This window comes from Anolis sagrei, chromosome 3, assembly GCF_037176765.1.
Source record: "Anolis sagrei isolate rAnoSag1 chromosome 3, rAnoSag1.mat, whole genome shotgun sequence".
Classification (NCBI taxonomy): domain Eukaryota; kingdom Metazoa; phylum Chordata; class Lepidosauria; order Squamata; family Dactyloidae; genus Anolis; species Anolis sagrei.
In genome coordinates, this window is record NC_090023.1 from 198,414,412 (window position 1) to 198,558,590 (window position 144,179).

At 38.9% G+C, this 144,179-nt stretch overlaps 1 protein-coding gene across 1 annotated transcript; it reads left to right on the forward strand.

Moving 5' to 3' along the window:
- Positions 1-15,001: 15,001 nt before the first annotated feature.
- Positions 15,002-107,975, forward strand: CHST15 (carbohydrate sulfotransferase 15). The gene is made up of 8 exons (XM_060768596.2): positions 15,002-15,346; positions 85,310-86,321; positions 87,801-88,140; positions 91,825-91,965; positions 96,827-96,983; positions 102,163-102,319; positions 104,342-104,489; positions 107,376-107,975. Exons 2-8 carry the CDS (start codon positions 85,782-85,784, stop codon positions 107,564-107,566), a joined length of 1,674 nt encoding a protein of 557 aa, XP_060624579.1. The 5' UTR covers positions 15,002-15,346; positions 85,310-85,781; the 3' UTR covers positions 107,567-107,975.
- The last annotated feature ends 36,204 nt before the right edge of the window (positions 107,976-144,179 follow it).

Here is a 144,179-nt window from a genome sequence, read left to right on the forward strand (position 1 = left end):
TGTTACACATTTTATTACTTTGAGTAGTTAATAGTAAAATAAGCTTTGTGTTGGATATGAGATAAAATTTGGAAACATAATCTAGTAAAATGAGGGTGTAGATTACTTCTTGAACAAATGTATTTCCAACATGTATCTGGTGAAAAATCATCTTTTCATGAGACAGTGCATTTCATCTAAAGAAGAAATATAAGATTTCCAAATTGCAGGCTTAATTAGTGACTGGGTCAGTTGTTTTACTGAGAGAGTAGACTTGAAATCCATTGTGGTAAATGTAAATTTGATCCTATCATTTAATCCTTTTTTAAACCATGAGAGTAGGTGGCAGTCACTTTTCAAACATAGCTAAGCTACTCTTGATCCACCCAGAACTATACATAACCACAGAGGGTTAAAAGGTGAATTTGTAGGAGCTGCATTTGTCATCTAAAAGTTATTTTAAATGATTTCTCATGAACAAAGCAGTAACCTAAAATGTCTCTTGAATCAATACAGTAATAGAAGTCTAAATAGTGACATGATCAGTGTGGTATTGTATATACCTTATTAAGGGGAGGCTAAGGAACTGTTGAATTCTAAAGTTCAGATATTTTGTTCAAATTGAATACTAAACTATGAAATCCTATGGCTGAACCTTGGGCAATCACTCTCACCAACTTTGTGATGAAAAGAACTGTATGAAATTGCTTGCAAATACATGACTATTCATCAGAGCATGGTAATACAAAAATATTAGTAACTCTGCATTATATAATACAGCCCTCATAATACATAGGCTATACATACCTGAACTTACCATGGAAACAGGAATCCATTAATAATAGTGAAACTTACTGAGATAAATGATTTATGCTGGAAGTTAACATAGAGTCAACATGGAAGAACTAGAAATATTTTGAGAGATATCTTTACTAGGAATTTTGTAGTCCCTCCAAGGCAACTCTAAAACAAACTTACAGAACCTTTCTTGTTCATAAGTTGGGGACTGCCAGTATATCACTGACGTTAGATATAACAAATATATAAGCATTTGTAGTAAGCTTTTGACCCAAGTATAGTAAAAATATAAGGTTCACTGTTATCCACAGTTTCAGATACTTATCAGGATGGGGGTGGGATATTGAAACATGTCTACCATGGAAAAGGGGGGTGTTACTGTACTGTATTTTTGCTCCTTCTGACACAAAACCATGCTGTCTTCCACATAATGTGTGCAGTGTAGGCAAATATGAGAAGTTGTCTGGTCCTGGTATATAGGATTGTAATCTTAGAAAACAAATTGGGGGGGGGGGGGGAGAGATGTCTAGCAGATCTGTCACTACATTCCATGCCATGATGCCTTGTGACAACTGGGGAAAAAGGAGTTTATATTTTTCATTATACCAGCTCCAGGCTAGCATAATGAATGGTTTGGATTAGTCCGTTCAGAGGAGGACGGGGCTTTTAACAATAACCAAAGCCTGGAAAGTTACATTAAAGTAGAATGAATATAATGGTATGCTGAAACCATCCATAACTAAGCTGTGGCAAACGTTATGGATGGCTTCAGCATGCTGTTATATTAATTCTTGTTAAAATTACTTTTCCAAGCTACAAAATATCCTAAAAATTGAGCAGATACCCATATAAGCAAAAATCAAATAAATTTAGCTTTAGAGACACTGTAAGTACCTTGAGTAATTGCTACCAACTTGGTCTGTAAAGTCCTGTCGTGATCACTGCAATACTGTTGAGAATTGTTTTTGAAGAGCTTTGCAATTCTCCCCCAAAGAATGATTTATTCTGAAAAAAATGGCCTATTAAATACTTTCCTGTTCATCAGGAGCTGTCCTCCTTTTTTGTGTCCCCTATACAGAATGTTAGGACACCTGTCTACATGAACTTTGAATACGAATATTATGCTAAGATTGGTTAGCCCTAAATTCAACTCTGCAATCAGCCATTTATCTACTTGACAGCCTTGAGTTAGTATGTCCTTTGAGACATTTGAAAGAATGATGGAATAATTGGAATTTTTTGTTTTGTTTTTGTTTTCCCTGTGTTTAGACCTGTGGTGGTTGATTGCTCCCGTGTTACTGGATTGGTGCTGGGATTTAGTGCAGATTTGAAATAAGCTATCCAAGGACATGATTCCTATTCCCTAAAAAGGATTGTTTCAGTAAAGTTCACATTAATTCACTGCCCCACTGATATAGTAGTTTCTGGTTTGGAGAGAATTTCACAAAAAGTTAAGAATTGCAGCATGTAGTGAAGGAGACAGTATTAAACACAGCTAGATGTTGTAACCTATGGATGTGAGAGCTGGACCATAAGGAAGGCTGAGCGAAGGAAGACAGATGCTTTTGACCTATGGTGTTGGAGGAAAATTCTGAGAGTGCCTTGGACTGCAAGAAGATCCAACCAGTCCATACTCCAGGAAATAATGCCCAGCTGCTCACTGGAAGGAAGGATATTAGAGGCAAAGGTGAGGTATTTTGGCCACATCATGAGAAGGCAGGAAAGCTTGGAGAAGATAATGATGCTGGGGAAAATGGAAGGAAAAAGGAAGAGGGGCCGACCAAGGGTAAGATGGATGGATGGTATCCTTGAAGTGACTTTTTTGACCTTGAAGGTGCTGGGGGTGGAAACGGCCAACAGGGAGATCTGGCATGGGTGGTCCATGAGGTCATGAAGAGTCGGAAGCGACTGAACAAATAAACAACAACAAAGATGTTGGAGAAATCATTTGTAACATAGTGGACAACCAGATGCTTAGTGATTGTTCTTAAGGATGTAGTCTGCAAACAAATGGTGTATATGTACAAAGTTCTGAGATCACCAAAAGAGCTCCACCATGGCAACAAAACAACTTCTTTAGTAGGGGAGAGGGAAGGACCACTCCTGCTACCAGTACCAGGTAGTATCCCCTCACCCCAATACACACATCTACTGTGTATACTTTTCTTCTTCAGAAAAGAGATGATTTCCAGGATATGATTTCTAAATGAAAGAGACATTCTGCCTACAATAGAGATAGACATTCAGATTTGTCTGGGGAAGATAATGTTATGCCTAGCTTTTGAGAAAAATGACGAGAGATGGAATATTTAGGATGGAAGCAATACAGATTGGAACAATAGGAAGGTGGCTGATAAGAATGGTAGGAGCACACTCCGTTCTCTTGCTGTTTCTCACAATTGTTATTTTTCATTCCAGAAGCTAGTTCTATTTACCATAGCATTCACTACGCAATTCAGCACAGTTACCAGCCACTGTGCTTAAATGTCTTTTATTATTTTTTCTCTTCAGCTCCATTTCCCTGGTGTCTGCTTCCGTAATTCCTTTTTGCTTATTCCATATTGCAATTCTTTCACATCCGCTTAATGGATTCCACAAGTGATAATAATTGACATTTTTTGTACATTCATTCCTTTCCAGAGTGTTCTACTTTACTAATTTTGACATGTGATATAATCTAATTGGAAGCAAATGAAATGATCTAAGGAATGCAGGGTCACGGTGTACTTAAATGCTACTAAGGGTGGAAGTAATATAGGTGTTTTGATGAAAAAAGTATGTTCTGACACTCAGGGAATCACATGAAGCAGAAGATCCATGAGATTCTTTATGCCTCAAATACAAAATGGATGTATCTTATACAGCAAAACAAGTTTATTCCTGTGCAACAAACTAGTTTTCTGTAGATATTTTTTCTACACAGAAAAAAAACTATATTCTACACAACAGAATTCCCTGAAAATCAGCCCGAAGGACGAATAGTAATCAAAAACTTTACAGAAATTCCTGTAGTCTCATGAAACAGAGAGAAAACAATATTGATGTTGAACACCTGTTATCTGAAATTCTGAAATAAGAAATATTTCATAATTGTCTCTGTGGGTGACTGGGACAGTAACACATGTGCTTTATGATGATTTAGTGTAACACAAAAATTGTTTCATGTACAAAATTATTTAAAATATTGTATAAAATTACCTGTATATGAAATATAAATGAATTTTGTGTTTAGGTTGGATCCCCATATTTATTTCTTTATGTATCCATATGCAAATACAGGTATTCTAAAATCTAAATAAAAAAATCCAAAATCCAAAGCACTTCTGGTCCCAAGCAGTTTAGATAAGGCAGTGGTTCTCAACCTGTGGTTCCCCAAGTGTTTTGGTCTACAACTCCCAGAAATCCCAGCCAGTCTACCAGCTGTTAGGATTTCTAATGAGCCCTCCTCTGTAAATTACCTGCTTCCCTCTTTTATCTCTCCCGACTTTTTAATTAGATTTAATCAGTTTGTCTTCTTGATTACTACATGTTGCCCACCCATTATAGTGCCTGTGCATATTTTTTTTATTTGTCATATTGTTATGTATTCATGTGTTTTATTTAACTATGATGTTATTGTTTATTGTTCGCGTTTTGGGTTTGTGTTTTTGGTTTTCTTTATTTTAATTGTCATTTGGGCTTGGCCTCATGTAAGCCGCTCCAAGTCCCCTTTGGGGAGATGGTGGTGGAGTAACAAATAAAATAATAATAATAATAATAATAATAATAATAATAATAATTATTATTATTATTATTCTGGGAATTGAAGGCCAAAACAGGTTGAGAATCACTGAGATAAGGGGTACTCAATCAGTAATGGTTTATTCTTGCATGTGAGAATGAAATATATGAATACTTATTTTCCAACTCCGCAATTCCCTGTAATGTCCTCAGTTTCAGTGCTGCCACTAACTGGCAGAGAAAGGAGAATTAGAGCTGGAAGGCCAAGACATAGTATACAGTTAGTATATGGAGACTGCAATTGAATTATAAGCAAGCATAATATGTGAGATTGTTTAATATATTGACTAATTACATGGTGGGCAAATTAGAGGCATTAATATTTTGAACCATAAATAAATATGTAAAAGTTTGAATGCAGCTCTGAAATCACAGTGTTCTTTTAAATCCTAGAATTTATAAAAGACATTCCCATTGCCACTCTGCTATTTTATGTAAAGAATTACAGGAACATTTATAACAGAAAAGGGTGGACACAATTCTTCCTGCTCCTCTGAAGGCTGAACTAATTTTAGTAAGGCTTGTGGATTGCATAAAGACAAGTCATAGGAGCCTCTGGCATTCGAATGAGCCAAATGTTTCCATCACTGAGATTTGTGGGAGGCTTTGAAAGCCAGCAATATCTCTCACTTCTCTCTCCCTACCACTTTCTTCCTTTGGCTACCTAGAAGTAGATTTTTCTGTGCAGCAAAAATGATGGTACTCTGTGTGTGTGGGATACTTAATTTTATTTCTGCTTTTGATCCCTTTTTTGGACCTTTTTGGAACTTTTGGACCTTTCTCAGTTTGTCAGCTACTTTACCTAGAAGGTTTTTTGTAAGGCTTTGTCTGTTGGAAGTAGCAACTTTCTTCAAGTCTCCACTAGTTATTTGTTGTTATGTATATAATTCAGATTGCTTATTGTATTGTATATGTGTGTATTGGTTTGCATTTTTTCTTTAACTCTTTGTTGTGGGAGGGGCTACAGAACATGTGATCAGATCTGGGCTTGTTAAGGACTCAGACTCCATTGTAGAACTGTATGCTTTCAGACACCAACAGAAACTGCATGCTTTAGATTTCACTATGCTTTCAGACTCTCAGGTTGTACAGACTCCATTAGACTTTCAGACAAGACAGAGACTTTATTAGACTCTCAGAACAGAGAGATGCTTTAGATTATGGACTGCTGATTATGAGAAAGATGCCCTGTGTTATCTGCACAGAGAAGCTACTTCAAATCTTTTTGTAACTGGATTGATAAGCAAAGTATCTGTATGCTGAATACATGAAGTTTGTGAGTAAACCAATTATGTCACTTTTAAAGAAGTCTGCTTATTTTTGTCTCTTGAGAGCATGTTTTAAAGGCAAATATATTTTAAGGGAGAATAGATGTTTTGGGGCAACTAAAAGAATGTTTCCAAAACTCTTATATATATGCAATTTGTGCATTGGCATATCTTTGTCCATAACAGTTTGCTTACTTACTTAGGTGATCCTTTGTTGTCTGAGAAAGATTGACCTCCAAGTTTGGTGTCCTGGCGGTGGGTCCGTAGGTGACTGTGAAATCCTATTCTTGACTTACATGTTCTCCCACAGTGGGGGTATTGGTTTCCAGGTGGAAGGCGGTCCCGATTGAGGTTGGCTTGACACGCCTTTCTCTTGGCACATTTCTCTTTTTTGCCCTCCATTTGTGCCTCTTCAGCCTCAGCACTTCTGGTCACAGCTGACCTCCAGCTAGAGTGTTCAAGGGCCAAGGCTTCCCAGTTCTCGCTGTCTATGCCACAGTTTTTAAGGTTGGCTTTGAGCCCATCTTTACATCTCTTTTCCTGTCCTCCAACATTCCATTCTCCATTCTTGACTTCAGAGTAGAGTAACTGCTTTGAGAGATGGTGGTCGGGTATTTGGACAACGTGGCCGGTCCAGCAGAGTTGATGGTGGAGGACCATCATTTCAATGCTGGTGGTCTTTGCTTCTTCCAGCATGCTAACATTTGTCCGCCTGTCTTCCCAAGAGATTTGCAGGATTTTTCGGAGGCAACGCTGATGGAATTGTTCCAGGAGTTGTATGTGACATATCTAGGTGCATCAGTTTAACAGCTGAGAAATCTAGTTGCTTTGCATGAATGCCATTTTCCCAAAAGGTTATGACTCTAACAACTCATGCTTTTTACCAAGAGGTTATGGCATCATTTTTCAAAAGGTTGTGACTTCTAAGAAGGGCATGCTTTTCCTAAGATCATAACATCTCCAAAAGGCTATGGAGATTTCCATTTTCCAAAATTGTCTGAAGTAGTAATAGCTTAATTAATGGCAATGATATCATTATTCACTGTATTTTAAAAATATTTTATATTTTACAGCTTTAGTCAAGGCCTTATTATTTTTATTCTGGTTTACAGTGATTCTCTTACATTGAAAGTCCCACATGTTCAGGTAGGTAGCCAAAATCCTGAACATATCAACCAGCCAGACTTTTCATTTATCTTGCTTCCTTTTGAATCCCTATCTTTAGAAGGATTGTTAAATGGATAACTGACTTAGGGTTTTTTTAAAGTAATAGTGGGGTAAATTATGTGGATTTCTTGTGTATGTTTCCTTAGAAATAAGTCCAGATGTGTTCAAGAGAGCTTGCTTTCCCATTATGCCTGCATACAATTGCAGCCTTAGCAACCAAAGGAAAGAAAAGACATCTTTAAAAGTGATCGCAATTTTCAGTCCCCCACTTACAGTTAAAATCGGTAAACAAATACCTTCACAAACTGTTAAAATTGTGGATGTACTTCAGAACAGTTATTTCTAGAGAAAATTCACTTAAAATACCGATATGGCCATTATGAAATGATAAGCACATGTTTTGCCCATCTTTGAAAAATAAATGCCTTCCATGACAACCGTTTTCACACATGATTATCACATGATAAACATGAGGCCATATCCTTAGTGGAAAAGAAGGGGGAAAGAGTAGTTTACATTGAAATGCCAATCAGTTGTGAAGAATATTCCTTTTAATTATATAAAATAGATGTACTTTTTTAAAAAATTGCCGGAACAAAGCATAATGACTCTATTGCTTACTGAAGTTTGATGGATTTTATAGGGCTAAATGCTTAGTCTTTGGATGCTGCTTGATTTGTGTTCAGAGACCAGAAGCAGAGAATGATAAATAATCTCTGTGCACTCCAGACACTAAAACTGCCATTTGTGTATGTAATAATAATAATAATACATTTTATTTATATTCTGCTCTATCTCCCTGAGGGGATTCAGAGCAGATCACACTATACACATATATAGGCAAACATTCAATGCCTTTGATACAGTGAATAAAGACATACAATACACAAACAAGGCAAAGGTTTTCCTTTTGATCTCCGGCGTCTGAAGGCAATGCTCTGGCCATGGGGCGGTGCTCTTGTTCAGTTTTCCATGCCGAGGAGCCTGTTGTCCGTAGACTCTCCTGGTCATGTTTTGCTGGCATGGCTGCATGGTGCCTTTTACCTTCCTGCTGAGGTGGTATGTATTGATCTACTTTAGTTTTCAAATTGCTAGGTAGGCAGAAGCTGGGGCTTACAGTGGAAGCTCGCCCTGACCTGCAGCTTTGAACTGCCAACCTTCTGGTTAGCAAGTTTTTCTGCAGCTAGCTGTTTAACCTGCTGAACTATCACGGTCCCACAATTACACATACAAGGTGTCTCAGAATACATACACACCTCGACAGCTAATAGTATTTATAGTGATCATTTAAAGGCTAAGTAAACAGATTTATATTAAAGAATAGATGTTACAATAATGATTTAAGAAGAGTGACAGATAAAGTGTGTTGAGTGTTTCTACACACCTATGCTTGCTTATGTGCTATGAATGGGAAGGGCATAGGGAAGACTTACAATGGGATGTGCCTGCTGGTTGTTGCATAACATGTTATCTTTTCATAATGATTTTAGCTATCATTCTTAATTGCCTTTATTTAGTGTTAAATTCATATTAACTGTTATATCCATATAGGTTATTTAAGTTTTTATTGTCAGTTATTTTGTTTGTTACTAACTTTAGAGTTAGGTTGCTTTTAGGTTGTTCAATATAGTTTGTCCTGTAATTTTGTTTGAATGTTTTTCCCTTTTTGGCATTGAATGTTTGACATATATGTTGGAAACAACCCTGAGTCCCTTTGGGGACATAGGGCAGTCTATAAATAAAGCATTATTATTATTATTATTATTATTATTATTATTATTATTATTAGTTTACTGACACAAAAACACAGTATGTCACAGCAAACGAGTTATATATGCTGGATTTCGTATCACAAATCACAAGTGGAGCACTTCCCAAGCGTTTAGGACTGTGTGATGTATTTTCGAATGATGTGCGCATATCCAAGTAAGGTGGCCCGTTGCAGTTGACAGATTGTGACTTTGTCAATGTTTATTGTTTCCAAATGCCAGCTGAGATCTATTGGCATGGCACCCAGTGTGCCGATCACTACTGGGACCCCCTGTACTGGTTTATGCCAGAGCCTTTGCAGTTTGATTTATTATTATTATTTGTTTACTGACCCAAAAACACAGAATGTCAAAGCAAACAAGATATATATGCTGGATTTCGTAACACAAAATCACAAGTCGAACACTACCCAAGCGTCTAGGACTGTGTGATGTATCTTCAAATGTTGCGTGCAGATCCAAGTAAGCTGGCCTTTTCCAGTTGACAGATTGTGATTTTGTCAATATTTATTGCTTCCAAATGACGGCTGAGGTCTTTTGGCATGGCACCCAATGTACTGATGACCACTGGGACCACCTATACTGGTTTATGCCAGAGCCTTTGCAGTTCGATTTTGAGGTCTTGATAACGACTGAGTTTTTCCTGTTGTTCTTCATCAATTCAGCTGTCACCTGGAATGGCGACATCAATAATACAAACTTTTTTCTTTTCCACAATCCTGATGTCTGGTGTATTGTGTTCCAAAACTTTGTCAGTCTGGATTCAAAAGTTCCACAGTATTTTTGCGTGTTCATTTTCCACTACCTTTGCAAGTTTATGATCCCACCAATTCTTTACTGCTAGCAGATGGTACTTGTGACATAGGTTCCAGTGAATCATATGGGTCACAGAGTTGTGCCTTTGTTTGTAGTCCATCTGTGCGATTTTCTTGCAACAGCTGAGGATTATTATTATTCCTATTATTATTATTATTATTATTATTATTATTATTATTGATTTCACAAGGTTTTCTTAAGCATGGAATATTGGGAGGTGGCTTTGCCAGTTCCTTCCTCTGAAGTATAGCAACGGCACTTAGCATTTGTTGGTGTTCCCCCATCTAAGTATCAACACAAACCCTACTTAGCCTCCAAGATCAGAAGAGATCAGATGCCTTTTGGGTATTTAGATTCAGCCTATCATGATCACCATCTCCTATCCTAGGATGAGGCTGGCCACACAATGAATGTATGTGTCCTCCAAAATGGAGAAATAGGGAGCTTCTAGAAAAGGCTTTTATGGTGCAACCAAGGAATTTTACCAAGACTCTGCATTTCTCCATTGCATCTTCCAATTTTCTTCTTACTACAGAAACTTCACGAATGTGCGATGGAAAACCGTCACATTGTCTTATGGCTGGGTTTTAATACCCTCAAAGTAAGGACAAACATTATGGTACCTGAAAACATCCTTAGGATTAGCAGAAAATATAAACCTAGTCTACAACATGTTGCCTCTCAAAGTCCTGGACTTGCCAAAGCACTAAACAAGCACTTCTCTGTAAAAAAATTGGCACACTTTATTTTGATAGCTGGCTATGTCCCTTAGGTCATTTGCCTTAGGCAACGGATAGCAAAATGTACAAAATGGTAATTGCAATTATGGAGTGGAAATGTTTGAACATAAAGACAGCAACGTATGTTGAAAAACTGCATTACTTGCAAGATGCCTTGCTGTGAACACAAAGGACAGGATGATGAGCAACCCAAGTTACAGAAGAGAACTGGGCAAATGGCAACTGAATTTTACTTCAGTAGGGATGTTACAGGAAGCTAGTTTAGGGCAAGAGATGGCTTGCCTGTCATGCATAATGTTGTTCACACCTTGATGTGTCAAGAGGAAATATAGGAATCAAGTCCTATGAGAATTGCTTGAGGGATCTGGGCATATATAGCTTGGAAAAGAATAGGTAAGAAACCCATTTTCAAGTATGTAAGTGCTGCCATGTGGAAGATGGAGAGAGCTTAAGGGGTTTTACTGTTTTGCTGCTCTGAAAGATCATTATTGTTGTTGCTATTCAATACTTTCAAGTCAACTTTGACTTACGATGACACTATGAATGAGAGATCTCCAGCTCACACAATTATCAACAGTCCTGCTAGGGCCTTTTGTGATTGAATCTATCAATTTGAAATGCAGTCTTCCCCTGTTCCTTCTGTCTTCTACCTTACCAAGTATTCCTGTCTTCTCTAGTGAGTTGTGTCTTATGATATGGCCAAAGTACAGTAGCCTCACTTTAGTCAACTTGGCTTCTAGAGAGAGCTCATGCCTGGTTTGTTCTAGCATTCATGTGTGTGTGTGTGTGTGTGTGTGTGTGTTGGGAATCAGCCTGTGTTTGTGTTTCAGGATCCTGATGTGGGAAATGATAGAGAAATGATGGTGCTGAGGATGGAGACGGTTTGGTCAATGATTTTCAGGCAAACAATGACAAAGAGGCCCCAGTGCAAAGGGCAGTTTCTCGTGAGAATATTCCTACTGGGCCTAGCAATGATGGTTCGCTCCCTCTCTCTGTGAGCTCTCAAGATTTGGGTTTGGAAAACTATCTGACACCTGGGAATTTTAATGAGCAGCCAAAGCCAGATAGGGAGCTGAATAATAGGCGGCTAGAGATTAGCCAGGATCAACAGCAAACTCAGTGTTTACGTCACTCTGAAAGGCTTCATCTGATAAGGGGTAAATGTGGGGAAAAGCGAAACCAATTTCTGAGTTTTGGGATTAAGGTTTGCCTCAAGGGGAAACCTGTTAGATCAGGCATCGTTTGGAAATCAAGTTCATGTGCCATGGAAATCCTGTTCAAAGGGTCTTGTTCCTGTGGAGTTTTTTTTAGCTTTTTGGATTGTCTTTGCATCTTGTTGATTCTTGTCTGGATAAATGCTGTCTTGGATTGCTTTTATATCTGATGTGGACATTGTTTTGTGTTACTGCCTTTTATGAACTTATTACTTTTTGGAACTTTCTTATTTTCTTACAAGCATTTATTTCATCTGATTGTTTACTAAGCTTCAATAAAAGAAGATTTGTTTCTTCACTCTTCGTGTGGTGTGTTTTAAAGTCAGAGGGCTTTTTCCTGACTTGGAGTACAACAATATATACCAAACACAGCGCCCAAACACGAATCAAGGAACATGAAAGGCACTGCAGACTACTTCAACTAGAGAAGTCAGACATAGCAGAGCACCTGATGAACCAACCTGGACACAGCATATGTGTAGCATGTCAGAATACACAGACTACACAGAGAAGCCATTGAAATCCACAAGCATGTGGGCAATTTCAACAGAAAGGAGGAAACCATGAAAATGAACAAAATCTGGCTACCAGTATTAAAAAACTCTAAAATTACAACAGTACAACAACAGAGAGGAAACAAACAAGAACATCCAATCACCTCTCAACAAAAGTTTGCTCCAGGCACTGTCAGGCCATTATATGCTAATCAAGGTGGTCAGTTGAAACATTCACACCTAGCTCCAGCAGACAAGAGTCCTTTATCCCACCCTGGTCATTCCACAGATATATAAACACCTTTTTCCTAGTTCCAACAGACCTCACTACCTCTGAGGATGCTTGCCATAGATGCAGGCAAAACGTCAGGAGAGAATGCCTCTAGACCATGGCCATATAGCCCGAAAAACCCTACAACAACCCAGTATATCTTATGACAGGTATGGCCAGGGGCGGCTCAACCCATTATGCAAAGTAAGCATTTGTAGTATAGTTGATTTTGCCCAGGGGCGCTCTTGAGGCACTCTTGGGGGAAAATAGACCTTGACATATGCGAGTTGTAGTTACTGGGATGTATAGTTCACTTACAATCAAAGAGCATTCTGAACTCCACTGATGATGGAATTGAACAAAATATGGCACACAGAACTCCCACAACAAACAGAAAATATATATATCAGTGATTGGTTGGGGCGGGGGGACCAAAATACTGTTTGCTTACCGTTGAAAATTACCTAGGGCCACCTCTGGGTATGGCCCTGAAGTTTATGGCCTTGACTGTGTTTTTATGGTATTCCCTCTTTGTCTTTTGCACTTGGAGCAGTTTAATAGTATTGACTTTCCTCAATGTTGGTTCTTGACTGCCTTTCACATAATTTGCCAGTGCATGTTTCTCTTCTTCTTGAAGAGAAGCGATGGTCCTCTGCCATCAACTCCGCTGGACCGGCCACGTTGTCCGGATGCCTGACCACCGTCTCCCAAAGCAGTTGCTCTACTCTGAACTTAAGAACGGAAAACTGAATGTTGGTGGACAGGAAAAGAGATTTAAAGATGGCCTTAAAGCCAACCTTAAAAACTCTGGCATAGACAACGAGAACTGGGAAGCCCTGGCCCTTGACCGCTCCAGCTGGAGGTCAGCTGTGACCAGCAGTGCTGCAGAATTCGAGGAGGCACGAGTGGAGGGTGAAAGAGAGAAACGTGCCAGGAGGAAGGCGCGTCAAGCCAACCCTGACCGGGACCGCCTTCCACCTGGAAACCAATGCCTTCACTGTGGGAGAAGATGCGGGTCAAGAATAGGGCTTCACAGCCACCTACAAACCCATAAAAATAGTCATCAAGGAAGACCATCTTACTCGTCCAACGAGGGATCGCCTAAGTAAGTAAGTAAGTCTCTTTTTCTACCTTTTGTTTCACTCGCAGAAGCCCTCTGCCTCCTGATTTTCTGGGCAGGTAGTCTGTCGACATCACTACGCGGGTGTAATGAGTAGTGGATTGTTATCAGTTTTCTTGTTGTCTCTGGTTGCTTCTGGATCGAGAGAACCAGCCGTCTACGAAGACGTTGCCCAGGGGATGCCCAGATGTCTTGCAATCCTGCGAGGAGGCTTCTCTCATGTCCCCCACCGAGCTCTGAGGATTACCTGGGAAGGCATCCCACTGGAGCATTGCAGCGCACCCAAATACCTGGGAGTCACTCTGGACTGTTCTCTGACCTACAAGAAGCACTGCCTGAACATCAAACAAAAAGTGGGTGCTAGAAACAATATCATACGAAAGCTGACTGGCACAATCTGGGGATCACAACCAGATACAGTGAAGACATCTGCCCTTGTGCTATGCTACTCTGCTGCTGAGTACGCATGCCCAGTGTGGAACACATCTCACCACACTAAAACAGTAGATGTGGCTCTTAATGAGACATGCTGCATTATCACAGAATGTCTGCGCCCTATACCACTGGAGAAATTACACTGCTTAGCTGATATTGCACCACCTGACATCCGCTGGGAAGTTGCAGCCAATAGTGAAAGAACCAAGGCAGAGACATCTCCAGCTCATCCCTTGTTTGGGTATCAGCCAGCATGTCAACGACTTAAATCAAGACATAGTTTTCTTAGATCTACAGAGACACTCGCTGGAACACCTCAGCAAGCGAGAGTCCAAAAGTGGCAGGCTCAAACCCATCACCTCAACCAATGACTGATACCAAATGAGAGACTCCCCCCTGGGCACTCAGAAGACTGGGCGACTTGGCAGGCGCTGAACAAACTGCGCTCTGGCACCACGAGATGCAGAGCCAATCTTAAGAAATGGGGCTACAAAGTGGAATCCACGACATGCGAGTGTAGAGAAGAGCAAATCACAGACCATCTGCTGCAATGCAAACTGAGCCCTGCCACATGCACAATGGAGGACCTTCTTGCGGCAACACCAGAGGCACTCCAAGTGGCCAGATACTGGACAAAGGACATTTAATCAGCTACCAAGTTTGCAAAATTTGTGTTTTTTTTCTTTATCTGTTTGTTTTGTTCTGTTAGAAATGTAATACAATGTTCGAGTTGCAAATGACACGATAAATAAATAAATAAGTTTTCTTGTTCATTATTATTATTATTATTATTATTATTATTAGTCAGAGGCTGGGTGGCCATCTGTTGGGGGTGCTTTGATCCTTTCTACACCATGGTTTTTGTTCCTGGGTTACATGCCTGTAGTGGTTACATTCCAGAGACACCCCCTAAGTCAGTCTAAAGTGTGCCTCTCCCTTGATGCTTCTGGACCTTTATTAATGCACACTGGACTGGCAAGGGATCAGGAGAAGGGTCTCTGTTGCTGTCCAGAGAAGCCGGGCTCCTCCTTGTCTCTTCTCTCCACCTTCGGGTTGGGCGAAGAAGAGCCCAGGAACTTTTCTCTCCAACTTCGGTATTTTTAGCCTGGGCTGAGAGCTCTCCGGGGAGAGAGAGAGAGAAAGAGAAAGAGAGAGAGCGCAGCCCGCAGCTTTGGGCAGGGCTGTGCCGGGGCTTGTTGGCTTCCAATGCTTGTGCTGGTGGCTGTGAAGCCGGCCTGCTCTTCCTCCTCCTCTTCGCTGAGGGAAAGAGGACCACGCCTCTCCGTCTTGCTTTCTCTCTCTTTCCCCGCCTCTTTCTCTCTCTCTCAAGACCAGAAATGTGTGTTGCTGCTGCTGCAACGCGCTGGGCTTGAGGAGCAGAGCATCGCTGAGACACAGAGAGACAGAGGAGGCTGTTGGAACCAATTGGATACCTTGTTCCCCCTCGTCTTCGCCGGGAAAGTCGGAGAAGAGCCGGAGAAGCCGAGACGAGAAGGTGAGGGGCTGCTGAGGAAGGGGCTGGAGGGGGCAAGGGAAGGGGAAGGGAGGCCTCCCTGCATGTGCCTTTCCCTCCCTCATTGTCTCCCCCAGGATCGCCCTCGCCTCTCTTCTCAGAGGCACTCGGAGGAGGGAAGTTATTGTGTCTCCACGCCGGGACTTGGGCTAGGAGCGGATTCACAGAGAAGGCATGCCGTTCTGAGCCGACTTCACACTTGCCATTCGGTGCGAGCTACATCCAGGGAGTTTGGCACGCTCTCGAGGCCGTGGCAAACTACAACTCTACAGCAAAGTGTCGTTGGAACTGCATTCATTCAGTTTCTCATCACACTAGTGAGAAAAATCCACTTAAAATACACTTAAAATCCGGTTTCTGCCTCCTGCAGAATTCTGGGGTTTGTAGTTTAGGGAGGTGGCTTTAACAGCCTCACAAAGTGAGGCTGTTAAAGCCCCCTCCCTAAACTACAAACCCCAGAATTCTGCAGGAGGCAGAAACCGGATTTTAAGTGGATTTTTCCCCCTCTAGTGTAATGAAGTAGCGTGGAGAAAGAAGCCGGAGGCAGCATTGAATTGGGTTGCAGTCCATGCTTTCCTTTCCTCATCACACTAGGGAATAAATCCACTTTAAATCTGATTTCTGCCTCCTGCAGAATTTTGGGTTTTGTAGTTTAGGGAAGCTGTTAAAGGCCCCTCCCTAAACTACAAATCCCAGAATTCTGCAGGAGGCAGAAACTGGATTTAAAGTGGATTCATCCTCTAGTCACTAGAGGATGAATCCACTTTAAATCCAGTCTCTGCCTCCTGCAGAATTCTGGGCTTTGTAGTTTAGGGAAGCTGCTAAAGGCCCCTCCCTAAACTACAAACCCCAGAATTCTGCAGGAGGCAGAAATTGGATTTAAAGTGGATTCATCCTCTAGTCACTACAAGATGAATCCACTTTAAGTCAAGTCTCTGCCTCCTGCAGAATTCTAGGTTTTGTAGTTTAGGGAAGCTGCTAAAGGCCCCTCCCTAAACTACAAACCCCATAATTCTGCAGGAGGCAGAAACTGGATTTAGAGTGGATTCATCCTCTAGTCACTAGAGGATGAATCCACTTTAAGTCAAGTCTCTGCCTCCTGCAGAATTATGGGCTTTGTAGTTTAGAGAAGCTGTTAAAGGCCCCTCCCTAAACTACAAACCCCATAATTCTGCAGGAGGCAGAAACTGGATTTAAAGTGGATTCATTCTCAGTGTTTCTCAACCTTCCTAATGCCGTGACCCCTTCATACAGTTCCTCATGTTGTGGTGACCCCCCCAACCATAAAATAATTTTCATTGCTGCTTCATAATTGTAATTTTGCTACTGTTATGAATTGTAATTTAAATATCTGATATGCAAGATGTATGCAGGATGTATTTTCATTCACTGGATCAAATTTGACACAAATGCCTAAAATGCTCAAATTTGAATACTGGTGGGGTTGGGCGTGATTTTGTTGTTTGGGAGTTGTAGTTGCTGGGATTTATAGTTAACCTACAATCAAAGAGCATTCTGAACTTTGCCGATGATGAATTGAACTAAACTTGGCACACAGAACTCCCATGAGCCACAGAAAATACTGGAAGGGTTTGGTGGGCATTGATCTTGAGTTTTGGAGTTGTAGTTCACCTACATCCAGAGAGCATTGTGGACTCAAACAATGATGGATCTTGACCAAACGTGGTACGGATACTCAATATGCCCAAATGTGAACACTGGTGGAGTTTGGGGAAAATAGACCTTGACATTTGGGAGTTGTAGCTGCTGGGATTTGTAGTTCACCCACAATCAAAGGGCATCTGAACCCCACCAACGATATAATTGGGCTAAACTTCCCACACAGAATCTCCATGAACAACAGAAAATACTGTGTTTTCTGATGGTCTTTGGCCTCTGACACTCCCACAGGGGTCCCGACCCCTAGGTTGAGAAGCACTTCTCTAGTGTGATGAGTAGAGTGCTGAGTGACTTGCTCACAAGCATCTCAAAGCATCGTAATCCGGGATTGATCAGTGTGCTTCAGCTTTTAAAGTGGATTTTTTCCTTTTACTGTGATGAAGACAGCTTCATGCCAAGGCATTTTGAGCCATGCTCTGGAAATAATTCTGTTTGGAGTCGTGGGAGCTGTAGTTTGGTGAGGCTCCAGCCCCCTTTAGTAGGGAAGGATAAAGAACTTCCACACAGCCCTATATCCCAGAATTACGAAGGCAGGAAATCCTACTTTATCTGAGTGTGGATTTAGATAACCCGGTTCAAAGCAGATATTGTGGGATTTTCTGCTTTGATATTCTGGGCTGCGTGGAAGGGTCCCTTGCTGAACTACAGCTCTCTTGATTCCATAGCACTGAGGGCCCCTCCACACAGTCATATAACCCAGAATATCAAGGTAGAATAACTAATAATATTGGCTTTGAACTGGAATAGCTCAGTCCACACTGCCATGTATCCCACTTCAAAGCAGATAATGTGAGATTATATTCAGCTGTGTGGAAGGGCACGGCCATCAAGTTGTACCAAACCGCATTAAATTTACAGTGTAGATGCACCCCACAACTCTGGGGAACATCACACTAGACCAGTGTTTCTCAGCCTTCCTAATGCCGTGTCCCCTTAAATAGTTCTTCATGTTGGGCTGACCCTGAACCATAAAATCATTTTCATTGCTAATTCCTAACAGTAGTTTTGCTTCTTCTATGAATGGTAATGTAAATATCTGGTATGCAGGATGTTTTTCTTTCATTCTCTAGAACAAATTTGGCACAAATACCTGATACACCCAATTTTTTGAGAGGGGTTAATTTGCATGTGGGAGTTGTAGTTGCTGGGATTTATAGTTCATCTACAATCAACAAGCATTCTGAACTCCACCAACAATGGAATTGAACCAAACTTGGCACACAGAACCTCATGACCAACAGAAAATATTGGAAGGGTTTGGTGGGCATTGACCTTGTGTTTTAGAGTTGTACACCTACATCCAGAGAGCACTGTGGACTCAAACAATGATGGATCTGGACCAAACTTGGCACGGATACTCAGTATGCCCAAATGTGAACACTTTTGGAGTTTGTGGAAAACAGACCTTGACATTTGGGAGTTACTGAGTAGCATGGGGTCCCAACCTGGGGGTTGGAACCCCATGGGGGATCATGAGGGCGTGTCAAATGGGTCACCAAGGACCATCAGAAAACACAGTAATTTCTGTTGGTCATAGAGGTTCTGTGTGGGAAGTTTGGCCCAATTGTATCATTGGTGGGGTTCAGAATGCTCTTTGATTGTAGGGGAACTATAAATCCCAGCAACTACAACTCCCAAATGTCAAGGTCTATTTTCCCCAAACTCCACCAGTGTTCACATTTGGGCATGTTGAGTATTTGTGCCAAGTTTGGTCCAGATCCATCATTCTTTGAGTCCATAGGGGTCTCTGGATGTAGGGGAACTACAACTTTAAAACTCAAGGTCAATGCTCACCAAAACTTTCCAGTATTTTCTGTTGGTCATGGGAGTTCTGTGTGCCAAATTTGGTTCAATTCCATTGTTGGTGGGATTCAGAATGCTCTTTAATTGTAGGTGAACTATAAATCCCAGCAACTACAACTCCAAAATGACAAAATTGGGTATTTTGTCCCAAATTTGATCCAGTGAATGAAAATACATTCTGCATATCAGATATTTACATTACAATTCGTAACAGTAGCAAAATTACAGTACCAGTTAAAATAATTTTATAGTTGGGGGTTACCACAACATGAGGAACTGTATTAAGTGGCCACGGCATTAGGAAGGTTGAGAAACACTGGTGTAGATGCACTGGTAGGTTGTTTGGAATTGTGGGAGTTGAAGTCCAAAACGTCTGGAGGGTCGAAGTTTGCCCATGCGTGCACTAGACTGATGGTCTACCAAAGGTGCCCTGGCTGAATGTTGTCCTTTAAGAATTCACATATTGTACTTTAAGAATTCAATGTCTTGGTGTTTAAGTCTGTTCCTAGGGTTATTTGGGGCACTGGTTCAGAAAATTGCATTGGATAGACTGCATCGGTTCTAGTTTTTTAGATATGTCTGTTGTCACTTTCTCCGGGCAAGCGGATGATGACTGGTAGATAGCATATGTTCTGTATCTCAAAAATTCAAGTCAGTTGAGGGAAACTACTGCCATTTTTGGAATCAGCAGATCAGATGCAGAAACAGGACTGATATTTGAGGCACCAAATGTGTGTTGGCCACTGATTATCCTGTCTTTATGCATCGTAGAAACAGGACTGATATTTGAAGCACTCAAATCTGTGTCGGCCACTGTAATCCTTGTGTTGTCTTATTTCAGACCTATGCAAGTGGGAGACCAGGGTTCAAATCTCTACCTGTGTTTATGTATTGTCTGTCTTTGTTAATTGTATAATCAGCATTTAATGTTTGCCTTATATGTGTACTGTAATCTGCCCTGAGTCCCCCCCAGGCAGAGGAAATAAAGTATATTAATATTAATATTATATATTACTCAGCCATGGAAACCATGAAGGGACCTTGGACAAGGGTCCACCTGTATTGTAGGTGGAATGCAGTTTGATACCGCTTTTACTGCCAGGACTCAGTGCTGTGGAAGCATGAGAGTTGTAGTTTTACAAGGTCTTTAGGCTTTTCTGCTAAAGAGTGCTGGTGTCATACTCAACTACAACTTCCAGGATTCCATAGCATTGAGCCATGGCAGTTAAAGAGTTGTTAATTTGAAAATGCACCCATGGCAGTTAAAGTAGTGTCAAATTGTATTAATTTATAGATGCATCCTGGGCTTCAGCCGTGGAAACCCACTGAGTTCCCTTTAACCTCAGTCTCTTTTGAATATATTTTTGTCAAGAAAACCCAATGACTGAATCACTAATAGGTTGAAAATGGCTGTAAGGCACATAACAACAAATAGGTGGGATATTACAATTGTATCCCAAGGTGCTCTGAATATTGTACTTCAAGAATTCAAATAATCATTGTATTGTCAAAGGCTTTCATGACCAGAATGACTGGGTTGCTGTGAATTTTCCAGGGTGTATGGCCATGCTCCAGAAGCATTCTCTCCTGTCATTCCACCCACATCTATGTGGGTGAAACATCAGGAGAGAATGCTTGTGGAACATGGTCATGTTTCACCCACATAGCTGCGAGTGGAATGTCAGGAGAGAATGCTTCCGGAACATGGCCATACACCCTGGAAAACTCACAGCAACCCAAACATGGTATTTTATGTAGACATGTGAGAGTGTTCTTGTTGATAAATGTTAGATTGGATTTCCAGAACTTTGTCATCACCTGCTGGTTCTTTTTGTCTTTTGTTGCGGGGAATAGTTGTAAGAGCCAACATCTGTTTAGTGCCCCAGGGCACTGAAGGGATACACACCACAGAGATCTAAAGTAATATACTCTCTCCAGGCTGGCTGGGCATGTGGGTGTTATGTGCATATGAATCGGCAAGCAAGATAAGATAGGGCGGGATCGGTTGCTCACATGATACATCACGAAAATCACAAACTTGATTGAGATATTTGCAGTCCTTACAAGTGCTGAGTTGGCATCTTACGGACTTGCTTGGTTGTGGAAACATTATGCACGGGAGTGTGGCATGATTGATCATGCCTGCGTAACACTCTTGATAAGAACAAAGTGTAAACATGGCATCAGTTGGAGTAATAGCATACATTCAATCTTAATTATCTAGGCACTCGCTGACAGAGTCGGCTCTCCGTTCTTATGGCGTTTGTACCCACAGATTCAATCTTCTATGGCTTGAAAATAAAAAAAGACAATCTTAAAGCAAATGTTGATCTTTTGCTTTTATATAAGGCATTGTATACTGTATAATGGGGATTGATCATCCATGGATTTTGGTATTCAGTAGTGGTGCTTACAGTGGTGGTCTTGGAACCAAATCCTAAGAGGTGGCTGTATTGAAATATCTGTTGAAGAGTATATTAACTATATTCTTTTGTGTTGTCAAAGGCTTTCATGGCTCAAATCACTGGGTTGCTGTGAGTTTTCCGGGCTGCATGGCCATGTTCCAGAAGCATTATCTCTTGATGTTTCACCCACATCTATGACAGGCATCCTCAGTAGTTGTGAGGTCTGGAAACAATCAGGAGCAGCTAACACTTCCCAACAAAGGATTCTCCCAGGCAGGAAGCAGCCAGACTTTGAAGCTGCAGGGCCATTCAATGCTAATCAAGGTGGCCAATTGCAACATTCACACTTGCCTCAAACAGAAAAGAGTTCTTTATCCCACCCTAGACATTTCACGGGTATACAAACCTCACTTGCCTAGTTTCCAGCTAACCTCACAACTTCTGAGAATGCTTGAAATAGATGTGGGTGAAATGTCAGGAATGCTGTTAAAACTTGACCATACAGCCCGAAAAACCTACGGCAACCCTGAAATAGATGTGGGCAAAAGGTCAGGAAAGAATGCTGCTGGAACATGGCCATACAGCCATGCAGTATATTCTTTTGCTTTGCATTCTATTGTGCACAAAATACTATGTTGATAGCTTGCAAGAACACTTAACATTTTACTTCAATGATGTATAAATGCATAAATATTTAAAATGTCTGCTAGATCACTGAAGCTTTTATGCATTTATCAGCTACCTGAGATACTGACCATACTTTAATCTATATTTCATGATGATATAAGTGGTTTAGAAGCATGCATATAGGGTGAATGGAAGGCACCTTTGTGATAAATATATATGTGAGTACAGATACAGCTTTGTGAATTCTCAACGTGCCTATAGGTCAGTGTTTCTCAACCTAGATGTTGTGACCCCTGGGGGGGGGGGTCACGAGGAGGGTTTCAGAGGGGTTGCTAAAGACCATCAGAAAACATATTTCTCATGGTCTTAGGAACCCTTTTAGCAGCGAAGGCAGAAGATCTCTCTGCCTGTCCTTCTCTTCCTTTTTGGTGTTGGTGAACTACAACTCCCTGAATTCACCCCCCCCCCCCCCACTCTACCAGTATTCAATGTTGGCCGTGTAGATCGTGTGCCAAGTTTGGTGCAGATCCATTGTGGGCTGGGTTCAGAGTACTCTGTGATTGTAGGTTAACTATCAATCCCAGCAGCTACAACTTCAAAATGCAAAGGTGTGTTTTCCCCCAAACTCCACCAGTGTTCACATGTGGGCATATTAAGTACTCACACAAAGGTTGGTCCAGATCCATCATTGTTTGTGTCCACAGTGCTCTCTGGATGTAGGTGAACTACAACTCCAAAATTCAAGGTCAATGCCCACCAAACCCTTCCAGTACTTTCTGTTGGTCATGGGAATTCTTTGTGCCAAGTTTGGTTCAATTCCATTGTTGGTGGAGTTCAGAATGCTCATTGATCGTAGGTGAACTATAAATCCCAGCAACTACAACTCCAAAACAACAAAATCAGTCATCGTCGTAGTTCTCCTCAACCTCACTAGTATTCAAATTTGGGCATATTGTGCCAAACTTGGTCCAGTGAATGAAAATACATCCTGCATATCAGATATTTACATTATGATTCATAACAGGAGTAAAATTACAGTAGCAATGAAAATAATTTTATGGTTGGTGGACACGACATCATGAGGAACTGTATTAAGGACATTAGGAAGGTTGAGAAACATTGCTATAGATGATACTTCTTGATTTTGGGTTTTCATCACTTGGGGAGAAGTTCTGTTTCTGCATAAATGTTGCTTGGTGGCTTAATTTCATGCAAAAAAGACTTTCTGTTTCATTTGCTTTAAATGGCAGTAGCAATAGTAATAAAGAAGGATAATCTTCAGAATCATTTCATACAGACCCTCTGGACATTGACTGGCACTTGTAGTGGTGTTCAGTGACAACTTGCTGATGATCTTCTATCACTTGAACATTTGCCTCCTTTCTGTTAAAGAAAGCAGGACAGTGACTTAAAATAAGGCATTATAAAAGGCAAGAAAATAGAAGCAGTCTTTTGCATTTGCCATGAGTCTCCTCAGAGGTTTGCTAAGCATGGTTTTAAAAATACTCACTGCCTCTAAGATAATAGCACTGAGCTGTGTCGTTTGTTATGTCTGTTTCTCATTGTACATACCCATAGAGAGATGCTGAGCTGCACATTTGCTCTCGATAAATAGATAGTGTTACTTGATTTTTTTTAAATTTAATGTCACGGGCCCTTTGAAAACATTATCTGTCTGGAGAAAGGCCTTGGAGAAAGCTCCATAATAACTCAGATAATGTAATTTTGCTGTCATCCTGCTAGGTTGCCTGTTGGGCTCAGACTGTTCTGTCTGAAAATTGCTGATTGGCTAATTAAAGCCTTTTAATGGCGATTTGTCAGGGAAAAATGGTGAAACGGAAGCATTTTTAAAAACTTAACATAGACAACATGGATACATCCTGAAACAAAAGTGTCAGTGTATGACTATGACTATCAGTCAGTGTATTTTTTTGAAATAATAATGAAGGATGTCTGCCACAGGGATGTGTTTTATTTGCTAAAATTGGCTTTAGTAAACCAAAAGTTTAGCTAAATTTAGGTAAAGGTTTTCCCCTGACATTAAGTCCAGTCATGTCCAACCCTGGAGGTTGGTGCTCATCTCCAATTCTAAGCTGAAGACCCAGCGTTGTCCGTAGACACCTCCAAGGTCATCTGGCTGGCATGACTGCATGGAGTGCTGTTACCTTCCCACCGGAGCGGTTCCTATTAATCTACTCACATTTGCATGTTTTCAAACTGCTAGGTTGGCAGAAGCTGGGGCTGACAGCGGAAGCTTACCCCACTCCCCGGATTTGAACCTGTTACCTTTCAGTCAACAAGTTTAGCAGCTCAGTGGTTTAGCCCACTGCGCCACTGGGGGCTCCTAAATTTACATGATACAAAATTAGAAACAACTATTCACTGTCTAAGCACTGACATTTATCTTTTCATTGTACAGTTATAACAATACTTTGGTAAAGAGATTAACTGTTGAACGTTATGTTGTGGGAAGATTTGATGGAGAAATATTGTCATAGTTAGATGGTCATTGTAAAGTTTTTCCCCCTGAAAACTTCACATACATAATGCAGGTGGTTATTTTTCAGTTTGTGAGCCATGAGTTTGAGACCTCTTCCAAATATTTCAAATGCCATATGAATGAAAACCTGCTTTGGCTGTGAAAAGCTGTGAAGTAACTCAATTATGTCAGCATTTACATACCAAAGAGATCATTCTATTGTTTTCTGATGTGAAAAGGCATTCACAACTTGTAAAAGTGGACTAATAGAAAGAACTATTTAGGTGGTGCTCATGGCTCTTTATTACTACGGTTTTCCAGAAAGATTTCTTTTCTTTTTTTAAAGATATGACAAAAGTAAAGATGAACCTCCTTCCAGATACACTACATTGCTCATCTCACCCAGTGTTTTTTAAACGTTTTAATCTTTGCAACTGGCCCTGCCCCTTGTGTCCAATTATTGTGGTTTTATTGTTCTTTTTTGTATTATTATTTTCATTATATTTTATTGTTGTATTTTTATGTTGTAAGTTTGCTATTTTGTAATAATTGGGCTTGGCCTCATGTAAGCCGCCCCGAGTCCCCTCGAGAAGATGATGGTGGGGTATAAATAAAGATGATGATGATTATTATTATTATTACTATTATCCTGACACAAAACACAGTATGCCACAGCAAACAAGATATATATTCTGGGTTTCGTATCACAAAATCACAAGTCGAACACTTCCCAAGCATCTGTTTCCAAATGTCAGCTGAGATCTTTTGGCATGGCACCCAGTGTGCTGATGACTACTGGGACCACCTGTTGTTGTTATTATTATTATTATTATTGGGTTGTTGTAGGTTTTTTCAGGCTATATGGCCATGTTCTAGTGGTATTCTCTCCTGATGTTTCGCTTGCATCTATGGCAAACATCCTCAGAGGTAGTGAGGTTATTATTATTATGATTATTATTAGGTTCACTTAATTGCTGTAGCCCTCATGCTAGATATGGCATAAAATAGCCAGTGGCTGAAACCATTAGCTACTATAAATAGTAGTGGTTATTAAATGTACTGTATATGATTTGTCATAGGTCTAAATACCCTTAAGACATTAGGCCCCATCTGATCTTGGAAGCTAAGCATGATCAGTCCTTGTTAGTACTTGGACCATCAACTAATACCAGGTACTATAGTCTATAGTCCATTGAGAGCCTCCCCCCCCCCCCCATGAGGGTCTGCCTCTAGTGGCAAACCAAGAGTGAGCAACTTGGAAGTCCCTGAACAGATTCTGAAGTAGAGTGGGCAGATCAAAAGACAACCTGGCAAAATGGCATTACCTAGAAGAATCCTCCACCTCGTGTGACTGTGGAGCAGAACAAGCAAGTTCACACCTGTATGCTTGCCCAGAATGCTGTGCTTCATGAACAGAGGAATAATTGTTTAAAGCTACAGACAATACAGTCTCTGTTGCCTGTTTTTGGCCTAAAATTATTTAGTCGCTTGTTCTCCTTCTATTTTTATCAGTTGTATACTTATGTATGCAGTGCTTTTGACACAAAATAAATAAATAAAACCGTCTAGTCAGCCTGACATCATAAATAATGCCTATAATGTAGAGGAAGGGACAGGCAAAAACCACCTTAATGAGATTATCATTGTTGGGGGCAATACTGTAAATCAGGGGTCCTCAAACTAAGGCCCGAGGGCCGAATGCGGCCCTTTAAGGTCATTGACCCAGCCCTCACTAAGGATCAACCTAAGTCTGAAATGACTTGAAAGCACACAACAATCCTATCTCATCAGCCAAAAGCAGGCCTACACTTCCCATTGAAATACTAATAAGTTTATATTTGTTAAAATTGTTCTTCATTTTAATTATTGTATTGTTTTTAAGTGGTTTTTGCACTACAAATAAGATATGTGCAGTGTTCATAGGAATTCATTCATGCTTTTTTCAAATTATAATCCGGCCCTCCAACAGTTTGAGGGACTGTGACCTGGCCCTCTGTTTAAAAAGTTTGAGGACCCCTGCTGTAAATAATGTTGTTTTCACTAGTTCCCTCCCTTTTTTGATCAATAATATTAGTTTCTTGATTTTTAAAAAAAATGTAACTTTGGCTTAATCTTCCATGCTAAAGTATATACTTTGTAAATGAGTTTTGGTATTCACTTTAACCTGAGAGGACCTCACAACCTCTGAGGATGCCTGCCATAGATGCGGGTGAAACATTAGGAGAGAATGCTTCAGGAACATGGCCATACAGCCTGGAAAACTCAAAATAACCTTCAATTGTTTGCTTGTAAGTGTTGATGCTGCTTGAAAAGAAAATAGGCCAGGCAGAGCTTTAGTATGGAGCTTCTTTTTTAAAAAATGATTTTTATTGCAAATTAGGCAAAAAATAAAATATAAAAAATAAAAGATAAATTAAAGAAGGTTACGTTGAAAGTGGGGGAATAGTGTATTCAGAGAAAGTAGGAAAAATGGGGAAATAAGGAATGGTATGGAGTTTCTTTAAGAGATGATGTAAGGTTGATAATGTTTACATGATAAATAAAAAAGCCATTTATTAATATTTAGAAATCACCTATTACAGTATGATCCCCGCGTCCATGGGGAAAATGTTCCTGAACTTACCATGGAAACAGGAAGCCATGGATAGCAGTGAAAAAGAACAACTGATGTCAGAAGTTACCATAGATTCACACTAAGATTCACACCTAAATCCTCTTTAGGATTTTGCTAGATCCTTCACAATGACTATGGTAAATTTTGAACGAGATGCACTATACTATAGAATCACACGGAGGACGTTGAAAATTTCTAGGGAAGACATTTGTTGTTGTATATGTGTATGTAGAATCATTAATACTGGTCCCATAGGTAATCTATATTTCACATGTTCTTAGATTGAGCTCTTACAAGAAAAGTGCTCACCTCTGTTTTAACAAACTAATTCAACTTGTGGGATGAAAGTGGATCTGACAGGATTATCAGTCTTCACATATTCATTCTTCATAATTGATAATCTGAAGGAACTTTGCCACCATAAGTTATATTCATGAAAGTAAGCAGCAGAAGCTCTGTTATATCTCTATTTTAACAATTTTTCTTATCATCTTTCTACTTTGAATGTATTTTAAAATTTAAATAAAACAGACCAAGCTTTCTCTATTTGAGCTCTCTGTGGGGTTTGAATGCATATGAATACTCCATGGGTTTTCAAAGAAATGGACTAGGTTCAGAACAAGTGGACTTACAGAGGAGATGTTTTCTCATTCTTATCAACCCACAGATCTGCTGTGAAAGACCTCCATCCACTTGAAGCTTGTTTGGAAAATCTGTAGGAGTCTGTAGGAGAAATTCAATCCACTAATAGTGGTTGTACTGCTAGTTTAGTACTACTTAGTGGTGATCTGTGGATTGGTGTTGGTCCACAGTGAGGCCCCTCCACACAGCTGAATAAAATCCCGCATTATCTGATTTGACCTGGAATATATGATAGTGTAGACTCAGATAACCCAGTTCAAAGCAGATATTGTGGATTATCTGCCTTGATATTCTGGGTTATATGGCTGTGTAGAAGGACCCTCAGTTTCCAAGAATGCAACAATTGTAACCAATGGGCACAAATTTGCTATTAGTCTCTTTTATGTAAAGAAAAAATAGTCGAAGGCTTTCATGGCTGGAATCACTGGTTTGTTGTAGGTTTTTCGGGGTGTATGTCCATGTTCTAGAAGCATTCTCTCCTGACGTTTTGTCAGCATCTGTAACAAGCATCCACAGATGCTGGTGGAACGTCACAAATGCAGGCAAAATGTCAGGAGAGAATGCTTCTAGAACATGGCCATACAACCCAAAAACCCTACAACAACCCAAAGAAAAAATTACTGGTGCCTCACATCGGATAGGCTGAGGAGCAGTATGCTGGAGGAATAGTACTTCTATTTGGATTCTATTTTCATGCCTTTTAAACTACTTATCTCCTAAATGTATGATAAATCCATGTGAGAGATGGTGAAGTATAAAGTTTCCAGCTGTGTGACTTAATGGTTCAGTAATGCATTTTGCACCATTTGATTTGACTGTTGAAGAAAGCCTTCTCTATGTCTTTTCTTTGTGTAATATTCCTCCCAAATGCTCTTCTACTTTGAATATTATTAGTTGGTTAGATGGAATGCCATTCTTGGCTGGTTGCTCAGGATGGATTGGTTGTTATTACTGATTATAATTGTTTAGGAACTTGTAAGCAAACAGGCCCAATACTTCAAACAAAATGACCCTGATATTCATTAGGTACTTATGTTCCTTTTAACGTCAGTTTTCCATTTGACAAGTATAATGCTGTCAGTGGGTATTCCAAGCTTTGGTCATTTTCCAGGATTGCATTTCTTTTTATAACATCATCCTCCTTCAAGTTTAATGGAGTTGTATTCACACTGTTTATTGTCTGTGAAGGGCATTTTGTGTCCTATTACTAAAGTCTTTCCTATTGTGGATATATAACATCCAAAGAACTCCCTTTGGTAATAATAATAGGTAATCTGGCAATGACAGGCAAAGGGAAGTGATTTTATTTCCTGAGCTGTTGTTGTGTTGAGGAGAATTCCTCCATGAACGTAATCTATTTCACTAACTATTTAAGTTGAAAACCTGGTAGAGCATTTGGAAGACACACTCATCTGCACTGATTATGATGATGTTTTAGATGTATCGATAATTATGTGTGATAGGGATATTTGCATGTTAATCTAATCAGGGCAAGATCTGCCAGATGTTTTCTTTAACCCAGCAGTTGAGGTTTCTGCCATTTTTTAACCATAACATACAGTTACAAAGACAAGGTGAACTAATGTCAGCAAGTATACATTATTTCCAATGAGTTTCAGGGAGGGGAATCTATGATACTATTATTGTGAGCACCGTAAGGAAAAGAACTCTATTTACTGAGCATTACCATTAAGAATGGGTCCCCTGGTGGCACAGTGGGTTAAACCGCTGAGGTGCTGAACTTGCTGACCAAAAAGTTGCCGGTTCAAATCTGTGGAGTGGGGTGAGTTCAGCCCCAGCTTCTGCCAACCTAGCAGTTCTAAAACATGCAAATGTGAATAGATCAATAGGTACCGCTTCTGCGGGAAGGTAGCGGTGCTCCATGTAGTCATGCTGGTCACATGACATTGGAAGTGTCTACGGATAATGCCAGCTCTTCGACTTAGAAATGGAGATAAGTACAACCCTCCAGAGTTGGACATGACTAGACTTAATGTCAGGGGAAACCTTTTCCTTTTCTACCATTAAGAAAGATTTCTTGAAAATTCTTAATCAATACCACTCCTTTTTTCATTGCCCAAAAGTCGTCTTGATTATTTTAAGAATAAAGGATTTTTGGGAAGATATGTCAGTTGTATTGGCCATAGTTTCATAGAAATAGAAGGTCTAGTTCTGTTCAAGTGGAAACAGATGAATGAAAAATGTTCAAAAGTGAACAGAATTGTATGTGCATGAAATTCTAAAAGTCTCTCTAGCTGTGCTTGTATTCCACTTTTGAAGTTGTATCAGGTAGAGCTCCTGATGGTTTCTTGAAGAGTAAGAGTTGTGTGCCTTATTCTTTTTCTCTGTTTTGTAGTATGGCTATATATAATGCATGCCTTCTTGAATCAAAGCATAGGAATCAATAATGCAACTTTTTCAGATAAACACTGCTGTTTCAAATGTGTTTCAGATATATTTTCTTCTGTGACACTGATGCAAAAGTCAGCTTACTAAAATGTGTTTGCATTTCTTAGTTTAGAAAAGCTTTGTTTGATTCTTTTTCCCAACCTGGAAAACATACTGATGATGTTAATTCTCTTGGTTACAGATCTCATATACATTCAGTAATTGTATAATGGAGGTTGTGCAGAAAGAGGCCTGTTAAAAGACAAAACTGTTGATTGGATTTGAAGGAAACAATTACATGTCTGCTTGCCATCTATTGCTGTTTGCTGAAACCTCTTCCTAATCCTGCTTTCCTGTATTGAAAAGGTGTCCAGGATCTGACAACACATAATGAAAGAATGTGTAGTTCTCTCCAGAATGGCACTGCTTAATGTTGCATAGAGAAATGGCAACTGTATGTAAGTGCAAGTACATAATTTTTTGGGATTCGTAAATGACCCAGATATCTCAATATCAGCAAGATTTATTCCCAGTGACCAGTTCTAGCTAGTCTCCTGACTAATTGTATTTAGACCTAAATGCAATTTCCAGTTGACTTCCTAAGGCAATCTAATGTTTAACACATTACAGTAACCAAGTTTTTAGCAGAACATGGATGGCTGTAGCCAGTCAAAAACAGTGACCTTTCCTGGTCAGCTAGTTCACCATTCTGGTCTTGAGAAGCTGCTTGGGCTTCAATGAAAAACTAGATCTAAGAGTATCCTGAATGAACTTAATTTGTCTAGAATGGATTCAACACCATCTCTCTAAATCTGTGGTTCCCAGCCTTTTTTTTGACCAGGGACCACTCTTCAACATTAGTACCAACATTAGTACCAAAAGGGTTACAAATTAGTTTTTGGTCAACTTTAGATTCGGTTTGGTTATTTGGGGTGCTGATTCAGAAAATTGTATTGGATAGACTACATCAGCTTTAGTTTCTGATACAGAATGTATGCTACCCAGTAGTCACCATCTGCTCACTCACAGAAAACCATATTTAATCATCTAAAGCTGATGTGGTCTATCCAATGCAATTTTCTTAATCAGCACCCCAAATAACCCCAAGAACAGGGAAAACAACCCTGAAGACACCAAGATTTTTTTTTGTTGGGCTGTGTCATTATTCATGGATTTTGTTAATGCTTATGTTAAAAAAAGAAGGGGAGGGGGCTGAGGTTAAAAAAAGCAGTGTGTGAGACTCAAGAAACTGTCCCTAATAGCTTTCATAGCAGCAGCAGCAACAACAACAACAACTGGTCAGTGACAAGGAAGAAGTGGCAGGCAGCTTAAAAGGAGCAGAAATAAAATAAATAAAGAGGAAGGAGGTTCGCGGACCATATTTTCATCCTTGCGGCCCACTGGTGGTCCACAGCCCACAGGTTAAGAACCACTGCTCTAAATACATTAAGCATTACCTTTCAGGAAGCATTATATTTCAAATCCGCAATGCACCCATCAGCTCTGTACATTATAAGGACCTTGTTGTCTTTACCTTTAAAAATAAAAAAAGCCACACACACACACACATTTGAGTTTATGTTTCATTATTGTTGCTGACAATTATTGGACTTCGTATGCTTAATACCTATGTGATTGTGAAGTCCAACCCAAAGAGCAGGGATTGTATAACAGGGTGGAATAACTGGACAAGAGAGATAATTTTTAGTAATAGATCAAAGAACTGCAAAAGAGGTTTTTGAAACAGAGACTATTTTTAGATATTATAGATTGGCCGTTTTTCAAACCAGCATGAATTTTAGGCATGTGTGCGCCCATCCTTCTGCCCCATAGGGAGAATATAACTAATTAACAGTCTTTTTGTCACTACTGTGCCATATGCGTGAGTGGGCAGAATTAACAAGGATGACATAACTTATTGATATTCAAGCTAGATCCTAGTTTGTTTCTCGAAACAAGTCAGGATTTATAAGCTAACTTTTTTCAAATTTAAACATGCATGTTTTTAAATCTGCCTTTGTAGAAATAAGTTCAAAAGCTGAGACTTTATGGATTTTATAGAAGGATATGTTTGAGTTGGAAGATCACTAACTGAAAGTCAATAACTCTTTATTTTTAACCAGCCCCCAAATGTGGTGATGTTGAAAATGCTGTCTAGAAATGGACAATTGTGCTCCTCAGAACTTCTTGAGGGGTGTTGTTCATTATTTCCCTGTGCACTGGCCTTTCTGCATCTGAACACAGTTTTTTCCCAAACATTTTTTTCCTGGATGACTACTTCCTGTTTGCAGAAGAAGTCCACTATGTCTAAAAATATGCTAGTTCACCATTTTAATTGTGATTGATGTTACCAGTTCACCCTAAGTCTATTTGATGTATTTTTGCTTGCAATTTTGAATATTCCAAATAAATGCACATGTATTCCTGAATGCTTTTGAACTGTGGTGCTGGAGGAAAATTCTGAGAGTGCCTTGGACTGCAGATCAAACCAGTCCATACTCCAGGAAAGCCTGACTACTTGCTGGAGGAAAAGATGAAGTGCTTTGGCCACATAATGAGGAGACAGGAAAGCTTGGAGAAGATAATGATGCTGGGGAAAATGGAAGGAAAAAGGAAGAAGGGCCGACCAAGTAGCCAGCCTAGTTTGTGAGAGTACCTGGCCAATCATGTCTAAATGGGATTGGAGACAGCAACATGCTGTGGGCTAAGCTGATATCCCCGTTGCATATTCCAAGCCAGAAACCAAATACCCCAGTGAGTCTCTAAATATACCTATTTTGGTTTCCTCCTGAAAAGTGAAGGATGCCTTGCTATATTTTGCTTCCTACATCCTGTCTTGCCATTTCTCTTGAGTAATCCCTGTACTTTATTTAATGAACCACAATTCCCTACCTACATCTGTTCTTGCTATGGTGCGATTAAGAGGGTTTTTTTTTGGTCTGGTGTTAAACATTTGCTACAGTAATATTTCTCTCTTTAAACGTCTATGGTAAAATAAAATATCTATTTCAAATATGGGTGTCCTGCAGTTAATTTATACATTTTGTTGAAGTACGGTGTGAGGACAACAACATGTGTACCATATCTCTGCAAAAAGGTCCCTAGGTTAATCAGATTCCCGTGTATTTCATGGTATAAATAGGAAGTACAGTTTTGCTTCTTTTGCCTTTTTTGTACAATTGTATGAGATGTATGTTGTGAAGAAAATATCACCAAGAATAACTGTAGCAACGTCTGACTCACTTCTTCACAACTTTTTTTAAAGCTTTTTTTTACAGTGAGTTCACTGATAATAATTTTCCATCTGTTCAAGATGTGCTTTACAAAATCTCATAGAGCCATAATGTTAAAATTCTTTCAAACTGATTTCTTTGTGCAGTGTAAAAGGGAACCCGTTTATATTTATGCATATATGGAACATACAAATGTGAGTACATCAATAGGTACTGCTTTTACAGGAAGGTAATGGCGCTCCGTGCAGTCATGCCGGCCACATGTCCTTGGAGGTGTCTATGGACAACGGTGGCTCTTTGGCTTAGAAATGGAGATGAGCACCACCCCCCAGAGTTGAACATGACTAGACTTAATGTCAAGGGAAACATTTACCTTTTACTGAAACACAAAATTAATAAAATATATAATGTCCAAATAAGGCCCTGTTTTATTATCTGGATGGAGGCCACAAGGGGGCGCTAGACAGAGAAGGATAGTCCATTTGACAGGGGACGGGGTTAAAGGAATGAAACTATTTCCCGTTTTCCTGTTATACCCATGTCACCATCATGGAAACAATACTTGTTTATGAGGTGGGGGTGGAGTGGGGGCATAACCAGCGAAAATTGGGAAAATGGTTTTCCTATTTCAACTCCTCCCCTGTAAAAAAAAACACAACCCTATCCTTTTCTGCCTAGTGCCCTCTTGTGGTCTTCTCCCAGATAATAGAAGAGTACCCTAAATAAAACACTTAAGAAATGAAAGACTGAAACATGTTAACAATGAAATAAATGCTGATTAATGAAGGCACACTCTATGGTGTTTACCACATGATTTTATTTGGAAGAGGAAACTAATTATATTAGTAATAATAATAATAATAATAATAATAATAATTTATTTGTGTTCTGCCCTATCTCCCCAAAGGGACTTAGGGCAGAATCCAGCATACACAAACCCAAAGGCAAACATTCAATGCCTAGAAACACAGAGAAAGGTAAAGGTTTCCCCTTTGGGCTCTGAGGGGTGGTGCTCATCTCCATTTCTAAGCTGAAGAGTCTGTGTTGTCCATAGACACCTCCTAGAGCATGTGGCCGGCATGACTACATGGAGCAGTGTTACCTCCCCCCTGAGGTGGTACCTATTGATCTACTCACATTTGCATGTTTTCCTACTGCTAGGTTGGCAGAAGCTGGAGCTAATAACAGGAGCTCACCCTGTCTCGTGGATTCGAACTGCCAATCTTCTGGTCAGCAAGTTCACCAGCTCAGTGGTTTAACTCATTGCACCACCGTGGTAAAATAACTGGATGTGCAATGTGACTCAAATTAATGAAAAAGTTTATGACAAAGAGTAACTTGTGGATATTTTGGTTCTAAGTGAAATTTCTTACATGTAAACTCAGTGACAAGATTATAAACATAGCTTTAAGGTGCTTCATTTTAGAGTGTTTCACTAATATGGCACTTTTCAATTATATAGCATTGCGCAATTTTGTTACTTATATTCAGTCAGTTTACTGCATTTATGCACTTTGTGTGTCATATTTTAGCATTTTTATTATGTTTGCTTCTGCATCCGTTTTAGGCACAATGCTATCATGCTTGTTTTAAAACACTGCTTAGGTCTTCAAGAAAAACCCTTTAAATAATTAAGTGCAGTTATATGCAGGCTTATTCTGTATGCTCCACTTCATTGGAAGTACAACCTGAGTTTTCCAGGTTGAAATTCGTGTGTTTCTTGAATAAGTATGCATGCAGTAACTGATTTGTGATAACAACAATAACAACAATTTATTTGTATCTCGCTTTTCTCCCACAAAGGGACCCAAAGCAGCTTACAACATATTGAAAGTAATACAAGTCCAAAACAATCAGCATATATAACACGTCAAACCATCTATAAAATAAACAAAACATTTTGGGCATTGGCAAATAGCAATAGGAAGGGGAGCAGTCAGAGCATCGCTTCTCTTTCTGGGACCATCGGATGAGGTAGCACAGCCTTTCCAGTTTGACATGCCACTCTTAGGAGATGAATATGTAAACTGCTAGACAGGCACATAAATAAAATATAGTCCATGTTTACAATCAGACCAAGGAAATGTTACTTAAAAGAGCAACATACTGCTCATTAAATTTGATCTCTGAGAGCACCATGCTACTTAGTGTTGCTCTTTGCTATTTGTGAAAAACAAATAATGTCAAAACTTTTTTTTAACATGGAGAGCAGTGGGAATCTAAAAATACAAAAAAAAATACAAGAAGGGCCACTTTCCCCACTACCAAATCAATATTGACAGCAGTGAAAATGAGCATTCTTGGAGAACAGGAGAAGTTCCAACAGACTGGAGGAGAGCAAATGATGTCCCTATTTTCAAGAAGGGAAAAAAAGAGGATCCAGACAATTACCATCCAGGCAACTTGGAAGTCCCTGAACAGACTCAGAGATGGAGTGGGCAGATCAAAAGACAACCTGGCAAAATGGAACTGCCTAAAAAAAATCCTCCACCTTGTGTGACTGTGAAGCAGAACAAACAACTCTGTTTCTGTATGCTTGTCCACAATGCCCTGCCTGATGTACATAGGAAGAATTGTTTAAAGTTACAGACAATGTAGTTGCTGTTGCCCGCTTTTGGTCAAAAATTATTTAGCCACTTGTGCTCCTTCAGTTTTATACTTAGGTATCCAATGCTTTTGACATGAAATAAATGAAAGAACCGTCCAGTCAGCTTGACATCAATACCAGGAAAGATTCTGGAGCAGATCATTAAGGAGGCAGTCTAATCAGCGCAGCCCCCTCTGGAGAGTCCTCCTGACACTTGGAAATGATACATCATTTCCAAGGGTCAGGAGGACTCTGCAGAGGGGACTTACCTGCCGGTCCCGCTGGTAATTTTGGGGAGTGAAATGGGGGCTAGGAGGGGAGGGGGGTCACCTTCCCACTCCTCCAGCTTTTTGGGAGCCTGTAGAAGCAGTCCTGGGAGTCAATACCCACAGGGTCCTCACCTTTAAAGATCTGGACCTTAGCTTAAGGTCTGGATCTTTAGCTGTGTTTAATTAATGTGGGGTAAACTGGGAAAACCCAGTCTATGTTGCATCAAAAGGAGTATAGTGTCTATATCAAGGGAAGTCATGGTGCCTCTCTATTTTGCTTTAGTCAGACCTCACCTGGAATATTGCATCCAATTCTGGGCACAACAATTCAAGAGAGATATTGAAAACGTTGGAGTATGTCCAGAGGATGGCAACTAAAATGATCAAAGGTCTGGAGACCATGCCATGTGAGGAGTGGCTTAAAGATCTAGGTATGTTTAGCTTGCAGAAGAGAACGTTGAAAAGGAGACATGATAGTCATGTATAAAGATGTGAAGAGATGTCATAAGGAAGCGGGAGCAGGATTATTTTCTGTGCTCTGGATCCATGGTTCAAATTACAGAAAAGGAGATTCCCACTTGAACATTAGGGAAGAATTTCCTGACTCACTGCCATGGCAGTGGGTTGGTCTCTTCCAACTTTATGATTTTATTATTTGTGTTCTACTCTCTTAAATCACAACACAAGTGGTAGAGGACACATAATCTTGGCAAAGCTAGTGGTTTTGGATACCTCCAAGAATGGTTAACAGTCTCTGAAGAAGGTGCATATGTCTTTTATACACATTGCTTGTGAATGACTTTCCAGAACAAAAAGTATTACTTTCAATTGCAGAGTGGCTGTGGTGACTGAATGTGAGTCAGGTTGTGGAGTTGCAATGTGGCTTCTACATTGCCCAATGTACCCTTCTCAGTTATTTTTTAAAATAGGTTTTAAGTTGCCAAAAAATAGCTTCTAGGTTACATTTGAAATAACACATAGACATTATCCATTATGCTGAAGATGAAATCATTTCATCATTTACTTCAAAAACACACAAAATGACTTTAGCCCTTGGAACTGAAATGAAATATTTAACATATTAAAAGGAATGTCATTACTTTTAATATGCTACTTTTAACCTCTGCCCTAAAAAGACATAGCACAAAGGAGAGAAAAAAGATGGGAAGGAGTTTTTAAGCAATCCTGGTGAGATGGACCTGCTTTTTGTCACACCTTTTGGTGGCGAAAGAACCAAGTTTCAAGAAGGAAACTTTTTATGTTGTGTACCTCTTTCCTTTAATGTGATAATAGCTTTTCTTACCACTAACAAATATTTTATATTATGGGATGATACAGTTGGCAACTCCCCCCCCTCCCCCGGATACCAGTGTAGTAATAAAATTGAATATTTAGAAAAAGGATATCAGGGTTCCTGGTGCCTCAAAACAGCTGGGAAACAACACTTGGCTTACCTATGCTCTAGAGCAGGCAATCACAACTTGTAGCCCTCCAGTTTTGGACTTTAGCTCCCAAAACTCCAGGCAATTGCACAACTTGGTTAGGATTTCTACGAGTTGGAGGCCCAAACATCTGGATGGCGGCAGTTTATGCAGACCTAATCTAGAGTGACCATAGAAAAGAGGGATTATATCTTAAACTTTAAAGGAAAAGAGATTGTCCCAATATCACTATCTGAACGAAATCTTCAGAAAACTTAGCTGAAACCATGCTCTTCATTTTTGGAGGAAGTAAATGTGTGGCTTAAATGCTGTGCCTCAGATTAGGAGAAGTGATGATTTTGTGAGTAGCCTGTTTAGCTTCCACGTGCAACTAGATAAAGCCTTGCATTGCGTAGGAATATAACTCATATGAACCAGCGTGCTGTAGTTGTTTTGAGTTTTACATTCAAGGGCACTAGAGTCAGGATTTTTGCTCAGCCATGGCAATCTAATGGGTGACTTTAGGAAAATCATATTCCTTTGGTTTTAAGAGGAAGGCAACAGCAGCCCAGCTCTGATTACCTATTGTCAAGGAAATGCCATGATAAGGTCACTGTAAGTCAAGGTTGACTTGAAGGCAAATTACAACAAAAACTACAAATAATTATAATCTACAATCTCACATTTTTATGTATTGTAGTTAAGATCTAGTAGAGAGGCAAGACAAGGTTCTGTTTGGCATCTTGATGCAAAGATTTTAAGCAAGGCCACCACCCTTATTTATTTATTTACCTTATTTATATCCCAGTTTATCTCTACCTCAAGGGGGGCTTACAATTGGCACATGTACAGTGCCTCAAAACATACAAAATTCACTTAAAATGATTAAAATTAAAATTATTGACACAATAACATGATTAAAATACACGCAAGGTTAAAAACACACCATCCAGGAATGAAAGTCAGGCCATCCTGTGATCAATTGCACATATTCCAAATTGCTGCACTGCCCTATTTTTCAAAAGCTTGCTCCCAGAGCCAGGTTTTTATGCTTCTTCTGAAAGTTGGGCAGGAGGGGGCTGATCTGATGTCACTAGGGAGGGAGTTCCAAAACGGAGAGGCCATCACTGAGAAGGCACTGTCTCTTGTCCCACCAACCATGCTTGCGAAAAAGGTGGTACCGAGAGCTGGGTCTCCCATATGATCTTAGTGTTCGAGCTGGTTCGTAGAAGATATGTTTGGACAAGTAGACTGATCCAGAGCCATTTAGGGCTTTATAGGCTAAAGTCCTTGAATGTTCCTTCTGCAATCATGTGTCCTTGAACAAAAGGGGGACTTGTACAGAAATGGGCTATTTGTAGGACTTAGAAAAGATACTTCTTGGTCTACAACTACAGTTGTCTAATGGATTCTAGGACTTGTAGTAAAAAAGTAACTTTTCCTGACTCCAGCTGAATATTCAGTAGGAAGCCATATAAAACATATGGCTTGTTGCTGGGGGTCATTTTTTTTAAACCCTCTTTAAGATAACTTGTTTTATGCTTGTGTCATTAATAGCATCCAGATCCTTTTCTCCTTTCCATCAAATTTGGTGGAAGCTGTTTCATTTTGCATCTACACGGTAGAATTAATGCAGTTTGATATTACTTTAACTGCCATGACTCAATGCTATGGAATCCTGGGAGTAGTAGTTTAGTGCGATATCATAACTAGAAGGCAAAAAACGTTGTAAAATTGCAACTCCCATGATTCCATAGAATTGAGCCTTGGTAGTTTAAGTGTCACCAAACCACATTAATTCTACAGCGTGGGTACTTCTAGTGAAAGTTTACTACTTATTTTCCTCTTCCACTAGCTACTGTCTGAATAAAGTGCATGTTTGCTAAATCATATTTAAATAATTTTCACATTGAAGTGTTCTTCATAAATGTCTCTGCTATAGTTACTAACAATTACTCAACAAGGTTTTAGCACATCAAAAATGTCCTCACTAAAAAATGGATAACTTTTGGATGACACAAGCTACAATTTTGGGATATTTCACCATGGTGCTACACAATGAAATGTATAAAAAGCTTCTGCTAGGATTTAATAGTTATTTAATGGTAGCTTTTAAAGTGGGCGTAATAATTTCACCAGTGTTTCAAGCTTTTATCCTCCAGAACTGATACATTGTGTTATAAATGGTAAAAGCATTTTGAATGTGTCTCAAATATTTTGTTTTTTGCGTGTGTGTGCATTCCCCCAGGAGTTCTTTCTAGTTTAATTTGATGCTTTTTATCTTTACATTCTTGGGGATAGGATAAATGCAAAGTTAAGGCATGACACTTTGGGCGCATCCAGACAGGGCGCAAAACGTGTGCCCTCTCGGATATTCGCGGGGGGTGTCCAAACAATGTGCCACAAAATCGCGAATGCTTTTGCCAAAAAGCAGGAAAATGCTACTTTGCACAGAGATAACTTGGCAGTGGGTTTATTCCGCTCCTTCTTGGAAAGCGTGGGTAAAACTCACTATGGCTGTTGTCCTGGACTTCAGAGAGCACAGTCCAGACAGCGGTCTCATGTTTTTCTGGGCTGAATCAACCCAGAAAAATATGAGGGCACAGCCCCCCTTCCCAACTCTTCCCCCAAACCTTTTAAAAATAAAGTAACTGATAGGGTCAGCATTTCTCTGCTGCCAGTGTTTTCCTGGGGCTTAGGAATTATGCTCCAGGAGAAGGGGGGAAGGAGAAGAATCACTCTTTTTAAAAGGTATTTTTTAGGCCTGTCGGTTTTGTTTCGTTAATTCGTTTTTCGTTTTTTAATCGTTATTTTTTGAATATCCGACGCGATATCAAAACATATTTTTAAACCCGGAAGGGTTTAAAAATATCGAAGCAGCAGCCCCATGTATTTTACGAGCTTCAGCTCGTGTCGTTAATGGCATGGAGGCTGCTGCTGAGTGGTGCTGCAGTGCTGGAGCCTGGGAGCCAATCCGGCGCTCCCAAGAACCCCAGCAGTGCACCGTGGCAGAAGCCGGATGGCGCGCGGAGGCCGCTTGTGAGCGCGCGCGCGCCATCCAATGGGCTCCGGCTCCTGCGCCCCCCCTCCTCCTCCTCCTCCTCCCAGCTGGGAGGAGGAGGAGGAGGAGGAAGAGGAGGAGGAGGGGGGCGCAGAAGCCGGAGCCCATTGGATGGCGCGCGCGCTTACAAGCGGCCTCCGCGCGCCATCCGGCTCCGGTTCCGGTTCCAGCTGGGAGGAGGAGGAGGGGGGGGGGGCGCAGGAACCGGAGCCGGATGGCGCGCGGAGGCCGCTTGTAAGCGCGCGCGCCATCCAATGGGCTCCGGCTTCTGCGCCCCCCTCCTCTTCTGCGCCAGCCCATTGGATGGCGCGCGCGTGCTCACAAGCGGCCTCCGCGCGCCATCCGGCTTGTGTGACTTTTCAGGGCTGTATATGACCATGTTCCAGAAGCATTCTCTCTTGACATTTTGCCCACATCTATGGCAGGCATCCTCAGAGGTCTGTTGGAAACTAGACAAATGGTGAGTTATATATCATCTCTAATACTATGGAATGTCCAGGGTGGGAGAAAGCCATTCAATGCTAATCAAGGTGACCATTACTGCAACATTCACACTTAGCCTGTTTGATCAAGAAATTTTTTTTTTCTAAAATGTTTTGTAAATATTTACGAAAATTCGTAAATAACAAAACATTTTTTTGGTAAGTTTTGTAAATATTTTTAATATCGAAACAAAAAAACACCCCAATTAAGAATCGAATTTAGAAACAAATTTTTTCTTGATCAAACAGGCCTAGTATTTTTAATTGAAACTTTCAAATGAATACCATAAAAAGAAACATTAATTTCTAATACTAATACCTAATACAGTAAATGAAAATAAAAAAGAAAAGAAAAAAAAAGACAAAAATGAGTTTTGTACTTTTATGCTTTCCCCATCCTAGGATCCTCCATAATTTTCCAAAGTCTTTAATTTTGTCTTTTCCTCCTTGGATATGTCTTTTGTCGGTGTAGACTTCTAATAGCTGAGTTGGCTATATTATTAATGTTTTCTTCTCTCTTTCCATTTAAGCCTGGAATAGATGCAAGTCTGTCTTTTTAATTGGTTTTCCATGGTGTCGTTTTAGGAGTTGGGTCAATTCGTCCATGTTCATTATTTCCATAACTTTCATTATCCATTGTTCCTTTGTGGGAATTTCCTTCTGTCTCCACATAGTAGCATAGGTTACTCTCGCTGCTGTCGTTGGATAATTGAGGAGCATTTTTTATTAATGTCCATCTTCTCGTCTGTAAAAATCAATAGAAAATATTTGGGCTTCATTTGCAATTTCATATCTAATAGTTTCTGTAGTTCTTTGTGACTGTTTTTCCAGAATGTTTTCGTTTTGTCACACGACCACCACATGTAGTGAAAACTTCCTTCTTGACTTTCGTACTTCCAGCAGTTGTTAAGATTTTTATAATATTTGCTTAATTTGGATTGAGTGATGTACCAACAATACATCATTTTAAGCCAATTTTCTTTTAGATCATATGAATAAGTTTTTTTTATTTTGTTATTCCAACTATTTTCCCACTCTTCCAGCCTAATTGATCTTCCCATGTTGATTGCCCATTTTATCATACATTCTTTAATCTGCTCTCTCTCTCTCTGTCAACCATTCTAGTAACTTCTTATATATATTTTCAATTATCTTCTGACTTCATTATTTTATCCTATAAGGTTTTTTGGAAGGAGAAAAATCACTCTTGGCTCCTCTTCTCCTGGCATGTCATTCCTAAGCATCAAGAGAGGGCCAGCAGCACTGTAATAGTGGCTGAGTACGGGGGTTTAAGGGGTTTTGGGGAGGGCTTAGGGTGTCTGGATGTGCTCCCTGAAGGTTTCAGGAGTGTATCTAGCTACCCAATGCCAAAAGTGTGGGCTTTCAGGTTGGTGTGGGGACAGAAGTCTGCCCTGATCCTGGTTTTTTAAACCCAGGTCGGCACAGACTTCTTCTCTTTCTGGAACCACCTGTTATGGTATGCAGCACTTGGAGATATATTGATAATTTAGAATTGATATTAAGTGTTTCTATTGAATAGTTGAGAGTATGGGACAGTTATTTTTTCATGTTAGATTGGAATTTTTTTTTTAAAAAAAACAATGTTATCTACACAAGGTATGGTGAAGCAATGCATTTTTGTTCCTTAAGGATTCCCATTGGTAAGCCATTTCTCCTGTGAAGATACTCAGGGATTTGTCCATGTCTCTTTTAAAGATATTTGGGGGAGGCAGGGTGGAAGCAACAGCACTACATCTTGTGGAAACACATTTCTCAATTTAACTATGTTCTGTATGAAGGAATACTTTCTTTAACCAGTCTTGCATTTCTCATTCAGTTCCAGTGGCCACCCAGTAAATTCATGACAGAGATGAGAGTTGAGTCACAAATCTGCAACACATAATAACTTTACCACTAGGCAGCACTGGTTTCCAGGTTTTGCTGCATCATTGCATAGGACAAGCAATGATTTTGCATCAAGTTCAGTTCTAGCAACATCTTCCATGAACAAAAAGCAGAGTTATATGTCAGTGTTCAATTTGAAATGAAAATATTTACCCCTGCTCTGGAATGAATAACATTCAACATTAAGAGCAGCATCAGAAGTATTCCTTTAGGACTGCTGCTGTTTTGTTTTTCATATTTTAGTTGCTTGTGGTTTTACAATATTTGCATATAATGTTTTTTAATAACACAGATTCTAAAAAGTAAAAAAGAACATACCACACAAAGTTCCTATTCAGTGCAGAAGTGAAAACTTGACCTCAGAACGCCTTAATCATGGTATTATGAATGTTTGAAATTCTAAATATTTCTGTGACTTTCTTATTACTTACTATGCTATAATACTTTACAATTCTAATAATATGTAGTAAATAATACCTGATTTGAATCACAACCACCTCTGCCGTTTTGCATACAAAAACTAATCATTACTTTACCATTGAGGTGAAGATCTCTTTTACATTTCTTTTAAAAAGGTTTTATAGTCTTAAGACTTTCACAGTCATTGACATTTATTTAAGTTTGAATGTATTTCATATTTTTTAATTTTACTTTCTTATCTTTAACCTTTTAAATGTAAAGCTATCTTCATGCCGGTAAAATGGTTGTCTAATGTATAAAAATGCCTGGTTTTAGTGCCTGGGTCAAAAATGCTTCTAAAAATGGGGTTATTTTATCTGAAGCCTGGAATTATTAAAAGTGATAACTCAATTGCTTACACTAATTGGTATCTCTCACACACATTTATTTTGTAACACATTAATGATATGAAAGAGCAGAGAAACCTTCAGATATACGTTTTTGGTTCCCAATTACTTGCAGAGGCAAGAAGACACTCTTCAGCTATAGATGGTTAGATACTCTGCTTATGTATGCATATTGTTGAGGACTGGCCATGTATGGAGATGGAATAATGATACTTTGATTTTTCCCATGTCCTCCAAGTGTCCAAGTCCTCCTCTTCTCCATACACTAAAGTGCATAGGTGCATTTTTAGAAGTTTCTTAAAGAAGAGGAGGATGGGGTCAGTTTTTATTTCTTTAGGGAGGAGGTTCCAGGGATGGGGAGTGATCACAAGGAAGGCCCCCCCTCCCTAACTCCCACCAACCAAGCTTGTGATGGGGGTGGGACTGAGGGAAGGGTCTCCTCTGTAGACTGTAGTGCATGTGATGTTCAATACATGGAGATGCAATTTGACAAATAGCCTGGACCCAAACCATTTAAGGCATTATAGGTAATGACCAGCACTTTGTATTTAGCCCAGAAGTGGACCGGCAACAAGTGGAGCTGTTGCAGCATGGGAGTCATTCTCTCACGATATGGCACTCTAGTTAGCAATCTAGCCACCAATCTCTGCACTAATTGCAGCTTCAAAGGCAGCCCCAATTTGAGAGCATTGCAGTAGTCCAAATGAGATGTGACTAAAGTGTGGACTACCATGGCCAAGTCTGATGTGTCAAGGTTATGAATGCAGCTGGCACACAAGTTTTAATTGTGCAAAGGCACTCCTGGCTACCGCCAACACAGGATCACCCCCAGACTGTGAACCTGATTAGTTTAGTGTTTACACCTTATTTTATTTTTCTGGTTATTTAATATTTAATGTTTATTTTACTTAAGTGATATTTGTCTTTACCATTCTAATGTAGCACAAATCCTATGTAAAATCATACTACGTATTTTTAACATTAATATCGAAATCTGAAATATATACACAACTTCATCCAACACAGGTTGAAAACCCACACCCTGATCCGCCTTACGACTGACCAGGAAAAGTTGGTGTTGTTTGTAGGACTGGCATTGAGAAGATGGTGAAGGAAAACTGATTTTTTTTCTCATTCTCTTCATATCGGTTTTCACAAGTTTGGGCCCAGTAGCCACTCCTTTAGCAAAGTTACCATTTCAATCAGATTTCAAAGTACTTTACTAAATGCAACTTGGCTTTGCTGACTTATCACTCCTGGATTTCTCATTTTGCTCATCACTTTTCTTTTAATAATTCTCCTTGTCAGCTTCTCACCTTTTGTGCCCTGCTGTGGCAACTATGTGCAGTGAAAAACATATGCACATAATTTAGACCTGCCTGTGACAGCACTGAGGAATGATGCATTAATTTATAGCCACACTGCTCCATAAATGATTGGTAGTAAAGTAGGTTTGAAATGCAAGGTAAAAAAAAATCCCAACTCTCCCATTCCATCTAAACCTTGGAGAGAAGAAATGACTCAAGATAACCTTGCTTTATACTGAAAGATCCATAACCTGTTCCTCAAATTTATAAATCTTGGAAAGGAATGAGCAAAATGAAGTCTGTTTTAACCTGGTTCTTGTCTTCTCTACCCATTGGTTCTGGTAAACAGTGTTTTAGGTGTTCTGCTAAACCAGTGGTTCTCAACCTTCCTAATGTCATGACCCCTTAATACAGTTCCTCGTGTTGTGGTGATCCCCAACCATAAAATGATTTTTGTTGCTACTTCATAACTGTAATTTTGCTATTGTTGTGAATCATCATGTAAATATCTGATATGCAGGATGTATTTTCATTCACTGGATGAAATTTGGCACACAAACCTGATACTCACAAATTTGAATACTAGAAGGGTTGTGGGGATTGATTTTGTCACTTGGGAGTTGTAGTTGCTGCAATTTATAATTCACCTACAGTCAAAGAGCATTCTGAACTCCACCAGTGATGGAATGGAACCAAACTTGGCACATAGAACTCCCATGATCCACAGAAAATACTGGAAGAGCTTGGTGGTCATTGACTTTGAGTTTTGGACATTGAGTTCACCTACATCCAGAGAGCACTGTGGACGCAAACAGTGATGGATCTGGACCAAAGTTGGCATGAATACTTAATATGCCCAAATGTGAACACTAGTGGAGTTTGGAAAAAGTAGACCTTGACATTTGGCAGTTGCAGTTACTGGGATTAATAGTTCACCTGCAATCAAAGAGGTTTTATGAACCCTACCAACAATAGAATTGGGTCAAATTTCCCACACAGAACTCCCATGACCAACGGAAAATGCTGAGTTTTCTGATGGTCTTTGGTGACTCCTCAGACACCCCCCTTGTGACCCCCCCCCCCAGGGGTGCCAAACCCCAGGTTGAGAAACATTGTGCTAAACCATATAAAACCTGAATGGCAATTGTGTACCATAAATAGATGAATGTGTGTGGTGTGTATGGTAAACTTTCTCTAAAATTAGGCTGGAGGATAAGCCTTCTGTGAAATTGTTTGATAAAATTGGACTACTGAGGCACCATCTACATTGCCATATAATGCCATTTGAACTGCATTATATGACCAGTGTAGACTCATATAATGCACATTGAACTGCAGTGAATGGGATTATATGAGTCTACAATGCCATATAATCCAGTTCAATACAGTTAATCTGCATTCTGAAACTGCATTATATGATAGTGTATATGGGGCCTAAGACCCAATGAAGTTGTGCCTCCTTGGGAATTCTCAGTATGAAATGATCAAGCACTAAGAAATACTAAGACAACTGTTGAGACTGAATCCTTTGAGGAATAATAAAATGCTCCTTGCAACATATCCTGTACAACACTATTTAGGAGTAAGCTGCACTGACCACATAGGCACATGTACATAAACACTGTATGTAATGACAGTGAATTGAGGAAGTAACCTACAAGGACAAGGTGGAAGCCTATCTGACCTCCCTAGGGAGGGAGTTCCAAAACCGGGGGGGGGGGGGACCTCTCCCTTATCCCCACCAACCACACCTGAGATGGTGGCAGAAGTGAGAGCAGAGCCTCCTCGGAAGATCTCAGGATATGTACTGGTTCATAAGGGAAGATGCGATCATGAAGATAGGCAGATCCCAAACTGTTTAGGGCTTTGTAGGTAATCACCTGCACCTTGAATTGGGACCGGAAACCTATTGGAAGCCAGTGAAGTTGTTTAAACAGGGGGGTTGACTGCTCCCTGTAACTAGCTCCCGTTAGCAGCCTGGACCAACTGTAGTTTCCGGGCTGTCTTCAAAGGCAGTCCCACGTAAAGTGCATTGCGGAGGTAACTAGGGCATGGACTACCATGGCCAAGTCAGCTTCTGACACAATAAAAAAAATAAAAAAAGGAACTATTATTTTCTTTGAGCAGTGGAAAAGGGTAAGAGTGCTTTTTTAAAAGAGAGCCTACGAGAAGCACCAACCCCCCCCCCCCCCATACTCTTTGATGTAGTGTTGCTTCTGACCTTTTTGAATGCCTAGGCATGGAAATGATGACAGTCTTTTCCCCGCTCTGCACAATATCCACGGGTCATATCAAAATCCATAATTTCCGACTTGACTTATACATGATGTTGATATGTACATGAATATATATAGTAGTTCTCCTCCTGCAAGTGTTTGCAAGTAGGAAGAAAATCACCTCACCTACCAGTGTCAAGACTTCCCATCTTCAAAACAGTTTTAGGGTTCCTGCGGGCAATCCTGAGCTCCGGTTTCAAGCCCTTAGGCAATCCTTTCTTTCTTGGAATGTAGATTTTATCATGCTGAGTGACCAGTGGACTCAGATACATGTTACCTTTCATAAAGTATAAAATAACTCCCAAATACCCAGTGAAGAAGTCAGTGAAAATGTCCACCCAATATATAGCAGTTTTGAAAAAGACAAATGGTAACAGGACAGTATCTTTATATCTTGGAACACTGTGAACAGTTCCCGACACTGCACCCCAGAAATGATATTCTGGAGATGGGATAGTACAAAAAGGAGTAAATTAGATGGTAAAAGGGATTAGAGCAATTGTTTATGAGGACACATTATAGTTTAGAAAACTTTCTAGCTTAGAGAAGTAGTGAATAAAGGATGAAGTGACAGAGATGTACAGTGTACTATTGTGCTTGGTGTGGATAAAAAATGATAGGAAGGAGAAATGTTTCTTCCAAGCTTATAAAACTAGTGGATTATCCATCCATAAAGCAACATTGTTGGAAGTTTCTGGGAAGACAAAATGAAATACTACTTCATATAGTACATGTTTACTCAGTTTTATGCAATACCTAACATATAGCAATAATTCATTACTTACATGCAATTCATATTTAGATATATATATGCAGCTCTTTATAGAAGATTATAACACCCATCAACTTGAATGACTTCAAAAAGCAGAACTTGGACAGGTTGTGGAGTTTATGCTTGTTAATGGCCACTAATTAATACCTACAACCATCAGTAATAGGGCTAGTGTTATCCAGTGTGAATTTCTCTTGCTAAGAAACATGACCAGAAGGAAGCAAATACCTTCTTGTGTCCTTGCATTGGATATCTGGTTGGTTATTGTGGAAGTTGGAATAGATCTTGGACTAGAAAGGCTTGATCTAGCAATGACAAGTCTTATTGTTTTACAGTTAGTCAAAATATAAAATTCAGTGAATATAAAAAAAATGAACAGAACAAAATGTTAATTAAAAGAGCAGTGTGAGCAAACATTTTAGCTTTTCCTGTAGATTTAGCCATGTATGTGAAGGGTGCAGATGGACTTAATTGTAGTATGCCCAAGCCAATGTTAAGGGCTTATAGCAGTGGTTCTCATCCTGTGGGTCCTCAGATGTCTTGGAAATCCCAACTAGTTTACCAGCTGTTAGAATCTCTGGGATTTGAAGACAAAAACATCTGGGGACCCACAGGTTGAGAACCACTGCTGATTAAAAACATAACTAAAAGGAGTAGGGCATAAAATAACAAGTAAGTCTTTGAACACAAAAAGGAGTACCACAATTTATTATTCTAAGAAGAATAATGTGGAGTCCTTGAAAAATGGTAATTGGGTTTATACCAGATGGTTCCTTCTATGGAGGCTTTTAAACAGAGGTTGGCTGGCCATCTGTCAGGGGTGCTCTGAATGCAATTTTCCTGCTTCTTTGCAAGGGGTTTGACTGAATGGCCCATGAGGTCTCTTCCAATTCTATGATTCTATAAATGCTTCTGGAACATAGCCATACAGCCCAGAAAACTCACAGCAACCCAGATGTTCATTGTTGTAAAAAAATCAATACCCTCCAACAGGGTTGTAGGTGATTCTAATGAGGATATCCTTTCTCTTCCCGCAAGGGTTTCTGTATGACATGTTAAGTTGCTATTAATGTTTGTTTTCCTTCACATTTCAGCAGGATCGATTATGGCTAGCCTCCATATACTGTTTTTAGTAGCTCATGAGTCGTGCTATGGTTGTGTGTCAAAGTTGTGTTGTGATTAATCCTTCCCCTTGCTAAGTAATTCTTCTTTGAGTTGTAGGAAATATATTCTTCCTCAGTCTGACAGGAGTCCTTGTTGCTTTGCTGTTGCCTTTGCTTTATCTCCACTTGATCAGTGCCATCAGTCTTTTAAACATAACCATGCGTCTATCTTTTTTTAACATTCAGATGTTTCTGTAGATAGCTGTTGCAAAACAAGCTGTATGTAATTCTACATTTGGTATCAATATCTTTCAAAAAGCAGATATTTGCCAGTTTGTAGTACTGCAATATATTTGCAGAGTACTGGTAATCAATAATACCAAATATCCAGACTACTAGACAAATATGTGCCATCTTTTTTTAAAAAAATGTTCCCCATTGTTGTTTTACTGAGAGGGATTATCTTTACATTTCTTCAATCTCAGGTTTTATGAATCAGCCTCTTGCTTAAAAGGCGTCCTGCAGCAAAATATGGTTGTTGGATCTTCTATTTCTTTCCATTTTTGTGATTTGCATTCCTTATCTTTTTTATTTTTTGTTCTTCCTGATGCATATGTCCAGTGGCTAAAAGCCCTCTGCCATGTTAACCAGCTAGAACCAATGTGAAGTGACAGACATGTGTTTTGCCCTGTTGCCTTTACTTAGAGCCATACATTCATAATCACCAGCATATATCAGCTGGTGTTTGCTTTGATGTTATACAGGTGTTCATGTTATCTCACCCAAACCATATTATGAAAACAATGGAATGTGCCAAATTGAAAGTTTAGAAGAAGGCAAATGAGATTTAAACTCCCTCCCTAATGGCTCACCATGCTCTGAGTGATAGTGAATGGGGGCAACATGTGTCAATGTACTAGAAAATCTGCTAGTTTCCTTGAAAAAACTAGTGACCAGTAGAGTATATAGTTTGAGTATCCATGAAACCTGAAATGGTCTATAAGGGTGGGTGGCGCAGTGATATCTTTGCTTTCCGATAGCTCGATGTATACAAACTTTATTTTATGTACAAAAGTATTTAAAATATTGTGAATACAATTACATTCACCATATGTGTTTAATGTATCTATGAAACATAAATGCTTTTCATGCTTAAACATGGGTTCAATCTCCAAAATATCTCATTCCTCGCTTCTTCGTGGTTCGCTTACCACAGACTCGTTTCATCGTTTTCCCTGCACGACCCTCCTCCTCCTCACCTTCCCTCCCCCCCTCTCTCACTTCGCCTTCTCTTTCCTCTTTCCCCTCCCTCCCTCCCTCCCTTGGGCACCCATGCTACCCTCCCCTGGCAAGAGGGACACTTTTGCCTGCGTGGTCCTCCTCCTCACCTTCCTTCCTTCCCTCCTTCCTTCCTTCCTCCTCTGCTTTTCCTCCTCTTCTCCCTCTCGCTCAGGCTGTGCAGGCAAAAGTGTCCCTCTTGCCAGGGGAGGGTGGCATTGGCACCTGAGGAAGGTAGGAGAGAGAGGAGAGGAAAGAGAAGATGAAGTGAGGAGGGAGGGAGTGTCCCTATTTTGCAGTATTTCACTTATCGCGGATGGTCCTGGAATGGAACATCCATGATAAGTGAGGGAACACTGTATGTATATGCAAATATTCAAAAATCAGAAAATAATCGCAAATACTTCTAACAAACATATGAAGGGACTCTTATGGGTCGCACCTGCTACTGTGTGGCTGGCATTCATGTAGACAATAGGTGTCGACCTTATGGGCCTTCTCCTCCCAGAACCCTTAGCCAGCTTGTCCAATGCCAGGAATTCTGGGAATAGAAGTCCAAAACATCTGGGGAGCTACAAGTTTGACCCCATTGATATAGACCATGTGCTGGATTTTTCTGTAACTAGTATCAATCTGAAATAGCTACATACCCTATATACTCATGTATAAGTCTAATGTTTCTAAATTGAAAATCATTAACCACAAAAATGGGTCAACTTATCCATGGGTCAATATAAGTTCTTTAGCTGAACTCGTATTTTTTTAAAAAATAACAAATCCCTTCTCTGAGTAAAGCGGTCAAATGCAAGAGCTTAGTCTCTCCTGAGAGTATACAAAAAAGCATTGATCTTCTTTACTTTCTCCACTGTGATATCACTTGTGCTCTTTTTGAATGCCTTTGTGGGAAAATGGCAGTGGTGGGGGCCAGTACCCCGAAGCAGCATTGGTACCTTCCCTTCTCCACAAGTCATATCAAAATTCATATTTGGCTTCCAGATCTGCCCCTGACATGTACATGAGCTTGACTTATACATTAATATATACAGTACATACTTTGCTAGATGCCCTTGCCCATATTTATTGAATGGTTGTTGTCATCTGCCTCTAATCTCATGGGTAAGCATTGTGATGGCAAGGATTGTACAGAAACAAACAAACAAACAACCATGTTTTCCCAAAAATAAGGCACTGTCTTATATTTATATTTCCCCAAGAGGACACACTATGGCTTATTTTCAGGGGGGTGTCTTTATTAAGTATGGTACAATGATCTACATTTATTCAAATATACCATAGTAAAGTTTTTCTTCTGGAACTGTTGCTGGTTGGTGCTTGGGGAAAGAGACCGGCCTTGCTGGGCCCTAGCTGGCCCTGGCTGGAGGAGGCTATGAGAGCCAGGAGTGGCGGCAGCAGCACGCACCAAGTGTTCCAGTGGGCCCCAGTTGGGCCTAAGAAAACTGGAAGTGAAAGGAGGAAGAGGAGGTGGTATAGTACGCATGCTCACCGAGCTCTCTGGTTGATCCTAAAGAAGTGGAGGAGGAGGAGGCCTTGCGTGGCCCTGGCTGGGCCTGGGGAAAAACTGAATGAGGCTGGAGAGAGAGGGTGAAGGACGCCTAGGAAGGAGAGAACCATGCACCCCAAAGCATCCCAGGAAGCCTCGCTGCAAATCTTATACTTCAAAACTTTAAAAAGGAATTTAGAACTTCCAAAGGAGCCGAGTAGGGGGCCTTAAAGAGAAAAAGGAGGAGGGCACCCCAGGAGGAGGCTTCTATGAAGCCGCACACCTCAAAGTCTCAGCTGGGAATTCCAAATTCAAATTTAAAGAACGACTGTCTTCTTTACCGCATCGTGCCGGTACGTTGCATAGCCATGTCTATCACTATCATTCTTTTCGTGGTATGGCTTATATAGCACAAATGCTTAGAAATCCTGTTATGGCTTATTTTATGGGTATGTCTTATTTTTGGGGAAACACGGTATGTAAGATTTTTAGCAGTTTGTAAAAGATTTAATTTAAGACACAAATGGGGTCACAGAGTAGGATGCTGTTTTTACCCATTGTTTTCACATATAATGGTCTATTCCTTGAAACGATTCCCCATCTCACCACCCTAAATTGGCCTTTGGTACTGCCTAGGAGAAGAAAAGATGATCTGTGTGACCAATACTTTATAGTTTATAGATTTAAATCTCTTCCATCAGATTGCTGCCAGTCCTTTGAAGCATGGTCCTCAGAACAATTTGCTTTGTTTGAAAAGAAGCAGCAGTGAGAGCTTTAAAAAAACTTCTGTCAATGAACACATATTTCAATTGTGTTGTAAATTGTTGTGGGAAGATGGATAGGAAAAGAACTATGAGTTGTACACTCCATTTAAGAGAGGCGTTTATGGATAGAGCAGCTTGAGGCTCAAAGAAAACACACAGGTGTTAAAAGAGAGACTTTTAAATTGAATTCTCCTCAAAAGTGAAGCAATCATAAAACGTGTGAAACCTATCATTCCACATTCTTCTATGTTTAAAAATATCGTGACCAAGAGCCGAGGGGAGAGGTGGCTAACAAATACAAATTATGTTTCTTACTGTTATTATTAAGGAAATTATATTTACTTGCTTCTGAAATTTTACATTTTATGAGGATTCAATATCTCAGTGGCTACAATAATCTCATTTGTATAAAGCAGAAATATAATGCTACTCACTTGGAGGTTGCCTTTCCAGGTTATCCTTAAATAAGGAACCATATAGAGAAACGCAATGCAATAGTTCATAAACCTATTTCACACAGTGTACATAAATGCCACTGTAATTTCTGAATTAATGCTGATGGCGTCCTAACTGGTGATATGTGTTTCTGTGATGGAATATGAGCCATGCATTTATGTATGAACCAGCCTGTAATGTAAAAATTTGTGTTAACATTAATGTGTAAAATTGAGGGAAAATTCTGCACGAATCAGCCATTATAGAATATAGGAGGGTTATCTGGAAAGTAAAGTTGCAAACAATGTAGCTCTCATGGAGAATTTTCTTGGGGGAAGTTGGTATCACTGAGATGTAGTAGGAAGCCAGTGGAAGCGAACAAGTAGTGCCAGTCATTAATAGGTCATCGACTGGCATTGTGGTGAAGGTTAGAGATGAGCGTCCTCATTCCCCTTTTTTCTCCAAGTGCGAAGTTTGTGCTGTAATACCCTATCTAAGTGCTAAGGGCACGAACGCCACTGCGATTCATCGCAAAATCATTTCAGTTTATGGAGAGGATGCAATTCAAGACCGCATGTGACAAAATAGGTTCAGAATATATTGTGAGACCATGAAGAAACTTCGCAGAGCCATCCAAAACAAACTTCTGCGATGCTGATGCCGAGAGTCTCCCTCTCTCATGACAATGCGTGTCCGCACACCACTCAGGCAACACAAGAGTTGTTGACTTCATTTGGTTGGGATGTTTTAAGTCACTCTCACAGCCCTGATCTCGCACCTAGTGACTATCATCTGTCCACTAAATTGAAGGAACATCTAGGTGGAAAACACTTTTCCAATGATGACGAGGTGAAAATCAAGGTGACAAACTGGCTGAAAAAGATGGAGATAAACTTCTATGCGACAGGCATCAAAATCTCATCCCACAGATGACAAAATGTATTGAACTGAAATGGTGATTATGTAGAAAAATAATGTAGTACCTATGCTACAATCCATGTAAGTTTTATTAAAATATATTCATTCTTTGTATTTTTAAAATAACCTTACTTTCTGGATAACCCTCATATCTCCCCAGGTATGTATGTGTTAAAAGTTTTGAATGTTGTTGAAGTGTATCAGCTGAGTGAGAATAAAGAGGAAATGCAGTGTTCTATCCATCCATTAACTGACAAAATGAACAAGCAGGGATAAATCGCATACTTAAACACCTTCTAGCCTTTAGTACATTTTACACCCACATTTCCATAATAATTTTCCTCTTTTTGAAATGAATTTCATTTCAGATACTTTTAGCCTGTTTTTTACAACATCATCAAGTATCTTTCAGTTGAAACATTAAAAAATAAATAAGGGAAACTAAAAGAAGCCGGGGGGGGGGGGGGGGGAGATAATAAAAGCAGATGCGATATATAAATGTAATTATTAGAAAAGGATAATTTTCATTTAAAAATAAATAAATACAGGGTCAAGAAAACAGGTCTGACTGTGGCTGATTCCTAAAAATCTGTAAGAAGGGCTTCTCTTTGGTGGCTACCTGCCACTGAAGAGAACTTTATAACAACAGCAGCAACAACAACACTTTATTTATATTCCATTCTTCTCTCTGAAGGGACTTAGAGTAGATCACAGCATATAAACAGGCAAACATTCAGTGCCTCGTTATAGTGGAATACAAAATACACAGACAAAGGCAAAGGCTTCTCCTTTCATTTTCGGCTCTAGATGTGATGCTCATCTCCAGCTCTGGGGGAGGTGCTAATCTCTATTTCCAAGCCGAGGAGCCTTTGTTGTCCATATTCATCTCCTGGCCTTGTGGCTGGCATAAGCATCTTTTTGCATTTCCCACTGAGGTGGTACCTATTGATCAATTCACATTTGCATGTTTTCAAGCTGCTAGGTTGGCAGGAGCTAGGGCTAACAGCAGGAGCATACCCTGTCCCACAGATTCAAATTGCCAACTTTCAGGTCTGCAGTTCAGCAACACAAGGTTTTAACACATTGCTCCACCCACAACCCAAAATTATAATGTTAATTTATAATTTTAAGAAAAAATATGACATTCTGAAGATGTGAAAATCAAGAAGTGTTCAGAACTAAATTTAATTTGGTTGCCTGGAAGAGATTAAAGCGAACAACAAAAATACCCAGCCTGAACAGCCTGAAGTTAAGCTTTCTTCTTCCTCTTCCTCTTCTTTTTCTAACTTACAAGTTCACCTCTATATGAAGTTGCCAAATGGTTTGGCATTTGTGCCTTTAACAGCTGCAAAGCAATGAGAAATTCAGCAGGGACACTCTTCATTTTATGTGGATACAGCCTTTGAAGAGGCTTCATTTGTTTAATTTCTTTCTGTTGCGTTACTGTTATGAGCACAGAAAGTTTATGGGAGCAAGAGAGGAGCCTGCCAAACCTATATGGGTATGACTGTTTTTCTGTCTTAATAACAGTGAAGTGGTTAATGCTGCTGAGAAAAAATATATATACTAATGAGTTTACCTTGGCTTAGTTACTAGTGGCAAAAGAATATTGTCTGATGTGCTGTGGAGGAATTTGTCTTTTTAGCGAAAGGGCAAGCTGGAAACTCTCTGGCTCATTAAAAACTATAGAGAACTACTAAAGCTTTTCTTCTGGCTTCTCTCCAGCAGCACTAAATGTGGAGAGGTCAAAAACATCATTCTTAAGTAATTTTGCTGATGCTTCATGCGCTAGTACGTACAGGTTTACTCTATAATATTTTCCGTAAAGTCAAACACATTTACTTAGACAGATGAAGATTATGTAACTCAGGCAAAGGATTACACCTGACAGAATAGTTGGTGTTTAATCAAGCTTTTTTGGATTTTGTTGAAGTTTTTCACAGCCGGAATCACTGGCATGTTGTGTGGTTTCTGGGTTGTATGGCTGTGTTCTGACAAGATTGTCTCCTGATGTTTCGCCTGCATCTGTGGTTGGCATCTTCAGAGGATCTTTCCCCCCTGACTTTCTGAGTATTCTGAAAACTGTACAAGGTGACATTTGGGTAATGTTCAAGCATATCGCAGTTAACAAAGCATCTGATAAAGAAGCTCTGAAAGGAACTGCATGAAGATGAAAAGGTCTTTTTTCTTCATGCAGTTTTTATCTCTGTTTTGCTGGAAGTCATTTTGCAGCATAGAGACTAGCAGCTGAGGAGGGCAGGAGAAACATAGACCTTTGGTGTCAGAATGGAGCAGTGTGTGTCTAGTAAATGATATAATTTAGCTTGATCTGGGGAAAAATGGGATTCTAGGCGAATCCTGCTATAGATGTTTGTGCCTTTCTGCAACAGACAAGGTGAATAGTAGTTTATTTCAGGATCCCTTACTAAGCTTCTATGAACAATAAAAGGTAAAAGTAAAGGCTTCCCCTTGCCATTAAGTCTAGTTGTATCCAACTCTGGGCAATGGTGTTCATCTCAATTTTTAAACCAAACAGCCAGTGTTGTCCGTAGACAGGCCTGTAGCGAGGGGGGGGGGGGGGTTAGAGGTTCAACCCCCCCCCGAAATGTTTCAGTTTTTTAAAAAAAATCCTGGTTTACTCATCATGCTAAGTCTATGAGATGCAAAAAATTAAGAGTCCCTCCAGAACTATAAGCACTATCTCAAGCAAATATTGACAATTTATTCACACTGTCATTACTTGCAGCAATAGCCGATGTAGTGAAGCAACCAAGTTGGGTATGTGTGTGTTGAATGCTCTCATTAAGGAGGCCAGACTTGGTGGAGGTGGTTGACAGGGGCGGAGCTGCAGGCTATTGGAGGCTGCTCTGCCCCCTGCTGTGCTCTTTGCTTCAGCGTGAGCTAGGAGGCAGGTTTCAACACCCCCCCCCCACGAAATTTTCAACAACCCCCCCCCCCCCAAATTTCAACCTCTCCCGAAATTTTTTTCTGGCTATGGCCCTGTCCATAGACTCCTCCAAGGTCACCTGACCGGCATGGCTGCATGGAGCGCTGCTACCTTCCCGCTGAAACGGTATCTATTAATCTACTCATATTTTCATGCTTTCAAACTTCAAGGTTGGCAGAAGCTGGGGCTAACAGCAGGAGCTCACCCTGCTCCCTGGATTTGAACACCCAACCTTTCAGTCAGCAAGTTCAGCAGCTCAGTGGTTTAACCTGCTGCACCACCGGGGGCTTCGTGAACAACAAAACAAGGAAAATTGGAGAATAGATAAGATTGTATTTCTCTTTATCCAATAGCATGTAAAATATACAGATTTAAAAGTTAGACTACCAAAATGGAAAATATAGAAAAAACAGAGAAAGGTAAAAGGTGAAAAAATCACTAGAAAGTTCAAAGTGGTTTTGTTCACTCATATGGCTTACCTGACCTGATTGTTTCATTTCAGATGTGTGTCTTGTTAGTTTTGGATAAAAACGTTTGCTGAAAGTTGTTAGATTGCTCTAATTTTGTGATATAATACTCTATCTTTATTCTTTACATGTTACTTTGGCCTCTGGTACTAAGTTTTCTATCAAAGAAGGAATGCTCGGGAACACATCTGTTTTGTTAACTGAGGTATGCCTCGTATTAGGAAGCCAAATAATTTTATAGATTCTGTGAGAATTGGTGTGTGTTGCAATAAGTGGGATACAATGTCAAATTCAGATTTAAATGTACAGATAGAATTGTATCCTATATGTCTGTATCTGCTTTCAGGTTAAAATCCCATTCTCAAAGGTATGTATTACAATGCAATATAAAGCCTAGCTTCTCTTTCTTGCCTTCGAAAAAGATCGTGTGGGTTAAGGAACTATGGAGAATTGGGTCATAAATATGCCAGCCATCTTTCATTGCAGTCTTAATCTTTAAGAAAGTTTATTGTGTTGAACCTCACCTCATACATCTGTCCCAATTTAAAATGGACCTGTAGTTTGAACTGCAGTTCATATTTGATAACAATAGGGTGACATGAAGGTGGAACTGACTTTCATTGTAATGTCCCAACATTTCAGTGAAATGTTGCATAACCCAGTTTCAAAATCCTTGTGCAAGCAATTAGAGAAATCTTAACAAAAAAAATCTCAGAAAGAGAGGAAGAAAGGGGAATGAACTGTCTGTCATGCAAAGAGACAGTTGTGGAAAATAGAAGGAAGATGCTGATGAATTTGAAATCCAGAAATTTAATTTCAGTGCTCATTTGAATTTTACTATACGGTGAGCCCATAGTATCCATTGAGGTTTGGTTTCAGGAACCCCCATGGATATTAAAAACCCATGGATAATCAAGTCCCATTATATAAAGTGGTATAGTAAATGGCATCCATTATATAAAATGGCATAAAATCAAGATTTACTTTTTTTGGATTTTGGTTTCTAAGTATTTTTGAGCCATGGATGGTTGAATCTGTGCATGCACAATCCATGGATATGGAGGGCTGATGGTATGGCATGCACTCAGGATACTTTAAAGACACAATTTCCATGTTCTCAGCTTTCAAAGCTGAGGGTCAGATTTTTCTTTAAATCTGGCAGCAGTACAACAGAGGTCGCTTCCAGTCAGGGCTTAAACACACACCAAAGCAGATTAGTCTTCAACACAAAATAACACCTAGAAATAAAATAATACTTACCGGACTGCTATTACATCCCTCCTTGCACTCTCCTTTTGCAAGGAAATGACACGGCAGACTTGGGGGGGGGGGGGGGGGGAGAAAATCTCTCCATGCCCCTGTTCTCCTTGCCAGGAGAGTATGAGAAGAGAGGTGTAATGGCAGCCCACTAAGTTTTATTTTATTTCTAGGGTTTTGATTTGGGGTTTGGGGAGAGGGAGTGAGTGCCATTCTGCACTTTCCATCTCCAATGTGAGATGGCAATGGGGCTTCACCTCTGGGTAGTCACAGGACTATCCGGGGGTGAGTCCCCACAGGCCCAATACTCCATTAGACCTGAGCCTTTCAGGAAGGCCCAGATCTAATGAGATACCTAATTAATTCAGATCCAGATTCAAATTAATTCAGTTTTACCAGAGACAACATTTTGATGTCTCTGGTACAACAGAGATAGGTCTCAGTTTTAAGGCCTGTCTGGATGTGCCCAGAGATTTCTTAAGGAACTTTTCATTAAACATCTGGTTTTGCATGCATGGTAAGTTATGAACATTTGGATCTAGCTAAATACTCTTAGCAATAGAAGTAATTATGAATAACATTTTTAATAAAGAGTACTAAAATAGATTCAAAATTTACAACATAGATTACACATATCAAATAATACAGTAAATCAGTCTACCTATTTTACCAGCACCCTATGTTTGAGCTAGAATAATTAATTATAATCCTAATAAGTCTCCCATCATTTTTATTATATCTCTTGTTCCAGCATGGAATAAATTAAGTCCAATTTGCTGCAGAAAGGTTCTGCGTTTTCCCTTTCTTTCGTATACTGTAAGGAGCTTTCTCAGCAAAATATATAATGTAAATTTCTCAGCCATTCATCAAACAATCAGTGATTTCTTTAATGACTGTTACTCTTACTGTAGAAAGTCAGAACTATCATTTAGTGTTAAGATTTGGGATATTGTAGCTTCACCCACTACAGCTACGAGATTCATAATATAATTGATTTAAGATAAAATGTATATCAAAGGTTCGTTTGATTCTTGTGCTTGGGGTTCCCAATGCCTTTTTCTTTATAAAAGAGAAGCAGTGACCCCAACAGGGACCTCTTTCAATAAATGAAAAATACATAAAAGTATATTCTCCATGCTATGCTCCTAATTGGGAGCTTCTGTGTCTGCTTTTTATTTTTTAAGAATATAAACCAAAGGTCACAGAGAGTAGACATTCCAACGTATCTTTAAAATATACGTGGATTGCAGTTTCCATACTATTTTGCTTATGGGGATGCTACCAAATGATGTCTACAATGGACAGCACATTCTCTGACCGTCCGCTGTATTGCTGCCACCAATTTACACCGGTCAGTCCGATTGACCACCGGAGTTTGCCCTCAGAACCCCACAAAAACGGAGGGAAGACTCTGATATAGAGTTGGCTGTGGTACAATCAGTCCCGCTTAATACGTTAGTGCACAGAAAGACACACTGACTGTGGTGAGGTAAATAAAACAGAATTATAAAGTTCATTTGAACAGGAACAATGAGGTTACTCAGATGTATTGAGAGATACAGATGCATATTGGTCACAGCAGGTTGTTAAGTTACTTCTTTACAATAGTTCCTTCACTCACACGGCTTTTCAGAACTCTCTGTTTTCCCTACTAGAGGATCACAAAACCAGCATTCTGTCTCTCAGAGGCTATTTATAAAACTCAGCACTTCTCCCCAAAGGCTGCTTCTAGCTTTTAAAATCCTCCCTCACAGAGGCTTCTTTCTCCTGACTGACTCAGATTACTGCACTCCACCCCCTTTGCCTGCTATTGCTATGCAAATCTCTCTAGTCTCTCCACCAATCAGGCACCACTACCATGTAAGGAGTGTGTGCTCCCTCTTCCCTTCTGGTTTAGACAATGTCTTTCCTTCTTAGGTCCTAACACACCAGCCCTTCAAGGTAGGCCAAATCTTTTACAATGTCCATCCCTCCTTTTTCATTTCTCGGATTCTTCATTATACTAACTGATCAATCAAAGGAAAGTTAAGGATCACTGCTGATACTAATCTTATAATACAATTCTGCTGCAGTTGAAAGCTGGCAGAAAACATTAGTTGCTGATCATACATGTTCTTGAGATAGGTATTGCACAACTAAAAAAAATGTTTAAAGCGACAACCCCTTCTTAAAAACCCCAGATTTTATAATGTGGTTTTAATGTCTGTTCATTTGAAAAATAACAATGAATTTAGCCAGCACAAGGGTTTAATCCACTGTGCCACCGGGGGCTCCACTCTTAAATTATTGCAGTTTGACACCATGCTAACTGTCATGGCTCAATTCTATGGAATTATAGGAGTTTTAGTTTAATGACTACCAGTACTCTTTGTCAGAGAAGACTAAAACCCTCATAAATGACAATATGAATATGAACCATTGAGCCATGGCAGATAAATTGGGATCAAACTGCATTATTTCTGCACTGCAGATGCATTCAAAATTTTAGGAGCTCAAAAGGGAAGACAGCTCTGTTCTGCTTGTGCTCCAGCTGCAGCACTTGCTTGGCTTTCCCATATGGTCTTAATCCCAAACTATTAAAGTCGTTGGAGGTTTAATTCAGCTTTTTAGTGGATATAGAAATCAAATCCAAAGGGATTTATATATACTGTAGTTACATTTTCCATATTTATAGAATATGTATATGTAAGAAATGCATCTTACACAGGACTAAAAGGAAGAATGAACTAAAATGCATTGTAGGTCTTCCAGCTTATGCCCATAAAATGAGATTTTCAGGGCCAGGGATGTGTTTGTTAATCAGAAGGCTTTAGAACAGTGGTTCTCAACCTGTGGGTCCCCAGGTGTTTTGGCCTACAACTCCCAGAAATCCTAGCCAGTTTACCAGCTGTTAGGATTCCTGGGAGTTGAAGGCCAAAACATCTGGGGACCCACAGGTTGAGAACCACTGTTTAAGAATGAATAGGTGAATACGTGAATTGGATTAATCTCAGTTTTCACCATAGACTATTCAATGGAACTCGTTGTGATGTTTTTGAAGAGCCTTCTGTAGTGAGTTCTGATTTGTACCATCTTCTTTCATTCAGTACCAACTTGAGGAAAATAAAATATTACTGTATGAATGGAAAAATAACAAGTTACTCTGGTACTATTATATCTTGTCTTCTTACACATAAAACGAGTTCTGAGGCAACCTGGACATGAGATTAGAGTCAACAAATTTTTGTTTACTGCAGCTGTGTGGGCTGTTCATGAACCCTACAGTATGATTTTTTATTCCAGCACCCACACAAAACTAGACATACAGTGTTAGGATTCTATGATGTTGTCACCAGAAGAACTGTGAACAAAATTTCAGCCATGTGTGACTATTATTTCATTTTGTTTATGATTTATTGAAATATTTATTTCCCATCTTAAGTTAACATGCACAAGCCGCCACTGAGAGAAAGTTAGCAGCAAACTCTTATTTTTTCTTGCATGATTTGGGTGAGACACAACAGCGAGTCTTTCAACAGCGTAACTAGAAGATTTCTTAGTGACTAATTCATCCTGGTTACTTATGAAACATACTATAATGGTACAACTAGCTCAATATTCATCTAAACTCAGTGGCAAACATAGCTGAGGTCATCTTACCCTCAGCCTCAAGTAGGTCAAAGTTATGTTTAACCAGGCTGAGTTTCTGTGTGTGTTCTGTTCATTAGCATTGGAGTTAATTGGTATGTTTATACATAGTCACAGTGTACCCCTTCATCTTAGTAAATAATTGGTAAACAGCTAGCATTCTATCCTAATTTGCATGCAAGTATGATTTTGACTCCTGACTCCTACACTTCATCTATTGGTTTGTCATCACATTTAGGTGGCAAATGGTATATGCCAATCATTTTATTGAGCAACTGAGGGTTTGAGGGTTAGAAGTATCCCATAAGATGCACTCTGCCCACCCTGATCTATATGAATCATTCTGACCTGATGTGTTGAAGGATGTTTGGATTTTATTTGGTTCACGTTTTGGGTAAAATTTACTTGACATGGACTTTTAAAGCTTAAAAAGCACACCATCTGGTGGATTTCTTACTTGTCTGAATTTTGTAATGCAGTTATCAGTTTTGGGGAAAATATTTTAGGGTAAAATGTGCAGAGAAGTATATGTGATATGTAAAATAGAGTACTATGTAAAACACATTTAAATTCAGAATTTTGCACATCTAAGAAAACATTACAGATTAATGAGGCAACATGATGGATCAGATCTATGAATGAACCAATTCAAAACTGAAAAGAGTGGGAGATAAAACTGTACTTATGTGAGTGTGCCTCTCTTTTCCATGCTAATATGCTTTTCCTTAGACATCTTTTATGTTGTAATTGTTGTATCTCATTCATGGAAGTTAATGTGGAAATTCAAATATGGTTGACCCAGGCAGCATCACCTGCAATGGACACCCCCCCCCCCCAGTTTCCGGTTATCTCCCATTTTGTATCCCACCTGAGCAAATGTAGGTTTATGGAAATATACATGAGAAACTTTAATTCTTGAGGAATGGCAGTGAAAAATGATAGTGTGCAATAGTACTGTGATTTGGTAGCACTTCATATTACTTATGAACCTTTGTGTCTTTAATGGTGTGTCCTTATAAACCACTTTGACCAGGGACCACTTTGACCAGGGATCACTCTCTAACATTAGTACCAAAAGGGTTACGAATCAGTTTTTGGTCAACTTTAGATTGGGTTTGATTATTTGGGTGCTGTTTCAAATAATTGCATTGGAAAAACCACATCAGCTCTAGTTTCCAATACAGAACATATGCCATCTAGTAGTCACCATCTGCTCACCCACAGAAAACCATATTTATTAATCTAGAGCTGATGTGGTAGTAGTAATCTTTCATGGGTAGTCAGCCTCTCCCTTCCCGACATCCCCGTTGCCTCGGAACTATAAGAGGGTTCTCGAAACCAGTTGCTTTTGTTGCTGTGTGATGTCAAGGCAACGGTGTAGCAATGGTCAGGCAGCAGACCATATTTTTGTTCTTGTGGACCACTGGTGGTCCACAGACCACAGGGTGGGAACCACTGTTACAAACTAAGGTATAAAATATAAACTATAAACAAGCATTTTCGTATGTTGTTCATAGAGGGATGCGACTGTTGTGAGGATGTTTTTTTCTGGTTTTGGGGATTTTTTGGTAATGTGAGGCACATCTGGAGGGAGGACAAGTTTAAGTTTATTTATGAGGAAGCGAGTTCCACAAAGGTCAGTAAAACACTATTTCCAAAAAAGCATGCTGAGGCTTCAGAGATGAATTTGATTACTGTGTTCTAGCTAGCTGTAAATTCAGAATCCACCAACAACAGAGGAGGATCTTATTTAGAATAGGCCATTTATTCTAGCACTTATGCTCTTAAAATATATATATTGTGTTTGTTTTTTTACATGCAGGTATTCTCTTTACATAAGTATATTAAATCCAACTTGTGTTTGGATTCTGTTAATATAGGCAAGGAATAAAAGGCATATGAAGCCTATCATATTCCTAGGTTTCTTTTGTATTCCACTCAGAATTGCTTTGGCTCTTCAAGTGCTATAATTTTTGTGCTTCACTGATATCTGAGTAAAAGATATAAGCCTAAGATCAAATGCTAACCCATTTCTCTAGGTATTGAGGGCTTACAGATTCAGCTTGTTAACTGAAATTCTTTCAGTATGAATTTTTTTTAAAAAAAAACCCTAGTTAGCATTATCCTCATTTTAGCAATTGAAAGGATTATTGTGGGACTAATGCAGGATAATTGTGTCTCTTCAGAAGTTCACCGGTCAAGTCATTCTTAGTGTTCTTAATTAATCCAGATAAAGAAAGCATTGATGTTAATTGCTGTTAAGTTGATACTGGCTTATGGTGTCTCTATGAATGAGAGACCTTCAAGTCACCCTGTAAGCAGTTCTGCTCCTAGGTTTTGCAAACTCTGGGCTGTAGCTTCCTTGATTGAATCAGTCCCTTTTTTCATGCTACCTTTCATTTTACCAAAATCATTTTTTTTACATTGAGTCACTTCTTATTACATATCCAGAATAGGACAGTCCTTAGTCAACTTGGCTTCTAGGGAGAGTTCAAGTTCAGTTTTCTCTTTGATCCACTTATTTCCTTTTTGGCAGCTCATGGTATCTTAAGAAATCTTGTCCAGCACCAAATGAATTTATTCTCTTCCTTATCAGCTTTCTGCATTGCCCAGTTTTCACAACTTCCTATGTACAGTCCTGACTATGGTATTCAAGCATATGCGTTTACATTTGAAGATCTTTTTTCATCTAGCTGATCTTACCAGTTGTAGTCTTCTTCTGATTTCTTGATTGCAGTCATAATTTTGATTTATGACTGAGCCAAAATATGGAAAATCATTAACTATTTCTATGTAAATTATTTGCAGTCATTATTTCTTTTTGTTAAACAGTAGCTTTTCATATGTACACAATCAAAGGCTTTGCTATAATCTATAAAACACAGGATGATTTCCTTCTGAAATTCTTTGGTTCAAGATATAGTTGCCGTATGATCCCTAGGCCCCTTCCACACAACTGAATAAAATCCCACATTTTATGCTGAACTAAAATATATGGCAGTGTGGACTAGTATAACCCAGTTCAAAGCAGATATTGTGGGATTTTCTGCCTTGATATTCTGGGTTATATGGCTGTGTAGAAGGGCCCTGTTGTACTCCAGGTCCAGAAGAAGCCCTCTGACTTAAAACACACCAAACGAGAGTGAAAAAACAAATCTTTTATTGAAGCTTAGTAAATAGCCAGAAGAAATAAATGCTTGTAAGAAAATCAGAAGTCTTATATCCCAGAATATCAAGGCAGAAAATTCCACATTATCTGCTTTGAACTGGAATATATGGCAGTGTGGATTCAGATAACCCAGAAGACTCCATTGATAAAGCCAAGGTCATGTTCATTAGGAGACATTATATCAGGGTTAGGCCTAAAAATGTGCAAGACTCTTATTCTCAAAAAGTAGCTTGCTTGGTCTATGGAAAACTTAGTAAAAGCTTCACATGTTTTGGAACTGATTTTTTTTAAAAAAGACGCAGACATGAATCATACTGGTTATTCTCAATTACAATAGATCCATGATACAGTAGATTGTTGAGACTAGTAAGTCAATATTTAGATTAACTGCTTTGAATCTGTAGATCTACTCTAGTTGAGACTAACAGTAGAATTTGGGCAATTTTTGATATGTATTAGTTGCCTGCATAAAAATGTATGTGTATGCCAAAACAAAACAGAACAAGGAAGTCAAAAAGCTCCACATTCCAAAAACATAGTTATATCCCCCCTCCCCAATATTGGGTTATGCAGTAGGTCTGTGACATAACCCCTTTCCCCTTGTTCACCTACCAATTTTTGGATCTTTTGTTGGCTGGAAACATCAAGAACATTGATTTTCTTTTCCTGGCCAAGCCCCAGCTATAGATCAAGTGGAAGGACTCTGTGTTCAGATAAAAGGATGGGAATTAAGTACGCCATCTTTCACACCAAAGTGAGTTAAGTAAAGGGGAAATGTTTGATATCTTTTGTGCCAGTTTTTATAAAATATTTCCTTTCACTATCTTTAGAAACTCTACACAGAGATTTTAGAAGTGTACAGAAAATGGAAAATTGACAGAACATAAAGGCAGCTACAATAATTAAAAATGCACAATAGATAGCTATTTTGTTAGTGGAGGGAGTATGAAGCCAATTTTCTATCTTGAATAATTTTGATCAGGCAATGAGTAAAGGGGAAACTTTTTTTAAAAAAGGAACTAGACGATCATAGCAAACTTGTGATGTGCCTTTTCATCTAATCATGAATGTCACCTGGAAGTACTTTGCTGTGATGTGCAATTTGTGTCATTACGATCTTAAAACTTCAAAAAGGTAGAAATTCATCAGAACAAATTCCCCTAGAAACAGAACAGAGGCACCAGTTTTTTGCTTTTTGATGTTTCATTTATCTATACCTACTGGCTTTTTTTTTAGCCTGAAGTGATTGTTTTTTGGCTGCTGAAAATTGCACATCCTGATGTGTTGTGATGGAGTCATAGTACAATCCTATGCATTCCTACGTGGAAGGGATATTAAAATAAGACTTTTTCCTCTAGCCGATATGCGTATGATTGCGGACACAAACACATAGCTTATCTTCTCAATGAAGAATGTGTTTTTGTCACCATTAGAAGAAATCGAGTAGAGCTACTGTCATAGATTCCAAAATGTTATCAGAAGTCTTTAAAAGAGAAAGGGCATTTGGATGTTGTCTACTTTTTATTCATCTTTAGTTATTTGAATTCCATTACTTAATGCCTACATTTTTTGTGTGTGCAAAAAGCTGATTCGCTCACTGTCTGTGTGCCCACACAATCAAGTCACTTGTCAACTTATAGCTGTCAAATGAATTTTATTGGATTTGTTAAGGCAAGGAATACTGAGAGGTGGTTTTGCCAGTTTCTTAACCTGAACTGGGTATTTGTTGGTGGTTTCCCATCCAAGTATTAAATAAGTTTGACACTTTTTAGTTTCCAGTTACAGTTGCCTTAGAAATGCCTTTACAAATCTTGCATTTCTGTATCTGTTTCTTATTTTTCCCGGCACAATGACATCTCCTTGTTTGAGGCCCCCTCTACATTGCCATATAATGCAGTTTCAAACTGCATTATATGGTCAGTATTGATTAATACAATCCATTGAACCAAATTATATGAGTCTACTACACTGGCCATGTAATGTCATTTCAAATCTCATTATATGGCAGTGTAGATGGGTCCTAAGAATGTTCAACAAGTGATGCAACATTATCATACTATAAGTTTTCCATTCCTATAATCATGGAACTCTTGTTCCATTCTGAACTTTCCTTTTCATAGAAGCTTTGGGAAGAAGTGTATCTATTTTTTCCCCAGGATATGACAGCTAGACACTTTATGGTACACCCTGCTTATATGATTTGATTTGATTCTATTAAAAAAAAAAACCTCTGGATTCCTTCTTTGTTTTTTTTTTTTTTTATCAGAGCAAATTAGGAAAGAACAGCCACTACAATAAGGCAATATTGTAGTGAAAATCCATGGTTTTGTTTAATGTTTCCTGTTTCAGCAGAAATGATTGTTTGTCATGGACCCAGGATGTGGCTTGCTTCTGAGCACCCAGAGTTCCTGCAGATTCCTGGCTTCTTGTATTGTGCAAACACACCAATTTTTGTGATCCTCTGAATCCAAATTGCTAATGTTTCTTCAAAAGCCTACTTGGGAGCATTCCATCTGTGATTCGGTTACAGTAGAGCCTTGCTTATCTGGCCTTCGCTCATCCAACATTCTGTATTATCCAATGGAGTCTGCCTCCTTCCTGGATCCACAGCTGTTTCAGTACATTGCAATGTTTTGGTGCTAAATTATAAATATAGTAATTTACTACATAACATTACCGTGTATTGAACTGCTTTTTCTGTCGATTTGTTGTAAAACAAGATGTTTTGGTGCTTAATTTGTAAAATCATACCATAATTTGACATTTAATAGGCTTTTCCTTAATGCCTTCTTATTTCCAACATTTTCACTTATCCAATATTCTGCTGGCCCATTTATGTTCGATAAGCAAGACTCTACTATATTTGAATCTGTGTGAACCAGTCCAAATCATATTAGGATTCAGATTCTTCCAAATCCAAAGCTCACTCCTACTGTATACTACCGGGAGCTCCAGCATGAAAAGTAAAACAAGCAATGATGAGCCAGGTGGAGGAGACCATTTTACTTTGGAGATGGAATATGCAAATAATATTTTCAGAGATAACATTCTGTATAAATATTAGTGACCTTTTGGAAAAGTACTGTGTCATTACAATTTTGTTGCAATGAACCATTTGTTTCATTTGTAGCCAATTTAATTTGAATTTCAGTACATCTCACATTTTTCTACACTGCAAAAGAAAATTGTGATAGCTTTGCTCCCTCCTGAAATGTAACAAAGCTATGAATATGTAAATTACTTTGATATAATTTGTATCATAATTTGTTTCCAGTTGGTCTCTGTACATTTTCTAGCTGTCATTTTCTATCAACTGAACACTTCAATGAGTAGGGATTGAAAATTAATTACCATAAACAGCACATTATACTGTTTAAGCCTGTGGTGTATTTAGACCCCACTGATGAGGTACTGAAATATTACAAGCATTCAGTGCTATTTAAACAGTCAGAACACATGTGCTCTAAAAATTATAGTTTGTTATATAAATCTGTAGCAAAAAAGTTCAAAGCTTTCATTATAAGAATGCAGATGGAATGTGTATTTTATCTCATTTCTCTTGCCTTATAGTTTTAGTTTATGAAGGATGGGACGTTTATAGAAGATTACTTGTGTTTGAATAAAAGAGGAAAGTTACATGCTGGAATCTACTGGAGTTTGGTTCCAGCACCCTCCATGAATATCAAAACCTGTGGACAAGCACATTCCATTATGAGTAATGACATAGTAAATTATTGTTATTATTATTATTATGACTATGATCATTATTATTATATTTATATCCCACTTTTATCTCTCCTGAAGGAGACTCAAGCGGCTTATCATGAAACCATTAGCGTACAATTAAAAATATACAAATATGCAAACATTAAAACAGAATTAAATATGAACAGTATTTAAAAATTCACAGTTTAAAATCAATAAAAACATATTCAAAGTTAAAAACCACAGCACCACCTGAAAATCATGTCTCTTGTATAAAATGGCAAAATCAAGGCTTGCTTTTTAGGTTTTTTGTGCACATTTTCAAGCCATAAATGGTGAAATCTGTGAATGCAGAATCCATGGATACAGAGGGCCACCTGTATACATTTTTGAATGCACAGAATATTGAGTATCTTTAGCTAAATATGCTATTTGTTTGCTTGCTTTCATGAATATCTTTCAGTTTCTTTTCCAAATCCTAGACTTCTGTTGCACTGAATCATCACAACAACTTGCAGCATAATCCATGAAGTCACTATTAAAGAAAACAATTGTGTCTTTAGTAGAAAAGCTTTTAGTCCTTCTAAAAGCCCTGGTGACAAGTTTATATCTGAACTACTGTCAAACAGCCTGTTTATATACTTTCTGACTGTTACCAAATGTTTTTAACAGCAATAACAATGAAAACAAAAAACCACTTAATATCATATATGCTATTAGCTATTGCTTTCCAAGAAACTGACAGACGTGTAAAATTGTTTTCCCTTTCAGCTGAGTTTTGCAAATCTTTATATTGAGCGGAGTGAGGGAATACTAGAGCTGCAGAAGGTCACTGACCTGCATAAAGTGTTGTGTGAGTTTTCAGAACCATTACTCAAGCCTTTTTGTGAGGAGGTCATAGGGGTTAGTGATTTCCCATATAATTGATTTTCTTTTTTTGCAGACATTTGATTACTCAGAAGTAAATAGCCACAAGTTCATACAAAGTGAGAGTTTACTTGAGCCAGCTGTTGATTTGCATTATATTCCAGAGCTACAGAAGTAATGTCCTAAGAAAGAAAGGGGTAAAAATGCATTTTTTCATAAATACTAAAATCATAGATTTGGAAGAGACCAGAAGGGCCATCTGGTCCAGGCGTGGGCAAACCTTTTTGTCTTGAGGCCACATTGTGGGGCTGTCTGGGAGGGCTAGGCCAGGAGGGATGGGTGAGGCACATGCCAGGAGAGGGAGGGGTCAGGAGAGTGCAGGGCCAAGAGTGGGCAGGGCAGGACCTGGGTCATCCTCAGGTTGTCCTCCCAGCATATAGATGGGGCTGCTTGCCCAATCCTTATGCCGGGAGGAAAGCAGGACATACAGTGAATGCCCTGATCCCCCTCCACATTCTCCTCCTCTGATCCTTGGGGCTCTCCTCTTGAAATTATGTCGGGAGGAGGGTTAGAGAGGCAGCAGTTGAGAGTGCTCTGGAGGTCTCTCAGCTACCACATGCCTTCCTCAAACCATTTTCCTGGCTTCCTCTCGCACCATCCTTATGCTGGAAGGAGGTTGAGACATACGGTGGCTGAGAGTGCTCCAGAGGGCTATCACTTGCTATTTGCCTTCCTCCCCTATCTTTTTGACATAAGGATGCAGCCGGCTGCCATGTCCTTCTGTCACGGTAAGCATCCAGGGGGCTGCATCTGGCCCCCGGGCCTTAGTTTGCCCATGTCTGATCTAGTTCCACCTGCTAGCATGCAGTAACATACAGTCTAGACACTCCTGATAGATGGCCATTCAAGTTTTCATTAAACAATCTCTGGTAAAAGAGACTGCACCATAGTCTGAGACAGAATTGAATAGCTCTTGTCATTAAGAAGTTCTTCCTAATGTTTAGCTGAAATCTCTTTTCCTATCCTTTGAATGCATTGCTTTGTGATCTGAACTCCGGAATGGCAGAAAAAAGGCTTGCTCCCTCCTTAATATGAAAGAAATTTAGTATAAATCCTAAGATTGGAGCATTTGAGATGATTAGGACTATGGAAGACTATCTTTAAGATAGTCTTCCATAGTCATAGTCATCTCAAAGAATTAAGAGTGAATCCCTTGTTCTGGTTGATTGTGGCAACCTTGAAGGGAAATTGGGTTACAGCTCAACAAATCAAATATTTTTGCTTTTTGAGAAGAAAAAAAGTTTGAATATCCTTTCAGTAGTCGATAAGGGGCTCAACTAGTTTGTGAAAATGCCTCTGCATATTGGGAGTTGTTTTGACAAAATATCCAAATTCATCCTGTAACAAACTAGAAGGCCATTTGCTGCGTATGGTTCAACAGCACCAGAGAAGCTGGAATTCCTATCTTAAGATGGTAGTTATGAAACATCTTATCTATCTAATGCTTTAATAATACAGAAAGACTGTATTGTGTACCTCTTGTTATAGTGGTAAGTTACAGTCCTTTAATGCATGGGTAGATAATGTTTTTCTGTTAAGGGTAATATTCCATTGGAATAAATCTTCTCTTCCCCAACATACAATTCATTCGCCCTTCCTCCCTTCTTTCTCTTTCCCTAATGGATTATTTTCGGGGAAGCAATAGATAGATCTTGCATAGATCTTCAAATGTAGGAGGCATTTGAGATTTGGCTGAGGTTGGGTGGCATCAGGTTAATGTTGTCGCAGGGTACCCAATCCTGCTTTTTAAATGTTTTACCTTCTGTAAGATTTCATACCATTACCCACTAGTGGGTGAGAAAAATTGGCTGATTTCAATTCCATGTCTCCCCTATTATTTGATCTAGTTTAAAAATCAGAATTACAGCACTTAAGCAAATTCAAGTTACTTTACATAATTGCCATAATTTATTCTAATCACACAACTTTTAAGTTAACAATTTATTATTCATATTCTAATATAGCTGTGAGAAACCATTTCACTTTGTTACATCCTTTTTGTAAATGTATTATTGCACTGAGTTCACAGTAGCACTTGATGGTAAAATATTAATAAATGGGAAACGTTTGCTACTCCAAGAGAGCAATCGGTGTCTACTGTGTTACTCAAGGGAACTCTGCACAGCAATCTGCAGCATTAGCACCACAGACTTGAATCTTAATTGCATAAATTTTTCTGAATTGGCATGGCACAAAACAAGGCATGAATAAAATTTGCTTTCCTTGCCTCAGAGAGTTATGAAAGTATTGACAAACAGTACATTTGAAATCTGGAGAAAGGAATTGGATGAATTAAGAATTATATGTTCTTCAAGGACTTACTGCAAAGAAAGGAAAATACAGCACTTCCAGAATACATAAAACTGGTAATGGTAGCTCCCAGGGCTGGGGATATAGGAGTAATTTGGGCAGTTTGGAATGCATGTATTTTCTTTTCATTAGTCAGAGGCAGAATTATCCATATGTCAATGACTTGTCGTTTAAAAGGATACCGAGTTCACTAACAATTCAAGTGTTAGCCCTCTTCTACTCACTCCTGTGTTGTCTGAGTTTTCCATCTCTGTGTAAAAAGACAAATGGGGAGTAGGGCTCTGTATGTTGCCCTGTTCCTTGAAGCCAGGCATGTAGCCTGGGGGGGGGGGGGTGGGGGTTGAGGGGCTTCAGCCCCCCCCCCCCGAAATTCTCATGGTGGTTCACGAGAAGGCCTTACTGGTGCATTATTTAAACTGTTATGTTTATTCATATCATGATCTGATCACCATACTCAATATATCCCATATGCATGGGGGTATTGGGATAATGATACAAAAGGTTTGCTAGGGTAGACCCTCTTTCGCTCAGACTCAGCCCCCCCGAAACTCAGCCCCCCAAAAAAACCCCTGAAAAAAAATCCCCCCCCCCCCGAATTAAAATCCTGGCTACGGGCCTGCTTGAAGCTGTGTGTATGATGCCATGTCCCAATGTTCACATGGAGAGCACACACACTTAGGTCTCAACTACTTGGGCCATATGATTTGGCCCAAGGGTAAATAGACTCTGTGGCATTCCCACAGTGGACAGGGTCTCTTTCCTTAATACAGCCTTCTCCCACATCAAAAAAGTCACAGGATGTTCTAGAGCTTTCCTGAAACTCCAGAGCTCACCCATATTTTGAGCCAGTATAAACAGTTGGACCGCTTCCTATTTGAAAGCTGTGGTGGCATTCACACTGCCATCTCGCTTTACTCTCAAGGCTTTCCAGGGACCAGGATGGCACTTACCTTTCCCATCATCCTGGCCCTGGGGTGGTCACAGCTCAGTACCTTTAGTGACAAGAGTCAAAGCTATCACAACAAGTAATAGGAGAAGGGAGGAAGGAAAGTAGGGAGGGATTCAACCTCTCTTGTGTTACTTCATCACTTTAGCTATCGTCACTACAGAGCTCACTCCCATTGTTGTGTTTGATGGCCACTGCTAAGACCAAAATGGTGGGGCAAGGTAAGGATGGCAGTCTAGTGGTGCTGAACCAGTTCGAACACTGCTTAGCTATGTAGATGCTATACAGATACCAGGCTATCTTGGGGATGTACAGTGTGGATATCTGCCAGTCCCCAAGCCAACTCAGAGACTGGTTATGCACACTTTGGTGATGCTGACCTGGAGTACCCCACTCCGGATCAGCATTGCATTGCCATTTCTGGCACATATAGATGGCCCCTCAGAGGGAAATTATACACAATGGCTGTGGTAAGGTCTTGGCATATCTTGCAGCCTATGCACATATTGTTGAGTGTATATAGATATTCTCACTGTATGTGTAGATGCCTCTCTCTGCACATGATACATCATGCATGACATGAGGAATGAGGCTATAGAGCTCTGTTCGTATCCCTACTTCTATGTTTCTATTTTTCAAGAAATCCTGGACAGCAATTCAGTTACAGTTGTGTAGTTTAATTAATTGTTCTATGAGAGTCATTAATCAAAATGGAGCCCCTGGTGGCGCAGTGGGTTAAACCCCTGTGAAGGCAGGACTGAAGACCGACAGGTTGTAGGTTCGAATCCGGAGAGAGGTGGTGGATGAGCTCCCTCTATCAGCTCCAGCTTCTCATACGGGGACATGAGAGAAGCCTCCCATAAGGTTGATAAAAAATCAAATCATCCAGGCGTCCCCTGGGCAACATCCTTGCAGACGGCCAATTCTCTCACACCAGAAGTGACTTGCAGTTTCTCACATCGCTCCTGACACAAGAATTTTTTTTAATAAAAATGGAAGACAGTAGTCAAGAAATCAAAATATGGATGCCTCATTAAGAAATTGGAATAGATACAAACACATACTGTATTATGTCAGAAGATGTCTCTATGGGTTTTAGCAGAAGAAGCCAATTTTAGAAGATAATAACTGGCAAATAAAGATGTTTAACTGACCGAGATCTTAGTGAGAATTGTAAAGACAGTATAAAATTAAATGGAGTGAGTACCTACTTACAAAGGAACAAAGTTTTCAATGGGCTTCTTATTTTATGAAAAATTTAAGATAGATAAAATGAGTTTGCAGTTATATAAGTTGTGGTTATATACAGATGAAAAATATGTGATTGGTAAAACATACAGAGTTTTTGATAAAATTGGATATGATAGAAGAACAAGTTAAATATTGTATGATAAAATGGGCTAAATTTTCTATATAGCATTCAGATGGGGAAGAATGTTGCTAAATTTATTTATTTATTTATTTACCTTATTTATATACCACTGTTACCAGCCCGAAGGCAACTCACAGCGGTTCACAACAAATACGAACAGCAAAAATTTAGTGCTACAGTATAGAAACAGTTAACAACCTAACACATTACACAATTACACAATTAATTAAAGGAGTTTAAATTTACATTAAGTTACAATTTAAAAGAGAATTTCTATAAAATTATTGTTGATATATGACAACAGAAAAATAGTCTAGAATGTATTGTGGTGTTTCAATGTTTGCTAGAAATGTGAACAGCATGGACATCGACCTATCTGGTGGATGTGAGAAAAAAAAACTAAAAAGTTCTGGGTTCAAATACATACTTAGATGCAGAGGACCTTAAAAATTAATACCTATTAAGAACCAGAACTTTTTTTTGGGGGCGGGGGGCGGGGGGAGTGTTATGGATGTGCATGGCAGCTAGAGATGCACAAAGATAGAATTTTCCTATGTTATTACCAACATAGGAATGCTTGATAAAATTGAATGAATTAACACAAATTGACCAATTATCAGCTTGGTCAAATTGTGAAAAAAGCCATTCATGATCTTTTTAAAGGTCTGGAAATCTTTGATTAACTTTTTGTGGAAAAACAAAGAAATAGATTTGGTAGCTGTGAGTTTTGAGAATTAATAGGATTTTGTTATCTGTAGAAGTGTATAATGTAATTTTATAGAGAGAGATATAATTATAGTATGTGTGTCTGAAAAGAAATTCAGAAGTCACATTTCTACTTCTATGTATTTCTTTTCCATATCCTATTTGTTTGCTTTATGATAATCTTTTTTCTTTTCTTGTGTATCTTTTCTTTAAATACTTGCAACATTGTATTTAGAAAATGCTAAATAAAAATAATTGACATTAGATGGCAATTCAGACCCATAAGGGTAGCTGTGAAGGAAGTAGATAAGGTTCTCACATGGATAACCCCTCCTAATATTTCCATTGTTTATATATGGATATGGAAGCTCAACAGTAAGGAAAGTTGACAGTGAAAATATCAATGCATTTCTAATGTGACTGGAGGAAAGTTCCACAGATATTTGTAATAGAAAACCACTAGGGCCAAAAAGTCAAATAAATGGATCCAAGATCAAATCAAGGCAAAAAATGACAAAATGAGAACCTTAGACATGTTGTGAGATGACATGACTTATAGGCTAAGATGAGAATTGTCAGTAAAATTGAAAGTGGTAGGAAAAAGAGAAAACTGAATTACAGCGAAATTAACTCAATCAAGGAGATCATGACACTGTATTTGAGAGATCTCCACACAGCTGTTAATAGCCTTTTGTGATGGAGGTCAGTCATCCATAATAAGGCTGTCACAGATCAAAACTTACGTGAAAGTACATAAGAACAAATCACATATACAATAGTGCTCAGTAAGATTGTATGGGATGAATAAGATGATTGTTGAGGAAACAGAGCTCAAATTTTATTGGATGGCAAAATCAACAATGAAATATGAAAATAAATGTTATGTCACTTTAACTGAATGCAGCTCTGGTGAAGAACTAGAGACATCTACCAGTATGAGCCTAGGCTGTTTGTAATGATTTAGAAATATAAAGTACAGCATGGGTCCTGTAGCTATCGGGAAAATGTTCCTGGATCATATGTGGATATGCAGAATTATAGATAATAGTGAACTTATTTTAAAAAGGGACATCTTGCTCGGGAATACCATAGAGCAGTGATTCTCTAACAGCTGGGATTTCTGGGAGTTGTAGGCCAAAAACATCTGGGGACCCCAGGTTGAGAATCACTGCCATAGAGCCATGCTGGAGGACCTGGGAAATGCTTAGAAAGGATTTTTTTTTGTTGAATATGGATAAATCTAGTGAAGTAATGCTACTCCTCTATTCTGCTTTGGTTAGACCACACCTGGAATATTGTGTCCAATTCTGGGCACCACAATTCAAGAGAGATATTGACAAGCTGCAATGTGTCCAGAGGAGGGCGACTAAAATAATCAAGGGTCTGGAGAACAAGCCCTATGAGGAGCAGCTTAAGGAGCTGGGCATGTTTAGCCTGAAGAAGAGAAGGCTGAGAGGAGATATGATAGCCATGTATAAATATATGAGAGGAAGCCACAGGGAGGAGGGAGCAAGCTTGTTTTCTGCTTCCCAGGAGACTAGGACACGAAACAATGGCTTCAAACTACAAGAAAGGAGATTCCATCTGAACATTAGGAAGAACTTCCTGACTGTGAGGGCCGTTCAGCAGTGGAACTCTCTGCCCCGGAGTGTGGTGGAGGCTCCTTCTTTGGAAGCTTTTAAACAGAGGCTGGATGGCCATCTGTCAGGGGTGATTTAAATGCAATATTCCTGCTTCTTGGCAGGGGATTGGGCTGGATGGCCCATGAAGTCTCTTCCAACTCTGATTCTATGATTCTATGAAATCAAAAGTTTGGATATTAGTCCTGTGGTTACTGGAATCATTCACATTCTTATCTTCAAACTCTGGACAAAAAACTGTGTTCTCTTCCTTGGACCATAAAATACAGTAATTTTGAAACATGAATCTATGTTTGTAGAAATCGAAAAGAGTGGTGACTTCAAAGTGGTGAAGTATGAACAGTGTATGCCTAGGTTGGCTAATTTGCTGAATCAGATACATAAAAATATAGAAAAGTGAGGTCCTGGAATTAATGAAGGTTAATATGACTAAGTTACAAGAGTAATGACATAATTACTCAAAGACAATTTCTGTAATGATACATAGTGCAAGATTTTGGAAGGAATATTATGTGTGGGTACCTTTGCTAATCCATACTTATCTCTATTCATTAGGTTATTTTTCAGTATAAGTGCACTTGGAATTTATAGAGTGCTCATGAGGATGCAATGATAAACAATAGTTGTTTATATCATATACAAAAGCCCAAAAATACAAATTAAAAAACAATTGTTAAGTATTTGCTAAACCAGTTGCGATTTATCTTCTCTTGCCATTGGGCTAACATGGTAATCATATTTATTATTTAATATGTACTATTTGGCTTTTAGATTGATGGTGACATAGTTTCCTACTGGCTTATCTATAATTCATTTGATTCAGCAGTGAGGCTTGTCATCTATACCTTGGAGATACATAGAAATGCTTTCATAAGCACCAAACAATTGTTCTCCATCAACATGCTGAGTTCTAGTAGATGGATAGCATAGCCCTAAAAATTATCATGAGTAATTCACATGTAATAAAAGTAAGATGGCAGAGTGTGAACTGCCCTTGGAACCTTAAAATCACATTTCATTAATAGATGGGCTTTGAAATGTATAGCACCTTTGTTCAAATATATTTACAAACTAACTGCAACTTCTCTTAAACAAAGAAAACATGGGCATCTTGGAGCAATAACTTGAAGCGGGAATACATGCCTTCCCTACTTAATATAATAATTATATTTATAATGCTCTTTCCACCAAAGGGAGGAACACCAAATATATACAGTATGACCTGCACATCATCCATAGGCAATCCATTCCAAAATGTATCATGGAAATAGTGGATAATAGCAAAACATTTTGAATAAACAACGTCTCTGGAAGTTGTTATAGAGGACCTCGAGAACATTTTCTTTAGGAATTTGCTAGATCCTCCATGGCAACTCTTTAGTAACTTCTGGTGGAAGCATAGGTTACCTGGAGTGAGTGTATTTTGTCATATGCACATAGGTGAAACCAAGGGTACCACTAAATACAAGAATCAAAACTTTTTAAAAGGTCTAGTCTGAACAGTTCAGACTGAACTGGTAGCCATTATTCTCAGCACCTACTGCAAAACTTTCCCACTGATTTTTGTAATATTATTTGTCTATGTTGCTGTTATTAAAAAAACATTATCATAATGCAGATAATAAATTTATGGGCATATCAATTGTTGGTTTAGGAATGGCAAAGATAAATTTCATTCACAATCAAGCTAGGATCTGACTGCAGATTCTATCAATTCTTACAACCTTGCTTTCCTATTCAAATTGCACTAGTTGTACTTACATTTTTTCAAAAGCATTCCAAAAATTCCAATAGCATCCCCATAAATTCCTCTTCATTTTATTTCCATACGAAGTGTCATAATAAATTAGCTTTTGGGGAGAACGGAATGAGCGAGACTTCAAAGCCTAAGGCAATATTCACAGTCCTAGATTCTGTAATAAAGTTTTGACAGTTCATTTTTGGAAGAATGAGAATGAATGTCACTCATACAAGCTTTGTCTGGCTTCAGTTACAGTACCTTGGACAATTTTTCATCTTTGAAGAAAAATTTCAAATCTATTAACAAAGTAGTGTGTTTTTTAAAAGAAGAAGAATTGTGTTAATCTTCCTGTTTCTGAAGAAGGTTGAGAGCAGGGCAATAGATGTGGAAGAGAACAGAACTGGTGTTAATTTGGATTTCATTGCCAAGTCAAATCAATTACCCTCTAGGATTCAGTACATAAAAGTAGTTAAAAAGTATTTGGGTTTTAAAGTGTATCAAATCACTGAACATGAACTAATATATGACAGATGAGGGAAGACTTGGAAAACCAACTACTGGTGACAATTGGTCAGGCTGAAAAGACCTAGAGATTCCTAGAGAGCTTTTATCTCAAGTTTTTAGAAAGTGTTTTTTATTTATGGTTTTTCTACATTTCTGGGTGTCTTGTACTCTCACCCTAGCAAATATGAATGGCTTGAGCTAACTTTATTCTCACATATGTAGTACAGTGTTCAAAAAAGTTCATACATAATTTTTGAAACAAATCTTTAAGTGGAAAATTGCTTCTGATTTTATGATTATAGTTCTTTTATATTTTTAATAATTTTTATTTAATTTTTTAAAAATAGTTTACATGATTATGATAATATATCATTAGCTTTAGACAGATAGTATAGGGATTGATTACTTAACGATAGAAGTATAGAGTAGAGGGGGGTTGGGTCAGTTAGAAGTGGGGGGGGGCAGGGATAGACAATCTGAGGGGAAGGGGAGCTCCTTTATAAGATGTAACATTTCATGTTTATGTATTTAAAGATGCAACACTACAATTTCCTGATACTGCTTCAGAAGTTGTAGTCCTTGAGTAAAAACACCTTCCAATCACAATGACATTAATCCTTGTAATCCCCTGTTAAAAGATGTTTTCAGGTTTTCTTATATCATCCCACTTACAGTCTTGTACTTAATTTATACATTCATAATGTGCATTTTTATATTTCCCTTCCTTTTCCCCTTTCGTTCACCACTTTTAGTTAAAATCCAGTCAGTGCCAGTAAAATCCAGCCATTTGTGTTTTTTACTGATGTGAACAATCCTATTGAAACACTGATTAACTCATTTCTAAGAGTTTCTCTATTCTTTGTAGAGCATATGTATAATTCTAATTAATGCTTTTTGTGTCCTTATCCAGAATTTCCTTTAAAAACAAAGAGAGATTTCTGAAGTCCTCTTCAGAGAATGCACAATTCTGTATTCTTGTAAACACACCACAAGCCACTTTCTGTTCCTTCCTAATTTAATTATAGACATTTTGTGATCATACAACAGTATGCCTGCAGGCTTATTAGATTTTGATTACTTTTGTAAGAGCCTGAATATTATAAGTAGAGAAAGATTTAGTAAATGCTGCATATTTAACATCTCATAAGGAGACCCTTTTCATTCAAGTCTGTATCTGTTGTTGTTGTTGTTGTTGTTGCCGTTGTTGTTGTGTGCCTTCAAATTGTTTCTGGTTTATGGCAACCCTAAAGTGAACCTATCATGGGGTTTTCTTGGCAATACTTCATTGGGTGAGTGGGCTTATTAACAAAAGATGATCCTCATAATGTACAGTAGCAGCAGTGTGATCCAGCACCAGTAGCCAAAAGTGATACAAATAACAAAAATGCACAGACCAATGTTATATCTTCCATAGGAGTCTTTTCTTTATAGCAAAATAATATGATTGCGCTATTTACAAGAAGAAGGTTTCCATAACACAAATAAAGTTCTTTACGCTTCCTTCTTTGCTTCCACGCTGGACTTCTTTCTCATACAGATAAACAGCTTCACTCTCACAGAGCCTCTTCTCACTCAGAAGTTACACAAGAGCTGCACACAGTAGCTTTTTACACACACCAGCCTTCACATTGAAGCTTCACACACAATGGTCCTCAACCTAGGGTGTCTTCTCACACCAGGCCTCTCACACACTGAGGCCTACTAACTCTGAGGCGTTCTCATACGGAGGCATACTAACACACTGAGGCTCTTCTCCCACAGAGGCCACTCACAAACTGAGGGCTACTAAGCTACAGGGATACCTGCTTATATTGAACTGCAGCTTTTGCTGAGTTATTGCATCCATTTAACCATGTAATTACATTTTTGTAATAAAAATACGTAGTTAATATTTAATATTTCTGACAGACGTGTCCAGATAATGTTTACTTTTTCTGAGGCTGGGAGAATGGGACTTGCCTAACCTTCACTCATCAGGGTTTGAACCCAGATCTCCACAGTGTGGTCCATTGCTCAAACCGTTACTGAATGCTGGCTTTTCAGTGTATACTAGATGTGCTAGGAAATCATAGATAAAAGATGCCTGCATATCTTCAACGCCAATTATGAATCTTGGGTATTTACATGCAGCTCCTTTTCTCATATTTATCAAGAAGTTATACCCTGAAAAGCTTGGTGCAACTCACAAGTAGCTATAAGCGCAGTTGTTTAAATAAAATAGACTGCTTGAAGCATTTTGAATTCTGACTGATTTCCTTTGGGACCAAGCTTTCTTCTATTTTGCAATCTGAATAATGTAGTCTCATGAGAAGATTTTAAAAAGCACACAAAGAAATTTGCCTAAGCTTGGACTGGGAATTACACTGCACTACATCAGAAAAGCTCAGGGATGGAAGAGTCCCCTTGGTTTCAAAGTTCAGGAGCTGCTTGGACTTTCCATCTTTAGGGTAGCTGAGGAATATACAGTTTTCTTTGAGCTTTAAAAATCAACATCTTAAAGAGTCTTTAGGACTGGAACAAAAAACAGCAAAATAATTTTGGGGTTTTTTTTTGTGTACAAGTTGCTTAGTTGATCAGCAAACTATTTCCCATAATTAGACATGCAGTTTGGAGAGAAAAAGTTTTAAAAAATGATTCTACTTCAGCAGAAAACGTTTTGCTTTTTGAAGCCTCATTGCCAGAAGACAATGCCTTATTTGTGGAGAAGATCCTTCACAGTACATTAGCCATTCATTTTTTGATATGGGAATAGCACCTAGTTAAAATAACTTGTGATATGCTACTTTTAATTTAGCATGACAGAGATTGCTGAGTTCAATTTTTTGGTGTATGATATGTAGTTGCATATGTAAGATTGCCCAAAAGGCATCCTATGTGAAATATATTTTGAAGGTATTTTAAAATATCAAAAATGTTGCTGTCTCATTGAAAGATGATTCTGTTAAACACATTAATTAATTTAGGTTGCAATCCTCTGATCCTAATACAGCATCAGGGAGGCTATAAAAAGGAGCAAAACCTCCTTTGCAATAATTGATGATAATCCTTCCTTGAAAGGCAAGATTCAGTCTTGGAAAGTCCTGTTCAGTCAGAACTCCATCTCAGACAGAAAGGAAAGGTACACGTTAGGTGGGTATTCTTGGACCTACTGGATTCACAACTTCCCCAGTCTCCAAAGATATTCACAGCATGGAGTTACAGTGTTTTAAATTGAAAAACCAGAGCCTAGAAGATGAACCAGAGCCTATCTTCCAACTCTTTGATTCTATGATTCTATGATTCTATGAAACAGATTGTCAGACTGAAACCACCAAGATCAGAACACTCAGTCAGTGGTGTCTCTTTCTCTTACATATTCAGCCATAAATCCGATTACATTTTGATGCACCTGATGCATGTTTTTATTGAGGATTTACTGACTTATGTTTTTATTGATATTGTTATGATTTTATTGATGTTAATGTTTTAAATTGTATTTGTATTTGTGGCATTGAATTTTGCCTTGTAAACTGCCTGGAGTTGCCGCAAGGCTGAGAGGCTGAGAGGGACGGTATACAAATAAAGTAAATAAATAAAATAAATAAATAATGCACCTTGCCTCCAAAACCATTCATTGAACTTTGTGCATATTATAGGGCCATGATGGTGAACCTATGACACGTGTTTCAGCACTGACACGCATGGCTATTTTTGATGACACATGGCCACATGCAGTCGCATACAGAGAAGTACACCTTATAAGAGCCAATCTAATTCCATCCTTAAATTTGTAAAAGGCTCTAAACATTTAACATCTGCATGTTTGAGCATTGTTCACTCCATAACTCAGCATGGAATATACATTTTTCTTATTTAAACTATAAATATTGCAAAATTATGAGGGTTTTTTCTCGAAGTTGACACCCCACCCAAGTTATGCTCAGGTTTTTGGCAAATTTTGACACACCAAGCTCAAAAGGTTACCCATCACTGTTATAGGGCATAAAGAGTTCTAGTACTGTGGAAGCTGCTTTAAACAATAGGAGACATTGTGGATCCTTGAATGCCCAACTACCTTTTCCTGTATCAGATCAGATAATGAACCATTCAAGCCTCTTTAAACAGCATATTTCCTCTTGAAATTTGCTATTTTTTGAATATTAGCTTTTATCTGCAATTCAGTGGATTGTTTCTAGGGAGACTGAATATACTATATTGATCTTGAGAAGAATAGATTATCAATTAATGCCGCTCCTAAGATATTCCTACTTCGTAAAGATTGTTACTAATTACTAGTCTTGTACATTTCTATGGAATCACTATCCATTTCTGTTTGTTTCATTTGTTAGGCCCAGTGTATGTTTTTGAGCACCTCTCCTGAACATTTTTGGACCATTGGCCAACATGGGCAACCTTCCTAGACTCTCCTTCTCCTCGGTTTTAGGACTAGAGGAGTGAAAATCACCACACATGGTGGGCACATCTACCACTCTTAGCTCACCAAGTTTTATAACGGTTGGGTCATTCCCCGATTTGTCAGGATTTTTTTCTTTCTACAAATAAAGTCTTTTTTAAAACATTTCCTCTTCCCCCTGCTGGCTCTGTCTTCTAACTTCTCTAGGAGCACCAGGAGGAGGGAAGGCACCATTTTTTCCCTTCCAAATGATGCACCCACACACTCACCATACACACAGCCCAGTGCCCAGCCCCACTCACTTATTCTTTAACTGGCAGCAATGGGGTGGGGATTCCCCTCCCTTTCCCATCATTTCTGGCAATGACATGGTTTGTCTTGGAGAACTGCCACCTTGGGCCCGTGCTTGCTGCAGCTGTGCTGTGTGCCCTTCTCCTTCTCCTCTGTCTCTCATGCAAGGAAAGCACCTCCAATACCTCTCCTCTATCTCCTTCACACTTCTTACCCTCTCCTCCTTCCTCCTCTTTGGTTCTTGGAGCTGCCACTGGTGGCTTGGGTCATTGCTGCTGCTGCTGCCTGGCTTTAGTCTAGAGTAAGAGGTGTAAAGGAGAAAGGGGCTGGAGGTGCCTTCCTTGCATGAGAGATGGAGGCAACAGCAGCAAGCAATGAACCAAGGCGGTGCCAGGGCAGCTCCAGGAGCCAAGGAGGAGGGAGAAGGAGTCACACATGCACTATCCAAGGCATTTTAAGGAGGCTTCCCACATGGAGATAAGGACGAATGATGACCTCCTAGAAGAGGAGAGTAAATTAGGGTTTTATTTTTGTTTGCTGCGGGGTTAATAAAAAGGATTAAACTGTGCTCACGAAAAGAAGGTGCACAAATGGTTACCATTCAAACTTTCATTTCATTTCATGGTTATTTTCATCCCGGAGGGGGGTTTATTGTATCATGCCATCCAAATGAAAGAAACAGTACAAAAACACAGATTAAATGGCAGAAATGGTTACTACGCACATGTCTACTAATTATTAATGTTTATTTTTATTGATGAGTTCTAATTTTGTTTTTGTTGTATATTTTATATGTTCTGATTGCACTATTGTAGCCTTGTTAGCTGCCCTGAGTTCTTTTGGGAGCTGAGGTGGATATAACTGAAGCTATTATTATTATTATTATTATTAACTAATTTCATAATTGTAATTTGTAAACTATAACATCCTCACATATTTGTGAGCTTGATGAATTTTAACAAATTTCCAGGGAATGGTTTGTACTATCAAAATCATTAATATAAAAGAAAGTAAACTGTGTGGTTCAACAAATTCACTCAAATGCATCAGATCCCATTAGCAGTCCAGTGCTAATGTTTTGATTATTGCTAGTCCATTATTTGGTGCAGTGATTAATAACTGAATTTGCCTTTCATGTAGATATTTGATTATTTGATTTAATTATTTTATTTCTCTGTTTTCTTTTAGGTTATATGACAAAATCTTCCCAAGCAGTGTGATAAAAAAATGGAACTTCAAAGAATTCCTCTGCTGTAGACTTTGCATTTAAAGGACTATATTTAAAACTCAAAGGAATATATTCTTTCACCTAGCTATTTTTTAATTTTTAATGAAATTCAAGGATGATAGATTTACAGTGTTTTTTGTTTATTTTTGCTCAGTGCAATGAAATCCCATTATCTTCATTTTGTTCAATGGGGAATACCTGAGTTTTTTGTTAGTAACTTCTTTATATACCATTGATTCAAATACCTATGTATAACACACTTCTTAAAATTCATTTTCCATTCAAGTGTTACATTTTTTAAACTTCTGACTTCAAATTGATTGTATAAGGACACTAAGAATTTTGATTGTAGAATATGACTTAAATTCATTTGAGCTTTCTGTCTGACTGCTATAAATGCCTCCTTAAATCAATATCCTTGTTAGTATTAATATGAGGCATTGCATTCATTGTTGCATAGCATTGTTACCAAATGACTTGCACAAACAGTGTTTCAGGTGTCAGGGACAAAGTCACAATATCCAGAAGCATCCTCTATGCAGAGGAGAAAATAAAGTTCTGTTGCACTTGGATAGCAAACAGATGAACTTGCTTGCAGTTTTGGAAGTAAGGACTGTTCACAATGAGAGCTGGACTGGACTGTTTTGCTTGAAGAAAGGGAAGCTATGCAGCTTAATGTTTGGATTAATAATAATGATGCTAGTGATGGCATCGTATATATTGACTGGAGCTAAGGGTGGCCTCTTGCTGATACAGCCAGTGCTCCGTTATGGAACTTTTACCAGCAATTCAGACTTGGACAATGAGAGTCTTGGTGACATGAAAGACCATTACCAAACATCTAAAATGAATATTTCATATGCAAAGGATTATCCAAGCATTAAAATAGTCATTGATACTATTACTTCAAACATTGAATTCATAACCAGACATCTTCCAGACCTGGAAGATCTGAAGAAACAAGAAATGCACGTGAGTAAGTTTTGTTTTCTTGAGGGTGGTGGGCTTGACAATTTGGACAGTTGTCCCCTTAAATTAGGATACTGAGATTTATTGTTTAGAGAGCATGCAGATACATTTCATTTTATATTATTATTATTATTATTATTATTATTATTAGGCAATCATTTGGCTTTGTTTATGTGTACTGCCATGCCCCCACAGAGGCTTTTTTGTTTTCTTTGTCAAGCCTTAATTGTCCCCTTGGTTAGAATGAGTTCGGTTATTTTTTGTATTGTTTTCTGTGGGAGGGAACCCTAATTAGACACTGTCCTTTAAGAACCCTATACCCAGAGATAGCACTTGCAGTCCTTCTGAGCAACTCCTTTGCAGCCATTTAGTTAGTCAAAGGATGCCAGGAGGCTAAAGGCTGCAACATTTTTCATATCTAAGGTTGAGGAAACTCAGTTTAAGAAGTTTAAGGTTTAGGAAACTCCAGTTCAAGGTTGAGGAAACTAAGTTTAAGAAGACAAAGCCAGATTAAGGACACAGGAAAGAGGCCAGAAATGAAGATCTCTTTGAAAGTAATCAATAGACTATCAGTTAGGTTCTGAGCCCCCATCTGTTCCTTATTCAGTTATTAGTCAGACCCCAGGAAGAATTAGGACACTGATCTTTCATACAATTAAATTATTTTGTTGTGAGTTTCCAACTTTGTTCTCACCAAAAATTGGGTACTTGAAAGTTAGCGTGGGGGACAGAACATGTACTCCAGATATTGCATCACAGGTACTGTGATGAACAGCAATAATATGAAAAATCTCATACATTGTCTACAAAGCCTTGGGATTTTTTTAAAATACTAGCATAGTTCCAGGACAAGTTGCAGCCTATGGAGGATTCCCTTCATGTCTGCTGCTGCTTTTTTTGGGATCTGCAGTTTACTTGGATGGTTAGATAGATAGGAACAGTGGTGTATAATTTTAGTGGATGGGCTGTACATATATGAACAAATTCTCTTTTAGTCAGGCTATATGAGGAGGGCAATGTGGCTGTCCAAATATTATGGGGAACATTATAGAAAGTAGATGATTACAATGTCTTTAAGGTGTCACAGTGAAAGAAATAAGAGGGTTGAGCCTTTAAAATTTCCTGTTGTAGCCAATCGAATCTTTGCCGAATGAAAATGGCAACACTCCTCCCCTTTTGACTAATTTCGAGATAAACAGAATGAGGGGTCAGCTGACAATGGGCCCTGAAACAGGATGCCTTTGGCCAAATGGTGCACCAATAGGATGCAAGCTAGATAGTCATTAGTGTGTGAGTGTGTTTCATAGCTGGAGTACACAAATGTATTCCTCTCCACTGCCAGCTCTACATATTTTCCTGGTCCTGGAGCTGAGCAGCAATATATGGCAGCTAATACAATGTTACTGGAATGTAAAAAGAATGGAAACATACTACTATACTTTTCTACTGCATTAACTAAAACTTTCCTGCTTTATGTTGCAGATGTTCTCAGTAATTCCTAGCAAGTTTCTTTCAAACAGCAAGAATCCCTGCTGGTATGAAGAGTACCAAGGAAACACTACCAGAAATCCTTATGCTACAAACTCCTACGCATTATATTCCAAACGTTTCCGGACAATATTTGATTACCTTAGGAAGGTATTTTGGAATCATTTGTATCATTACAAGGACAAGCATTATCGGCTTCGCTGTCTTCCCCATTTTTACATCATAGGTCAGCCAAAGTGTGGGACAACAGATCTTTATGACAGACTCAGGTTACATCCTGATGTGAGATTTTCGGCAATTAAAGAGCCCCACTGGTGGACAAGAAAACGGTTTGGTGAGTATAAACACCTGTTCTGACATTTCAGAGTAATATTTGGTGAGTGGTTGTTCTTCCTTAGCAAGTAGAATCTCTTGGGTCCTGAAGTTTCTGGGTACCCAAGAGGCAATAAATGTGATGCTGCAGAAATGAGGCCTTATTGCTTGGATCTGCCAAACTAATATAATTTTGTATGAGATAGCTCACCCTAAACCTGCAGCTGAATATAGGGAATCCCACTAATTGAAACTATTGTGTACAAATGTTTATATCTCCATACTCCAAAATGTGATCATTGCTGTGAACATATTATGTCATGTTCAAAAATTATTGATATATAACCACCCTCTTGTTATTTTATAGGGTAATTAGATTGTTTCCAAAGCTGTGTACAGAACAACTTAAGCACCTCAAAATTGTACATTGAAATGTATTAGTACTGTTACCACCAAAACAAGAATTAGCTAGATCAGAGGAAAGTTGCCTAGCAAGTCTAAAATGATTAGTTTTGTTTCTTTGGGCATAAGCGTCTGTCTGAACAAGGCCGCTTCTGTGTCAGTCTTAGAGCACATCTGCTCCATCTTAGACAAAAAGCGTAGGCACAAAAATCAGGGAGCAGGTTGTGTGTGTGTGAATTTTCAAATTACATTTACTTCCTATTCTTTCTCTGTGGAATTCAGACTAGTGTACGTGGTTCTTTATTTTGACCCTTGTAATATTGGGGCAAGGTTGGATGGAAACATAATGATAGCTCTGAAGCAGGGATTGAAAGAATCGAGGGTTCAGACTCATCTGGCTGACCACTATAGAAAACAGGATGTGAAACTGGTTAGATAGGCTCATCTTATTTTATTTTATTTCTTGTGGTGCCTGGTGTAGCAAATTTGTGAAGTAATGCTGCTGTAGGGCCCAAGAAGCATTGTGTGTAGAAAATTAAGTAATAACCACCCAGGCTCTAGTGCTGGGCAGTTACTAGTTTACGGTGCTAGAATCTGATTATCTGTATCTGGCATTTTCAGTTGATGGAAAGATATTGGCAACTGCCAAAGAGTACTAATCCCATACCATCATGTGGTTGGCAGAGGTTCCCTGAATGTTCTCTAGGAGAACAGATGATAGTTCCATGATAATTATCTTACCCAGATCATCATATTTGTCAGTTTGCATTTGCCTAATCTAACACAAGTGTGCTGAGCAGCGTGCTTGTTCTCAACTCATGGTAGCTCATTCAGGGACACAGTGATGACAGTATCTAATGTGTAATGTCCTCCTTGCTTGAGTGCCAGTTTGGCTGGAGTGAGCATGGGAAGCAATTATGATTATTATCTAAAACTAGAAAAAGTTTCACCATCTGGCACCATCTCTGTCCCTGCTGTCATACTTCTAGTGGCTTCCTAAGATTGTTCAGGGCCTGGAGAACAGATTGTTATTATTTCCCTCAACATCCTTGAGGTTATCTCGAGATTTTGGAGCACCTGGAAATACATTTTAAGTAGTTGCCCTGTAACAATGAGCTCCCACCCTTCCTGCTGCCTTCAGTATGTCTAATTGTTTTTGTTCTCTTGTGTCCTGAGACACATGGGAGCAGCTGAGCCTCTGAGGAGTTGATTACCAATGTTTTGGCTATTTGTCCTACAGGTGACTTTGAAGGCAGTGGCTTTTACTACCCAGAGTAATATTTTTTGCAACAGACAGATTCAGTTGTTTGTTCTTCCCTCAATCTGCTCTTAAGCAGAGTACTCAGTAGATGTGAGATGAACTAAGTTGAGTGGGATTTTAATTAATATGTGTTGTTCTTTCAAGCACATTCCCGTTTATCAGTATTTTCTTTGTCTTATAGTCATCCTGAGAACTGCATTTGTCCTGTAAACAGTTCTTGCATCTTGTCAAATAAAATGTAATTTGTTGAAAGTAATTACTACAGGTTATTGAGGCCAGACCCAAAGAATGGCTGCCCTCAAGACTAGATCCATCCAATCAAGCTGAGTCTGGGCTTGGTCAGTACGTGGATGAGACATTGCCTGGAAATATTCTGTATATTATGGGTAGGATAGAAGCAAAACAAGCCATTTACAAAAATGAATAGTAATTTCCACAAACCAGCGTTACCAACACTGTCTGTAGGAGGATAAATCTTTTTTTGGCATTGACATTGACAAGGATATTCTTGGAGATTCTGTGAAGCTGAACTATTTTAAAAAAGTGCTTGTCTTATAGTAGCAGAGCAGAATTGCTCTAGGTGGCATGAATGAAGTACAGATTCATTCATGTAAGAGCTAATCTTCCTCGGTGCTACAATGGTACTCTGTTTCTTCATTATCAGTGCTTTGATGTCCATCAGGAAATGCGGAGCTTTCATCTGCATCTTGCAATTGCTGTAAGACATTTTCCAGAGACATGTTAACTCTCCACTTTTTTTTCCAGTGCTTCTGTTTGGTTCCTTTTGCAAGTTTCAGTGCAATGTTGCATTTATTTGGATTTTTCCTATTGATTTGGGATTCTGCAATATTTAGACTGTATTCTCTTATAGTAGATGTTACTGTCTAGTAAATGAATCATCCTCAAGGAAGAAGTGTTCCTGTTTATTGGATTTCTCTAGCAAATATTTTTATTTGAATCTTCCAGTAAAGATTCAAATAAAGATTTTCCAATAAAGATTTATTAGAATAGAGGAACAAAGTATATTATTGCTCTTATCTTTGCTTCTGCATTACAGGGTGAGCAGCTCTTGTCTAAAATTCTGAAATCTGAAATACCCAAAAATTGTCTGAGATAGTGATACCTTCGCTTTCTCTTGACTCAATATTTTGGGCCCAAGCATTGTGGGTAAGGATCCCCATCCTGTACAAACACATTTATTTATTTATTTACAATATTTATAATCTGCCCTTCACACCCCAAAGCGGACTCAGGATGGATCACAATGCACACATACACGATAAACATTCAATGCCATTTTGAACATACAAGACATACAGACAGATAGAGGCCATTCTTCCACTTTGGATCCTGGAGGTTGCTTGATTCGGCCACAGGGGGAGCTCTCGTTCATCCACTATGGCGCCAAGCCTTTTTATCATAGTATTTCCTCTTGCTCTCCAACATTTTTATGGTGTCATAAATTAACCTCCCCGCTTTAAGCGGTCCCTAATTTATTTACTCACAGCTCACAGCTGTTTCAAATTGCTTAAGTGGACAGTGAGCTGGGCAATTTTTAACAGCTATTTTTTTAACAGATATTAACAGTCAGGCGCTCAACCCTGACTCAGGCTTCGAACTTGCCACTTTTCGGATGGCAGTGATTTATTGCAGCTGATTAACCAGCTGTGCTACCAGCCCCGCTCTATAATACAGCTTTTCTATGCTTTTATTTACCTTGTCTTGTATACCTTTTGGCTAAACTTTGGTACATTAGTTGAAAGTTTCCTTGAATAACTACAAAGGAGCAATCTATAACCATATAAGCAAGATCCATCAAATCCTGCTCTAAATTATATACTATATCATTCTCTGTTCTTGCACATATGAATATTCATAATTTAATATACAGACTTCATTGTGTAGATTTTTTTAAAAAAAAATTGATGGTCTTTCAATTAGGCTTTTAGCATATTGTTGTTTATAATTTCTTTAAAATTCCAGCAAATCTCCAATTTTTACAGCTTCTGTTTTCTGTTGTTTTTTTTTTTCATTCTTGTTTAGGAATTATTCGCTTGAGGGATGGATTTCATGACCGCTACCCCGTGGAAGATTACCTGGATCTTTTCGACTTAGCTGCTCATCAGATTCAGAGTGTGCTTCAGGGAGATGCTGGGAATGACTTAATGAGCAACATCATAATTGGTACAAAAATTGTGTTGTCGAAGGCTTTCATGGCCGGAAATCGCTGGGTTGCTGTGAGTTTTCTGGGCTGTATGGCCATGTTCCAGAAGCATTCCCTCCTGACGTTTCACTCACATCTGTGGCAGGCATCCTCAGAGGTTGTGGAGTCTGTTGGAAACTAGGCACGTGAGGTTTATAGATCTGTGGAATGTCCAGAGTGCAACATTCACACCTGCTTCAAACAGACAGGAGTTTTTCCCCCCACCCTGGACATTCCACAGATATATAAACCTCACTTGCCTATTTTCCAGTAGACCTCCCAACCTCAGAGGATGCCTGTCATAGATGTGGGTGAAATGTCAGGAGAGAATGCTTCTGGAATATGGCCATTCAGCCCGGAAAATTCACTGCAACTTGGCACAAAAAATGCTGTTTATGAGTTATACATTTATGGTAGTAGTATTACTGTAACAGAATTTTAGTTATCTATAATAAGATGAGCAAGATTAGCCCTGCTTACTGCTTGGATGAGAGGCCACATGAATAGCAGGTGCTGTAGACTATATTTTAGAGGAAGGAACTGGCAAAATTACCTCTGATTATTCCTTGCCGAAGAATGCCCTAGGAAATTGATGGCTTTTCCATACATTGATAGGCACATATATCAAAAGAAGAGTTCACTATTACCTCTGAATAGTGCAAACGAAATATGCGCTAAAATATAAATAAGGCAGTATTTTAGTAGAAAAAAATTATGTTGGCAGAAGAGGAATGAATTCAAAGACACAGAACCCATCCTATTACTCAATCATTCATCTTAAAAGGAATATGTCAAAATCTTCTGTCATCAACTACTAATGAAAACAATTTAAAATTCTGCCAGAAAAGAAGATATAGTGACAAACTTTAAACCAGAGACCACATGTGCACAAATGTAACTTTTCCTGGTATCCTAGTACAGTAATAGAAGAAACTATTCTGAGCTGATTTTTCCCAGACATATATAGAATGTTTAAATTTAGTAATCATTATTTTGTGTAGTATAAAGTAATGTATGGAGTTAAAGTTTTTGAAACAAAGTAATTTACCATCCACTTAAGATAGGGAGAAAATGTAAGAGTTTTGGTAGTTTAGCCAAAAAAAAAAAAAAAAACCAGAATTTTGGGAGCTGTCTTTATATATATATATATATATATATATATATATATATATATATAGGTTAAACCAACTTTACCTCACTTTGGGCAAAGTCAGAGATAGGAGTTCAGTGGAAAATCCAGAGTGTCCTATGCCTTTGGGGCAGTCCAGACAATTAGATGAGATCTGATTTGGCTCCACCTGCTGTCCAGAAGTGACACCAATGCCATCACCCTTTTCCTACAGTCCTCAGTGCAGGGAAAGGGTATGGATCATGGCCACATGACCAGGCATGACCCCACCTCCTTCTGCCTTATCATCTCAATGAAAAGAATGAGAGGCTCACATGACTAGGAAGACGTGGTGGGGGTCAGCCCTTCCTTTATGCTGATCACATGAGCCCCTGGTGGTGCAATGGGTTGAACCCTTGTGCCACCAGGACTGCTGACCAACAGGTCAGCAGTTCAAATCCAGGAAGAGCAGGTTGAGCTCCCTCTGTCAGCTCCAGCTCCCCATGCAGGAACATGAGAGAAGCCTCCCACAAGGATGGTAAAACATCAAACATCCGGGCATCCCCTGGGCAACGTCCTTGCAGACAGCGAATTCTCTCTCACCAGAAATGACTTGCAGTTTCTCAAGTTGCTCCTGACACCAGAAAAAAAACAACAAAAAACCAAAAACATGGGCACTGACTTCTGTTTCAATTTTCCAGACAGATGAACTTCAGTTAAAGAAAAGTTTACTTTGGCTTTTTTCTCATCAAGTTTCCAGGGGAAAAAACCTTGATTAATATGATCATTATATTATAACTTTTTATTACCTTGTTAAAATACAATTTAGTTGAGAATGCATGCATAGAATATATGAAAATCAGAGATTCGCTTATGAAGCACTATTATTAAACCTCAGATGATTAAAAAGGAGATATATAATTAAATCTATAAACATTCATCTAACTTTATAAGGCAATGTAATTTTCTAACTAAAAACATATCTGAATTTCAAGCTACTGGGTTATAATTATATTGCCAGCCGAAACCTTGGAGGTTTCAGAAGTGTTACACAAAATACTGTGCTAGGAGCTCCAGGCATTCTAGACAGAGTTTATTTATTTATGATCATTATTATGATAAATTTACTAGAATGTTTTCTTGAAAGCACAACATGATTTTATTCCATTAATCTCAGGATAAGGACATTCTCCAGACTTTCTCTAATGAAAGTAGACAGTTTAATCATAACTTACACGCTTTGAGCTTCTGTGAAAAAATTGCTATATTTTGAACTGTGCTGTAAATGCAGGGTTGTTAATTTATCAAGGGCTGAATATGGCTTCCTCCTCATAAACATTAATGCAGAAGTCTGATGTGGTTGTGGAAATGCTGAAACTAATAAGAACTGTATTTTTGGCTCCATTATCCAAAATACTAGCATGCCAGAGGTGTTAGTGGGGAGCAGAAATAATATAATTGTATTACTAGCAAACATATCAGAAACAAATATCTCATAGAGTCCATGTTAATGACTGGGGTATCACACATGAACACATATTAATTGAATCTAATGATTTATTACTGTGAATCTAAGACTTGCATCCCAATGGTAATCCCAAGTAGAATAGACTCATTTAATCAGTTGAGTCCATTACCAAAGCTTTTTCTAGTTGGCACTACCAGTTGGATTCAGCTCTAGTTTTCACTGATGGTGGACTGGCCATATGTTGTTTTATTGTTGCCAGACCAAATTCGGTACAAACAATAAAAGCAGAGTTTATATTGCAGTAACTGCCATCTTCTCTCTTTGTTTCATTCAAAAGTGCATCTGGTGCTGTGGGCTTATAGCCCATGAAAGCTTGTGCTGATATAAATTAGTTAGCCTTATAGGTGCCATACGCCTCTTTTATTTCCTCCCCAGCACCTTTGTATACTCAAACATACTCTTCAGAACATCCTAGGTTTAGTATCTTTAGTTATGACAGATATAAGTGTCCAGTAGTAATTTGAATCAGTGTATTCTATCTCGGTGATTAGGAGATGTAGGATTTATAGTCTGTTGGATATACACAGAGGAAGGGCATAGACCAGTATTTCTCAAATTCTGCTCCTTCAGGTGTTTTTGACTTCCATTCCTAGAAATCCCAACCAGTTTACCGGCTTTTAGGAATTGTGGGAGTCGAAGTCCAAAACATTTGGAGGAGCAGAGTTTGAGAAACACTGGAGTAGACAGTTTGATGTAAGTATGTGCACCCAGATCCGACCATGGGCACAAAGAGGGATGCATCTAATTCATGCTGATGAGTATAAGGAGTCAAGGCTTAAGGAACACTCCTTCAAGAATATGTAATGCGAAAAAGCAGGTAGGACAAGTTTATTCAGAACTGTAGTGTAAAATAGTCCCTTTAGTTCAGCGGTACTTTATTTTTGACAAGTGCTTGTAGGATAGAAATCATATTTTTAAAATGCAGCATTCTTTCAACCTGTGTACACATATAACCCAAAGGAATGTACATTTGATGTTATGTAAATATGAATACAGGCAGACCTCAGTTGACAAACCCTCTGATAATAAAAACCCCTTTTAAGAAAGTTTTTTTATGCCTACCCACCCCTTCTTTCTCTGTCATCCTTTCTCTGGCAGGAGGGTTGTTTAATAGTTGTATTGGTATTTTGATAATGAAGAAAGATGAATGGAGAAACACAGACTGTGTGTCTTGGGTCGTGGAAGTGTGTTTGCAATAAATAGTGCAATAAAGCATAAGCTGGAAAAGAAAGGGCTTCTCCTCTAGCTTGCCTATTATAACAGGCTAGGTAAACAGCAATTGCTTCCAGAATCTGTTACTGAGCCTTGTGTTAGGAGCAAAGAGAGAAAGGGAGAACAGATAAGTCTGCCACATTAGCTACTTCCAGCATGGCCCTTTCCACACAGCTGAATAAAATCCCACATTTTCTGCTTTGAACTGGGATATATGGCAGTGTGGACTCAGATAACCCAGTTCAAAGCAGATATTGTGGATTTTTTTGCCTTGATATTCTGAGACATAGGGTTGTGTGAAAGGGAACCTATGTTAACTAAGCACAGATCTGTAAGTCTGGCTACAAAAATAAGAATCGTAAGAGAAGTGGAGGTTGGTGAAAAACAAAAATAATTCTTGTGGAGAGAAAAAGTGGGTTATAAATAAACATTATTATTATTATTATTATTATTATTATTATTTTAAAAGAGGCCTTCAGGTGGTCTCCTGAAATTCTAAATGGCGATGTTTACTTCTGCAAGGCTTATGTGACCTGGTTGCTTCATTTCACATGTGCATATTATTAGTTTTGAATAAAAAGTTTGCTGAAACATGTTGAACTGTGCTTCTTTTTTGTGGTGTAGGAACTTATGCCCATTCTTTCCATGTTATTTCTGCCTCTGGTAACAAATTTTCTGTTAAAGAAGTCTAGAAAGGCAACACATTGACTTCATTAACTAAGGGATACCAGTGTGCCCATTCAGAATTAAGCATAGTTTCAAATATGACTTTTTAGGGCTTGTATATGAAACTTGTATTTAGTTATTTATGTCCTGCTCTCCTCCATACAGGACCTACAGTATTAATAACGTTTTGTACAAAGAGGGTTCAAAATCTCTTAACATTATTTAGCACATGGCTTTTAATACCCTGGTCTTATAAAACCTTATAGTAATGCTTTATTTAGTTTTCTTAAATGAAGGTTAAATTGTATGCAATGTTTGTCATTTCTAGGAGAGGCAAGTGCTTCAACAATGTGGGACAACAATGCTTGGATTTTCTTCTATGACAACAGTACAGAGGGAGAACCTCCATTTTTAATACAAGATTTTATCCATGCCTTCCAGCCGAATGCAAAACTGATTGTCATGCTTCGGGATCCTGTTGAAAGGTTAGCACTCATTACTTAGACACCTTCAAAGAAGTATATTTTATGGATTTGTTCTGCTTATGTATAGTTAACTGTCCTAGGAATTCTATTTAGCCAAATATGCACTGCTAACACTTCACAGAATTCATTGGTTTAATAAACAACCAACTGCTAAATACAGTGGCCTGAATCCTGTATCAGTCACTTAGTAAAGTATAGTAAATGGGCTTAGCTAAGTAACCTCTTCGTCTCAGCCCCCCACTCCAAACCTATGCTCTAATCACCAACAGAATTGACCTCCTTCTTCCCATGCATACTTTATAGTAGGAATGGGCAAATTTCAGACTGAAGTCAGTGCCCATGTTTTGGTTTTTTGTTTGTTTTTTCTTGTGTCAGGAGCAAACATTTTGGTGTCTTGGTTTACAGGCCTGTTATTTGGCATGCTGATTCAGAAAATTGCATTGCATAGATCGCATCAGCTCTAGTTTCTTAGATATAGTTATCATGATTTTCTATGGGTAAGCAGATGGCAACTGATAGATAACATGTGTTCTATATCTCAAAAAATTAGAGCTGGTGCCATATATACCCAGACACAGATCTAAGATTTGAGGCACCAAAGTGTGTGTTGGCCAGTGTAATTTGAATTAAATTAGGGAGTTTTACACGAAAAATATGTCCTTTTTAAATATTTTTATTTATTTTATTATAATTCAAGATATCTTTGATTGTAGGCTGTAAAGAGAGATAACCAAAAAGCAATGATCTCTAGAGTCTTTCTTATCCCAATGCTTCTTCAGCATTCTAATCCAGTTTGTGGGCGGCATGCAGGAGGAAGTGCTGAAGTTACTTTATACTTATTTTATGAGTCTGTCTTACACCAAACCAAAAATAAGGCTTCTTATTATTTATTTATTTATTATTCTCTGCTTTTTCTCTCTACAAAAGAGACCTGAAGCAGTTTATATTTAATCTAATGGAATATGATTTAAAACCTAAACATATACAAACATTAAAAAAGAATTATCTATTAATGGGATTATAAATAAACAGTTAAAATGCTTAAAACTGATTAAAAACTTATTCAAAGCTAAGACCACACCCCTTGACTAGTTGTAGTCCTAACTGGAATAGACACACTGAAGCAGTTGTGTTTATTTAAGTAGCACACCATTCAAGAACTCACAATTCAATAATTCATTCAATAGGTCTAGTGAAGGTGACCAAGCAAAAGGATTCTAAGCAAGGAAGGACCAACTTATGAAATTTATGATAACTCTTACATATAGAGACACATCAAAAATGGCCTGTAGATCCAGGAAGCATCCTAGGCTCTTCTTATATCAGGAAAGATACAAATATTCAAACTGGCTGGTCATAGATTTATTTGAAAGTGAAATTTCCCATGATAAAGTTAATAGGGGATGTTTTAACCTTGAATGGTCAAGAAGGATGCCAAGTTCAAATACATATAAAATTGGTCCTGACTTTCATTTCTCCCTGTTGTAAGAAAGCAAGATAGGTGTGGTCCTGTATGAATACTATTTTGGAAAATCATCTCTGTATAGACCAGCATTTCTCAACCTGGGGGTCGGGACCCCTGGGGGGGGTCACAAGGGAGTAAGGGGGTGTCAGAGGGGTCGCCAAAGACAATCAGAAAACACAGTATTTTCTGTTGGTCATGGGGGTTCTGTGTGGGAAGTTTGACCTGCTATTGGTGGAGTTCAGAATTCTCTGATTTTAGGTGAACTATAAATCCCAGCAACTAGAACTCCCAAATGCCAAGGTATATTTTCCCCAAATTCCCCCAGTGTTCACATTTGGGCATATTGAGTATTCGTGCCAAGTTTGGTCCAGATCCATCATTGTTTCAGTCCACAGTGCTCTCTGGCTGTAGGTGAACTACAACTCCAAAACTCAAGGTCAATGCCCACCAAACCCTTCCAGTATTTTCTGTTGGTCATGGGAGTTCTGTGTGCCAAGATTGGTTCAATTTAATCATTGGTGAAGTTCAAAACTCTCTTAGATTGTAAGTGAACTATAAATACCAGCATCTGCAACTCCCAAATGACAAAATCAGTCCTCCTGCCCAACCCCACCAGTATTCAAATTTGGGTGTATTGGATATTTGTGCCAAATTTGGTCCAGTTAATGAAAATACATCCTTCATATCAGATATTTGCTTTACGATGCATAACAGTAGCAAAATTACCGCTATGCAGTAGCAATGAAAATAATTTTATGGCTATGGGTCACCACAAGATGAGGAACTGTATTAAGGGGTCATGGCATTAGGAAAGTTGAGAACCACTGGTCTTAACTCATAGACTGGGATGTCCCTGGATGTTCTGATTTATGTTTGTAGAGGTTTCTCTTCAAACCAATCATTTTTAAAAACATTGGAGAATGCATGACAACAATTTTGTGGAACAGAATAGGCAACAGTCCACCCTTTCTGAATATCAGTGCCATCCTTCTTATTTTTTAGGTTGATGGTGATAGACTACATACACCATTTTCCTATTATGAACATTTTCCTTATTAGAAATTTATTTTCATCAGGACAATAGAGGATAAGATCTATTAACAATATAGTTTAAGACACCCCTTGCCACGCTTTGTGTCAAGAGTTGCATTAGGAAACATGCTGTTGACTTGATAAATATATTTTGTAGCCTCTGAATGCTAAAATATGGTAATTGTATGCAAGAGAGATGGAAGAATTGACTTTCTGCTGGAAATGATTTGGAAATGTTCTGCAGTATGACTCTAATGGTTGCTAGTTTTACTGTGTTTTATAATGTGCCTTTGAACTTGGAACATAAGCTCCTGTTTAGTTGCAATGGAGAATGTTTACACTATGCCAGCTTTAAAAAAAAACCCTGGGTGAATAATTTCATTCCTGTACTGCTGAATTGAAAATATTGAATTAGTGAGTATTGTGTAGTATAACTTCTTTTCTGTCACATTATGTCTTTCACTAGTATGGTGAAGATCAAGAGATCGATTGCATCATGAACTAAGATCTGTTGCTTTCTTTCCTAATTTTTACACAAAGTTTGTAAGAGTGAAAAAAGACCAAATTGACACAGGAAAAAGGATATTTTTGTTATAACTCAAGGTTAAAGATGCGTTATAGATCTAGAAAGGTTGTACAGCTTTCCCTTTCCTGTAACCCAGCTGACTTTGAGTCACAGAGTTTATGACCATTTATCACATCTTAGTTGTGAGATGTCTTCAAGGTGGAAGTTATTACCTATTGAATATTTTATTTTGGAGAAAATGCTATGTTGCTTAGATATTGAGAAAGAATTTAAAGGAAGCAGTCATGGTTGTGGTACAGCCTAGATCAGAGGTGGACAAAATGTAGACAAAATACATTGCCCAGACCTTTCTACATTTTCATTTATCACTTTTTGTTATAACTTGGAATTGGGTTGAGCTGCCATTGATTCCACTTAATGTGCGCAAGATACCAGAAACTGTTGACAAACACAGCTTTTGTTCTAGAATTGCCCTGTATTTGGCTCCATCTGTTTTGCCTTCAATCTTGACCAGTTAACTAGTCCTTGCTGACAGAAAGTGCCTCATACATAAGTCAACAAAATACTGGGTACATCCAAATAATCAGTTCCGCTTTATTTCAGTGAACTTGGAGTGACACATTTCTATTTTGCTCATATTACATCTAGAAGCAGAAATTTATATTCATTTGTTGCTTGTACATTGCTCACTTGTTATTCTGATATACTATATTGTAATGACATGGAAATATAAGAGGAGCTCTATCTAACCTCTGACTAGTCTGCTACACTTTCCTATTATAACATGAAAGAAAGCAAAAACTTGTTGTCAATCTAGAAAGAAAAAAGTTGTTATAGGACTTCATCACACTAGATTAAAAAGCCACTTAAAATCTGGTTTCTGCCTCCTGCAGAATTCTGGGGTTTGTAGTTTAGGGATGAGCCTTTAACAGCCTCACTAAACTACAAATCCCAGAATTCTGCAGGAGGCAGAACCTGGATTTAAGTGGATTTTTTTCCTCTAGTGTGAGAATAACTATAAATCAGTATTATTAGAGCTATACACCAGCTCAAATAAAGCTGGAGCTTTATGGCCGTGTTCTAGTAGCATTTTCTCTTGACATTTCACATACAGTTGTGACTGGCATCTTCAGAGAATCTGATGATAGTAAAGCAAGTGAAGTATATATACCTGTGGAATGTCCTTGGTGGGAGAAAGAACCAAAGTTTGCTAACCAAGTCCGTTAACTATCACATGAAAAGGTAGCTCAAGGAAGGTTCTAGAGCAGACCATGTACTGAAACACAGTATCCTAAAGAAAAGGTAGTTGCTCATGGAGAACAGTTAAGGAAATGAAAAGAGAAAACAGCAAATTGAAGAAAAGAATATCTAATGAGTAACAAAAAAGATAACAAGGTTTCGAGACAAATTGATTTAGAAGTTATTATATAGGTGGATGGTAGAAGTCATGAGAATGCGTAACAGCACCAAGAAAAATAATAATGTGAAAATGAGAAATGAATTCTGCAAGGCTTTTACAGATAGTTGGAGGGATGAGAGCAATAAGGTAGCGAACCTATATCACAGCAGTAACAGGACATGCATATAGATCTTGGAGTATTTTCACTGATTGTTTTTCTTTCCAGCCCAAAGAAATTGAAACATTCTTGTATATACAATGGGATTCTCAAAAGCTGCTTTGGACATGGAATCAACTAAAACTTGTATAAGGATGAAAATTGGTATTAGTTTTCTCGGGGCCCTTCCAGACAGACCCTATATCCCAGGATCTGATCCCAGGTTTTCAGTTTATCCCAGATTATTTAGCAGTGCAGACTCATTTAATCTAGTTTAAAGCAGAAAACCTGGAATCAGATCCTGGGATATAGGGCCTGTCTGGAAGTGCCCTCAGGAATGATGTCTGCCTTTCTAACATACCCAACTTTCCAATGAATCTGAGTAAGCTGTCTGCTTATGACAGCTGAAATGTCATGATTTCACTGGAGAAAAAAATACAAAATTAATTGCTATTGTCTAAACAAAATCTCACTATACAAATAACATGCCTTTTCATTCCCTGGACAATAGCTGTTGTTCCACTCCCTTTATTTTCATTATGATAACATGACTTGACTGCAACTGCTTTTCATTTGTTCCAATATTTTTTTCATTCACAGATTGTATTCTGATTATCTCTACTTTGCAAGTGCTAACAAATCAGTTGAAGACTTCCATGAAAAAGTGGCAGAATCACTGCAGCTCTTTGAAAATTGCCTCTCAGATTATTCCCTGAGAGCCTGTGTATACAACAACTCTCTCAACAATGCCATGCCAGTATGTAAATTAAAATTCATACTTGATTAGATGCTTAAACAATGGATTCTAAAACCAGTATTACCACAACAAAATGTTTAAAACAAAATCCTTACAAAATTAAGATCTTGCTTCTTGCTTCACAAAAAATAAGTTGTACCACCTTAGATTGTTGTTGGGGTTTCAGGTGATTGTAAGGTTCATCCTGTAAAAGAATGTTCATATAAAAACCTCATGTATGGAAATGTGTTGGTCAGAGACCTTCTCTGTATGTAACAATTATATAGGTTAAGAATTTGAGGGAGAAGAATTGAGGGTAATATGGGTCTGTTCTCAACTGCATCTGAATTAGTCCATTTCAGATTCCTTCTTCCAGGTAATGTTTGTGGACTGCCTAGAACTGGTTTGTCCTTGTTTAATTTTAGTTAAAAGATCAGCTGTGATCCGAAAAATGACATTAATATAATAAAAGTTTATTGGTTTCTGGACGACCTATCTCAGATAAACTGGTGGATAGAAAAGGCAAGTTAGGTCTTGGAATAGGGCTGCTGCCTTGGGTTGTGAAATAGTAGAACTATAGGCAGCTGATATGGGTGACCATTTCACATTTGTGTATGAACTTACTCAGGTTAACAGGGATATAACAGTTAACAAGTATATTCCCTGAGTGATGCCAAGGAGACATTGCTTTTGGCTGCCTATTCCCACCCACACCTTTACCATTTCATAGTGAGGGGTAATAATTATCACTGTCTACACTGCTGTATTATCCTGATGCATTTCAACTTTATCAAGATTATGAAGTTTTGGTTTTTTTTTTTTAAAAAAACTTTCTTCCTCCAGTGAGAAAATAAATTAAAATGTTTACCTTGTAGTTGAACTGAGATTAAGTGCCTAAATGGGAAATGAAAAAATGCCTCATTTCCTCTATGATGTCAACAGTGTAACCTGGTGGTGGTGGTGGTGGTGGTAGTAGTAATAGCAGCAACAACAACAACTTTATTTATACCCTGCCCCATCTTTCCGAGGCTTATAACAGTGTGAATAACAACAATAATCAAAATAAAATGATGATGATGATAATACAACAATAAACCAATAACCAATTTAAATAGATGTTAAATTTTAATAGTATATAGGATGTTAGTGAAGGAAACACCAATTAGACATCATGACGGCTTATGTTTAAGACTGCAACCAGCTTGAATAACTGAAATAGTTCTACTAAAGTAGAGAAGACCAAAGTTGGATCTACACTGCCCTTTATCCCAGGATCTGATCCTAGATTATCTTCTTATCTCAGATTACCTGGCAGTGTAGTCTCATATAATCCAGTCCAAAGCATATAATCTGGGATCCGATTTTGATATGTAGAATAGTGTAGATCCAGCCTTGTTTACTTTTTAATTTAATTCATTTATAACCCACACTTTAACTAAAATAATAGTCAAGATAGCTAATAATCAACATTTCAAAAACACAGGTTGAGTATGCCTTATTTGGAAATCTGAAATATTCCAAATTTGTCCCCATAAATTGCTGAAATAGTGACACTTTTGCTTTCTGATGGTTCAGTATGCATGCACTTTAATTGATGCACAAGATGATTAAAAATCCTGTGTATAAAATTACTTTCGGGAACTGTGTGTAATATGCACTCATAAATGTCGTGTTTAGATGTGGGATCCATGGGATCCATGTCCATGATATTTCATGTGCAAGTATTCCAGAACACCCCCCCCCCCAAAAAAAAAGAAACCCCCAAACGCTTCCAATCCCAAGCATTTTTATAAAGAATGCTTAGCCTACTAATTCAAAATTACAATTAAAACTTAAAAGCACATTAGTAATAAAAAGTAAGCATCACCAAACGGTGCCCTTGAGCAAACAACATGACTTAAAAGATTATCTAAATAAAAATGTCTGTCTGTCAGCAGAAAGACAGCAGACATGTAAAATTATATAATTAAAATCTGCCTTTGTGCTTGTTTGTTTTATGTATTTAGCACAATCATTATTAATATTATTATTTTGTCCTTTTAGGTAAGGCTCCAGGTTGGTCTGTATGTCGTTTTTCTTCTGGACTGGCTGACAGTTTTTAATAAAGATCAAATACTAGTTCTCCGCTTGGAGGATCATGCATCCAATGTTAAGTTTACTATGCACATGGTGTTCCAGTTTCTGGATTTAGGTAGGTATTGTTTAAACTCTGAAGCTGCCATGTATTATCTAAAGCTTGCACCCATCATCCTTTTCCAGTTGGCCTTTCCATGGCTTGACTGCAAAGATAAAAGCGGCAATGAGAAAGAACTTTTTGCTTTGGAAAAAAACAGAATTCAGTACTTCTCTGAGCTTTAGGGTTGATTTTTTGGTCTAGTTTGAATCTGTGAGATGGGGTGAGCTCCCATCTGTCAGCCCCACCTTCCCATGTGGGGGACATGAGAGAAGCCTCCCACAGGATAATAACACATCCGGGCTTCCCCTGGGTAATTCTCTGCAGACAGCCAATTCTCTCACACCAGAAGCGATTTGTAGTTTCTCAAGTTACTTCTGACACGATAAAAACAAATCTCAACATTCAAAAACATGTAATGTGGAGAATTTTAGTACACTATATGAAAATGAAAGATGACTGCTTAATCTACAAATGTTTGTCTGCATGCCCAGCTATACTGCGTTTTCTTTTTTAAATTAAAATCTAATCTAAACATTCTATATCCAGAAACCTCCAGTTAATTTATTCATAACATGCTATGTTTGTTGTAATATCCACTATATAATTAGACTGCATATATTCAAACGTATTTTTTTGAGGTTACTTAAATTTAGCCTTGCAATGTCCATAAAACATTCATTATTTTAATTACCCCCCCCCCCCTTTTTAAATTACACTGCATTTAGATTCACTTCACACACATTTTTAAGCAATTAATTTGCAGGCACATTTCAGAAAAATAGCGAATTCACCATTTCACCAGAAGTACAGTATATTTGTCAAAGGTTATGTCTACATTAGATCATTTTGTGCAGCAATGTCGAGAGCTCTTTGGTATACAATTGAGCATACATTTGCCCCTTTTTTATCTTGTAGTTGCTCAATTATTTAGGAGTGGGTCGACAGGCCAGTAGGCCATGATGCCTTGTATTCATATATGGTTTTACTGTATGTATATGTTTTGCATGTTTTGATATGGTCAAAATTGACTAATCAATAAAGAATTGTATTGTTATGTCTACATACTTCACAATTTCTGTGTTAAAACAATTTGGTCATAACCTACACTAGAAAAGGAATTCACTCAAATAGCATGATGCCAGTTCAGTATTTATATGATTTTCCTGTGGACCTCGTGTGAATTAGTAAAATAATGATTTCAAGTAAGTCATAAAATCTTCCTTAAAGGAATAAATATGAAATAGTTATAACTTCCAAAAGCATATTGTTAAAAAGAAACAATATTTTACCTCAAAATGTGAATTCTTGATTATTTTATACTGGTTTTTTTAAAGATAACCATGAGGAGTGATTTTTCGCTCCTTATGATTCAACACGTCAACCTGATACTATAAGGGGGATGACTGCAATTAATTATTAGATGTTTCAAAAATGTCAACACTCTGGAATGTTATCTTGGATAATGTACTAAATTAGCATTAATTTGCGGGAACTTGCAGATAGAATAAAAAACATATCTTTCCTCTTTTTTACTTTTTGCACATTGGAAGTATAATCACATATGTTCCTCATACTTTCAGAAACCAGATTTGTTTTTGCATAATTATCTGGAACTTTTGCATCTAAGGGGTCCTCCTACATGTGAAATAATTAATCCGTTCAGGGTGAAATCAATTTCTGCTTGTGCAACAGGTTTTTCCTACCATCTCCTGCTATGCAATGTTTTCAAAACATGAAGAACAAGATGTGTTATTTGGCTATAAACCTTAATGTCAATGATTTCTCTTTCACTAAATAAAAACAGTGGGGAGAGAATGAGCAGATTTGGCATAGAGCACATGAGTTAAATTTAAGGCCCTCGGGCTGAATTCAGCCCAGCATGTCATTTTATGTGGCCCTCCAGATGCTGGACTACAACTCATCATTAGACACCAGACCTGGAGCTTATGTGAGTTGTGATACAGCAACATCTGGAAGGCTGCAATTTGTTCTGTTTACTCAGAATAGTGGGGTTTGAGTTTAGATACAAGACTTGTGTCTGTGATATCTGATTTAAAATGTCCTTCAATGTTTCCCTTATCTCAGAGCCATAAGTCTTGTTTGGCTGAAATTCCCATTATACCCAATCAACATGGTAGATAATCAAAAGTGATGAGAGTTGTCATTCAGTAACATCTAGAGACCCAAACTGGCTTGAAATTGGTGAGCCCCAGCCACTATGTCAAAAAATATAGTTCACCACCTATAGACTCAGTGACCCTTGCGGACCTTGATGGAAATGAGTTAGACACCTGGTATAGTTTTATTTCATTTGAAGTGGTTTCTGTTTCTTGACAAGTTGGAATGTGTTCAGAGGAGGGCCACTAAAATAATTAAGTCCTATGATGAAAGGCTTAAAGAGCTGGGCATGTTTAGGCTTCAGTAGAGAAAGCTGAGAGGAGATATGATGGCCATGTATAAATATGTGAGGGGAAGTCATAGGGAGGAGGGAGCAATCTTGTTTTCTGCTGTTCTGGAGACTAGGATGCAGAACAATGGCTTTAAACTACAGGAAAGGAGATTCCACCTGAACATTAGGAAGAACTTCTTGACAGTGAGAGCTGTTCAGCAGTGGAACTCTCTGGAGTGTTGTGGAAGCTCCTTCTTTGGAGGCTTTTTAGCAGAGGCTGGATGACCAACTGTCAAGGGTGCTTTGAGTGTGATTTTCCTGCTTCTTTCGCAGGGCGTTGGGCTGGATGGCCTACGAGGTCTCTTCCAACGTTATGATTCTATAAATGTTCAGTGCTCCACTTGCACACTTAATAATGTTTATCTTTGAAATGTTTGGGGAAATCACCAACAAATCCTGTACATGCATATGCTAATTTTAGTTTGTTTATGTGTTTACTTGTTTCCCTACAGGGGCCCTGACTGAAAAACAAGAGGCTCTCATTACTAAGAGCCCTGCATCAAACACTAGAAGGCCCGAGGATCGTAATCTAGGTCCCATGTTACCGCTTACAAAGGAAATTCTACGAGATTTCTATCAACCTTTTAACACAAAACTGGCTCAAGTTCTTTCTGACGACGCTTTTTTATGGAAAAAACCATAACCACAGTTTCAGTGCCAGAAATACGATGCTTAAAGAAAATTTTATTTTTTTAAAATCCCGATTGAAGGTGCAATCAATTACTTATTCTGAGATCAAGAGGTCTATTGCAATTAAATCTTTCTCCCGAGGGTTAATATGTCAGAGAAACTATAGAAGAACATAAAGCAACATGATTGTCAATCTCCTTTACAACAACTATTTCTGTCTCAGCAAAGAACTCTGTGTAGATATTTATGAAGCAATCTTACATCCTCTGGTTTATGGTTTTGAAATATAATTTGCAAGCTATTACAATACAGAAATTAGCACTAGCCACCTAAAATGCACATTCATTTTCATTTTTTAAAGCTATGTCTTGCATTCAAAACAGCTTTTTAACCATTAAAATTTAATTGATTTTAATTTAAAAGCCTGCTTTTTATTTGAACAAACACTTTAGTATGCAAACTCTTCAGCCATAATGAACCTATTAAATTTGCCTCAACTGTGAAGCTAGAAACAGAAGAGCTAAAGGAAGTGAGTTATTAATGGATTACATTTAAGTAGTCCCAAAGTAGATCATTCCTCTTGTAATTTTAGTGTAAAGAACAAATTTTCTCAACAATGCTTTTTTCACATGTAAAATTGAAGGGGAGGATGAGACACCACATAAAAGACTACCAAACTCAGTAACACTGTAGGATAAAGATAGGCTTCATTATAATGAGGAATGAAAAAGGAGGCAAAAACTTAAATTTGCTTTCAAGCCTTAATACTACATCCAGTGTGCTTATCTGTATCCCACATGGACATGACTACAGAGAATACTGGGATTAGATGTTGTGTGTGTACTGCAGAAATAGCTATGCAATGTTCTATTAAATAGCCCAAATGTGTAATGCTAATTTGTATAGTGAATAGTACAATATCTAGAATTCAAAGACATAGCTGTGTTAATCTGGATCAGTATGCAAAGGGATCTTGTAGCACCTTAAATTTTGGGTGCATCTATACTGTATAATTTATTCAGTTTGACCCAACTTTAACTGCCATGGCTCAGTGCTATGGAATCTCGGGAGTTGTTCTTTTACAAGGTATTTAGCCATTACTACCAGAGTAATGGTGCCTCGCTCCTGTGATTCCATAACATTAAGCCATGGCAGTTTATTTCATATACTTGTACCCCACCCTTCTCACTCCCGAGGGGGGACACCAGTTAAAGTGGTGTCAAACTCCATTAATTCTACAGTGTACATTAACCCTAAGAGAAAGAACTTGGGAACATACCATATATACTTGAGTATAAGCAGATCCGAATATTAGCCGAGGGACCTAATTTTACCACAAAAAAATTGGGAAAACAATTTGACTTGAGTATAAGCCAAGGGTGGGAAATGCAGCAGCTACTGGTAAATTTCAAAATAAAAACAGATCCCAATAAAATTACATTAATTGAGGCATCAGTAGATTAAATGTTTTTGAATATTTCCATAAAACTGTAATTTAAGATAAGACTGTCCAACTCTGATTAAACCATTATTCTAAACTTCTTCAGTGTATATAATAATGAGAGTAAAATAATAAATGTACTAAAAATAATAATAGAGTAAAATAATGGAAATGTAATAATAACAGTAATAATAGAGTAAATAATAAATGTAATAATAATAGAGTAAAATAATGAATGTAATAAAAATAATAATGAAGTAAAATAATGAATGCAATAAAAATAATTGATGAAATTGTAAATGTAATAATAATAATAATAGAGCAAAATAATAAATGTAATAATAAATACAGAAAAATAATAAATGTAATAATAAATACAGAAAATAATAAATGCAATAATAATAATAGAGTAAAATAATTCATGTAATAAGAGTAATAGAGTAAAAGAATAAATGTAATAATAATAATAATAATAATAATAATAATAATAATAATAAAGAGTGAAATAATACATTTAACAACAACAAGAAGAAGAGTAAAATAATAAATAACTTTGACTCGAGCATAAGCCGAGGGGGGCTTTTCAGCCTTAAAAAAGAACGGAAAAACTCAGCTTATACTTGAGTATATATGGTAAGCTCAAATCTTTCATAGTCTCATAGGTTCTACAAAATTTCTTTGCATACAATATCTGAAAAAAATAATGATTTTGGTAATACTGTAGGATTACTCTGTATGTATTTAAGTAGTTAAAATCCTATATTCTAGAATAGCAGTACACTCTTTTGAGAAACCGCAGACTGCCTTGCCTTTTCCCCAGTACTCTCTGTACTATCATTCTATTACTAGTCATCCCAATCTTTCTTTCTGTTGGATTTCTACTTCACCACTTACATGAGATATTATGCCAGGGGGAAATCTGGAGAACAGTGAGGTGATAGATGCTGTTCTCTCACATGGTCTTTACCATGATTAGCTAGTGGAGGAGGTGCAGAGAAGACTCTCCAGTGTCTCATGTTCACCTCTAAACTATTTGCACATTCCTTATGTTGAACTGTGAAATTTACTTCTACCATTGTTAGCCTGGATGGATTTGAAAAGTAAGTGAACAAATGCGGAGTAATGATACCATCAGCTGCTGGCCATGATGATGATACATTATCAGTACTGGAGACACTATGCTACTGAAAATCACTTCCTAGAGAATACTAATGGGAGGATCTTCATGCTTTGCTTGTGGGCTGGCCACTGCAGTAGGAATGGCAAAACTATTGGAACAATTGTGTTTAAGTATTGGGAAACCGTGATGAAGAGAATATTTATTTAGGCCAGAATACTCTACCAGCTACTTAGTTATATAGCTAAGTCGTGCTTCCCAGCCCAACTTTCCCCACCACACTCCTCATTTAATAGATAGCTGCTGCTGCTGCAAGCAACAGGGATCTGATCCCCTAGTATCCAGGAAGCTGCTGATTGACATTTCCACCTTTCCTGTGAAATGATCTCCATTGGGACAGTTAGGCAGAAGCAGGATCATTGCTACAATTCTCCCTAGCACTGGAGACATGTTAGGGAGCCATTTCCTGATCAACAAGGAAACAGACCCTTGTTAATAGCAATGACTGCTGCCTGGTAATTGGCAATTGGTTAATTATAACAGTCCCTAGGGATTATCTAAACTAAGAATACAAACCAGGCAAAGATAAAGGCAAAGGTTTTCCCCTGATGATAAATCTAGTCATGTCCGATTCTGGAAGTTTGTGCTCATCTCCATTTCTAAGCTGAAAAGCCTGCATTGTCTGTAGACACCTCCAAGTCATGTGGCCAGCATAATTGCATGGTGTGCCATTACCTTCTTGCTGGAGTGGTACCTATTGATCTACTTTCATTTGTATGTTTTGAACTGCTCGGTTGCCAGAAGCTGGGGCTAACGGAGCTCACCCTGCTCCCCAGATTTGAACTGCTGACCTTTTGGTCAGCAAGTTCAGCAGCTCAGCAGTTTAACCCGCTGTACCACTGTGGGCTCCACAAACTAGGTATTGCATGCATAACTCTTTTGGTGAATTGAAGTCAAAATGTATATCCCACCTTTCCCTTTTTATAGAATCTAAAGTGGATTATGAATAATTAAATATAGAACTGTAACAAAGTTTTAAAAGATTAGATTTTTTATATAAACTGTAATCTATGGTTAAGAAGATAATAATACATGCTCATTAGTAGAATATTGGTCTAATGAGAATCTTTGCAGCTTCAGAATTTTTTGTGCAAAATATGCACATGGGCTTAAAAAGCACAGAAAATAGTATCATACATACAGGAAACCGTATTTTACAAAAAATATTTCTGTACAATATTTCAGTACAAATATTTTATGTGCTGAAAATATTGTCCTCTGCCAAAAAACAATTTCTTTTACAGAATAACTCCTGAACTAGACAGTTTCAATTACTTCCTCACAGCCAAAAGAACAGTGTTAAAATTTCTTGTTGCTTGCTTGAGGAATGAAATTAGGAATTTTTAGATCTTCTGGGGGAAGAATGCTGGCATTCAGTTGACTCTTCACATTATACTATCCACATAGGATCTCAGTTTCTGATCTTCTTTTAACATGCCCAGGAATTCTATTTTTTATTTCTCTTTAGTGCTTTGAGAAGTTATAGTATTAGAGAATATGTGGATCTTGCTGATTTATATCAATTCAGGTGTGCATGCTGGTATTACAATTTGCAGCCTGATATACAAGTATAACAAGAGGACAACAAATGGCAGATATGAAGGTAGGAAGAAGTGTATGTAAATCTTAATTGTGAGGCTAGGCAACTTGGCCATCTATATAAATTGGGGCTTTCTAAGTTCACATATCCATATGTTTAACATTTTCAGCATATAAAATGAATAGAATTCACAACCAAGATATAGGGTAATGTTTCTGAAATCATTAAGGATCAGGACTACTTTGTAAACCTGCTGTAGACATTTAGAAAATATCAGTGTCCAGATTTTACCATGGGATTCTATTTATTTTTTATGTATAAATAAATATGTGCAAAGCTTTTCAGACCTACACATCTGTTGGTGTAGGTGAGATTGTGGAAAGGGCAAAGAAATGTGTAAATCAAAGTAACCTTTTCATCATCTAGTTCTTGTCCTTGCAGATTCTTGCTCTGACCTAATTTAACATAGGAACAGAAACTATAAGCATGAACTTAGAAGGTAGCGGGAGATGTCCCTCAACTAGATGTAATCACTGGAATCCACCTAAAAGTATGCCCCTGTTGTTCAGTCTTCTGCCTAATGTGGAGTACTTAATGGGGAGTAGTAGTTCAGGTATTCCTAGGGCTTCTGTGGGATGGCACATGGCATTAGTATTGCTTGCGTTTTGGTTTGAGAGAATGACGAGGCACTGAGAAAGTGGGAATGAGGATAGAATTTTTGCTCATCTTGCATAGGAAATGTAAGGGGAAGATATTGTAATTAGCTGACTGGATATCAAGTGATTTCCAAATTTCTCAGTGGTTTAAAGGAGAAGTAGGCAACTGCAAATATATCAGTAACAATTTTCCTTTCTGCATCTCCTTGATGGGCTGCTGAAGGACATTTCAGCATGCCCAAAATGAAATAATATCATTTCCAGCCACCATTTTGCTAACATTGTCCCCCCCCCCCCTCTTTATTTGTTTTGGAGGGCTGGATGATAAGGAAGAAAACGTTTTATGCAACTTTATGATGGGGTTTTATTTGGGGTGGGGTATTTTACCCCCAAATCAGCCTGAGAGGCTTCAGGAAGTAGGTGCCACTAGGGCAGCACTTTGCCTACTCCAGATCAAGATGTGGGGCAGTGTTTAGGTATTTTTGTTTAGGTATTTTTGGAGTGCAAGTCCCACCAGCACTGGCTATGTTATCTAGTGACAAGGAATTACAATCCAATAAAATTTTGAGGACAGAATTATTCCTTCCCCAGCTCTAGAAAGTTGGGAAGCTATCGGAACCAGAGCAAGACTGAGGTGAAGGACTACATGATATCCCTTGCAACACAAGAACCTCAACTGGAGTGCCGATTAAAGGTTGATTAAAAAATGATGATGAGATAGATTCTCTATCATGGCTGAATATGGTGACAAGCCAATTTATAGCGTGAGGATTAAACTGTGTTCTCCAAGCAAGGGGAGCAACTCAAGAAGAGGCTCAAGAAGAAGAGCCAATGGAATACTGTTGATTACCCAAAATAAGCTCCTTCCTTCAGCTAATGGCAGGACTGGATCTACTAGGTGCAGGTGTTGTTTTGCTCAAACAACAAACCTGGTGACCTAAAAATACAGATTGACTGGTGGTCATTACTGATCCAAATAGGAAGAATTGGACGCCTCCTTCCTCCAGTTGTTCATTGCAGAGTACTTCCTTAACTATAATAGAAAAACAAACAAAAAAAAGCACCCGGGAGGGATAGTTCCTCAATTGCTGCTTGCTTTTTAGCAACACTGAACATCCCCAAAATTATAAAGTGCGGTAGCTGATTCATATCCCCAAGGCCACAGTGAACCTATGGCATGGCCAATGACCTGGCATTCAGCTACATGCAGTGAATACATGAAAGTTGTTATGATTAAATGGACAGATAATGGGTTGTCTGAAGCATTGTTCCAAACATTGTATTGATCCAAAAACAAAGGGAATCTTGGCTGCAAAACACAAAAGAGAAAGGCAGCAGATCAATTTTAGTCTATACACAAAGAGACTGGTTGCTAAGCAGGCACAGAGAAAAGCATGTCATCATGCAGCGCAAACAGCACAACAGTAGGCAGAGAGCGAGAGAGCAAGTGAAAAAAGAAAACATCCCTGAAGGACTTTGGAAAGGATGCTTGGAAGTTATAATTACAAGCATTTCCCAGTTCATTTCCTAAGGGTACATGGAATCCAACCAAATTATACACATGGATGTGTGCACTTCCTCCACCTTCTTTTATTTGTGCTTTCTCTCCTACTGTTCCTGATTTCCAATGTGAATAAAGAATGGGTGTTGGTTTTGTAGACTATTAATGCAGTGAAAATGGAGCATTGTTTTTGTTTTATAAAGCTTAAAATACACACAGGGTTGAAGAAAATTCAGGCAAATAACCTCATGAAGCACAGCTGTGAATAAAAAAAATGGTAGAGTTTGCAGACCTCAAACTTTCCATGATTGTCTTTGTTTTCACCAAAATACTGGAGTTTAGTTTAGGGCCAAACTCTATAGATTACACAAAATTGTGACTTTCCCAGTTTTTTTCTTAATAAAAGCAGCCATTGGAAACACAATTTGTGCCATTTTGCCACTGAAAGACTGCCTCTTGGAGGATTTTTGAACCACTTAGAAGGGTGAGAAATGCCAAAGGGGCGTGATAATAGAACAAGGACATGCTCCCACATGGGTGTTCCTTACAAAAGGAAAAGGGTAAATCTTCAAGTAGTGTATTTATTTACTATGTTAATATACAGCTTTTCTCCCCCTAAGGGAACTCAAGGCAATTACCAACATTAAAAAGGTAAACTTAAATGCTGTACATACATGTGAAAACCAAAAGGTAATAGCAAGACAATAACATATAACTATAAATTAACCTAACCAAATTAAAACATAAACATAAAAGAACAATTAGACATAAAGCATAAAAATTAAACTTTGATAATATAACATTTATATTAAAACCCAACGATAAACAACATGCTTTAAAAGCAGTTATTAAAATCTCACCATCCAAAATTAAGTCTAATCATTCAATTGGTCCATTCAATATTCCTTATTATCTTATTGCACTACGAGCTTTGCTGTCCGAAAGCTTACAACATATTTGACACACAAGTGTGGCCCGAGCCAAAAACTTAAGAATGGAAGCTTACTCAATACTTTTTCATTTGAATTTTGTAAATCTTGAAAGGCCCCCGAAGTCAGTTTCATTTTCAGCGCAAGCGAGCAAAGCAAAGCCAAAAAGGCTGCCTTTCTTCTTTAAATTAATGGCCTCTCACAATTAGGAGAGGGAAGCAGGAAGGTGACAGTAGAGTTCACTGGGAAAGAAAGCACAGAATTCTGGGAAATGTAGTTTGGGAAGGCAAGGAGTCCCTGCCCTAAACGAAAGTCCCAATGAGGATAATTGAGAGATTTGTTCCTCTGTTGTAGCAGTCAGCCAGAGTTCCAACAAATTGTTCAGTCTACAAAGAGGAGGACTGATACTTCTAGTAAGTAAATCTCTGTGCTGGGCTGGGGAGAAATCCCAAAAGGAAGTTCTATTGGTTAATATGAGAGAGATTCAATAAGATAGCTGTTGTGGTTTTTTTAAAAAGTTTTTGTCAAAACTTGAAAATGTTCCCTCAAATCAGGATGAATATTTCCAAAATTTGGCGGGAATGATCCCTTGTTATCTTGTGTAATTGAACAGAAAATTCAAGGAGATAGCTCCTGTAGTAGTTTTTCTAAAAAAATGTTATTTATAAAAACTTTGAAAATTCTTCAAACATCTGTGGTTAAGTGAAATATTCTAGAACCTGGTGGGCTAACAGTGATAAATGTGTTCTACCATTGTAGCAAGTTTCACCTTGATAGCTATAAAAATGAGGGAGAAAGGAGCCCCTGAATTTTCCCCACTTCCGCAATTACTATAGTGAAACAATAACAAAATGTCGTTACTGTCATTATAGAAATAGCATTTTCCCTAACTATAATTTAGAAACACTGTAGAAACAAAACTCCAGTGCTCCCCAATTTTGTAATGACTTTTGAAACATTTTTAATCCATCACACGTGCCTTTTGGCCATCGTAGAAACCTTGCATTCCACAGCATGAAAAAAAATCTTATTGTTGTCCTCAACATTTATTCAATGCTTGATCACATTTTTGGCCTCTCCTGAGTTGCTTTAGGTACAAGAGAGTCACCTCCCATTTCTTTTCTTTTTCTTTTTACAAAAGAAAGTGACTCCAGGGAAACATATTGAAATTGCCCCTATACTCCCAGAGCGTGGCAGGCAGCATTTGGAGGAGGAAATTATTTTGAAAATATTTTTCAAAAAAACTTGTCCTAGGACCACAGAAACAAAACTGGGGACTTCACTCAGCCCATAGACCTCATGGAATTGGTTTGAAGGCATAGAAATAACAACAGGAATGATTATACAGAGTGATTTCAGCAGCATGCCTGAATTTATGTCATGGAGTTGCTTTAGTGGGCTTCATCTACAGCAGGGCCTCCTAACAAGGAGTCGTGTAAGTTCTTAATTTTGCAAAGAGATTCTATTTGACCGAAGAATAAATTCTTATGACTTCTTTAAGAAAAATATCCCTTAAACTTTGTACTCCATAACCATTCCATCATCCTTCCGCTATGGTCAAAGATCAACTTGTTCTCAGATGCCTCAGGGCCTTCATCCTACTGTTCTTAAGAGAACAGAGATAGAAGTAACCTACAGGGCATTGCAATCTGGTCTGGATTGAGACCAGGAAAACAAATCTGAAATGCTCCAGGAGCACTATCACCCAGAAGGCAACCGCCTGACATAAAATGGTACTTTGGCTCAAAACATGAGCATTTTTGTTATATCAGGGCTTTGAGCTATTGCCAGAGTATTGGTCCAGTTTCAAAACTGTCTAAACACAAAGTAATTATGGCTTATCTGTTACTTCCACTACTTCCCCTTCAATTACAGGAATCAAAGAAAAACCAGTGATATCCTGCTTTTGAAATGACTAAGAAAATGGTGGATTACAAAACATCCTTTTAACCTCCATTTAACTCTCTGCCCTCCTTTAATTCTCTTTCTTTGAAATAGAGGAAGAAATACATTTTTAGAAAGCCCTCTGCACTAAATACATGGCTTTTATACAGATCTTGACAAAGTTCCTTGTTTCCCCTAGCCAGTGTAGTTAGTGTAGGCATGGGCAAACAAAGGCCTGGGGGCTGGATGTGGACCCCTAGGCACTTACCTCAGACCCTCCTCATTTTCACTGTCCCTTGGCATAACGACACGGTGACCCACCATGTCTTTATGCCAAAAAGATGGGGAAGGAAGGCACGCAGCAGCCGAGAGCCCTCTGGAGCACTCTCAGCTACCATGTGTCTCACCCTTCTCCCAGCATAATGACAAGAGGACAGCTTGAGGATCAGGAGGAGGATTAGGGCAGCTGTTGCGTGTCTTGTCTTCCTCCCGGCCAGGCCCGTAGCCAGGATTTCGTTTCGGGGGGGGGGGCTGAATTTTTTTTCAGGGGGGGTTTCGGGGGGGGCTGAGTTTCGGGGGGGGGGGGGGGCTGAGTCTGAGTGAAAGAGGGTCTAGCCTAGCAAACCTTTTGTATCATTACCCGAATACCCCCATCCATATGGGATATATTGAGTATGGTGATCAGATCATGATATGAATAAACATAACAGTTTAAATAATGCACCAATAAGGCCTTTTCGCGAACCACCATGAGAATTTCGGGGGGGGGGGCTGAAGCCCCCCGAGCCCCCCCCCCCCCTGGCTACATGCCTGCTCCCGGCATAAGGATGGGGTGAGAAGCTCCCATGCCAGGAAGACAACCTGAGGATGACCTGGGCCCTGCTCTGCCCCCTCCTTGCCCCACTCTCTGCTGGGCCCTCCCTCTCCTGGGCCCACCTCACCCAGTGTGTGCCCAGCCATCCTTCCTCCTGGCCGGGCCCTCCTGGTCGGACTGACAATGTAGCCCCAAGCAAAAAAAATGCCCATGCCTGACTAAGTGTCTATGCTGACTGGACAATTAGTAATATAGGACCCACCCTCCACCCCACACACACAAATGATTTTCTCAACTCTGCTTTTATGGTAGGTGGAATAAGATGCATAAATGTAGTATAACTGAACCCCTCCCCCTCCCTTGAACAAAAACAAACATATTTCTGTATTTATGTATAAAATAACCTATTTTTCATTGTTGATGCCAATGCTGAGACATGTCTTTCTTCAACAACAAAAAAATCTCATGATAAAACAAAAAAAGTTTTATCTTTATAACTGACATTTTCCATGAATTAATTTAGTTTCCCAACTACGCCAGAGGCATATTTGTATATACTAAGGTACTAAGCTTCTCCCCGTCCTTTGTTGGAAAGCAATTTGCACCAGACCTCATACATATCAGGCACGAACATGTTTTTAACATTAGCCTGATATTCTTCCCTGGTGAAAAGTTCTCTCATCCAGGCTTGTGAGATATTAGACCTGATAGAGACAAAATTTAGGCTGTGCTGCCACCTTGTGTCACTTCTTTCCAATATGCAACAAAATCTAAAATCCATAAAAGAGTGATGCCTTTATTGGCCAACCAAAAATGCACTAAACACATCATGCAAGCTTTTGAAGCTCAAAAAAAAAATCCTGCAATAGAAGAAAATGTTAGTGTCACACGCCTCCATTTTCTATCAGATGTTTCTGTTGTTGAGACAAAGGATTATAAAATTTAAATTCTATTGGCAGAAATAAGTCTTGGGATCCAGGACAGAGAAAAGAAAACCATCTCATATGAAGGAGTGGATGCAGGACAAGTAAATCCAAAATTAAAACTGATTCTAATTTTAAACCGAGCTGGAAAAGTATCGAGGGACTGAATAATTCCTGCCTCTTCTTCGAGGAAAGACATTAAGTGGCTCCAAACCTCTCAAATTTGCTGGCATTTCTAATGGAAATGTTTGCTCATTCCTCTGCTATTGTTATTTGATGACTGTTGTCCTGGTAGTTACAATGACATAAATCCAACTTGTGTCATCATGACCCTTTTTGTTATTACTGCAGAGCTCAGAACAGAATGCTGACCACATAATAATTAAAATCTGGTCTCCTCAAACCCAGTTTCCCTCCTATTGTAATACAGCCATATCCATTAGTGGAGAATGAGAGAAGGAAGCAGCGAAGACACATCCAGCTATTTTCCATCACTTGGATCCTCTTCCCAATAATATCATCATCTGGATGGGTGAAAGGTGGTCTGAAAGTAGTGGATGTAAAGAGGATCTAAAAGTGCTAGTAAGCTTCAAGCTAAATTTGAGTCAATGGTATGATCCACCCAGGGAACTGGACAGGAGATTGCGTTTCTGTTGATTCTGCCAGACCTCTCAGCAGTTTTCAATGCCATTGACCATGGTATCCTTCTTTACTTCCTCTCTGGGGATGATTCTACACTGACACTATAATCTAGTTCGAACTGGTTTGAGAAGAATCCGTTTGCTGCAGGATGATTAGATTGGCAGGTCTAGAACCTGTCATTTACCAGGGAACCTAGTCTTAAACCTCTTTACAGGTTCCCCACCCCCATTTCCATGTGAATCAGTTCACCAGACGCATATGAGATGAAAAAAGGGAAAGTGATTGGAGCCCAGGGGTTCCATTAGCTCCCTGCTGCCCAGCCATGCCTTGAGACATTTTTGCAACCTCCCATTTGGAAAGTGGGTTAAACTGCTAAGCTGCAGAGTTTACTGACCATAAGGTCAGCAGTTCAAATTCATGGGAAAGGGTAAGCTCACATTGCTAACCCCAGCTTCTGCCAACCTAACAGATTGAAAACATGCAAATGTGAGTAGATCAATAGGCACCACTTCAGCAGGAAGATAGCGCTCCATGCAATCATGCTGCCCACATAACCTTGAAGGTGTCTATGGACAATGCCAGCTCTTTGGCTTAGAAATGGAGATGTGCACCACCCCTCAGAATCAGATTTGACTAGACTTAATGTCAAGGGGAAACCTTTACTTTTGCCATGCTTCAACAGGGGCCAGTGTTTACAATGTGCTCATTAATTTGAGGAACCAATGCAGTGCTCCTGATCTTCCTTGGAAGTGCAAAAGCAATGTCTGGGGTTCTGTTTTGTTCTCCATGCTTTTTAACATTTACAGACAACAGCTGGGAAAGGTCATCCAAAGTTTTGGAGTTCTAATGATACCCAATTCTATCTCTTCTTTTCATCTAATTCCAAGGAAGCTGCCTCAGTACTAAATGCGTGTCTGCTGTGAGTAATGACCTGGATGAAGACAACAAATTGAACCTTAATTTAGATCAACCAAAAAGCAGACCAGGGATTAGGGATTCTACTTGTGCTGGATCTGGTTGCACTCACCACCCTGTCGACACTGATGAGATAAGATTGCAAGTGAGATTCAGTGAAACATAACAAAATTAAGAAATACATGTTTCCATTCCTTTGACAGAACCAGAAAGCCAATGTGATGTGGTGTTTTGAGTGCTGGGGTGGGTAGTGGTTTGAGTAAGAAAGTGAGTTTAAGAATATCATGAAGGCTTCATGTTTCTGTGTCTACGTGCTTTTAAATCATCTGTCAATCTATGGTGACCCCATGGATTTCATAGGGTTTTCTCAGGCAAGGAATACTTAGAGGTTATTTAGCTAGATCCTGAAATGTAGCATACAGCACCAGGAATTTGTTATATTCACCCATCTCAGTACTAACTGGGGCTGACTATGCTCATGTTCCAAGATCAGGTGGGATCTGGTACCATTAGGATATTTAGTGACAACATCTTAAATCAAGAAATAGCTTCCTAATATCTACAGAGATACTCACAGGAACACCTCAGTGAGCAAGAGTCCAAAAGTGGCAGGTTAAAACCCAGAATCTCAATCAGTGGCTGAGATGAGAAACTCCCTCCTGGGGACACAGAAGACTGGGCGACTTGGAAGGCACCAAACAGACTTCCGTTCTGGTTCCACAAGATGCAGAGCCAATCTTATGAAATGGGGCTACAAAATGGAGTCCACAACATGCGAGTGTGGAGATAAGCAAACCACAAACCTCTTACTAGAATGCAGTCTGAGCCCTGCTACATACACAATGGAAGACCTTCTTACAGTGACATCAGAGGCACTCAAAGTGGTATAATGTCAAGTTTTTAAACTTTGTTTGTGTTTTTAATGCATTATAACTGCATTCTCAATTTGCAGTTAATAAATAAATAAATCCACAATATCTGCTTTGAACTGGGCTATCTGAGTCCATACTGCCATGTAATCCAGTTCAATGTGGATTTTATACAGCTGTGTGGGAGGGGCCTGAATCACCTTAGGCAAGAGACATTCTTTCAGCTTAAAAGGGAAGATAATGGCCATCCAAATCTGAATAAATCATGCCAAAAAACCCTATGATAGGATCACAACAAATTAGAGTGTCCTTTTTTTCTGTTGTGTCAGGAGCGACTTGAGAAACTGCAAGTCATTTCTGGTGTGAGAGAATTGGCCGTCTGTAAGGACGTTGCCCAGGAGATGCCCGGATGATTTGATATTTTTATCATCCTTGTGAGAGGCTTCTCTCATGTCCCCGTATGAGGAGCAGGACCTGATAGAGGGAGCTCATCCTCCTCTCCCCGGATTCGAACCTGCGACTTGTTGGTCTTCAGTCCTGCCAGCACAGGGGTTTAACACAACAACAAAAACAACAGCAATAACAATAAGAGAATGGCAAGACTAATCTTTACAGAGTTAAAAGCTATTATATGCAACAATAACAATCCCTCCATTTATGCCTAAAAAGTAGGAAATGAATTTTCCTAAAACAAAGAGATCTCGAAGTAAGTGGCAGGTAATTAAATCCATATACTAGTAGAATACTTGAAGTTAATTTGATAGAAGTTAGATCTCTATGTTTATCAAATAATTAGAAGAGCAAGATGTAGTGGATTTTTATTATAATCTGGCAAGTGGGTACTCATCTACTAATCTGTGATAGTTTGCATGTATAATTATAACAATTTATATATGTATATCACATTGTTGGTTGTTGTTATATGTAACCTATTATACGTAGATTTGTAACATCAGTCATTTCTCAATTTTTAAAAAAATCAGTGACAGGTAAATTGAGGTACCTAATATCTCCCATACCAGTTGGGTGGTGAATTCACTTTAGATTTTAATGCAAACAGCCAAATATATTTGTGAAAAAGAGAAGAGTGTCCTGGTTTGCTCCTTTAAAACCTGGAATGTATCATCTACCCAATGACATGGGAACCATCAGCTGCCACTGAACATGAAAAGGCCACTCACCTTGTTGCCATGCATCTTAGACTGTGGCACTCAGAGATGTTGATGACCTCTGCTACTGTATGATAACAACAAGCATTAATTTAGCTTGGCAAGATCAGGCTCCTTTATCCTCCCAGCTCAGCTAGCAGAAGATTGCTTGCGACGTTTCCCTCCTCCATTAACAAGAAGAGGCAATCTTGCCGTGGCCTTTTCATCTGATGCTAAATAATCGTGTTCCCCAACATGGCTCTTGGGCGTGAGCCTTTCCCGCCCTAGGCTGATGGTAATCGTAATTTTCAATAGCGACAAGCTCCCCTAGCCTTTTCTGTGCTTGCCATTGCCTCTTTTTTTTAGAAAAAGAAAAGATTAACAATTTATGGAATCACAGCCTTGTCCCTCTGCTATATCAACATAATGGTGCTTAAAATGATTCATGCACAAGTCAACTTGGTGGGGGTTTAGTAGACTGCTGAGCTGAAAGCTGCTAGAAGCCATTGTGATCCTGCAGTGTACAAGAAGAGAATTGGAAAAACAAAGACACTTGTTGGGATCTGTGGTGCTGGAGTGTTTCATGGAAGCCGGGGGCATCTATTCTCGTCTGGGAGTCTGTGATGTAATAGGAAAGGCTTTCATTGAAAAGCACATTTGAAATTCTATGATCAAAATATAATAAATAGGCATTGCACAGAAAAATGGAGAAAGGACAATACAATTGAAATTATGGAAAACCAACTATGGAAATGCTCTAGTTTCCCTGTGATTATCGCAAAGCATGCTTCCAGTTGCACGTAGAAATGATTGAACATTAAGAGAAGGATAATTCTTTGATAATACCTGAAAACATCTATATACGTATGCAGCAAGGAATACTGGCTGTTATATTAAAGGATGTGTGATGGCACACCGGGGGTAAAAGGAAACTATATGTCTGGCTATTCTTGGTGGCTATCGGTATACCCTCTGATGTACTTCAGTTCTTTAAAATAAAGACTCCTAAGACAGGATTAAAGTTAACCAAATAAGTTTACTGGAAACAAAAGGCAAAATTAACTGCAGTCAGAGTTCTTGAAAGGCAAATCAAAATAAAATATTACAAAGACGAAGTTTGTTGATTGAATTTGGTTACACTGGAAATAAACACTTGACAATATTAATAGAATATGAGGTAAAATCTTTGACTATAATTGTAGTAAGTCATTTGGTAAAATACTTGGCTACTGACAGTAAAATACTGGATTAAATTATTGGTAAATACACAGCTATGATGATCAGTACTATCTATACTGATGGTAAAGTACCAGCTTTGGTGACTGTGAGGGGGGAGCATCTGATGGTTTACCAGGCATCTGTCGGTAACTGAACCTTGGTCCAGTGTTTCCTTGCTACTTCGCGGTTCACTTTATGCAGACGTACTGTTTCGTGGATTTTTAAAAAATGAATTTAAAATATTTACATTACAATGGGCCTCAGAAAGGGAGGCTGGAATACGGCTCCTCGTGTCCTGTCACTTTTTTTGCTCATTCCATCGGTGACTCGGGCTGCGGACATGCTTTGTCCACCTCCTCATTCTGGGCAGGGATGCAGCCCGCTGGAGACCCCTATGCCACCCCAACAACATCCAATAATGTATAAATATTACTATTAATATAGCAACCCTAATTCATGGATGTTTATTTATTGATTTATTGATTTATTTACTATATTTGCATACCACCCCTCTCAGCCCGGAGGTGACTTGAAGTGGTTTACAGTTGGCAATCAATGTCCTACAAATAAAAATACAGTCAAAACCATTACATATAATATAAACCATATAAAAGCAATAAAACAATGAAAACCATATAGTACAAGTCCTCAGTGTCTCATCATTAAAATCATTTTCCGTCGCATAGTCCAAACGTTCCATGAGTCTCAATTAATCAGTTATACTTTTTGCAAATGCCTGCTCAAACAGCCAGGTTTTCACTCTCTTTTGAAATGTTAGGAGGGAAAGGACCGATCTAATATCCCTAGGGAGGGCATTCCATAGCCGGGGGGGGGGGGGGGGCACTGCTGAGAAGGCCCTGTCTCTCATTCCCACCAATCAGATCTGCAAAGAAGGCGGGACCAAGAACAGGGCCTTTCCAGACAATCTTAAGCACTTAGATGGTTCATAGGGAGAGATGTATTATTGCGGGTGATCCTGGAACATAACCCCCACGATAAGTGAGGGAACACTGTCTTTGGCCAATTGGAAACAGCAGCACCCTCTGGCGTGGTTAAGCAGTATCATTCAGCATCAGGCTGTCCAATCCATGACCTGGGACACATGCATGGTGGCCAGCCCTGATTCTCTTCTGTAAGCAATAAACAATTTGTGAGCTTTTGTTATCCCAACACTGTGTGCATGCCGTTATTGGGTTGCTAGCAGGAGGCAACAGTCAAACATGTCCATGCAAAAGGACTAAAATGAAATTGAAGAGGCAACCTGAGGTGGGAAATAATTATGTGTGAAAAATCCAACCTGTTTCCCCCCATCCCCACCACCAACACTTACACCCAATGGCATTCAGAGAATCTTATTGTCTGGCCTCTAATTCTTATCTGGCAAACGACAATGGGGCACACTCGTTTTCCAAAGTGAGCATCAGCATCTGAAAAACCACATCATGTTCTTTTCTGCTGCAATGACAAGAGAACTGTAGCTAGTGATCCAGAGCCATCCAGGTTTGCTTCCAGGGGTCCCCAAAGCTAATTACTGAACCAGGGTGCACCACAACATAGGTGTATCTATGCTGTGGTATGGTACCCTGCCCAGATTTACTTAGGAGGAATCCCTCAAAGCCATGCTTCTGGGTCTGGGATGGCGATATGAATAGCAGCACTGGATATTTCTTATGTTCCATACTGTCCTCCGCATAGGACAACTTTTTTCATTCACAAGGTAGGCCACAGTAAGGTGGGGGTGGCAGTGAAGTGGAAAGAGGGTAGTTTTATCTCTCTTTGATATTTGATGAACTGATAAATGATCTTGAAGTATATGTGGAAATATTCACATCTTGAATAGTGTGTACTCAAAAATTTAGCGATCCTCCAAGTGGAGAAAAATAAAGTTCTATTAATCAGTGAGAAAGAGATGATGGAAAGGACATGTTATCCACACACAAATGTTATTTAAATTTCCTTTAGTGTACCAGCTTTAATTTGATGATGATGATGATGATGATGATGATGATGATGATGATGATAACAACAACAACTGTTTTTATTAGATGTTGTTATGTGCTTTTGGGCTGTAGCCAACTTATCGTGATCCTATCATAAAAACGGTTCTTTCGACCAAAGGGCACAGTCATAGCAAAATCATTCCACTATAATTGCCATAACTGCAACCTATGGAATCTTGGGATTTGTAATTTGACAAGACACTTGAGCTCTGTGACAGGGATTCTAAATGCCACTTTTAAACCTGCAAATCTCAGGATCCAATACTATAACTCCAAAATTCAAGGTTAATACCCACCAAAGCTTTCCAGTATTTTCTGTTGGTCAATGGAGTACTGTGTGCCAAGTTTGGTTCAATTCCATCATTGGTGGGGTTCAAAATGCTCTTTGATTGTAGGTGAACTATAAATATCAGCAACTACAACTCCCAAATGACAAAATTAATCCCCCCGCAACCCCACTAGTATTGAAATTTGGGTGTATCAGGTATTTGTGCCAAATTTGGTCCAGTGAATGAAAATACATCCTGCATATCAGATATTTACATTATGATTAATAACAGTAGAAAAATTACAGTAGCAATGGAAATAATTTTATGGTTGGGGGGTCACCACAACATGAGGAATTGTATTAAGGGGTCACGGCATTAGGAAGGTTGAGAACCACTGGACTAGAGAATTCTGATTATGGGCAGAAATTGCATATTAGCTGCCAGTTTCATTCTTGATCTTGGCAAGGCACCAGAGGGCGCTGTAGCTTTCCTTTCCTTCTATAACTCACATAAACACTGCTGCTTCAGTCCCAGAAGAGCCAGGGTTTTTCTGCAAAGATTAAAAATGTATGGATATCAGTTTGGGAAAGGTCATGCAGGTACAAACAGACCTGTATCTCTAATCCAAGGGAGGGGAACTTCTGCCTTTCTGCAAACCAAATCATGTTCTTAAAAAGGCTCCTTGCCCAAAGACCCATGCTGTTCAGAATTCTCACTGATCAGAGCCTGCTGAGAATAAGAATAGAAAAAAAATTCAAATATTCAAAAATCAGCTTCTCATGTGCCAGGAAACTCTGATAAAGTGAATTCTGGATGGGCAAGAATTTTTGTAGTCTGTGACTTACTCTGTGCAAAAATTGCATTTTTATGCAGTTGTTGATGTTGTTGTTGTTGTTGTTGTTGTTGTTGTTGTATGTCTTCAAGTCCTTTCTGTCTTCTGGCAAAACTAAGATGAACGTATTGAAGGATGTAACTTGTCCAAAGTTACCCAATGCGTCTCCATGGCCAAACAGGGAACTGAAATCTGGTTTCACAGTATTAGTCCAACACTCAAACCAAAATACACTAGTATAGAGGGGCATTTCCTTTAGAAAACGCATTTTCTTTAAAGAAACAACATTTTCTGAGCAGAAAATGATGTTTGGCAATCAGTTAATAAATGACAGTGCTGTAAGCCTGAGTTATAACATTACAATTACTCCAATCCACATTTGCTGTCATTGCACAATCATAACTTTTAAAAATGTTCCTAACATTCTACATTTGAAACATCACAGCTTCACAACACAACCATTTGTTAGGGCTGAATGAAGGAGCGTGTAAGCAGGCATGTAGCCGGGGGGGGGGGGGGGGGGGCTTGAGGGGCTTCAGCCACCCCCCGAAATTCTCATGGTGGTTCGCAAAAAGGCCATACTGGTGCATTATTTAAAATGTTATGTCTATTCATGTCATGATCTGATCACCATACTCAATATATCCCATATGCATGGGGGTATTGGGGTAATGATACAAAAGGTTTGCTAGGCTAGACCCTCTTTCACTCAGACTCAGCCCCCCCTGAAACTCAGGCCCCCCCGAAATCCCCCCTGAAAAAAATTTCAGCCCCCCCCACCAAAACGAAATCCTTTGCTACGGGCCTGCATGTAAGTAGTGATATGTCCAGCCCTCTCCAAACTTCTAAGTGCTATGGGACAGGCAAGTATGACATGATCTTAAGAGGACTCTGCAAAGACCTCTGCAGCTGATTGTCTCAGCACCCTGCAAGTTCAGGAAAGGCCTGAACACATCATTACTCACTGCCCTACTCTTCAGCACTTTATAAATGGCTGTGTTGGGAAGAGGAGTTATAAGGCTTCAAAGGGAAGATTTTTTTGGGTGTCCATGGGAAACATCACAACTACTTTTTTATGGCTATGTGTCTTAGTGCAGGACCTTGGTTGAAATTTTGCACACATTAATTGTCTAAAATGGAGATGTCATGGCGCAGTAGGTTAAACCGCTTATTTTCCATCATCCAAAATGATCAATCAGTTCTATAGGAGTTTCTGTGATATTTCCAAGTAAAGAGTGGAAATCATGGTGGTGTTGGCTGTAACTTTTTTTCTAATGGGTTAGGCAGGTTTCTTTTCACAATAACGAGCTATAACAGTGTTAGTTTTTGTCTGTCATCAAAAGGGTTACGATTCACTACTTTTCAGTGTGAGATAATGGACTTTAATCTGATATTATTTGCTGGAAATGTTCAGAGTTAGCCTGAGGAATGGGAAGGAATACAGAAAGACCCACATGGGTGGCTGCCCATTCTTTTTTGTGGGATTGTATTGGACTATGGCACTGAAGACCAGTTTTGATTTCCAGCTCAGACTAGGAAACCCAAGAAAAAGATAACCTTGAGTGAGTCACACACTCAATAAAGGCACATTATAAGTGAATTTGCAATAGGTAACCATGTTACTTGGAGATTTTTTTTCTATTTATCGCGACCCCCCTGAATTTCATATGACTTTCTCTTTCAAAGAATACAAAGAAATGGTTTTGCTGTTTTCTTCATCTGAAATATAGTCAACAGCAATGCTCTAAAATTCATTAGTGACTACATGGGTAGAAAATGGAATTTACATTTTATATGGGATTGAGTGAAGGGGCTACAGGTAAAGGTAAAGGCTTTCCCTGACATTAAGTCCAGTCGTGCTCAACTCTGGGGGTTGGTGCTCATCTTCATTTCTAAGCCGAAGAGCTGTCCGTGTTGTCCGTGGACACCTCCAAGGTCATGTGGCCAGAATGACTGCATGGAGCGCTGTTACCTTCCCGGTGGAGCAGTACCTATTGATCTACTCACATTTGCATGTTTTTGAACAGCTAGATTGGCAGAAGCTGAGGTTGACAGCGTGAGCTCACACCGCTCCCTGGATTCAAACCTGCAACCTTTCAGTCAACAAGTTCTATAGTCTAAGGCATTTGGATGGGAAATAGGTGCTAGGGAAAGGATGTTTTGTAATAAATGTCTTTCATATCCCACAACACCCTTTAGTTTCCAAAGTGCAGGTAGACACTTGCAGTTCAGTACTATATCCATTGCTTACTATTGTTATAATGTTGTTTTTTATGTTGTTTTCATATTTTATATGCTGTGTTTTTAACTGTATGTGATTGGGCTTGGCCCCATGTAGGCCGCCCTGAGTCTCTTAGGGGAGATGGAGGCAGGGTATAAAAATAAAGTGATTATTTTTTATTATTAGACACTTGGAGAGCCAGAGGGCACTTTCCCATATTTTTCAATGGAACAAATATTTCATGAATGTTATTTTTGTATTGCAGTAACAACAGTAGTGCTCTGTTGAGTGATCAGGGTAATGAATGAAGTAACCACCAGGTTTTAAATATATAACATTGCAAGCTATGGTTGGACTACAACTCCCAAATGTCTTATAATAATTTATGCTAGATAGAGGTGTTAATAATAATAATAATAATAATAATAATAATAGTAATAATAACTTTATTTTTATACCCAACCATCTCCCCAAGGGGACTCGGGGCGGCTTACAAAAATTACAATAAAACACAACAGATTAAAAACATCAAAAATGAAAATATAAAAAGAATCGGAATTGTAAACAACATCCAGCAATATGGCTGAGATAAAAACAGCTGAGGTACAGGTTCATTGAGTACAATACATTCTGATGGGAGCGCAAGGGAAGTGCAATAATCCAGTAAGCAGGCCTGGAAATACTGTCATCAAAGGTGTTGAGGTAGACGGTAAGAGGGCCTATGTAAAGTGCTGAACTTAAAATAGGGACAGGAAAATTTCTGGTGATCTGCTTAATCAAAAGCACACATCCGGGTTTTCAATTATCTCCAGAAAGAGGACAAGGTAGGAGCATGTCTGATCTCCCCAGGGAGGGAGTTCCAGGGAGTTCCAGAGCCAGGGGGCCACCACTAAGAATGCCCTCTCCCTCTTCCCCACCAACCATGCTCAAGATGGTGGAGGGAGAGAGAGCCTCCCCGGATGATCTCAAGGTAAGCACTGGAAGATGCGATCATGGAGATAAGCAGGTCACGAACCGTGTTGACAGTTCCAATCCAGCAAGATATGAACAGCTGCTTGGTTTGAAATCCTGGTCTAAAGTTGGTCCACTGACCTTGAAAAACTTCAATCAGATGACCAAGCCAAGGGAATCTGGAGTCATAGTTTAAAGCATCCTCCCCCTGCGGTAAGTTATGTTTTCCATAGTGACAAGTATAGCTGATATCTGTTTTAGAAAAATAACTCATTTTGAAGGAATTTAACTTTCAAAACATTCCAACCTCTTTGAAAACAGCAGGGAAAATGTCCCTTGATTCAAAATGCTTGGAAGCCCTTTGGGAGACAGTAAATATTTCTCTAACTTAAACTGGCAAGAACACTGTTTTCTACAGATGTCTTAAAGCAGCACCAGGAAAGACTCAGGGGATATCAAGTAATTCTTTGGAAGCTTAATAGATGTCAGTAGTATTCATGGTTAGATAGGGAAACAAGCCAATTCAGAAGAAACCAATGCTTTGTCTTTGACAGGGCATGCACCGATTGTAGCCAATTAAATAAACATAACTGAAATAATTACAAATCAGGACTGTCTTTAGCAATAGGCAGAGTTAGTCAGTCGCCTCAGGCTAAGATTTCATTGAATGGTGGCAAAACATTGACCTTGACTAGCATCTTATGCTTTTAGTCCAGGATGGTGAAAATTAATCCTTTTCACTTCAGCTCTATGGGACCTGGATAGTGATAGAATTTTTCACTCTCAAGGGAAGGAATGTAAAATTTTAGAAATTTTCTTCCTGTTATGAAAAAAATCTTCAAAAAAGCATGCAGTTTCACAGTTTATTCACAGTTCGGAACTTCTGTGCAAAATTGATTTGCACATGTTTTGCATATTAAACAACATTTTCTACACACAAAACAGCAATTTCTGCACATTTCTACAGAGAAATATTATTTGCTACACAGAGAAAGTGTTGTTTTTTTCTATGCACAAAATGCCATTTTCTGTGGAATTTGTTCATATGCTAATTTGGTACAAAATAATTCTCCAATTATAGCATTTTATGCATAGAAGAAAAAAAGGCTGAACAGAAATATTTTTGTATGGAAAATGTCAGTAAGTGTGTAGGAAATACTGTTTTCTGCATAAAAGAACTATGTATGAAATACTGTTTTCTGCACACAAGAACTATATATGCATTTTGCTCAGTAGAAGTTTTAAACTGAGAAGATTGTTGTCAGTACATTCTTTTAAATCAGGGTTTCCTAACACTCTAAAAACATGTAGTTTTAGAAATTTTGAAATATTTTAAAATATTTCTTCTGTCCCTAGGCCTGGATGCACCCCTTCAGCTAATCAGTAATTGTCTGGGTCAGGCTGGAATTGCATTGAGCACTAGCTGATTACTATTTGTCAACCAGGGGGGAAAAATAATATAAAAGGTAATATTAGAGATTTCTTTAAACAAAGTCCAAAAGGCACTTCATTTTGCAGAACTAGAGGTTATAACTAGAGCATTCTAGTCTCAATCAACAAATCTGGGATATTATGAAGAGCTAGTCATGCTGCTTCCAGACAGCAATTTATCACAGGAGAAAATGGGTTAAAGTAACCCATTTTCCCCTGCATTGCTGTCTACACAAGCACCCAAAATAAGTGGGCTTTTCTCTGTGATGTCCCCATTGTAGCATGTAACAACCACTCTACAATGGGGACAACCCAAGCCCCTCCCAAAAAAAAAAAGCCTTCAAAATAAAAGAAAAACTTACCAGGCCACCATTAGGCCTCTCTGCATGCTTCCTGGAATGTACCAATGTAGCTCCAGGAAGTGTGTGTGTGTGGAGGGGGTGGGGTGGGGGGGAGTTCTTATGCAGTTCTTATGTGTGTGTGTGTGGGGGGGGAAGTATGGGACAGGAGCAATTTTGACTGCCCATCTTCTAGTGCTACATTGGTTTGCTCCAGGAAGCATGCAGAGAGGCCTAATGGTGACCCGATAAGGTTTTTTTTAGTTTAAAGATTTTAGGGCAGTGGTTCTCTAAAACATCTGTGGGTCTCCAGATGTTTTGGCCTTTATCTCCCAGAAATCCTAACAGCTGGAAAACTGGCTGGGAATTCTGAGACCAAAACAGCTGGGGACCCACAGTTTAAGAACCACTGTTTTAGGGGGTGATTTACGGAGGAGGTGGGTTCCCTCTTTGCTTCTCTGGGCCCATGGGCTATGCTGACTAACCGCTCGGTAGCCCCAGGACTACCCAGGGGTCAGTCCCCACAGAGCCCATACTGTATTAGATTTGGGCCTTTCAGGAATATCTGGGTCTAATGAAGTATCAAATTAATTCCAGACAAAGCAGGGTTTATCTTGAATTAATTCCGTTTTACTGGAGAGGTCATTTAGACACCTCTGGTAAAACTATGGGAGCTCCCATGTTATGGGCCCTGTCTTTAGGGGCCCCCAGTTTAAAGGTGTAATTGTACACGAATCCCTCCACATTTCTGGCTTTTATTTTTGCTGATTTGATTATTCACAGATTTGATTAAAAATATTTTCTGTTTCACTTTCTTTGAAATTCACCCACATGCTAATTTGGTACAGAGGAATACCCCATAAATGTTTTCTCTATTAATCTCTAAGTCCTTCAGCATGATTCTATAGTCAACTTCCTCAAGTTTGAATGATTTGGAGATTTATAGAGAGTCAACGTTTTATGGGTCGCCAATGCTAATCTATGGCCAGCTGGAAGGCCTAGAAGTTCCTAGCGGGGTGTTCACAGGAGTCTTCTGTCTCTAACCCAAGAGATAGAAAGAAGACTTTTTAACTTGTTGCTATTGTGTGACTTCGAGTCATTCCTTACTTTGGTGTCCCTAAGGCTGAATTCTTTGAAAATGGGAGGGTGTGACTTGGCCAAGGTCATCCAGTGAAATTCATGGTTGAGTAGGGAATGGAAATATGGTCTCCAGAGTCATGGTCTAATGCTCAACCCACTACACAACACTGTCACTGTATAGGTGTGAAAATAACTTGGCTGGCCTTTGCTTCTATGCGCCATGTCTTTGAGGAAGCTCACATTTCCTACTGTGTTTTATGTAGCAAAACATTTGGGATTAGGCTTACTGATAGTTTATATTTCTGGAAAGTTAGGAGTCTAATGGATTTTCAAATTCTATATGTCCCCTATGATATTGCTTAAAAGGTAGCTCATTCTGCGATTGCCCCTGAAGCTTCCATGAACATCAAAGCAAAGTCCCAACTGTGTTACATGCCTCTCTTGCTGTTTTCTAAGACTCCTTAGCTGATTTCTCTTTTCTGTGTATGTGACAGAGGGCAGTTACTTTTTGTTTATACATTGCAAATGTCAGAAATGGGATGGAAGTCCATGCACTATCCTCCAGGAGTTCTCAGCTTGCTTCTTGTTACCGACATAGCAGTTGCCATGGCAAATGTTAAGAGCATGTTACTGATAGCTACACAAAATCTATGCTACAAAGCACTTATATGTCAGGTAAAGCTAAGTGTTTCCTGTTTTTAGCAATGTTGCTGTAATTTACTCTCTATGGAAGCAGCTGCTGTGCTCTTTATTTTACGTTACTATTTGCTAAGGATATGACGTGCTTTTTAAAATTAGTGTTCCTTTAAAAAACAACAACAACATTGAATTAGGTTATCTTTACACATCACATTTTAAAACCAACCTTAGATAAGTTTTAGAGGAGGATTCAACAACACACAATATATGGGACATATATAATATCCTCTGATGTTTGAGAAATTTTGCAGTAGTGACAGTACTTCCTTCCGTTTAAATTTGCTGATGACAAATCATACTGTTGAAAATTGTTAAAACTGAAGACCAGATGCTTATATGGTAGCTACAAATGCATACCCTTAAATTCTTAATATCAATCCCAGTGCCTGTTAAATAGGAGATGCTGGCCTCATTAGGTACCTGGTGTTTTGGAGACAGTTGCCTTAAATCTTGCAGCAGCTCCCCAACTACTCTGTTGCTTCCACTCACCTTTTTGGGTGACTGATAATACTCTTCAGCACTCATGTCTTCTGGCTACTTGGTAACTCCATTTATTCTTGGCTGACTTGCTCCTGGAAGAACTGACAAAAACCCTTTTTCTTGTTTTGCCAGTCAGTTTGTTAGATAAACTATGACTGATCTGGACTGAACATCTCTAACATACTCAACAGATCTAATGTTCAACAACCTAATTCTTGGGACCCTTGCTGTCTAGAACATAGAACAATGATGAAGAAGTTCTCTAATCTCTGTGGTGGTACTGTTGCAGTAGCCTTTATGTTCCTGTAGTATGGGTCCATGCTTTTTTAAACAAATCAAACTCCCTGGAATGTCTTGGACTAATGTGTATATTGGAACACACTTTTCATTTGGTTGACACATGAATCTAAATTCAGAGTAGGAGTTTTTAGTGGCCACATTAGCACAGGGTTTCTGGAACTTGTAGGCTTAAAAAGTAACATTTCTAAGTTCTTATGCAGTACTTTCTGCACTTTTGGAAGGTGCATTGCACATTTGGATAATCATACTGTCTCTTGGAAGTATCTTCTAGAGTGCTCTCATGTATAAAAAAAACCTATTGACCACTTTTTAAATTTATTTAAATTAAATCATATGCCACTTATTGAATTTCCAAGATTATATGATTAGATCAAATTGGATGAAGTGCTTGGTGGTATGAAATTGCTCAATTGATCTGATTACAGAGTTTTAAGTGGAAATACTTTGAAGGAGTTCTGCTAAACTGGAGTTTAAACAATACCCCAGGGACATGTTATTTATGAATAGAACTATCCTTTTTGGTCAATGACAATCAAAGTCCTAATTTGATAGATAACAAACAGTCATAGTATGGAAACCATCTGCATGACATGCCCAAGTCTTGCTTGCTTACTGAGATTTTGGAAAATTTCCTCTAAAGTTGGATAAGTGGGCAGTACTCCATTTTGTGTAACTATGAATGAGATAGTGAGTATTGTTCCAAAATATTTGGTTGATGCCATTTTTTCTAGAATAAATAGTTTTAGCACAGCAATGTGTGTGAATGATTCTTATATAATCTAAACAAGCTAGTAAAATGCAGGCCAGAGAACTCTAATGTTAGATGGAATTATAATCGGTTGACTAGACAAATCCAAAGTGTGCTCGCCCATGGTCCCTTTTCATCCACAGGGTTCTTTAACATCTTTAACAGCCCAGTACTATTTAACATCTTTATAAATGATAAGAGGGTATGTCTATCAATTTGCAGATAATACCAAATTAGGAGTGATAGCTAATAGAAGACAGGATCAGAATTGAACATTTCTTTAACAAATGGGAGCGCTAATCCAAAACTACCAAAATTAACTTCAACAGTGAAAAATGTAAGGTACTACACTTAGGCAGGAAAAAATGAAATACAGAGAAAGAGAATGGGTGAAATCTGGCTTGACAATGTCCATGTGAAAGGATTGTAGATGTCTTGGTAAAATGCAAGCTACTGCAAACATGAGTCAGCAGTGTGATATGGCATCTAAAAACGTCAATCACAGTTTAGGCTGCATTAATATCTAGATAGTGGTTCCCAACCTGTGGTCGGTGGACCACCAGTGGTCTGCAAGAATGAAAATATGACCTGTGGCCTCACCATTACTACACTGTTGCCTCAAATCAATGTGGCAATGAGAGAGACTGGTCTCATGAAATCCTCTTATAGTGCTGAGACAACGGGGATGCTGGGAGGGGAGAGGCTGGCTACCCATGAAAGTGGACCGGGTTGTGGCACAGCTGGTTGGGAGTCAGCTGCAGTAAAATCACTACTGATCAAGAGGTCATGAGTTCGAAGCCAACCCAGGTCAGAGTGAGCTTCCAGCCATTTGTGTAGCTTGCTGTCAACCTTTGCAGCCCGAAAGACAGTTGCATCTGCCAAGTAGGAAATTTAGGTATCGCTTATGAGGAGAGGCTAATTTAACTAATTTACAACACCATAAAACTCTCCAGAAGCATGCAAAGGAATGAGGATAATTGGTGTAACAAGTGGATGGTGAAGCGACAGCTCCTCCAGTGGCTGGAATTTTAAAAAAGCATACCCTCATGAAGCTGGAAGTTAAATAGCCTATGGCATTGAATATTTGCCATGAAGAAGTGCATTGTGATCTGCCCTGAGTCCACTGTGGGGAGAAAAAAAATGCTGTAAATAAATAAATAAATAAATAAATTACTACTACCACATCAGCTCTAGATTATTAAATATGGTTTTCTTTGGATGAGAAGATGGTGACTACTGGATGGCATAAGTTCTGTATCAGAAACTTTTTATTTATTTATTTATTTAAAACATTTATATTCCGCCCTTCTCACCCCGAAGGGGACTCAGGGCGGAGCACAACATATACCTGGCAAACATTCAATGCCGGGAGACAAATCCACATACAATGCATAAACATTAAAAAACATTTATCAAAATATCAAAATACAACATTTAAAACCCTCCTAGTCATCCACGTCAAATCTAATTGGCCTGGTCATTTTTCCTATTGCCACTTTATTGCCCTGATGTGGTCTTTCCAATGCAATTTTCTGAATCAGCATCCCAAATAACCAAACCGAATCTAAAGTTGACAAAAACTGATTTGTAACCCTTTTGGTACTAATGTTGGAGGGTGGTTCCTGGTGAAGTGGTCCCTGGTCAAAAATAAGGTTGGGGACCATTGATCTATATTGAGGGAGCAACAGCACTCATTCTATTTTGCTTGGATCAGATCTCACTTGAAAAACCGTTTCCAGTTCTATTTCCAGCATTGCAATTCAAGAAGGATATTGACAAGTTGGAAAGTGTTCAGAGGAGGGCCACTAAATGGCAAAAGATCTAGAAACCAGCCATCCTGAGGAGAGACTTAGGTGTTGGGCATGTTTAGCCTGCAGAAGAGGAGAGGTGACAGGATAGCCATATTTGACAACTTATTATATTGAAGATGAAACAATGAAATTAATGGCTCCAAACTACAAGTAAAGAGATTCTATATAAACATCAGGGGGGAAATCCTGATGGTAAGAACTGTGCTACAATGGAATACATTTCTAGAATATAAATAGCCTTTCTGTTATCTTTCAACTCTATGGCTTTGGAAATGTTGCAGATATTGGTCCAGACCTATATGTTTCTGCTGGCTAGTGAGAACAAGAGTAAGATTTATGTCAGTGGTTTATATTTTCTAAAAGCAAGGTGGGTTTGCTCTTCCAAAGCCAATGCTGCTATATTGTGTCAGATTCACTAGCCGGGACATCTATACTACAGTTTTCAGAAGTGGTTATGCTACAAGGGAGAGTAGAGGTCTCTGAGAGTTGTAGTTTTACAAGTTCTGGGTCATTTTTTTTAAAAAAAAAGAATAAGTGTTCCAAGTTGTGTGTTTTGTGTATGTCGGAATAAAATGTCATAATACTTTTTATCTCACTTGTGTAGTGACAAGACATTTCCAGTTGGTTTTGAGAGAGATTTTGCATTTGTGAGAACAACTGCTTTTCATATATTTTTAAAAAATATATGCATTTAAAACTGAAACTGTTATCCCTGTGTTTGCAATGCATGTGTGCACTGCTTCACAAACCTGGAAAACCTTGTATTTTCCCGAAGATTTGTGTATTACGGAATTCCACAAGAGGGCAGGGCATAGTCATGAATATTTTTTCTTCATAGTATAAAGTGAAACATGTGTGTGATCATGTTAGAGAAAGTATATGAGCATCTAGAAAATGGTTGAAAACAGAGTAAGAGGATCTCTTTTTCACTCTCTTTTTCACAGCCAATGATAAGTACCTTCCACTTTTCTTTCCAATTAAATTGTTGCAATGCTCTGTAAGTTACAAACTACTTGTAACCTCAAATGGTGGAAGGCATGTTGTTTTGCATTCTGCAAGATCTTCACTGGCTTCTGGTTGGTTTCTGGATGCAACTCCAAGCTCAAGGAATGCTATAAAAGATTACCTATGAGGTGGCTAGAGATTAGATATGCATCAGGTAGGGAAAAGCAAATAGAGTGATTTCTTGTGTGTTTCAGGGGTGACTTGAGAAACTGCAAGTCACTTCTGGTGTGAGAGAATTGGCTGTCTGCAAGGACATTGCCCAGAGGATGCCTGGATGTTTTGATGTTTTACCATCCTTGTGGGAGGCTCCTCTCATGTCCCTGCATAGGGAGCTGGAGCTGACAGAGGGAGCTCAACCTACTCTCCCTGGATTCGAACTACTGGCCTATCGGTCAACAGTCCTGCCAGCACAAGGGTTTAACCTATTGCACCACCAGGGGCTATCAGAGTGATGACTGGCAGAGAGAGTGCAAACATCTCAATAGTGTTTTGGGAACTCTGAATCTTCACTTTTACAATTGTATCTGACCTTTCCATTTAAGAAATGTTTACCAGACAGAACTCACTGATCAACACAAGCACTTGTCCATAACAGTGATAACAGACCTTAAGGATAAAAGGACAACATGAGTGACAGGAGCTGAACAGTTCGAGGTGCAAGGTCAACCCATCATAGGGCTCGATCACACCACCTTCTCCCCAGTGAGCTTGGACATATATTGGTATTTGAAGTTTTGCTGCATGAGATATTGTCACCTAAATAAAAACACAACCCAGTTAAGGGGTTCCACAAATACATTTGATCTGACACTCAGGAAAAAAAACCAATTAGCAATCCAAACATATGGAAAACTCTCCATATGTTTAGAAGAAGTTCTTGATGGAGAGCTGTTTTCTTGGCTCTAATGTAAATGGTGATTTAGAAAATCAAGAACTCCTTAAGTAGTCAGCAAATGTATCCCACCACAGACATTCAAAATAGAAAATATTTTGTCAAGGAACAGATGCTTTATATGCCGTAGTTGATAAAATAAGAGTTCAAAATGCGTTCTTCAGAATGTGTTGATATAAAAGATATTTACGGAATGTATTCATGCTTCTAAGGTCTTATATCACTCTTCTATGCTGCATTATTCCATTTGAAATTTGCTCCAGTCATTCTCATGAGAGTAGCTGAGTGTAGATGATTCCTGTGACACCCTTGCTATATTTGCGCTTTCATAGAATCAGAGAATCATAGAGTTGGAAGAGACATTGTGGGCCATCCAGTCCAACCCCCTGCCAAGAAGCAGGAAAATTGCATTCAAAGCACCACTGATAGATATCCAGCCTCTGCTTAAAAGCTTCCAAAGAAGGAGCATCCATCACACTCTGGGGCAGAGAGTTCCACTGCTGAACAGCTCTCACAGTTAGGAAGGTCTTCCTTATGTTCAGGTGGAATCTCCTTTCCTGTAGCTTGAAGTCATTGTTCTGCATCCTAGTCTCCAGGGCAGCAGAAAACAAGCTTACTCCCTCCTCCCTATGACTTCCCCTCACATATTTATACATATGTGTATAAAGTATGTAAATTATACATTTAATAGTACCAATTACATTTTTTCTATCTGCATTTCTGGTGCCATTACAGACTCCTGTACTTTGCTTCATGATTGGTTCATCTATTTTATTTCAGAATGTACTGGCCTAATATGACTGTCAGAGACTGGGCTTTTTTTTGGTGGTGGAACCCAGGTTTTGCAATGTTATCCACACAAAAAGGCGAAACTTTTTTCAAATACTAGGTAATACTTTTTATTACCTGTGGTTTATTTTTAAATCTTTTTAAAAGTTCTGTTTTACTTATGTTTTCTTGTTTAGCATGTTGTTTGACTGCAGCTGGTTTATAACTTTTTGTTGATTGCTGCTGTGGATGTTAAAATGTTTTTCTCAAATCCCCACACATCATTGACAACATATGATATATGAATAGTAGTAGTAAAAAATAATGTTCTGGATATTTAAGGTTAGCATCTTGTTTTATACCAAGAACAACCTGGAGCTTCTGATATGTTTACTCCTGGCCTGACTTGAAGTAATTCAATAAAGCTTGCTTTCTTAAATAAACTTCACAATAAATGATCACAGCATCTTTTCCCTCATGGCAACCTTTAAAAATGATCTGTCATGTTGGAAATGATACTTGGAAGTGCTTCAACAGTTTCTACAAATCTGGCAACTTCCATGACTTAAATCAGAATCACCCATAACTCTGCTTTTTCATGATTAATTTACCCTATATACAAATTGACCTCATGGACAAGTTGAGGACAGGTTTCAGGGCCAAAGTTATGGATTATGATATGAGCCAATGATAAGTTGAGAGTCATTCCATGGAGAAGGGAAAGTATGAATTCCAACTCAGGGGGCATCATTGACTTTTCCCCATCCAAGTGTGCAAAACGGCCCAAAGTGGCACAAAAGCTGACAGTGTAGACCAGTGGTTCTCAACCTGTGAATACCCAGATGCTTTGGCCTTCAACTCCCAGAAATCCTAACTGATAGTAAAATGGCTGGGATTTCTGAGAGTTGTAGGTCAAAACAGCTGGGAACCCACAGGTTGAGAACCACTGTCTTAGGAGGTGATTTTGGGAGGAGGTGGGTTCCCTCTTTGTTTCTCTGGGCCCATAGGGCCCAAAGAAGTGAATTGCGCTGTACAGACTTACTCCTTGCTAGTCAATGCTTCAATTCAAAGTGCTAGCTTTGGCATATAAAGTTCTAAATGCCCTGGAGCAATTTACCTGTCTGAATGCATTTCCCCCATGAACCATCGTGGAGTTTAAGATCTTCCGAGGAGGCCCTGCTCTCTGTCCCGCCATTGTCACAGACACGGTTGGCAGGGATGAGAGACAAGGCCTTCTCGGTGATTGCCCCCTGGCTATGGAATTCCCTTCCTGGTGAGATCAGATCGGCCCCCTCCCTCCTGTCCCTTAGAAAGATAGTAAAAACTTGACTGTGGGACCAAGCTTTCGGGACACTGCAATAAAGCAGAGATACCTTACCAGGCCAATTAGATTAGAAGTAGATGATCAAGACAGTTTTTAAACAGTGTATTTTAATATTGAGACAAATGTTTTTTAATGTTTATGTATGCATCTAATGATATCATATCCGAGCATGGATTGTTTGCTGTTTGTAAGTTGTGCTCTGCCCTGAGTCCCCTTCGGGGTGAGAAGGGCAGAATATAAATGTTTTAAATAAATAAATAAATTTTGGATTCTGCTGCAATAGACAAAGCTCTCACCTTTCATAAATCTACTCAAGAGAAGGAGATAGTTCCTTTTAAAATGAGAATTAAGTTACAGTACTGTGACATACACGAGTATCTAAGGTAGTTCTTCTTACTGGATAATGCAGATTAAATGGGATACAGAGGATCAGCGGTGGCCCCTCGACTATGGAATGACCTATCTAGAGAGATAAGATTGGCCCCCTCCCTCCTGTCCTTTCGAAGAATGATGAAAATCTGGCTTTTCGAACAGGCCTCCCCAAATATGGCATAGATATATGATACTATGGACAACTGACGACGCAACTGGACAACGATTTGAGATGAAGACGCTTTGACAATGTTTTTAAATGTTGTGTATGATTTTTATGTTTTTATATTGCTGTTAGTATTTTAAAGTATTTATGATTGTTTTAATTTGTTGTAACTGCACCGGCACCGAATTGTTGCCTATTGTTAATTGCTCCGAGTCACCCTTGGTCTGAGAGGGGCAGTATATAAATGTAATAAATAAATAAATAAATAAATAGATAGATAGATAGATAAATTTTTATTGTATTGTATCAGACAGATTGCCTACAAATCCTTCTAAACCATATAGGTACATACATCCACATTTGTATGTTGGAGTGGGAAAGAAAATCCTTCATATACTTCCAAAGCAGAAATATAATTTTAAAATGTAGTCTGCTTCTTAGGAATTTAGAAATGGTGGAATATTACAGTACATACTTGATATTTGGAGACTGGAGATAATTTATTTATTTATTTATTTTATTTATTTATTTGGTATGCTTGTATACCGCTAATATCTCAGCCTGTGCGGCGACTCATTGCGGTTTACAACATGTTAAAATATACAATGTTAAAAAATACAATTCACTTGAGCATATAAAAATTAAAATTAAGAATACATACAAAAAACATACGCAGTATTGGGCCACCAATACAGATCGGGACATCTCATAGTTAAAATCGTCATCCAATTCGTTGTCTTGATTGCTAATCCATGGTCAGATAGAACATCACGACGAAGGTCAATTGAAGACTTGCTCAAACATCCAGGTTTTTAGTTTTTTCCTAAATGCCATTAGCGAGGTCGCTGATCTTAATTCAGTAGGGAGGGCATTCCAAAGCCGGGGGGCCACCGCAGAAAAGGCCCTATCTCTCGTTCCCACGAGCCGCACCTGTGAAGCAGGTGGGATAGAGAGAAGGGCTTCTCCTGAAGATCTAAGGGTCCTGGTGGGCTGATAGGCCGAGATACGTTCGGATAGGTATGTAGGGCCAGAACCGTTTAGGGCTTTAAAGGTCAAAACCAGCACTTTGAATTGGGCTCGGTAGCTAATCGGTAGCCAGTGAAGCTGGTACAGCAGAGGAGTTGTGTGCTCCCTGCGCCCAGCCCCTGTTAATACCATGGCTGCCGCCCGTTGGACTAGTTGGAGCTTCCGGGCCGTCTTCAAAGGCAACCGCACGTAGAGAGCGTTGCAGTAATCAAGACGGGATGTAACCAGAGCGTGGACTACCGTGGCCAAGTCAGACTTCCCAAGGTACGGTCGCAGTTGGCGCACGAGTCTTAACTGTGCGAATGCTCCCCTGGTCACCGCCGAAACCTGGGGCTCCAGGCTCAGCGATGAGTCCAGGATCACACCCAAACTGCGAACCTGTGTCTTCAGGGGGAGTGCGACCCCGTCTAACACAGGCTGTAACCCTATACCCTGTTCGGCCTTGCGACTGACCAGGAGCACCTCTGTCTTGTCTGGATTCAATTTCAATTTGTTCGCCCCCATCCAGACCGTCACAGCGGCCAAGCACCGGTTCAGGACCTCGACAGCCTCCTTAGTAACGGGTGGGAAGGAGTGACAGAGCTGGACATCATCTGCGTACAGATGACACCGTACCCCGAAACTCCGGATGATCTCGCCCAGCGGCTTCATGTAGATGTTAAACAACATGGGGGACAGTATTGAACCCTGAGGAACCCCACAAAACAAAGGTTGTGGGGTAGAACAGGAGTCCCCCAGTGACACCTTCTGAGACCGACCCACGAGGAATGACCGGAGCCACTGCAGAGCAGTACCTCCGAGACCCATTCCCGCGAGGCGTCCCAGAAGGATACCGTGGTCGACGGTATCGAAGGCCGCTGAGAGGTCGAATAGCACCAACAGGGACACACTCCCCCTGTCGAGCTCCCGACGGAGATCATCCACTAAGGCGACCAAGGCTGTCTCGGTACCATGTCCCGGCCTAAAGCCAGACTGTGCCGGATCTAGATAATCCGTGTCTACCAAGAATGCCTGGAGTTGTGAGGCCACCACACGTTCCATGACTTTGCCCAAAAAGGGAAGATTGGAAACAGGCCGATAGTTTACCAATTGAGTGGGGTCCAGTGATGGCTTCTTCAACAGCGGTTTTATTACAGCTTGCTTTAAGCTGGCTGGAAAAATGCCTTCCCGAAGGGAGGCATTAACCACCACCTTAACCCACTCGGCCAATCCCCCTCTGGCCTCCTTTAGAAGCCAGGATGGGCAGGGGTCTAGGATGCATGTGGTAGCTCTCAGGGACATTTCCTATACTAGACTACACTACACTACACTACACTACACTACACTACACTACACTAGATTCCCTGATGCCGCAGAACAGTACTAGATGTCACTTATGCAATAGGTTTATGTCACGATGACCACTCAGAAATTGCCTTAGAATGAGGGAGTTGCAGAAGATAAATGGTGGAATTGGGCAAAAGTGTGGTCATTATACAAGGTCAGTGAGACCTTTATAACATGATAAGTGCAGGTGTTAAGCCTACATAAATCACTGACAGGTCACTAGAGTATATTCATAATTAGATCATGATGCTAATATATGTGAACATAATGTCATATACAGAGGAGTCTGCCTTGAAGAAGTTGTACTGTATATTTGACAGGCACATGGTTTTGTATGGATGCCATCATTTAAAAGTAAGCAATATTTCTTAAAAGAACAAATCAAAATCCAAAGCTCTGCGTATTTTGGATTTCAGAGTATACTAACCAACTGCAACATGTTTGTAACAAATTGGAGACTGGAGATATTGGCTTTAATTAAATTGGCTTTAATTTAGCATGATATTTTTGCAGGCAAAAATCTACCGTAACAGCTTGTCCTCAATCAGCTGAAGCAATAATATTAACCTTGTTCTCCTCACCCACTCTTGGGACCTTTCTCTCATCCTTTAAGAAGCGTTTAAACCAATGCTGCTGTGCTTACAATGTGCCCACGGAACAAACTGCATAATTGACTCAAGGTGTGCAATGGAAAGAGGAAAGAAACAATCTTCTCTAAAAGAGATTGTTGGATTCTTATTTCCACATGGACCTATTTTGTCATGATATACTCATCCTAATTTTCTTCTAAAGTTCAGCAGATGAAAACCACTCTCTGAGGTTTTTCATTCCAGAGCTCACTGAGCCCACCTCTTCTTAATATGTTATCTTGGAAACATCCTTCACATTGACCTGAGGCTAATGAGCAAAACAGACCCAAGTAAGAAAATG

What these genes read in the sequence shown, in the direction of transcription:
- CHST15 (XM_060768596.2), top strand. Translation starts at nt 85,782, where the DNA reads ATGAGGCATTGCATTCATTGTTGCATAGCATTGTTACCAAATGACTTG. An exon ending in GTGGACAAGAAAACGGTTTG is followed by an intron (nt 88,141 to 91,824) that starts GTGAGTATAAAC and finishes ATTCTTGTTTAG; the next exon opens with GAATTATTCGCTTGAGGGAT. An exon ending in AATGAGCAACATCATAATTG is followed by an intron (nt 91,966 to 96,826) that starts GTACAAAAATTG and finishes TGTCATTTCTAG; the next exon opens with GAGAGGCAAGTGCTTCAACA.